At 44.2% G+C, this 144,179-nt stretch overlaps 3 protein-coding genes across 3 annotated transcripts; all 3 read right to left on the bottom strand.

Annotated features, from left to right (window-relative positions):
- Positions 1-6,031: 6,031 nt before the first annotated feature.
- Positions 6,032-29,706, bottom strand: ATP1A1 (ATPase Na+/K+ transporting subunit alpha 1; the record flags this gene model as incomplete). The annotated part of the gene is made up of 23 exons (XM_079549700.1): positions 6,032-6,060; positions 6,540-6,631; positions 7,731-7,832; positions 8,388-8,518; positions 8,658-8,803; positions 9,555-9,678; positions 10,014-10,168; positions 10,799-10,967; positions 11,226-11,376; positions 13,116-13,252; positions 13,760-13,935; positions 14,430-14,622; positions 15,155-15,289; positions 15,728-15,837; positions 17,471-17,669; positions 18,647-18,915; positions 19,689-19,806; positions 20,023-20,157; positions 20,690-20,803; positions 21,153-21,356; positions 22,393-22,452; positions 23,669-23,773; positions 29,695-29,706. 23 exons carry the CDS (start codon positions 29,704-29,706, stop codon positions 6,032-6,034), a joined length of 3,066 nt encoding a protein of 1,021 aa, XP_079405826.1.
- A 45,759-nt stretch (positions 29,707-75,465) lies between these two features.
- MAB21L3 (mab-21 like 3) lies at positions 75,466-88,487 on the bottom strand (the record flags this gene model as incomplete). The annotated part of the gene is made up of 7 exons (XM_079541055.1): positions 75,466-75,699; positions 77,306-77,500; positions 78,143-78,324; positions 80,597-80,888; positions 82,784-82,855; positions 84,902-85,042; positions 88,440-88,487. The coding sequence occupies 7 exons, from the start codon at positions 88,485-88,487 to the stop codon at positions 75,466-75,468; spliced, it is 1,164 nt and encodes a 387-aa protein (XP_079397181.1).
- Positions 88,488-106,784: 18,297 nt separating this feature from the next.
- SLC22A15 (solute carrier family 22 member 15) lies at positions 106,785-137,750 on the bottom strand (the record flags this gene model as incomplete). Its single annotated transcript, XM_079549207.1, has 12 exons — positions 106,785-106,871; positions 109,012-109,200; positions 114,614-114,686; positions 115,646-115,766; positions 116,161-116,246; positions 116,981-117,121; positions 118,098-118,313; positions 120,011-120,140; positions 120,820-120,984; positions 121,997-122,129; positions 125,165-125,377; positions 137,664-137,750. 12 exons carry the CDS (start codon positions 137,748-137,750, stop codon positions 106,785-106,787), a joined length of 1,641 nt encoding a protein of 546 aa, XP_079405333.1.
- Positions 137,751-144,179: the final 6,429 nt, after the last annotated feature.

Here is a 144,179-nt window from a genome sequence, read left to right as displayed (position 1 = left end):
ACCTGGGAGAAGAAGCCAACCTCCTCCTAACTATTTTCTTTCTGGCACTTGAAGAGAGTGATAATGTCTCCTCTGAGCCTCCTCCTGGCTTAACAATCCCCATTCCCTCAGCCCACATTGTCAGAGACAAGATGTTGGTGGCATGGGAGTAGAGGTTGAACCTTCCCACCAATCTGAGAATGCATCATATCTGAGAGAGGGAGACATATATTCATGGACAGCTGCTGTACAAATCAGGGTATGAGGGGCAGTGTGAAACTCAGGCTAGCTGAATGGCATCCCAGCAGAGCTGGGTGAGGGTGCCTGACATAGTGGTATGAGGACACACAGTCAGACGTTCAGGCTGGGTGAGGAGCTGCATCCCTGTAATGACACTGCCTGCTGCCTCCGGGTCTGCCTCACTGTGAAATCTGCAAGCAGTATGCTGTGTTCGGAAGGTACAAAGACCAAGGCAAATAACCCTTGACAGAAAACAAACTTGTAATAGAGTGAAGGCGTGTTGGTTTCACAATTCACCTTGGGACTCACTCCCTGCAGCTGCTCCAAATCCACTGCAGTCAATGTCTTTTTTTTAACTGTGATGTCAGCCAGCTGTGGGTTTGGGCCCATATGAGTGATGACACTGTCAAGAATCCTTTTTTTCTTTAACACTTAAAAAAAAAAAATCCATGTCACTGTCCTTCTAGCCACTCACACACCATGTATCACACTCCTGACTCAACAGGGGTGACACAAACTTTCCACGACACAGAGAACGTCATCCTGTGAACTCAAGGAAAGCGTGGCTCTTTCCAGCTGCTGTAGGAAAGTTCTCCTGGCATTTCACTGGAGAGAGGATTTTCATTATCTGCCTCCTGACTGAACCTCCCAGCCCTGACGGTTTGAGTTGGCTGTTTGCCTGACAGCAGTGCAAGCCTCTTGGAAGTGGAGGGCATCTCTGTGTGCACCCTGCAGGAAATGTGGAGCCATTTAAAGTGAAAGGAACGACAGAAATGAGACACCAATGTTGCTGTTGTGAGAGCTGGGCAAACTTGCTGTATTTGCTTTCCAGCCCTTGGAGGAGTCAGGGGTTCAAAAGGTTACATGGGTGAAGGTGTTGCTGTGTTTGGGGAAACCAGATGAAAGAAGTCAGGAGACGGATGATCTCACAGGAGGAAAGATGAGCGTGATGAAAGAGACGGGGAGGGAAGCATCTGCTCCCGGGTAACTAGTGATAGGATGAAAGGAAATGGCCTCAAGTTGAACCAGGAGAGGTTCAGGTTGGATATATATTAGGAAATGTCTTCTCAGAATGAGTGGAGAGGCAGTGGCACAGCTGCCCAGGGATGTGGTGCAGTCAGCATCCCTGGAGGTGTTCAAGAAAGGTGTGGATGTGGCACTGAAGGACATAGTGAGCATGGTGGGAATAGGTTGATTTGATAATCTCAGAGGTCTTTTTCAACCTTTATGATTCTGATTCCATGTTTCTAAGTGCATCTCCCCATAAACATGGACCCTCCACCACATCCTTCTTCAGCAGAGCCGGAGGGGCTGTGGAGCCTGGTGATGAGCAGAGGAAGAGAGCAGTGCCTGAAGCAGGCGCATTCAAGAAATAGAGCACAGTGAGCCCTGAACACCCACACAACTTTGGAGATGTGAACTGGAGCTGCCTGGCCTTCCCTGACACCACCACCTGGGGAGTCCATCTGAAGGGCTGAGTGCTCTGCGGTAGTCTTTTATACACCTCCACCTAATTGGGGTTAATCTGCTCCATGCTTTAGCAAATCCAAAGGCCGAATAGGTTGGAGGGGAGTGTTTGAGCCTCTTCTCATTTTCATGCCATGGAGTCAGCAGAGAGCTGTGAAGCTGCCCATGGTCAGGTCTGGCAGAAAAATGCCTTGTCATTGAGGCATGGAGTTGAGGAACAAGTCCCCAGGATAGGTTAGTTCATTTCTTCCTTCTAAATGAACTTTGCCCTCTGGCAACCCTCCTGCACCCATCTTCCAAGCAACTGTTACTGTTTTGGGACCCCTGTGCCTCAGAGAGGAGGTGAGTTACAGGCATCTCATGCAACATCTTGTAAACATAAAGGAGAGGCTGTTGCCACCAGAAGTGCATCTGAGGGTGGAAGGAGTCAGCCACATGGCGAGCTCAGCCCCTGATGGTGAGTGCTCATTGCACTGAGGAGCTGCGGTGGGTGCTATGCAGGCCTTTTGGATCTCCCAGTGCAAGGATTGCCAAGCAGACATTTGCTCCTTTGCCCTCCCAGTGCAAGGATGGGTCTGACTGCTTTGAAGATCGGAGTTGATCTCCAAACCAATCCCTGCTCCTCTAAGAAAGCCACTACAGAGGAGACAGCACACAGCAGCACTGGAGTCTTGGGAAGCTTCCAGCTCCGAAGCAGGAAACAGAAGGGGGCCCCAGAGCTGATAAGCTGTGTGAAAAAGGGCAGAACAAAAACTTGTCTGTGGCCAGGGCCCAACACAGTGACAAAACATTGCAGGCAGTGCCAAGATGCAGAGCCGGCTGCCAGCAGCACTCAAGGTGCTCCAGCTCCTGCTGTTTGTGCCAGCCCACCTGCCACCAGGCAGTGGCTAAACCTCAGTGCCTGGCACCTGTGCAGCAGGCTCAGGTTGTTTCCAGCTAGGCTTTCACCTCCCTCCTAAGGTGGAGCATGCCCTTACCACAGTCAACCAAAACTTCTGTGTGCAGTGGGGTGGCTGAGCGGGTGTCACAAAATCCCTGGTGGGCTGCAGGGCAGCCTCTTAGTCAGGGGCACACGGGAGAGTGTTGAGTCAAGGGTGTGCGGGGCTGGGGCGAGCAAGCAAGATAGAAATACCTTGCGGATGGGACACTGTGTTGAACTCTCACAGAGGCCAGCTGACATGACGTCCTCTGATGCTCTAAGCTCAGCAGGAGTGCTCCAAGCTGCACCCTCTGACTGGTGCCCAGTCCTCTGTGACATAGCCCGTGTCACCTTCACAATGGTCGTTCTATCTGAGCACACCTACTGTGGCCTCAAGGTGATGAAATGAGAACATCCATGAGGGGGTCTGGCCCTCTGCTGAAGGAACCAGCATGGCCTCAGCATGTCGGTAGAACCATCACACCCTCCATTTCAGTCACTCCGTCTAAACCTGTCCTCATCAAAAATCCCTTCTGAAGGCTTTAGGAACCTGGTACTGTGGGCTGTACATTCCAACAGCACAGAACCCTTAGAGCAGAAAATCATAGGGGAGAAGGTAATACTAGCCTTGCAGCTCTTATGCTGGACATCATGAGACCTCAGTAGCTCTGCCTGGCAGAGAACAATGCTGCGCCTCTGCCTTTGGTGTAGCAGTAGCTATGCAGTCCCAAGCAACGGATGCTAACTCTATACTTGAAACAGGTAGAAAATGCTGCCATGTCGGCCTCTGCATGGGGAAAACTGCCGGAAGGAACTTGCACTGAGATCCTCTTTGTTTCTGTACTGTGGAGGGAAGGGCTGTGTCTGGCCTCATTCATGCAGCTTCATGACCTCCAAAGACCACGTCTCCAAAGTTAGATGAGAACTGTGTACAGGCCCGCTGTACTTTGTTAGCCTAACATTTGTACTGTCTTTGCTGCCATTTTGTAATTTTAGCCCCTGAAGCTTTCCTTTAGCATCATAGAATGACCTGGGTTGAAAAAGACCACAATGATCATCTGGTTTCAACCCCCCTGCTGTGTGCAGGGTCACCAACCACCAGACCAGGCTGCCCAGAGCCACATCCAGCCTGGCCTTGAATGCCTCCAGGGATGGGGCATCCACAGCCTCCTTGGGCAACCTGTTCCAGTGTGTCACCACCCTCTGTGTGAAAAACTTCCTCTTAATATCTAACCTAAACCTCCCCTGCCTCTGCTTAAAACCATTCCCCCTTGTCCTATCACTATCCCCCCCTTGTAAATAGCCATTTCCCCTCCTGTTTATATGCTCCCTTTGAGTACTGGAAGGCCACATTAACCAGTGGTTGCCCTATGCTGGGCTCCAGAGCAGTTTTCTTTCAGGATCTCAGAATCAGGACTTGACAAACAACAGAGCAGGGAACCCAAGATGGACCCAAGGTGGACTGGTGGCATCCACCCTCCATCCTACTTGTAGATATTCATACCTCAGCTCAACAACGCCAATCTGACCACACACTGATGCAGGCGTGCATTAATCAATAGCCAAACCTCCAGTTGTCCCTTCTCACCTACATGTTTTATTAGAGTCCCACTCCTAGAGGTGTTGAATGCTGAAACACCAGGGAAGGAAGAACAGGTTCCTTCTTTATTTTTGACAGCATCAGACAGCAAGGCACATTTTGCAATTTCTTTGTAATAGGATTCCAAGGAAGTCTCGGGGACTAACCAAGAAGTTCAAGCAGGTGCAACATGTGGATGGAGCAAGCATCATTTCTGCCTCATTGCTCCATCATCAGCAGTGGCAGCAAGACAACCCCCTTCTTCCTTCCTCCCTTTAGTACAGCTCACCTCCCAGTTCCCAGCCAGGATCACCTCAGCCACAACTGTATCAATTCCACTGTTGGCAGGGGTAGACTTAGACAGATTGAGGACTTTTTTCCCCTCTGTACATAATCTTCAAGTAAGGGTTCCACATTAGATTATCTAAGACAAATTACACCGTTCCACTTTCAGCTTCTTACTTTCTACCTCCCTAACTTTTTTGTACTCTCAGAGCTGCTCACAAGTCTACAGTGTACAGGAGATAAGTGATTGAGCTTTAAAACAAGAAAAAAAGCCAGGAAAGATGACAACATATTGTGGAGTCAATATGTGGACTTTTAACCACAGATCCTTTCAGTGCTGTGGTTTACTGCAACTCTTTGTAGAGGCAGATATGTACCCAACAGAACCAGCAGTTCAGAAATATGATCAAGAGCCAGATCCTTCACATGGCTTAAGCACAAAGCCAGAAGTAATGTGAAGTTAAAGACCTCAAGATGCTGACTGTCCCTGTGCAAAAGGTCACACCTCCCACTGAGCTCTCAGCAGCAAACCATACAAGCACTAACACTTATATCAAAATATATGGCAAATAGCTGGAAATCCAGAGTGGAACAGCACAACCCACTCCAGCTCAAAGCTCAGACAAGAAGTGTCTCACAACAGTAATGCTTTACTCAAAGCATCATGACAAGGCTAGCAATTTTGCCCTAATTGAAATATTGAGAGTATGACTTCTTCCACATTCTCAGTCTGCTCAGAGGAAGAAACATTGAGAGCTAGGGATAGACAGCTCTGAGAGCAGAACAAACCTAGGAGAGGGAAATGGAAAGCTTTACAAGATAGGTAGGGCAGGAAGCCGGTAATAAGTCTAATTCCACTGAGACACAAAGGCTGTAGCAGTGGGGCAAGCAGCGTGCTAGTACATGCTCAGACCAGTGAGTGCATGCAACGTGCCCCATTCTAAATCCAGCAAGCAGATCAGAGCCAGAGCAGATACTTAGCCTCCAGGATTTTGCATTTGATGCTAGAGATAGAGAGCAGAAATTCCTTCCAGAAAACAGCCAAGATACACAGTTACAGAGACCAGAAAGGTTCCTGTGCTTAAGGTATTGACATGCAATTGGTTGCAAGAGTTTGTCCTGTTAGGCAGCGAGCTACAGCATGGAAGCTTCACATGCTGTCTCCAGCTATAAAAACGGGAAGCCAAGGGCTAAAAGCATATAGTGTTAGCACCACACCCCTGAACCAGTTTATGCCTTGAGGAAAAACATCTGCCTACAACAATATGGGGGCATCCTCTTATAATCCATCTTTATTCATAAAAATCCATGTATAAAATCTTCTGTTTCCTTTTACAAAAGCAAAGGCAGATGAGCCTACTCAATCTCTAACCTCCATGGACTGATGGTCTGACACTTCCCCCCCACCCTGTGCCTCCCCCTTGCTTTCTCCTCCAGTCCATGTTTCTTCATGCTTCCTTCAGTTTCAGGTCCAATTCTGCACTTGCAAAGATGAAGTACACACACACAGAGGAGATGGAGAGGTGGTGTGGGCTGTGCGTGGAATGCTCTACAGGCGCTTTTTAGTAGTAGGTCTCTCTTTCCACCCAACCTAAAAGGAAAAGTAAGGAGGAGTTAGTCTTAACACTGACAGAGATTAAGTTCACAACAGCTACTTTCAGGCTCTGAAAACTTGCACTGTAATCCTGTGCTAGAAAGGGACCCAGTCATATAACAGAAACTGTTTCCAGATCATTCATGTGATGCAGCTTTCAAATCTTGTTCTGACTTCCTAAAACCACCCAAGCATTGGTCTTCCCACTTAGTTCAGTGTACTGATACTTCCATATACTCAAGGAAGAGACAGAGAAGGACAGAGTCCTGAACTTCAACCAACCACACTTCATGTTGGAAACATGGCTAGCAAGCCTCCATAGTGGAAAGAGCTGCCTTTGCAGCCCACTGCAGAATAAGCAGCTCAAGCGGGGCAAAGAAGGGAAAACAGCAGTACACCCTTATGTGGTGCTTAGTACCAGGGGGTCCCTGAGAAGAAGAGGTGGGGAAAGAAACACACCAACAACACATGCTTACCACCAGGGTTGCGTCTGATTATGAGCTTTCTGATTTCATCATAGAGGAATATGAGGAGGGAGTACGGGAAGGCACAGAACCACCAGGTTGGCCTGTTTGGGAGAAGAAACAGTGAAAACACAGACAATGGAGACGCTTTTTGTCTAGCGGAGCTATAAAACGATGGTACAGAAGAATGTAGAACTTGAAGGCAGGCAAGCATCAGCTTGCCAGCATCCCCATTCCCACAAGACTGTGGCTCAGTGAGAACCCTCCAGGCCAAGAATTACCACCTTCTTGCTGCAATAGGTTGATCCACTTTTGGATATTCATTCCAAGACAAAGTGGGTCACAGCATCTTTGTTCATCTCTGTACCAGCACCTCCCCACCTACTAATCCAGCTACATTTCCTCTCAGTGCACGTAACCTTTGTACCCATGGCCTTGCTCAAACTGCACTGGTTTCCCTTATGACTTATAAGTGTTATCATCCAGCTGCCGCAGGCACTGGGCAGATGCCTGCTTTCTTGTTAGGAAATGCTAACACTTCGAACTCCAAACAACGCTTCTGAATGGAACACAAAACATACCAGGAGTTTTTGCCATCAGGATTTCATGATAGTTAAGTGACAGGACTGTTCAAAGTTTGTTTAAGACTAAACCCTGCCATGAAGTTTTGCAATGCTGTTGGGCAACAGTCAAGATGCTGGCACTCTCTCAACCATTAGGAAAGTTACTACGCATCAACAGATCCATCTGCACTCGTGGGGTAGCCTGTTTCAGAAGACTTTGTGCAAATTCTTTGGAAGGCACGAAATGTCATGACCATTTAGTAAAGAAGAGATACTTGGCTTATGTTTTCTAGCCAATCGAATTGCTTTCTTTGGAGGTGCAGTCCCTCACCCCTTAGAATACTACCATATAAGTACAAGAGCAGCTGCACCACAATACTAATGTAGAGGTTATGTGCTAGTTATTAAGGGAGAGTTTGCAGTTCAGTGCCCCGTAAGAATTCCACAGGCAGTAAAGGAAAGCAAATCTCTAGGGTGTCACACTGTGACAGAAGTTTACTCATTCCCTCTAGCCAGAGTTCTTCTGTGTTAAGAGTTGGTTTCATGTTCTATAAACCAGTAAGTACTCTTAGTCATTTCCCCACTTAACACTATTGTTCTGTGCTGCAGCCTCTTGCACAAGCAGCAAGATACAACTTACTTGAGAGGGTACATCCTTAGTGCAACATCCATCCCAGGGCAGTAGGACAGAAAAGCAGCTAGAGCAGTCTCCTCAAAGAGACCAAATATTAGGATCTTGTTCCTAGGAGAAGCAGGAAAGCAGTCAGGGACAAAATATTCTTGAGACTAGCATGCTAAAGCTATTACCATATGGTCACCATATGGTAGTGAAGGGAGACAGGCATTTTGGTCTAGGCCAGTAGTTCACTAGATGGGAACTATCAGGTGATCCAACCTGACAGCTCAGCTATCTGAAGGGTCTGTTATGACTCAAGAGAGTCTATTGCACAATAGTACCAGCCGTCAGTTGTCTTCATCAAAAGTTCAGAAAGCAGCTGGGATTCACCAGATAAAGACTTCAGCTGCTTTGCCACCACAAAAAATTGCTGTGCTGGAATATCCCCCCCTGCCGCTGTCATTTGAGGTGAGCTAGCTTCACTAGCAACACTTCATTTTGGCTCAGCCTGGCAGACTGCAGCAGATCACACAACAGATACTCAATTCCTCTTTCATCCATTATCAAGGCACAAAACTGCTCAAGACTTATATACCAAGATGTCCAGTCACTGCTGGGATGAAGAATTAGAATACCATGCCCTGAAGACCCACTCTAAATCCTCCAAATAGCCCTACTTACTTCATTCCCTGCTGGAAAACAGAGTTCCTTCGGGTCTTGCAAATAATCAAGTCTGCCCACTGCACAACCACAATGCTGACAAAGAAGGCTGTATGGCAAGTGAATTCCACAATTTTCCTCTGTTCGAAGGTCTGAAAAAAAATAAAAAAATTAAAAAAAAATAAAGCAAGAGCAATTTGTTTAGACATGGTGCCTTTACTCTGGTGTGAACACAGAGTCCAGACATTAGTTTTCTGGCTGCTGGGCTCTGAACTGTGCCTCCAAACATACCCATTGCTGTCCATAGCTGTCTTCAACATCATTGATCCATCGGTCATCCCACTGAAGTCTAATTCCTACAAGCCCAGAAGGCCAGAACCCGTTCTCTGCCATAATCACAAAATAGGTGAAGAAGCCTCCAAGGGCCTGGATCATACCTGAACAGATAAAAAGTGGAATAAAACTGATGAACCAACTGCTCAGTGCAACTGTAACAGAAAGCAGTTTGTTGGAGACCTCAACCACTTTCTGAAGTTCAGTCTCAAGTGACAGTCATAGAAGTAGTTCACAGTAACATCAAACTCAACTGCAACTCTTTTATTGAGCACTTTTTGCTCCCAACTGTGTACAGAGTTACTTCTGTTCTGCTCTGTGCTGCAAAGGGCAGCAGATAAAACTCCCTTTGTATTTTCATTTAGCCTCACCCAAACCAACCTTTGCAAACAACAGTGAAGAAGGTTCCCAAGGTCTGCTGCAATTAAGCATGAGCTCCTATCCTGCAAACTGGGCATGTCTCTATAGTCGCTTTTAATCAAGGCTCCTAATGCTGTGTGTTTAGGGATATGCTGGAGAGAATCCTTTACTTCTAATTAAACTAACAATGAGATCTATGTTCTTGCTAAACAAGTCTGAACCAGAGGAGAGCTGGTTGTCAGCCAGCTCCTTTACAGCGCTACGCAATTAAATAAAATTACTGTGAAAGCAATTCAATGGATCACACTGCACAAGCTACCGCTATGTGCTGTGGGGGCAGAATCAGAGCAAGATCTCAACAGCCTGAGGTCCTGGTTTATGCAGCCCAAACCTCAACCCTACCAAAATAAGCAGAACAGTCACTGACTCAGGAGGGTGCATAACCCTTGCTACCACTAAGCCCAGGCCAGCGCCAGAGAAAACAGACCAGCTTACCAATCTGCCCATAGGCCATGCTGATCAGCCTTTCATTCACCAGCTTGTCTGTTTTGGGATTTCTCGGCTGCCTCTTCATGATGTCACTCTCTGCTTGCTCATACGCCAAGGAGATAGCAGGGACCTTTGGAGATGGCGTAAGGCTGTTGTTAGAACCACTTCTGCTTGACACTGTACATAGCCATCCCTGCTTCACATTTTTTTGCCTGAGAAAGAGTACTGCCCCAAACCCCCCAGGATTTAGGTGAGAACCTCCCCACTCTATCCTTACAGACAAGGAAAGGATGCTCAAATGTGATGAGCCAATAAGTATTCAGTTGTCATGTATAATATAATATCATGTGTTATAATCTGAGCATTAAAGACAACTGCATATTAACATTTTCCTTCAACTTTTTCTTTTTTTAAAGGGTACTAAAAACCCACATTTCTTTTTGAGAAAAAGAAAAAGGCATTCACCATGTCAGTGCCCAAGTCAATGCAGAGGATGGTGACTGTTCCCAGTGGGAGGGGTATGTTTGCAATGATGAAGATCAGGAAAGGCGTGATTTCAGGAATGTTACTGGTCAAGGTGTAAGCAATGGACTTCTTCAGGTTATCAAAGATCAGGCGCCCTGAGGCAGGGAAAAGACAAACATAACCCTTGCTTAGCAGAAGTAGATCACAGGCAGCTTCAGTGCTAAAAACAAGAATTAAAATGCTACTGCAATAAACTGAAGAGTTCTTATGTGCTTAAGGGCACTCTACAAGGCAGCAAAGCCTGTGCACATCAAGCATGTCATCATCTACACGAGCTACTATTTTCTGGTAAATATGACAATCCTTGTACGCAAGGTTCACTGCATACAACAGTATGATACTAAGTCTTGCTTGCTGGAGATCAAGCAAGAGCTCTGAAGGCACCCCCTCTTCTGCTCCTCTTTAAGAGTTGTTACTACTGAAAGGAAAACATGTTAGATCCTTGCCAGAGATGACTGCAAAGCCATAGTGACAAGTCAGAGCAACAAAGTAGCTACTGTCACCTGATTGCTTCCCACTGGAAGCTATCCTGAAATGTAGTGCTGGCTCCAGGGAAAGGGAGACAATTTAAAGAAGGGAACTCCCTCTCCCTCCTTCAAAACACTTGTCATGGAGGCAAGATTCAGTAGAGACAAACCCTGCAGGAATTTCTATTTCAGAAGGAATCAGTAACATTGCTGACGTGCCCCACAAGCTTTTAGACACAACTGCAGTTATGAACTCACCTTCTTCAACCCCAGTGACAATAGAGGCAAAGTTATCATCCAACAGAATCATGTCAGCTGCCTGCTTGGAGACATCCGAGCCAGCAATACCCATAGCAACACCAATGTCTGCTTTCTTCAATGCTGGGGAATCATTCACACCATCACCTGTGACTGCTACAATGGCACCCTAGTCACAAAGAGAAGAAGGCAAAGATTGGAAGCCTTTATATAATATTTGGGGGTAGAGGAAGTTTGTCTTCCAGGAGATGAAGCGTACAGAACATTTCACTGTTATGAAGAGACAGCTGTTTCTCTTTGTCCTCATGCCACACCTTTTAGGTTCTTAAATCAGGCTCATCAGAAAACCAGAAGTCAACACTGTCTGGCAATTTATTTGTGTACCTAGAGATTTTTCTGATAAAGTCCTTGGTCTCCTGTCTCTTACCTGGCGCTGACAGCCTTCCACAATTATAAGCTTCTGCTGAGGAGATGTCCTGGCAAAGACAATTTCTGTATGGTGAAGCAGGATCTCATCCAGTTGCTCACTAGTCATGTCTTTTAAATCAGAGCCATGAACAACACATGCCTTAGCATCCCTGCAATCAAAAGGCAAGATGATGTTTTACGTCAAACTAAACTTCCTCATTAGTTGTGTTCGTCCCAAAAAGCTATGGCTTTTCAGTGCTCTGAGTAAAGATCAAATCCCTGCTGTGTCCAAGTAAACACCAGTCCAGGTAGCCTCCACATGGAAGTCTGATGCTCCAAGTTTAATGACACATGGGCAACACAAGGCAGAAGACAATAAGGCAGTATCGAACAACAGACAAAACCCCATATGCAATTTAATTATTTCTGTGGGTTTATTTTTTTGGTTTTTTGCTTCTGTTTTGTTTTAAAGCATCAAGGCATGCAAGGGTTCTCCCCTGTTCCCTCTTAGTATCCCTGCAAGAAAGGAATCCAGGGCACAGGCAACTGTCTTCTGCAGGCAATCTTTTTTCCAACAGACTGATCTACGTTTGGCTCTTCAGGGAGGTCATGCTATGCCAGTTCAGTCTATTTTACTCTCCTCAGCAACAAAAGCAGATGTTATATTTAGACTGGTTTGGCACCCTGTACAGTGGAATAAAATACCACCTCTAGTCCAGTATACCATCTCTTATTGGTCAAGGGGACTGTCACGCAGCCAGTGACATCAGGCAGTTTAGACAGGGAAATTACTTCCCCATTTTTACAGACTGCTGTTGATACACTCAGTCACACAGCCTAGCAATCACCAGCCTGCATTGCCAGGCTGTGAAGTTACCTTCAATAAAAGGGAGAAGTCAGCCACAATACTTATCTTCCCCCAGCATCCCACAGGTTGTCTCTGTTCACAGTTTAAAAGCTACATGGCACTCCTCCAGCCCAAACACAGGCTGGATCAAGCTAAGCAACAGAGACAGACCAGCCTTCCTAAAACAGCCCTCTTACGCCAAAGCACACTTTCTTAGGCCACCTCAGTTCTGCACTATGCCATGACAGCAAGCTTTAACCCCTAAGAACTCCATTTTCACACTTATCCTTCTTGTTGCTGGTCAGTAGCTACTATTCCTCCAGCCAGCCCAAGTCCTGCTCTGTTTGCCCACCTGCAGTCAGACCCGGCACAGCCTGAGAGCAAGGGCATGGAGTCATCAAGTTCACATGCAGTGTTTTAACTCTTCTCTCAACAGTTTAAAAGAGTTAAGCCAACTTTACTTTTTGTAGTCACTATGCAAACTATATCGGCTAATAAGTAAGTTATTTCTACCTGCCAGAATTTTCTCCACGAACTTTTAGGTTATTTTACTAAAGAACCTTGATTAAGTGTTTGTTTGGGAGGGACAAAAGACAACCTCTACTAGAAAAACTGAAATCACAGGAATGAACGCATTGTTTCAGGTCTGCAGCCTAACTGCTCAAAATAGCCCCCAGATAGCCATCTTTCTTCCCCCATGCCTCTAGCTATTCCTTTCTGCCCAGCACACAGAGCTTGTGCTCTCCATCCAGTCACAGGGCTCTTTCCCCCAACTTGGGGACAGATCATAGGTAGCTACAGCACTGAAAAAGGAAGAAACTGATGGAGTTTTCCATGTAGGGCATACTCCCAACTACTTCCCAGGCGTAAGAGAGACATACATTCAAGACATCATTGTGCATTCTTCGCATAACTCATGTAAGATGTTGAAGAACCACAACACGCTCAGCTAGCAGAAGTCAAGCTCTTTGTGTCTGAGGAGGGATGCTAAGAGATTACCCGAGGCAAGGAGATAGGCAAACACTTAATCCTTTGAATAGCTTTAGCTTTCCCCATCAGTACCTCGGGTTGACCTGGCTGACAGGAATGTTGAGTCGAGCAGCAATATCTTCCACCGTTTCATTGCCTTCAGAGATGATACCAACACCCTTGGCAATGGCTTTAGCTGTGATCGGATGGTCTCCAGTAACCATGATAACCTGGAACACAGACTGCTGTGAAAGCCTTGCCTAGAGCAGCACTGCTCAACAGACAAAATTCTTTCAGAATGAAGGCATGCAGCTTCTGTTCCATAAGCGAGCCTTGGCACACAGCAAGCCTGAAATACAGGCGCACATTACTGTGTTACCTATTTAAGAGAGACAGATAATCCCAAGTCATCCCAGTTCATTTTCCAGTTCATGCTTTTTGCTCCTTCATCTTAACACTGTGGTATGTACAGAACACACCTGAGCCAAATCACACACTCTGGGACACCAGAGCACTGGCAGACACCACCCTCCAAGTTTGGAATCTAGCTTTTTTTTTTTTTTTTTTTTTTAAATTGGTAATATACAACCACTTAAATTTAAGTTGGCAGTGAAGCCTGGTTAGAACTTGACCAATAATTCCCTTCGTCCATATTACAGCCTCTTACAGATTATGGAAAGCCCTTCGTATCCACAGATTTAAAGCAAAGCACTTCTCACAGCCCAAGAAGCAGCTACCTTAATCCCAGCACTCCTGCATTTGCCAACAGCATCCGGCACAGCAGCACGAGGAGGATCAATCATAGACATCAATCCTACAAAGCAGAGCTTTTCTACAGGAAAGTTTACTTCATCTGTGTCAAACTGGAAGCCTTCAGGGAACTGGTCATCAGGCAGAGCCAAGTGACAGAATCCTGCAACACATCAAAACCCATGTTTATTCTGTTCCTACCTATTAGGAAGCAGATAGAGTGAACACTTATTGCTTCCACAAACAGCTGAGCAACAACAACAGGACAGTGCCAGAGGTTTAGCCAGGGCTATTGAGACAGCAGTCATGCTTATATTCTGATAACTAATAGCTGTTGCTAGGTACCCAGACAAAGCACGGTTCACATGCAGTGGAGCAAGTCCAATATCATATAACCCCATGGAGATTGAAGGTCCTAAGTATTTTACTTCATTTTGAACCAGGCAACCCAGCTGTGCTAGGCAAGACAAGACCCTGCAGGCTGCTTTTTAGATTAAAGGCAAAGACAGGGTTGCTCCTAAACGAATTGCTGAAATGACCTTTCTCAACACTATGGTTACACTGCAGGAATGAAGTACAATGCTCCACCTAGTCAATGGTGACTGCACAGGAGTGCAAGGAACAAGTCTTTTTATTATTAAAGCTGTTTTTCCTTACCCAGTACTCTCTCCCCAAGACCCCCCAACTCAAGGTAGGCATTCTGAAAAGAATCTTTCATTTCCTCATCCAAGGGTTGCACTTTCCCATGAATAAGAATGCTGTCGCAGCGATCCAAGATCCTCTCTGGAGCTCCCTTCATCACCAGCAAGTAACGAGATTCTGATGGATTTGCATTCTTGTGGATAGACAGCTAGGACAGAAAAAAAAAAAATTTTTAGACATGTACTGCAAATGCCATGAGTAATCACCATTACTTAATGCCTTGGAACTACAGTAGATCAAGGCTGCGACTTTTTGCTCTTCCTTTCATCCAGTCATACTTTAAGGAATTGTGCAAAGTAAGGTACATCTACGTTGCATTTAACAATACCATAGAACCACAGATGTAGGAAATGCCTTTAGAATCTTAGTTTTACCTGTAAGGTTGCTTCCCTGTAGTTCACTGATACTCCCAGATCTGTGTTTTTTCATTCTCTGTGCACTATTGCTGCACAGGTGGGAAACATGTCTGATCTTCCAACAGCTGACACCTTAGTGCCAAAGCAGCTCCAGAAGCTCTTACACTGGAGCTAGGCATGTTTCACCAGTTTAATAGAAACTAGAGCAGCCTACAAGCAGTAACAGCTAGATAAGATTCTGATATTAAGATTTTTGAAGTGATTTGCACACAAACTTGCTTAAGCACTTCACAAAGTGTCTCCCTCAAGAGAGGACATGCTTACCTGGTACTTATTGGTAGAGTTAAATGGTATTTCCACCACTTTGGGATATCTTTCTCTCATTTCTTTGACAGAACCACAGCACAACTCAATGCATTTCAGGAGTGCAGATTCAGAGGCATCTCCTGCTACCGCTCTCTGACGAAAAAGAGAATTATTAAAAGGTGCGTTCCTGTGAACTCACCACAGAAGGCACAACATATCAATAATATTTATTTTTAAAGTACATTCATCTCAGCCCAGTCCCAGCTTCTATACAAGAGAACAAGCAGACAATAGAAACTGCCTAGGAAAGCTTTCTGGTCTTCCCTCTTCTGATTGAAGTATCTGACCCTGCTCAAGCTGTAGTTACTAGTAGATGGCTAGACAAAGTGTCTTTCTTTCTAGTTTCATTTCCTCCATGCATTGCAAATCTCCTAAAGTGTCAGGCCTCAGAAGAGATCAAGTGTGGCAGAAGCCTCTAGTTTGAAGTTCCTTGTGACTTGTGAAATTTAATCTCACTACCATTAATGCAAAAATGGGGGCAGGGGGGAAGAGAGGGGAAGAACAGGGCAATTGTTTCTTTCAGGAACTTACCTTAAGAATTGGTACATTTTCCTGGTTGGCCTGAAACACAGCACGGTTGCAGAGACCTGCAACTCTGGACAAAGCAGTCCAAGTAGCTGAACTCTTGTCAAAGGAAGCACCTGAAAGCAGAGGAAGAGTGTGATCAACCAAAATAAGCTACAAATTCAACACTCTAGAAGAGTAACAGCGAAAGCATTTATCACAGAAACAGGAGATTCACCCAGAGCCAATTAGCACACTACAGCTACTTCATTTCCTCATCTCTATCTTAAGTAAGGGATACTAGATCCCCCCTTCAGGTTGTCTCATTTTATTAGTCACCCAGGAACTAGATGGAACAGCCCCCGCAGGAACAATTTAAGTACAGATGCTGCTTTTCCCAAGCCTCTTGAATTAGCTTCAAGAGAGATGAACAGTTAACTGATAAGTAAACGTATTTTCCATGAAGAGAAGCTTTCTATGTTTACTTCTACTGCAGCCAAGCCAACCATTTCCAAGCCAAAACTGAATGCTTCCAAATAACACTTTATTTTTAGCTTATTACTTAGCACTAATGTTGAAGACTAAAATCAACAAAACCAGCTTTAAGTAGTTTGGACAGGAACAATGTTTTGAGGTGACTGGTGGAGGGGGACAGGGAGCAGCAGTACCACTGCAAGAAGGTAATGCCAGCAATGTGTTGCAAGCACAACCTTTCAAAGGTAGATGACAGCTAGGAGACTAATTAATTTGGTTGTACTAATCATAGTTTGGGAGAGACAAGTACCTCTTAACTTTACAGCATGCTGAGATTTCAAGTTCTTTACCAAGAAGTTCCTTCAAGAGACTGGTAAGCCTTAGAACCACTTAATTCATTACTACCATAATCATGATATTCTAGGAAAGCCTTTGGTCAAGGGTAGCTGTTTACCTCAACATGGGAAGCTTCAGCCCACATCCCTGATAATGACTTGAGACTGGACAACACCTCTCCTGTGCACCCTTTCAAAGACTGCCTGCATCACTGAAGAGAAGTACATTTTGGCAGAAGTAATTCAGTACTGTGAAGTACAGAATAGCAAGCCTGCTCTGTATGTAGAAATAAGTGGTCAGCCCCTTATCGTAGAATGGCTTGGGTTGGAAGGGACCTTTTAAGCCCATCCTGTTCCAATCCCCTGTAATTAGCAAGGTTGCCACCAATAAGATCAGGCTGCCCCCAGGGCCCCATCCCAACCTGGCTCTGAACACCTCCAGGAATGGGGCATAAAGATCTGCTGGCAGCAGTGGGATTCAAGCCCACACACCCAAAGGGACTGGATCCTTAATCCAGCACTTCAGACAGCTCAGCCATGCTATCATTTTTTTCCTCCTTTTTACTTCTGTAGTCAGTTAAGGATTAAACCATATGCATTTAGCCTTCTGGCTTGTCTGGGTCACACTAAATGAAGAGGAATTGTCTTGGTCCACATCCAAAGTACAGTTAATGTACCAAAAAGTGTACAGTTAAAGTAACAAACTTCTGATTTTTCATTAAAACAACAACAAAAAAGGAGGGTAATAAGAACAAAGCTAGCAGGGTGGAAATACATAGATTAAACAGAACTGTAGCATAGTGCAGAAGTTTCTACAGGTTACCCAAAGCCTTTCAGTGCTTATTGTAGACTGTATTAAAAGCCTCCTGCAACATGAACTAGAGCTTAAAAAAAAAGCAGGTTCTTACACAGAAGGCTTTATTTCAAATGAGATGCCTCAAGTGCAAAGAGATGATCTTACCACTCTGGTTCTCTGTAGTATCAGCCTCATGAATCTGATTGTCAAACCACATGTGTGCAACTGTCATGCGATTCTGTGTCAGGGTGCCTGTTTTGTCAGAACAGATGGTGGATGTGGAGCCTAGAGTTTCCACAGCTTCCAGGTTCTTCACCAAACAGTTCTTACGAGCCATACGCTTGGCTGTTAGTGTCAAACACACCTGGAGACAAGGAAGACATAGGTTGGATGTGCAAGCACACTAATGCAGTGCTACCCAACTTACTGTTAGCATGGAATGACAACCTCCTGTGCCCTGCAGTGACTACCTAGCTATTTTGCACTGACAAAGTGAGCACAGATTGCAGTTTTTAGACCCAGCTGCTAGGTTTAAATGACAATTCCTTCTCTACAGGATCTCCAGAAAAGGACTTAAAAAGTTTCATTCTCCTGCTTCTCAGTGGATTAGAAAGGAATTAATGTAGCTTGGACTAAGATTCTAGTCAAAAATCACAGTACCCTTATCACAGTGCTCTTAAAATAGGTGGAGGCATGCCTTGTACAAAAATAGCTCAAAACAGCCCGGGAGACTGGGTAACAGTTCAGTGATAAAGGAAGCAAGCAGCCCCAGCTACCCCTCCTCTCCAGATGCTTACTCTCAGCAATTTCAGCCGCTGCTCTGCAGCTCAAGGCTGCATGGAAGCCTCTGCCTTCATCCATCACCATCTGCTACAGAGAAGCACAACCAGACACTCTCTCTGCCTTTCAGGGAGACAAAACTTAGAAGCATCTCTGCCAGAAAGGACAACAGAGAAACTTGCTGGATGCTCCAGTGGCACATGCATGTAGAAACTCCTATCAGAAGTACAGTGGGAGAGCCTGTCACCACCACAGAGAGGGGGGAGGAAGACAGCTCTAGAACTAGTCTTGCTCACTTAATTCTGCAATTCCAAGCTTCTGTGCAGGCCTAACTCAGAAATCCACCATCACTAGATGAACAACTGCAGCATTTGATAGTCATCTACACAACTAGTCCAAATACAATACATTTATAAAACCTAGCCCTGTACACTCACCACATACAATACCTACAGAACTTCAGATTCACCTTTGTGAACATCCACTGATCGTGAAGCACTCCACTTCCTGAAGTACCACACAGTTACTCATTCAAGTCACTCTTTTTCCAGCTTCACTCACCGTTACTGTTGCGAGCAATCCCTCAGGTACATTGGCAACAATGATCCCAATGAGGAAGATAACAGCCTCCAGCCAAGTGTACTCAAGGATAAGTGAGAGGATGAAGAAGCTGACACCAAGGAACACAGCTACTCCAGTGATGAGGTGGATAAAGTGCTCAATCTCCATGGCAATGGGAGTCTTACCCCCTTCCAGTCCAGATGCCAGACTGGCAATACGGCCCATCACAGTGCGGTCCCCAGTGCTAATAACAATGCCACGGGCAGTGCCTAAAAGAGAGAGAGGCTTTAGAAACGAAAAACATTCCAGAAGACACACAAATGAGCTTGTTTAGCTGGACAGACAGCTTTGTAAGATTACAAAGGTCCAGTATAATGCAGGTAGACATCACAATGGGCCAAGGTCTCCCACCACAGCTTTTATGCTCTCCAACAGGAGAGATGTATTTGGAGATAAGGGCTACACAGTCTTCCTGCACAACTAGACGTGCAGTGTGCCCTTTTCCTTCTCCCCAGAGAATCAAGAATCCACTTGATTCAAGTAGCAGTTGCATAGGGAATTAAAGAGGGAAGCAGTCTTCAAGTAGACTAGGCCTCTGCTTTAAAGGAGGGAAGAGGACACTTTCTCTTTCCAAAGCATGGAAAAGATGCTCTGAGCTGCAACACAAAGAGGACCTATCACTATACTTGGAACTGCAACAGATGTTTTGCTGGAGATATCTGAAACTTCTGGTTTCTGCAGCAACTACATTATTTGCTATATCTCTGCCTAGCCCTCTCATTATGGTATCTGCAATAAGGCACCCATGCCAGAAGATGCCCCACATAGCTCCTCTTCTGAGAGAAAGATGGTAAAACAATGTTTCTTCGCCCACTGTACAGTACTGAGGTTGGAATGGGCAAAGCCTTTGCTGGAAAAGACAAGCCTGCTCTAGTAGGAATGGGTTACAAATATGTTGTGTGTGTATCCAACATTTGCATTGCTTTCCCACAGAGTTAATTCCCTCATGTTAATACTTTAATTCACCAAGACAGACACATACCTTCCACACAGTTGGTGGAAAAGAAGGCAATGTTCCTAGTTTCCAGCGGGTTCTCGTTGGAGAAGTCTGGAGACCTGGTCTGAGGCTCTGACTCACCAGTAAGTGAGGAGTTATCCACCTGCATGGAAGGAAGTGCTACTTCATACACAGGCAGAAAATTGATCCAGCAGCAAAAGCCACTGAAGCACTAGAAAGCCCCTCCCCCCCCACCCTCCCCCCCCACCCTCCCCCCCCACCTTCCTCATTTACTCTATCATTCAATCCACTCACAGCACAGTAGACATTCTTTGTTACCAGACTAATTTATGAAGTTTTCAAACAATCACTGCTATACCTTGCAACCATGTGCAGATATGATCCGAAGGTCAGCTGGAATTCTGTCTCCTCCTTTCACCTCTACCAGATCTCCAACTACAACACCTTCAGCATTTATGCTCATCTTCTCACCATTTCTGACTACAAGAGCTTGCTGAAAGACAGTAAAGAAACAACCCATGTCACAAGCAACTCTTTTAAGGCGTTCGAAAGATCCAACTATCTTGAAATAGTTCTACTGTGGTTCTAAGGAGGTTTCTACTTACACTAACATGCTTATCTCAGATACATCTGAGATTTAAGAAAGAGCTATTTTTGTTTTCTTGACACCAAAATTCCTTGTTGTTGCCAAGGTGACAGCACGATGGTTAGGCGTGATACAGATTGTCCATGAAAGAATCTAAGTTTTAGTGCTTGTTTATCTCACCAGTTACATATGCTAACAAACCAGTGCAACTCACAGGGTGCCTGGATTGGCCTTGGACTATTTGCATAATTACTTTGAGCAAAAAGAAACATCTCCTTCAATATTAAAAGCTAGAAACCCACACTAAGAACCTGGCAGAACAGACAACTTGTCTCCTAAAAGCCAACACTTTACACTCACAAGCAGACCTTTTGCAATTGAAGCTCATCACAGTTAATAACCCTGAGCAAGCTTGGCGGGTCAAGGAAATTTTCTGTACCTGAGGCACCATGTTCTTGAAGGACTCCATGATCTTGGAACTCTTCGCTTCTTGGTAATATGAGAAACAGCCAGTAATGATAACCACAGCTGCCAACACAACACCTAGGTACAGCTACAAGGAGCAGAAAAAGTGACTGAGAGTAGGATTTACCTCAAAGGCTTCCAGTTTGTTCAAGTAAATTGCTTGGTATTTAAGTGCTCTATTACAAAGTATGGAGATAATTGCAGTCTCTGTACATTTTGTACACAAAGGCAATCCACAAGCCACTGTTATTAAGACAACGTGAAGGAAGTCAGCTGCCCATTTCATTATGTGGAAGCACTCCAAGACATGTTAAGTAGGGGAAATTCAGTGGGTGAGCTTATGGAAAAAGCTTCTGGACTGAATGATTAAAGGAAGCTGATACGCTTTGAGCCACAGACAGGCTGAAGAGACTGAAGTAAGAGACATTTTTACTTACGTTATCAGCATTTTGCTCTCCATCCATTACACTTGTAATGCCATAAGCCAGAAAACACAGAAGGGAACCAATCCACAACAGGAGTGAGAATCCTCCAAAGAGCTGCCGACAGAACTTGACCCATTCAGGAGTAGTGGGTGGAGGTGTAAGGGTATTTGGACCATCACGAGCCAAAATCTCAGCTGCACGTGCAGGAGTCAAACCCTAGAAAAGAATTTGTTTTTAGAGGCATCGCAGCAAGACTGACTGAGGAAAGTAGCTTTGAATTTGTTCATCTTCTGCTTGATAAGGGATGCAGAGTCATACTAGGAGAAATAAGGGGACACTAATAGATAACAAATCTGTAGCAAAGCAAACATGCAGCAGAGAATAGGATGTGAAAGCTGAATGCTAGAAGGTGAACCACAAAACTACTTGAAAGTTGGAAACTACTTGAGGAGCCTGCAAATCACAGGGCTACAAGCACAGGAGGGCAGGACAAGGTGGCTAGAGAAGCAGACTTTGATCTCTGAGGAACAGACCAGTGCAATCTATTCTATCAAATTACGAAACAAGTGAAAACTAGGATTATAAAGATGATGACACTTTGGATGGGCTTTCCAGGAAGTTCAACTTTTAGAAGCCAAGGTCTTCAACAGAAGTATGTTAAGTCTCCTTTGCTACAGACAGAGCAGGTTTGCTGCTAGATGCAATCCACCAATAAAACATGTTAAAGCAAACATGAGCAAAGGTGAAAAAAAAAATATATCACTGCAGAGCTTCTGCACTGGCACTTGAGGTTAGCCAGGATATCTGCTATACTTCTTACTATAAAAGGATAGAGTTTTAACCACTACTAGTCATTATTAAATCTTTGGTCATGTGCTAACTCACTAGGCTACATCTGCAGTATAACAAACATTTGCCTTTATTACCAGCTCCTATGGGGGGGAAAAAAATCCAAGGATCAACTTGACCTTGGAACAATTTGGAAGCAGATAACAGTGACTTTGTTAGAAAACAAAGTCACTAAAGCATTGCAGGCAGGCTATACAGTGAAATGAGGAAGAGGATTATTTGTGAGCTCAACAAGTCTCTCAAAGCCTGGGAAACTTAACTGGAAGAGTAGAGATCAAACAACAAAGTAAAAAAAAAAAAAAAAAAAACCAACCCAGACCACCCAGGTTTCCCATTGTGAAGTGCCCTGAATTTGAATAGTCCCAGCTCAGGCAAGGAGAGAGAGAAAACAAAGTCTACCTACCCGACTCAAGTCTGTTCCGTATTTACGATGAAGTTCATCAAGGCTGAGCTTGTGATCATCCTGAAAGACAAGCAATAGATGAGGGAATGACTGTTGTGCAGATCAGTCAGCATGAGCTCAGCAACTCCCCCCTCACCAGGTTTTGTATCTGCATCATTTCAGTGAGATAGAGATTCTTTCCAAGGAGGAGATAAGCTAGTCTTGCTATCTCATTCAGCAACTCAAAGCATTCTTATGGCTATTTGGGTACAACATAACAGCTTTTTAAACAACCTCTGATGTATCTCAGTGCTGTCTTCATGCTCACAGAAAATTCTGAACTCACAGTGATTTTTTTGGTGTTTTGCTTCTTGGGAGTGGGAGGTAGGGGGACAAAGGAAAGTAGCTAGGAAGGATGGAAGGTAGGAACGTACAGAAGATTAACTCTGTAATTTCACAAATCTTAAGCAATACTGCCAGCTTAAGCAGTGTTTCTTTCCCACCAAAAATTCCATTTCACAGCCAGACTATTTTCAACTAGAAAAAGAGAACTGATACACAGCAGTGTCTCACTAAACAGTGACACTGGAGGGCACAGATGCTTTAAGCAAGCTTTGCTACCAAAGAAAAACTGAACTTTGTTGAGCAAGTTTTTTAGCAGCTCCTCTCTCAAACAAATGAGAGAGGAAAAATAGAGAGCCCAGACCCAATTACAGAGCACAGAAATAAAGCCTGTATCAACTGTATCAAGATCAGATCTAAGCTGGACGATGCTCGTACAGATGAGTAACATCATCCAGCATTCACAGACAGAGATGGGAGACTCCTATAGCCTCAAACACGACTAGAAGGAATGATACAGAGGTCAGTCTGAGCAAGAGCCAACAGTAAACGGAGCTTTACAGATTCAACTCCACCATTCCAGCTGGAATGAAAACAGCAGTCTTCCCCACGTGACAACACAATTAAGGCTGCATTGCTGCTATCCAGACAATGCTTGCCTGAGTGAGGAAGTGCAGGTAGACTTTGCTGCATGTAATAGATAACCAGGGACTTGCATTCTGCCTCAAATGCCTTTTGAGAAGCGACACTTTCAGGGCCTACTGCATGGTCAACTTGATACCAAAACACTTGCAAGGTGTCTGGCCTGGAGACAAAGGGAAGAAGGGAAATCAGTGCTTTCAGTCACACGACGCTGGCAGCTCCCCAGCACTTTTATCTTTCAGTCATGAGGCATAGAACTTTGGGAGCAGTGAATATTCTTTTAACCGTTCATTCTACACTTTACAAATCTTACCATTGAGACTTCCTTTTTAAGCTCATCCATGTCCCTCTCCTTCGCCTTTTTCTTCTTTGTTCCATGTTCTGATGTAGCAGTAGGCTCATACTTGTCTCTTCCAGCCTGTAAGAGACAACATACTACTGTTAAGAAACATCTACTGGTGTAGGAATTCACTGTATCTATCAGCTACATACATGAGACTGTCAGGTAGACAAAACAATTTATAGTTTTGTTTGTTTTAAGATAAACCACTTCAGCAAAAACAGTAAGTGAGCTAATCATCAATCACTACCAGCATTGCTAATATACAGACTGTAGACAGACATCTAGCTAGAATGAGAGCAAGCCACATGCTATTCCCTCAGCCTTAGTGAATGAGCCACAGCTCAAACAGCTAAAGACCTTTCCCTGAGCACAAATGCATGTTCCTTTTATGCATTAACTCCTCATCCCCTTGCTCAGTCTTCCACACCCTCTGGCAAGGAGCACCCTAACAAGTGAAGATAAAAAGTGGTATCTCCAACACATCAAATTTGAGGGGTAAGTTCCAAGCACTTTCAATTCTCAGTTTGGCACATTAGCTGGGCTGTTATGCAGTGAAAATCTGCTTTCAATTTATGGAAATTTGTCCAGCAAGAATAGTATACAAAGTAGTAACACACTACCACAGACTCAATCTCTGCTCAGTCCTGCTTCAGCCTCAGACAACTGATGATCTGCTCAGTGAAGTCCCATTATTAAGATGGACTTATAATTCACATCACCTGTGATTTATTGAACATGAAATCATGCAGAGACTTAGATCTTGTGACAAAAAGGTAAACAAGCATCCAAAGGCAAAGAAAGCAGGAGGCAGCAAATACAAGCATCACTTAGACAATAAACAAACTACAGGAACTTCGACACTCTGTCAGACACCAAAGTCAGGCACTAGCACAGCCTCATGGAACAGTTCCTCCTGTGAATATTGCACAAGTTTCCAGACCCTCTCAAGCCTCTGAACACTGTTTTCCCTTCCCCGCTGCCTAGGACCTATAACACCCTGTCAAGTTTTAGGCAATGACATTTTCACCCAATAAGACTTCTGAGAAATATTTTGAGATGAAACAGCAGTTAGCAGCAACACGGTCAAACCAGTAACAAGACAGAAGAGCTGCAAAGGCACTGCTTTGCTCCTAACACAAGCGCCTCAAATCACAGATTGGATCCCCCAGAGTGCTCTGCACGTGGACTACTGTTAGGAGTCTAAGGATTGTCCCGTTCAGTAACAAGCAAAGGAAATTTTTATTATTAATTACTGCAAGAAAAGCAATAGACAAAACTAGAAGTGAAACTACACTAAAAATAATTTTCCAGGAAAGAAAAAGTCACAGCTTCTTTACAAAACCAATCAGGCACATCTATGCCAGGATTTCAAGTGCTCTAAGCAAGCACTGGGTGCATTGTACTGCAGCCATGCCCATCCACTTCACGTGCACAGAAATCTCTCTTGCCCTTTTCAGTAAAGGCAGACTTTGCACCCCTCATATACCTGCGTGAACAGTTTTAACTGAGTAGAAAAATCTGTTTACCACCTCCCAGCCAGGAAAAGGGCACACAACCGCAGACAGTCAGCATTCTTGACATTCTCTTCCCTGTACCTAAATTCCCACTGCACTATTTCACAAAGAAAAAACCCAAAAGCCTCAGAACTTCAAACAGGCAGCGCTCACATTCCAGCATCACAAGAATTTGCCACAGGGCAAATCTCAAGTCACCGTGAAAATTCCCTCTTTCCTTTAGTTTGAAGGAAACATCTTTGAACGCTGAAGTTCCAACAGTCCCACACAAAACACATGCTTCTTGCTCACTTCAAGAAGATAGTGATTATTAATGAGGCTGGAGAAGCCAGGGCCTGGCCTAGCATCACAGCATCTCTGCCTCACCCCTTCCCCACCAGAAAAGCCTGACAAGGTCTTAAGAGGTGATGTGAGCACCAAGCCTGCTGGGGCAGCAGCGAACAGCCTGAGAACACAAGAGTCTTAACTCCAACATGAAAAGGCTCACTGACTTCATTCAAGCATAGAAATCCTTTAAAAAGCCTCACTGTGAGCTGCAGGGTGGGTACCTGCAAGAGCCCAGAGTATCTTCTCTTCCCTTTACTACTGCATCCCATCCTTAGACAGAAGCCAACCTAGTAACATTGGTCTCAGCTCTCACTTTAGGGTTTTATCATTCTGAATCTGAACTTCCTGCTCTGTCACTCACATGTGACCTTTGAAGAACAATCACAGTGCTGCCCATTCTGTTCCCTATGGTCGGGGCCACTGCACCGTGCTGGCAAGAGGAAGCTCATCAGTTCAACAAAGACTGAACAGTGCTGGCCAGCAAGGGGCCATCCATTTCCCCCCCCCCTCCTTTAGTCAGAAGGTGTCCCTGCTCTCCCCTCCTTTTCCTGCCAGACAATGAGGAAAGCATATGGTGCTCCTGACTTATCAAGATGCAAGCACACGGCTTGGACACAAAGGAAGGTCTGTCTCATCAGAAATGTCACCTCTGTTAGTTCACTTAGAGGAATTCTGACTCATCAAAATTGCCACATAGAAGAAAAACTTTTTTTCTTCTCATGTATGACTTTTTCCATTGGCTCAGAAGGAACGTTTGTAAGTACCAGGGTAACGAGTCCTACGCAGCCCCCAGCAACCCTATTGTCTTCCAAAGGCAACTTCTATGTTTCCACCTGGACTAACGGAGCCATTCATGGCTTGTGTTCTAAACAGGAACGGGACCAGGAAACGGGAGGGGTGCAAATCAGCAGATGAGTTCATAAGTACCCTATTCTAACATCGCCTAATCCAACCACCAATGTAAATGCCAAAATAAATTAAGCAGTCTCTGGAGGCCTGGATTGTTCCAGTATTTATGTCATTACAATCAACTGCGCAGAGCAAACAGTGAAGTTACTGTCTTGCTGTCTCATGAGACAACCTTCATTAAACACACCAACCAGATGAGCCATAGCAGTGACCACTCCTACCACACCACAAACGCTGCTTCGTGACCCCACATAACATTAAGCAGAGGACATGAATGCTCTCTTGGAATCATTCCTCCTGCTTTCACCTCTGATTCTTCACCAAAGGTCTGCCTGCCTGCCAGAGCTGAGCAGTGTCTCAGCATGAGGACAACACAAAGCAGCTTTTACTTCACAACCTGTTACTGCTCATCATGAGCACTTCTCACTGGGATTTCCACAAGCAGGTGGCTGCTTCCCAAGCTATGGGAGAAGTCCTCCTTCCTTACTATGAGTGGTGAGGTGCTGGAACAGGCTGCCCAGAGAGGTTGCGGATGCCTCATCCCTGGAGGTATTCAAGGCCAAGTTGGATGGGGCCCTGGGCAACGTGGTCCAGTATTAAATGGGGAGGTTGGTGGCCCTGCACGTGACAGGAGAGCTAGAGATTCATGATCCTCAAGGTCCCTTCCAACCCAGGTCATTCTGTCATTCTGTGAAAACAAAGCCAAATCTTGCAAGGGCTCCTCAGGGTTGAAAGCAAGCCAGTTTTCTATATAGTGGGACAAGTATCTCCACTCCTTGTGGAAACCCACATGTAGAGCAGGCTTCCCAAATGCCAACAGACAGCTGAACAACCTGCCCTGTTTTTCACTTTCATGTTATTCTGTGTTACAGGCATGTCATCATACAGTTCTTTGCCTAGAATATTAAAGCATCTTTACCATCACATTGAGACATCTCCAGTGTTTGTGAAGCACTGGGAGATTAATGGGCTGGACACCAGCTCCTTGAGGAGCTGGTAGCTTCAGTAACCCCTTGCTGACACTGTGCAGCATGTCAGGACCCCACTGTGCTGTGAGAGGGCAGCCACAGGCACAAAAGACTTGCCAGATTTTTTTTTTACCCATCATGCTGTTTTGAGAGTGTGCATTGACTAAGCTGGAGTTTTCTTTGGCACCCTTAACCGTAGAAATAAAGAGACGGGGAGGAGGAAGAGTAATATTGATGCCTAAATTATTCCACATAAGGATTGCTTTGATTGGCATGGTTTCCTTTCAACCGGTGCATTACACCTAAGCAGGATTCAGGCACTAGTGCCAATCCCCAGAAGCAACCTACAGCAGGCAGTAATGTGTGACAAGGATGGAGAGAAGCACTTCTGCCTGCAGACAGCAATAACATCTAGCCAGCTCTCCTCCCTTACACACACACACACACCCAGGCAGCCCAGGGCCCTCCCACTAACATCTGAAGTGACACAGCATCAGCACAGCAGCTCACACACACATACACACACTCAACTCTCCCCCCACCCCCAACACTATGCTCTCATGGGAAGGAGCTTCCTTTTTGGGCACCCCAAGGCAGGACAAGCACACTGTTCAGCCCAGCAGTCACACCCTACTTTTCCCCACAGCCTGTCTCTTTCACATCCCTGTTTTTCAGAGGGTCCCCATTGCTGCACACTCACCACTAGATGAGAGAAACCTTGTGACTTATGGAATAATGAAGCAGTGTGTGGCTGCCTCAGACTTCCCGGCAGTACACTTCAGCCTTAAGCCAATTGTTTACTATGCACGGAACTCACGTAATGCGAAGTGAAAATACGCCTTCTGTATTAGAAAGCAATTGTAACCCTCTCAGTAAAGCCTAAATCCCAAGACCTGTTGCACTGCTAAGATATAAAGATGATTTAAAGCACCCATAAGACTGCATCAACCCCATCCCCCCGTGTTTCATTCCTCAGATGAGATCACCACGCATGCTGCCTGTTGCTCACTAGACTGAAACACATTATGCTGGGGCAACCAAACTGCAAGAAAGCAGTCCCAAACCTCCTCCACACACAGCCCCTTCTTCCAAATGGCCATCCTTGCCCTTCTCCTATTTATGCAGGCACTGCCGTTACTCCACACCAATGAGGACAGTAGAGGTGTTTGAGAAGCACTCCGGAAGCATACAGCACCTCTATTTTCCACCACCAAGGATGGAAGGACACAGGGCTGCTGCCCCAAAGCACCCCACAGCCACAACTCTCCACACAGGAGCGGAGAAGGCTGGGACAGCTCTGTTTCTAAGCAGCTGGTCCAGCCATCCCCCGGCAGGCCTGATAGCTCAGCTGGTTAGCGTGCAGGGCTGATAACACCAGGTCACACGCTTGAGTCCCATGTGGGCTATTCTCTTTCCACTCCAACAGCTGGAACCAATGATCCTTATGGTGCTCTGTGATTACGTCCAACCTCGAGCTCCTGCTCGAGAGCTCCAAACATTTAAGCAAGACAGAATCTGGACGGAGGGCTTCTCTTTATTCCGGGCCATAACATGGAGAACGGAGGGCAGGCAGGCTGACACAGTCCTTGCACACACACCACTGCTGCACAGCATGCCGGGAGGCCATCATCTCAATTAACGGGGCACGCACGGTAAGTTCATGCCTGATCGCCTTCCTTATGCCATCAGCTCCTGTCTGCCCTCAACACCGCTAACGCTGCCAACTCCCTCCCTCCGGGGCCCTGCGGCCGCAAGGAGTCTAAAGTACTTCTATCAGGGCCAGGAGACGTCGGGGCAGCCGCACTTCCCAGCGCGGCTCCAAAAGGGCATCAGATAACACCGCCTGCGGGGAACACGCCCGTTCCCGCACCGCCCTCACCTGCAGCCCCGCGGTGCCGGCCGGCTTCACGCCTCACTGCGCGGTGAGGGTCCCCCCCCCCCCCGCCCCGCGGCCATTTCCAGCGCCGCTCGGGCTCCTCCGCCCTCGGGCAACGCCCGCGGGAAGCCGCCTCCCGGCGCCGGCCTCAAGCCCGCGCCGCCCCCTCGGCGCCCCCCGGGGCCGCCGCCGCTTCCTCCCCCAAACCCGGGGCTGAGCCGGCCGGAGACACCCCACCGCCCGGCACTCCGCCTCGCGCCCGACATGGCCACCTCCCTCGCCGCGCTTCTCAAGACAAAGCGGAGCCGGCACAGACAACGCGGGCCGACGGGAGCCTCCCCGCCAGTCATCCCGACGGCGGCCCCTGAGTTTCCCGCCCAGGCATCCCGCCCGGCCGCTCACCCCCTTGCCCATGGCGCCGGGCGTGCAGGACACGCGACTGGCAGCGAGGAGCGGCGCTCAACGACGCCACGTGGCTCAGCAGGTGCCGAACAATAGCAGAGCCCGCCGCTCCGCTTTCCTCCTCCTCGCCTCTCCCGCCGGCTCCTCGCCGCCGCAGCTCCGATACCGCACCGGCTTCCCGCCGGATAAAGTCCCGGCCGCCCCGCCCCGTCCCGCCCGTAGCCCGCCCTCCAAGCGGACCGTTGGGGCGGGGGGTGGTGCCGGCTTGCCCACGTGTAAAGCAGGGCTCACCTCGGCCGCCCCAACCGCGCCCCACCGAGGAGGGCTCGGCGCGCCGCGCCGCCGCGGGCTCCTTCCGGGCTTGGGGTGAAGCCGCCTGAGGGCGCTGCGCTGCCCCGCTCCCGCCGTGTTGGCGCTGCCGCCGCCGCCATGTCGAGGCGGTGAGGGGGACGGTGGACGCGGCGCTGTGCCGCGCTCCGATTTGTGGCACTGCGTGCGCTGAGAGGCAACGCGGTGAAGCCAGGTACGGCCACAGGATCCTGCTCTGAGTGCATCACCACGGTTCCCTTACTACTTACATCTGCCACATATAGCTTGCTGGGGTGACACGGTGCCCCGCACCTTCCGGGGTTACGAGTTTCTTCTGCGTGTAAGAAGATGTGTGTGCACTCGTCAAAACGGGTTTAAAGCGTTGTGATTGCTGCAGGTTGTGGCCAGGAGCCAGTGATGAGATGCACAGTGTATTTCTGCTCTCCGCTGCTCAGTGCCTGGCTGGGCAATGGTCTCATAGCACCCTTTCCACTTGAGCACATGGGAGACATGGGCAGATGGAGAATCATAGAATCACAGAACCACAGAATATCCCAAGTCAGACACATAAGGATCATCAAGTGCAACCCCCTGCTCCACACAGCACTACCCAAAATCCAAATGCTATGTCTGACAGTACTGACCAAACACTCCTTGAACTTCAGCAGCTTGGGTCCATGCCTACTGCCCTATGGTGAGGAACCTTATCCTAATCCCCAACCTGACCCCTCCCTGAAGCTGTGGTGCCGTTTGCTCTTCTATCTTCATGCTCTGACAAAAACAGTTAGCTCCTGCCCTCGTTCTTGTCAGCTCAAGAACTCGCAAAAGACCCTGTGCTGCCTGGTAAAACCCAATGAGGAAGTGTTTGGGTGGCCTGTTCCCTGCAGGAAGCTGCAGGGCTGAGGAGGGCCCTGGGCACACGGAGCTAGCTGGGGGCAGCAGGAATGCTCTTGCAGAGGGAAGAGCTTTCATTTGGATAGGTGCTTTCTGGGTAAGCAAGAGCTGAAACTCCCCGTGGCAGGAGAATAAGACTGAACTCAGCTGTACACATCTTGGACAGGAGCTTTGTCATCCAACTGTTTGTCCATAGACCTGTGTGATGGGAAGGGATGCTGCTACAAATTACAGTTTTAAGGGCTTTTGGGGAGCGTCATACCACTGGTGGAGCTCAGTCCGGTCATTGTCCCCAGGTCCTGCTGAGGCATTCCTGGTACAGGACATAGTGAACTTTAAAGTAAAAACCTGCAGTGAGTTCAGATGTGATTTCAGATGGCAGGGAAGCATTTCAGAGACATGTTTTTGGTCATCTGCAGAAGCTTCATGTTCAGAAGCTCCTGCTAATGATCTTCACTGGATCTGGCACTGGTTTGACAGCTGCAGAGACTGAAGCTTTCAGTTCACCTAAAAAAACCCCAGGTATCTGGGCAGTTGTCTGCCTGTCAAGCTGCACCATCCTGTCCCCAAGACAGAGCTGTTATTTTGCTCCTGTTACTCATCTCTGAAGTTTTCATTCCCTTCAAAGTGTTACCTCATGGTAGAAGTTGAAGAGAAGGGAACTTTGTAAGCACTAGGAACTGGGTAGAAATCTCAGAAGCTGAAATCACTTATTTGTTTCATTTTCACTCCTTAACAACAATTCACCATGTCAAACCAGTTTCTTTCAGTGTGGCTGTGAAGCATCATCAGTAGAACACTGAAAGAAGACCTCCAGACATCTTCCATGTGTAACAGCTGTGATCTGTGCAGTACAGCTGAGCTGGAATACTATGAATGTGTTCCATCTTCTGCTTTGGGATAGTTGATGAGTTGCAGTCTCTTCCTGATGTAAAACCAGAACGATCAAATGATGCTATAAAGTCTCTTCCAGGAGAAAAATGAGGCTGAGTTCCCTTTTTTGGCAGTGACATAAAAAGTGGGCAAATCCATATGGATCAAGGGAAATAGTATTACGTAAAACCACGAACAGAGGGTAGAGTACGTGTGTTCTCCTCCCTTAATAGGTATCAGAGAGATTAGCTTACGAAAAACCAAGAGAGCTCTGTTTTCAGTATCTACAGCAATTACAAACTCTTTCTGATACCTTGGCATGGTGACTGGGAGAAGCAGAGATAACATACAGGGCACTTCACTCCTGCCAGTGGATCAGGTCCAAGTCGGTTTTTAATGCCTGAAAATTCCTGCTCTTTGGCTTGTATGTCCCTCTCAGCTCACCCCAGGAAAAATCACGAATCCTTTTCGAAGATGTGAAGCAAAAGAATGTTTTTCCCTCCTGACTGTTTGTGAAGTCAGTCGTGGGCTGCTGCAAAGCTGTTGAATTCCAGGGGTAGGGAGTGCTGGTATGGAGCACTGGGTGCAGTAAAAAGAGCGGGCCTTGTAGTGCCCTTGTGTAAGGCATTACATGGGTGCCAACTGCTATTTTTGTAACATGCACCTCACACAGTCCTTCTGTAGCATTTTTCAGTTTGGAACCTGAGGATGTCCTACAGCAGGGAGTTTTATTATGGTGATTATAGGGTTGAGAAGAGAATGTCACCAAGACAAAAGACAGGCAGGTAGAAAATCTTGAACAAATGCCAGGTGAGCGTTAGTAGAATCATAGAATCATTAAGGTTGGAAAAGACCTTTAAGATCGTCTACTCCAACCATCAACCCATCCCCACCACACCCACTAAGCTGTGGATGTCAGTGCCAAGTCCACGTGTTTCTTGAACACCTCCAGGGGCAGTAACTCCACCATCTCCCTGGGCAGCCTGTGCCAATGCATTAGCACTCCTTCTGAGAAGAAATGTTTCCTAATATTTCACCTATTCAGTGCTTTGACAGCCCTCCGCTCTTGGTGTTAGAGACAACAGCTTCTGCTTATGTTTGCAGTCTGCGTATAGTTTGACATGGAAAAGCAAATCTTTATCCCTTTTCAATTGCTACAGTTTAGGACTGCATTTGTTGGGAAAGCTAGGATGTTAGATCCTGTAATAGATACCACCTAGAACAGGAAAGAATATCACCTCCTTTTATTTTGTTATTTCTGTGAGATCTTCTGTGCCCACCACCATTTTTGAGGAGTTGCAACAAGAGCCATGCCCTTCCCTTTGAAAAACACAGGTGCTGCTTCAGCAGCAATTAAAACACACACACTGGAACAGTTTGCTTGTGAACAGTGCAATGTCCTTTGTGTCAGAGAAGGATCATAGAATTATCTAGATTGGAAGACGAACCTTCAGGGTCACCAACGCCAACTGCCAAAGCTCCCTCCCGTCCTTACTCAGAATTAAAGAAAAAGAAATGTATCCAAACAAGCTATTTTTCCTCATCCATGCATGCCTTATTGCTGCAGTCACCAGAGGATGGAGTTACTCACAGCACACTAAAGCAGGCAATAAAACCAGCAGCGGTTCAGGTAGAGCAAGCTGTGTTCCTCCATGAAGTCTCTATATAAATGCCATTCAGAAAGGCAGTCAAAATGGGATTCATGCCTTCTGAAGGGTGGTTCACTTAACAGGGGACACAGAGTACCCCAGGTGACTGTATGTAACTATTTCTGTCAACCTCCTGGCTGTAATTGCAGGTCTCACCCCTGCTGGCTTGTCCCCTGCCTTTAATGAGATCATTTTGAGAGATAACACTGTGACTCCATTAAATCTGACTGTGGCGTGAGCAAAGATAGTGATCCACTAAAGCCAGTCAGGCTTGGCTAAGGTTCTCTGTGTGCTTTTTCTCCTCCCCCTGATGATGGATACAACATTTTGCATTTCTGACTGTGTTTTGCATTTTTCAGAAGCCTTTCAACTAGGTCATTCAAATGCTGTTTGCAAAAACAAGAAAAAGTGTCCTTAAAGGCCCTTTGAACATGAGGTCTCCATCCTTTGCTGTTGCACATGAATGGTCCTACCTTCATTCAGAGCCATGGCTGTGTGGGTTGCAGAGGCAAAGGGCAGAAATATCAAGCATTCCACTCATTTTGAGTGCCTCAGTGTTATGCTCGCACAAAACTCCTAAAAAATTCCTAGGCACTTGGGTCCTGTCGTAGGTGGGAAATTCAGCTGCTCAGCTTTTTTCAATAGTAAGTTGAAAATGTTGTGTTTTCATGTTTTTGTTTTGCTTTCTGCTTTACTGAAGAGGAGGTAGAGGCAATGTGAAATTTAGGAGAGCTGGGTTTCTCTCTCGCTGCTTGATGAAGGACTTTTAGTGCTAGTTCAAAAAGCCCAGAAGACCACTTGTGGAGGCATTCTGTGAGAGCAAGAACAGCAAAGTTATTGCCAGTGGATTCAAATACACCATTAAAGTTTTTGCAGTTCTTCAGAAAAGCAAATGTTTAGGAATCCACAGATGAAAAACACAGTGAAGGTTTTAAACTCCTGCTCTATGAGTTCTGGAGTTGTTTAAAGCTGTGATGTCTTGTGATACTTTTTTTCCTAAGCCCATAATCTATCATTCCATTTTTAGTTACAGACACTGTTTTTAATTTGCCCTCCTTTGCCAGTTAATTATCAGGGAGATAAAGCAGCTTTGAAATTCCCGGACTCCCTGGAACCACACTGAAGTGTGCACAGTTGTGTGCACACTTCACCATTCCAAAGCAGATAAATCTAGTACCACGTAACTGCTTCTTTTCAGCACTAGTGGCTATATGGGAATATTTTACAGAGAACAGAATTGAGCAAAATCTCAAAAGTCTTCATGTGTTCTTTTTTTTTTTTTTTTAATTAAAAAAATCTTTTTGATGACTTCTCCTTAAAAATTTGCATTAGGAAAGTGGGATGTTTTCAAAGAGGAACACTATGATGTCAGAATTTGCAGAAACCCTGTCTCTGCCCATTCCACCTTTCTGAATGCGTGGTGCTGCAGTCTTCAAGTTACAGCATTCTACTGTATTCACCATTTCAGGTGAAATGCTGCCTGGTCAGTAAGAAGGAGCAAGATTTAGCAGACCAAGTTTCAACTTCATCGTTCTGCAGCCAGTCAGTCATATTACCCAGTCTATTTTGTCCACCGAGAGCAGAAAGGTTTTCGCCATTAATTCCTACCCTGTATTTTGTGTTCCCTGTTTATGAGCCTTAAGCCAAATATGACCAAGAATAAAATGTTTGACTTTGAGTTCTGTGAAATCCCAGACATAACATAGCTGGTGTGATCCCAGAGATTGCGAGAATGAGTGGATGGGGTCATATAAAAAGGGAGAGATACCCCTGGAGATCAGGGTCTATAGAGAGTTCAGTGCCTAGTCTGTTTAATGAGTGCCAAGAAAAGATGACATCAGGATCCCAAGATCTGTCTGGCAGTACTCTGATGGAGTTCACTGTCCTGATGGTGACCCTGTGGTGTCTGATCTCACCTATACAAGGCCATGCCCCACTCCACCGCACCTTATGCAGCCAATAAGGCTAATAAAGCTGAGTGTTCTCAGTAGTGAAAGAGAGGATGTGTCTGCATCTTGCTGATACAAAATAGCCTGAATGTGCTAAGTTTTTAGGCTTGCTACATAAACCATCTAATTGCCAGGGCACTTGGGGAGGACTGAGAATCTTCTTCCGAGCATGACAAGGATGGATTTTCTGGAGGGGCTGGTTCTGTTCCCGTAGAGATGATTACTTTAATACAATAAAAAATGAACAATATGAGTTTGGGCACCTATAGCCCTAAATAGCGACGTCTTTAAATTTCATTTAAGTCTGCATCCATCAATAAAATATTTGATATTTTTCACTAGACAACTGAGTTCTGCACAAGATGTTCAGTCTGGCCCTGGTTCATCAAATCACTTAAGTGCTTTGCTGAATCAGAGACTTGATTCTCATTAAATCAGGCACTTTATACAAGGAGGCAGGGAGCATACTGCAGCCTTACCTCACTGCGTGGGCTCTCTTGGATGCTGGTGTGCACAGTAATAGGTTATGGATTAGGACCATCTTCTTAAGGCCCAGGTCCACTCCATGTCTACCACCAGTTGCATTTCCAGTTGGTTATTTATTGAACTAGCATGGAACTGCTTGAGCTTTAGGAATAGGTTAGTCATTGGTTGGGAATGAGCTAGTTGTTTAGAAATGGCTTTTTTTTTTTTTTCCCCCTGAATTCTTCTACATAGCCTCAAGCATATAGGGAAAAGTTTGGAAGTGTTGTGCTCTGAAATGGACTTAGACATGGAGCTGGCTCACCTTTGAGACAATCACTCCCTATGAAGGTTTTGACATAAAGCTACACAGCCTGGGAACCAAGAACTCCCAGATTTTCTGCGAATCAAGTAGATATCCTACACAGGTCCCAAACGAGCTGATGGCCAGGATGTGCAGTCCCACAGTAATTCCCCTAAACTGGCTTTGTATTGTGAGTTTGGTGCCCTGAGAAACATGAAGCACATACAGACAGTCAGTGTTTATATACGAGGCTGTTTCAGTACAAGGTAACTACTGGGCGAAAAAAAAGAGGATTTTATAAATGTTTCTGAAACAATCAAGATAGCTTCATAAAATCTTCCACTGCCTAAAGTGGAAAGCCAACAGAAAGAAGCTTTGCCAGCAAACACAGATCATTCCAGCTCTTGCGGCAGGGAAACAAGACAAGTGGCCTGCCAGAACAGTGGGTTGCAGTTCATCTCAGGAGTACATTGGGATCATTATAGCTCTGAGATGAGCAGTTGCCCTTAGTAAGAAAAGCACACTCAGCAACAAAATTGTTCTATGTAAATGGGCTACAGCCCAGAGATGTCTTGTGTTCCCAGAGCAACTCACATAGACACGAGCAAGCAAATCGCTGACCAACTGCAGACTTCTGTTTTAAGCTTTTGAGTCCTCTTCATCTGTACACTATTCTGAAATGTACCTGTTTGCACTAATCACTTCACTTGTTCTGGAGCAAGAGAAAACAGCTGCTTTTCAACGCTCAGTAATTTCACCTAACAGAGAAAAGAAAAGAAAAAAGTCGGGAAATTAATTACAAGAAGAGAATTGATGTGAGAGAGGGAGAGAACTCAGATGACAGACATTGTTGGCACGGTTGCTGTCTTTTACAGAGAAGTCATTTTTACAATGTGTGTGTTCAGAATGTAAGCAAATAAGCCTAAAAAACACACTCCAGATCTTGAGAATGGATCCTCTGCATGATGGAGAAGTGCAGCAAAGGGAATCTGTTCTCTTTATTATAGAGAGTTCAGCCTAACCCCTTCTCCATCACTGGCATTACGTGGGATTTGTGGTGGCTGCAATAGCAAGTACTAGCCTTGGGACTTTCCAGCCTTTTCAACAAATGCATGCATCTACTGGTTTGCTTAATTTTTTAAATAATCTGGGGATGGCTGCTTACTGGATCTATTGCACCAGGCAGGTTATCATGTGGCTGTCATGCTTCAGGGCTTCTGTCTGCCTGAGATAAGAGTTGGTCAAAGGCTCAGGTTGGGGGATGACACCCAGACAGATTAGGAAAAATTGGCACTGGGTTTAATGAAATTTGCGAAAGTTTCAAGCACAAGCTGGCATCTGACAACAGCACTGAGAAACAAGAGTTAGTTTTTTTGTATTGTTTCTATGCTCCCTACAGAGGAAGAGGCCTTTCCAAGCACCAGCCCCTGAACCTAGGGTGAGATGGATCACACAGAAGTCCCTGTGTGGTTTCTTCACTAAACTTGACCCAGTTCAAAGACCTGAACCTTAGGGTGAGACGAAGTTAGGGGCAGTGAATTTCATTGCAACTTGTCTTGCCCAAGCTTTTTGGAAAACTCTTGGCAGAGTTAGGATCTGCCCCATTTCTGCTTTGGTTCTCATATCCGGGGTAACCCAAAAGCCCAACTTCTGCTTAGATCCTCTATTCACCAGGTACCAATAGTACCTTTTAATGTCTTTCTGGGAGCAGCTGCTCTGGGGAAATGCAACACTACATTCGTTCAACACACACTTTTACTAGGACCACAACATTAGTTTCTCAACAGTTGAAATTGTGGTAAATTCACTGACTTGTACTTTGGGATTTTTCCCTAATGGAGCAAGGAGTCTACTGCCAAGCTCTACTCTGGGCATGATCCTGTTGCTTTCTTTGTTCTTCCTTACAGGCTGCTGGAAAAAATGGCATTCCCTGAGACTGTATTGTGCACATCTGTCTATCCAAGATGCAATTACAGGGGAGCCTGCAGACTGGAGAACAGCACTGAGGAGAAAGTCCCAAGAAATTGTTCTTTGTGTCTTGAATGACACTGCCCTGAACACAGGTGTCTGCCAAGTACATGCCTTACCAGCAGCCCAGCTGCCTATACCCACCCCCATGTGGTTTTGTTTTATGTATTTTTTTCAATTATATAGTATTTAGATAGGTTAAGACCTCAGCTTGCCAGCACATAGCTATTGTCTGCATGGGCATGTCCTCAAGAAACAATACAAAGAGCCCATTATGGTTTGGGACAGACCTGAGCTGTCTAATTGAGATCTACCCTTAAGCCTCAAGATGTTCTGCTCTAATGCTCAGATCCAGCAGACTCCTCTCTTGCAGATAAAAGCAAAAAACCACCAGACCCAGCATTTCCAGAGCTCAGTTTTCCCAGTTTTAACAAGCCCAAGGAGTTTATTTTGGCTTGATGGCTCGGTGTCAGAGTTCAGATCCCACTTCGTGTATTCAGGAGGAGGGCTGGATGTTCCAAGTCTGGTCTGTAGTTGCAATGAAAGTACTTAGTGAGTTTAGCAAATACCTGCAAAAAAATTCATTGCGAGACAGGTCAGTAGAAGTCATTTTCTTTGTGCCAGCATAGCAATATTGTTAAGGAACGCTTTTTTTAATTGTTCATTTTGGCAGATAAGTTGAAATTTCCATAATGGCAAAAATGTTTGTGCAAATGCTGTTAAATGCACTTATAAGTCTTTTTGCCAATCTCTTGCCATTTTTGTTTCATTTATCAAGATCAGCTAATGCAACAGAACTCTTCTGGTAACAGTAAAAGCAGTAATTCCACAAGGAAGGTTTGCTAGGATAGGTCTTCTGAAAAACTTTCATTTGGAAATTTTAACAATGAGATCCTGCTGGAATTAAAACTTATATAGATTGTGTGAAGAACTAGCAATAAAAGCAGCTTACAACCAAGTCTCCTCCATGCTATCCTAATGTGCAGATGAGAAAGCTTTGCCTTGCTTCCAGTTCTACACAAAGAATGAGAACTTCCTCTGTTTCTGATACCCAGGTGAGCAGGAAGACAGGAATAACAAACAACACCAGTCCTGACTTCATTCTTCTCAGCTTATGAGCCTTACAGTGTGCAAACAAACTTCTCCAAGTGCATTGCCAAGCTCACCCCAAGGTATGTTCTGGAGAGCTAACACGTGTCACGCCCATTCAGTGCTCTTTTCATGCATCTCCAGGCAAGGGCACAGACTGCCCATAAAAGCATGCAAATAATTCTCTAGGCATTGTACAGACACGTGAAGGAAAGTATTTCCTTGCCCTGAGGAAGTCACTGGCAAAGACAGAGGAGACTGAGGAAGAAATGGAGACAGTTTACTGTTCTGTAGCTGAAATAAGGGGAGGCTGGGGTAACCTCCGGGGTGATGGAGAAGGCATAATGAGTGGGACAACATGAGCAGATCAGAGTGCCCATCCCAGGGCACTCCAGATCCAGTCGTACCCAGGATGACTCAGGTGCTGCACCCAGCCAGGACCTGACACCAGTGGGTGGACTTTATGTGGGCAATGAGGATCTGCCCTTGGCCAAGGCCTCCAGCTCAGAGCTAAGGGATATGGGTGTTCTTCTAGGGCCTGATGCAGTGTTTCTGCTGCTGACAAAAGGAGCTGCATGGAGGAACTGCCTGCAAGCTGACGTTCTACTGCTGACCTTCACAGCTAAACCTATTGGAGAAACATCCCTTCCATCCCTCTTGAATTTTACAGATATTTTTAAATCTTGCTTCACAGCTCAAGGAAACATCCTTTTCCTCTTTCTTCATTTTTGGGGCAACATTTCCTAGTTATATTTGCAAGCTGAAAACACAGCTGCCTCATAGGCTTCCTGATGCAAGCTGAGTGTATTGAGCAAGACACCAGCATTACTAAATTGAAGCAGTACCTCTCCTTCTAGAGAGCCATAGCAGAGGAAACAGAAGGTTTTGCAAACCTCATCAGCTATTCCTGTTGGAAGTCACAAGAGCAGCGCACGTCAAACCAAAGCACTGAATGCTTAAACAACAAATTCAGGTGTTGATTAATGGGAACACACCTTTTAATCTATATTGGCCAAGCAAGTTCAAAAGGGAGGTTTATTGTTGTGAGTGTGTATACTATAAATAAGGGGTTATTTGATGTTCTGAATGTTGCACAACAGACTGTTTTATATGGTCTGTCAAGAGATGTTTTTTTGCATGAGCTAGGTAGGTGGTTCTCTGAGGTATGGGATTTCATGCTCTCTTTGGGGAGAGCATCCACCCTAAGAAGGATGGATCTGTCATTTTGCCTCTCCCAGGCAACAGAGAACATACAAGCTGATAGAAGGGCACAACCTGCTTTGAGAAGAGTGAGAAAAATGGAATTATTTGAGTGAAGGAGGAATGGAGATCTGTTTACTGCTCTTTCAAAGGAGGAGAATGCTCTGCATCTGAGTTTTGGCAGTACATTTGTCCGTGTTGCCAACACAGGCAGCAGCATATCACAAGCCTGTTAGATCCTAGCACCTCTCCTGGAGTCCCCTGTAAGAAAACACAGATGCCTTTATGGTCTGTGACCATCCAGCAATCCTGAAATCAGCTTCTAACACTCTGCAGTTAATAAAAAAAAAAAAGGTTTAAAAATGAAATAAGCTTTGTCACTTATATATTAACTATATAATATATTTTATGTGCAGCCCAAGACAATTCCTCTTCACTCAGTGTCGCCCAGGCAAGCCAAAAGGTTGGACACCCATGAGTTAGCTCACACTAGCTAACATGCTTCTCAGAAGGCATGCTTTCAGAGCCCACTGCCTAGCTTGCTTCTTTCCTGCAGAATTTTTCTCCCTTCTCTGAGTCTTTAATCTGGAATAAAGCAAATAGTCTGAATCCTGACACCAACATAAAATTCTCCTTGGCCCTAAGTGAACAATTTCTGTGCTGAGGGAGCAGAAACAAGACCACGACATGGGTCCCACCTGCCTATGGGGGTGCTTGTCCCCAGGTCATAACTTTACAGATAGTTTGTTTGTTTTTTTTCCTAAGTCAAATCCTGTTTTTAGCCACATCCAAATTTTGGATAAACTTACATTTGAAATTAATGCACAGTCCATAAGCAGTACCTGACCCACATTAATTCCTGAGCCAGACTTTAATAATGCAGGGGAATTAGAAACTTGGGATGTTCGGCTTGATTTACCAATGAGCTTGCACCTAACGTATTGAGTTGCGTGCCCTAGGACCAAGTCTACAGGGCTCCTGTTGAGGCAGAGGTGCCTTTGCAGGCAGCAAGCATCCTCCCACAGGCCCCAGCAGCAGAAGGCATGGTGTTTGTTACTGATTTGGGTTTCAGTACATGTACAGGTGGTAACCAGAGAAGCCATGGCTGAGCTACAGGGAAAGCAAGCTGAAATAGATCCAAGAAACACTTAGCCCATGGGCTATCCTGTTGCAAATCCTACTCAGAGAACATCAGAACAGCAGTAATGGAGATTACTAAAGAGCAGGTCTCTCATGTTGTATGAATTCTAGAGAATAAAAAAAGCAAATTCAACAAGTTTACAGCTTGTATATCCCTGTCTTAGGCACCAAGCCTGAGAAACCACATGCATGGAAGCAGCTTTAAGAAAACTTTATCTCACGGGTATCAACTTGGCCTCTGACACTCTGTACCCAGGAAGAGGGCAGACCCATACCACATGCCAAGAGACACAGCGAGGTGGCCATTCCTGGGTCCCAGCTGCACAGGAGTGTGGCTCCTGCTGTGCATTTTAATTCCCCCCTCTCTCAGGAATGAGAGAAAGGAGGTAACAGCCCTATAACTATGTGCTACAGCACAGGGGCACTGTGCATGTCTAGAGCCAGGGAGTGACATGAGCTCCCAGTCTGCTGCATGCATGGGGAAAGGGATAGCTGCACCCTGCTTCAGAAAGCTGTGCTGGCACCTAACATGGCCCTGGAGGACTCCTGTTCCGCATGACACGGTCCCCAGGCATGCACCTCTCTCCTTTGGAGCCAGCAAGGATGAAATTCATATATCTACATAGAATCATAGGATGGCTTGGGTTGGAAGGGACCTTCAAGCCCACCTATGGGCAGGTTTTCCTCTCACCAGCTCAAGCTGCCCAAGGCCCATTAAACCTGGTCTTGAATACTTCCAGGGATGAGGCATCCACAGCTTTTACAGCTGGCAGCTGTGCCAGTGCCTCACCACCCTCTGAGTAAAAGAATATATTCTTAACGTCTAACCTAATTTTTCCTTCTTTTAGTTTGAAGCCATTCCCCCTTGTCCTGTCATTATTAGATGGTGTAAAAAGTTGCTCTCCTTCCTGCCATCTGCTTCTCTGACCATGCTGTAGGGCTAGGAGGAGACAGACTCCTGGTGCTGCCTTTATCTTTGATTTCCAACCTATTCTAACTGTGAACAGTTAACAAGAAAAAGGTCCAGTGCTTGGGGAGAGTTTGCTGCTGGGGTTTCCCCTGTGCTGCTTGGTCCTATCCCATGCATGACCTTGCCTCAAGGGGGGAACAAGATGATCTGACAAGGGGACATGAGGAATGAGCCCGCCCCTTGTGCTTGCTTCATTATAAAACCAGCATCAGCAGAGCTGCTTTGGAAACATGAATTCCAGTTGTAGGATGTAAGGGCTTCATCCTCTCAAATCATGGCTCCTGTCCCCCTTCACCACACACTATGACACTGAGGTGAGAGGTAGATAAGGTTGATGCTCATGAGGTTCTTTGCATGTGTTACCTGAAAAGCCAACCCAGAAGATAGCTGCTGAGGCAGGATTTTTTCCTGTCTGGACTTACTCCCACTCTCTTCAGCTTAACCTATTGTCTGCCTTTTCAAACAGGAAGAGTTAATGCTTTTATTCTCCTCAAGTTGGGCAAATATCCAGCTAAGAATAAAGAGAAAGAAAAAGGGTTCATTAGCAACCTCACAGTAATGTATGAGAAATCTCAAGCTGTATTCATCACTCAGCTCCACCACAGAGACTTGGATTCAATCGATTTTGCTTCCCTGGTTGTAAAACTGATAATTGGTGTGCCCAAATGTGTTGCTGGGACAAAGCTTGTTGCTTATTAAGCCCTGTGAGGTTGCTGAAGGTCAGGCTAGCTAGTTAAAGGAGGCAAGGTCCAGCATTCAGCTGGCAGGCACTCCAACTTCCAGTACAACAGCGCCTTACAGGAGGAGACAAAAACTCCACAGGCACCAGAAAAATGAGTGGAGGGGGGAAAGTCAAAGGGGAGCAGCCACTTCAAGTGCCTTTTCCATGTCCTCTGCCTCCTCCTACCTACCTTTGCCATACCAACACAATAACCGTGACATCCCTCTCCGTCAACACTCTGGGCAAAACCAGTCTGAGGTCATGTGTGCCAGGTTCTGCTGCCCATGGACCACATCTGTCCTTCCCCAGCAAATGGACAGTCTGAATGACCATCCTGGAAAATGAAGACGAGTGGTAATGAAGGGATAGTACAGAGTAAGGAGGGAATGGAGAGTTGCAGAGTCTTGGGACCAGACCAGAGACCCGCAGAAGCAATGCTGCCATTGCTTGGTGCAAGCAGTCTTGCTTCACCCAGCTGCAGCCCAGGCTATTCATCTTCTGCAGTGGGGTGGCATCAGTCACACAGCCATCACCCACCTTGGTCACCCAACTTGTTCTGTTGCTTAGGTTCAACAATACGGAAAAGCAATGCTACAGGAGCCTAAAGGCTTTCCAGGAGGGCAAAGACAAGGAAAACAAGACTGGGATTAAGTGTTTCCTCTGTAATAATTTCTTAAGGGAGCTGGGAAGACAGCACTTTGTAAGAGCAGTAAGAACAACCCATGTATAGGTACACACAGTTATGCTGCAAAAGAGCACTTTCAGCAAGATGGCTTGCTTCATTTGGGAAATTGTTGCCAAAAAAAACCCACAAAAAGCAAAAAACTTAACAACAACCAAAAAAAAAATCAGGAAGGGCTTTGTATGGAGAAGTATGTATACAAGACTGTATGTATGCATCCAAGGTACTGTGGCATAGCAAAGTCCTGCACATCACCTGGTCATGGTGAAGAAATCTGGTGTTGTAGCATTTGCAGCATCATTCAACACAGAGAGACAAGATAAAGTGGTTATTTTTCAGTAGATTATTAGCACTGGCACCTCAACAGTGTGTCTCAGCCCTAAAATTTGTGCTGTGCAAGGAAAGTGGGGGAAGAGGCCATGTCCAGCGTTAGTAACAGCGTGCCCATGGCAAACATCTTCATCTTCACCTGCTTTTTTCATGGCACAGAGGAGCTACAGCAGCTCTGCAGTAAAAGCCACATCCACATTGCTGACAGATTTCTCTGACACGGCTTCCCAGGATGTGCACAGCTGCAGAAAAGGGACAAAAGCCCAACAGACTGGATGGGTCCTTGGGCTCTTGGACTCACCTTCAAACTCTCCTTCATTCAGAAACATTAACTCCAGGCCTTCACTGACTGCATTTTTCACAAGTGATGCATGCTCAGTCTTGGTCATTAATTGGTCCCGCCATGACAGTCAAGGATCACAGGCTACTGGAAACCTGTAGGCTTCACATGCCTTTCCTCATGTGAATGGTAAAAGAATTTGCCTCTTTGTTTTAGGGATTGTTTTCCCCAGCTCTAAGCACGAGCTGAATATTCATGAACCTCCTATGGGAATTGGTTATCTTCTACATGCCAACACAAAGTCCCCATTCTGCCTGAGGTGCCCAGGAGCCAGATAAAGCCCAGTGTCTGCTCTAACAGTGCATTTCCCAGAGACTGCATGTTGCCATAAGCCAGTTGTGATCGCCTACTAAAGCAGCATTACTGCAGAACAAAGGCTCTTGCAGAGCTGCTCAAGGCAGCTGCAGCTAGTTCTGACTTCTACGTTTCTTGACCTGATGTGACTCTCAGGCTGCCGCAGTGTCTGAATGGGAAGCAAGAAGGAAGTTAACGTGCTTTTCATGGCAAGTGCTGTTCACTCGTGCAGTCAGGCTGATTAGTGTTAAGATTCCAGGTTGCTAAGTATCTTGCTAGTACGGAAGTTCAGATTCATGTCTGTGCTGTCTTTGTGGTAGGAACAAATGGGTGTGTATGTGCACAAATATATGTAATGGCCCATTTACAGGAATATCTGTAAATCTGTAAATGGGCCATAATATATGATGCATAAGGGAAACATACATCTCTGGGTGGATGCTCTCTTGAAGGTGTTGCAGACATCAGAGAATTGTTCATTATACTTATGACAGAGCTGAAATGACATCATTTGAGAAATGGATGCAATTGAGGGGCAGATGGAGGCGCAAATCTGATGGGAAAAATAAGCAAAAAAAAACCAAAAGAGTAAGCAATTGCAAATACAAGTACACCTCCATGGAGGTATTATAGGCCAGCTTGGATGGGGCAGTGGGCAGCCTGATCTGGTGGGTGGCAACACTGCCCAGAGCAAAGGAGTTAAAGATCAATGATCTTTAAGGTCTCTTCCAAGCTAAGCCATTCGATGATTCTATGACACGTGTAAAAGAGACCAGATGTGCTCAGTGTCCACACTGAGTCTGTCTGCGATAAAGTTACGGAGTTAACATTCTTCATAGTAGCTCGATGGCACTGTGCTTTGCAGTTGTGGCTAAAACAGCACCAATAACACTAGCATTTTGGCTACTGCTGAGCCAGCCTTGTGTGACGGCTTTCTCCCCTTCTCCTGTCTCCACAATGGCCAGTAGGCTGGGGATGAGTACGTGAGAGGGAGGGGAGACAGCTGGGACAGCTGACCCCAAGAGGTCAAAGGGATATTGCATACCGTATGACCACACCATGTATCATGCTCAGCAATAAAAGCTCAGGAGAAGAAGGAAAGGGGAAGTTTGTCTAATTTCCTCTCCTGTCCTGCTATGAGTATTGGGGTTGGTGTCACACAGCTGGACAATGTCAACCCAGCACCCCGCCATTTTGTGGGGGAGGCCTGTGTATTCCCATGTCCCTGCAGGGAGGCAGGGAGGCTCTTGGGCAACCAAGGAGGCTAATGAGCAATCCAGACTGCCTGCATGAGCAACAGCATAGGGCTGGGGAATAGGAAGCAGCACCAGGGGCAGTCTGACCAGAAACATTAAATGTTATTTTTCCTCAGAACACTATCACAGTACAAGTGCTACAGCAATACCACAGGACAGCCCCCATGCCAGCCTTGCCAGGCCCTCCTAAGTTACCCTCTTCTCTGAACAGGAAGGCTAGGGTTGGCACAAGCCCCTACGCTTGTAGGGGATTCTGCTGGCGTGCCTTCCTAACATGATGCATATGGAGGTCTGTCTGGTCATGGACAGCAACTTCTTCTGCCCATCATTCCTGGGCCATCATTCCTGGAGCCTTGAACCTGTGCTCTGCACCATCTCCGTGCTCTGCTCAGGCCTATCTGGTCCACTGACCCTTCTCCAGCCCAGAGTGAACATCCTGGAATACCCAGGTCTCCTACAACCACTAAGAGGCAGAGAGGAGATTTCCTAGATGAGACCTGACCATGCACCCTCCACCTCTTGAGTGCAGGTGGCAGAGAACCACTGGTGCTTCAGAAGATGGTGATCTTTGCCAGAGACTGTACAAACTAGATCTGGTTGGACCCCGCTTGCTCCCTTTTCCCACCCCACGCCCCTCTTCGGCACTAAGTACCCCTTACCCTCAAGAGATGTTGACGGAGCCCAATAGGACTGCTTGCTTCATGAACCAGCTCCATGGTCCAACAGTCACAGAATGTTTTACGGGTCCTTGGGCACAAATCCCTTCATCAGCATGAGAGATGCCCTAGTGCAGCCCCAGGAGTAGAAAGACGAAGAAGAACTGCGGTGACTATTTCTTTACCCATACTTGAGTTGCTTGGAAAGAGACATAGGCTCTAACAGGAAGGCTCTGCTCTGGTTCCCTCATCTTGCACTCCTAATCCTGTCCTTTAATCCTCACCCTTTTTTTTTTTCAATGAGTTTTCCCCATTCTGCTGCTTTCCTTCACATTCTCCTGACCCAAGAGCTCTATGGTTTAATTAGGGTCATCCAACACCCCACCTGCAGGGTAGGGTTTTCCCCAGCAGGCCTTGGCTAGTGGCCACACGATTGCAAACAGCTGGAGAGCAGCAGGGGAAATCCAACCTGGCATTAATGAGGGTGAGAGGTTGCTGTGTGACCCTCTGAACAGCAGGAGCTTGGCTCAACAGCAGTACAGCATATGCTGCTTTTTCCCTGCAGGAAAAAAATGGCTTGTATTTCAGCTGTAATAGCGTGTGAATCTTGCCCAACTCTAGAGATGACAGTGTTCAGTGTCCTGCTTGCAGAATGACATTGAGAACTGCTTCTATTCCCTGCTGACATTCAGGAACCAAAGCCCTCATCCCTTCCTCCTTCTGGTTCCTTGGTGAGGGCTGTGTGCAGGCTGCCAGATCCAAAACTCTTGTCTGGCCAGGCTGTTTCTCTTGCAAGGTCTGCACAAAGACAATCCTTTTCAATGTAGCCTGCTAATTGCACAGCAAAATACTTGGGGCTTTACACTAACTACCAGCGTCGTTTATCCCCACTCTTCCAAGCTGAGTGCAGCAGGGACTTGCCAACACAGCTCAGTAAGAAAAAGACCTACACTTCTTCACAGTCTTAACTGCTACCAGATGTAGAGAAGGCCTGGCCCTAAAGCCCCTGAGGTACATGTCATCTAAAGGAATTATGTAGTTCAGTTATTACTGTACCTCTGCACACAATAGTGGTCCCCAAGTGGAAGCCTGAAGGCAATCCATAAACCTTGTGCAATCCTGAGAACAGATTACAGTCGCAGGAAGCCACTGTCTATGCAGGCCAGAGACATCAAAACAAGCTATTGCCCACAACATGTTCTTTGCACAGTATTGTTAGCTAAGGAATGACATATAATATGTGGTCGTATCTATCATCTATTTAGCTATGCCAGCATAATTCACATAAAGAAGTTATGCCAGCAAATTTTCCCTAGTGGACAAGCCTCATCATGGTTTTCTGACAACCACATAATGCAAAGTTTTCACACTGTTCAGAACAGCCAGGCAAGTATCAGACCTCACTTTCAAGGTAAGAAACCCTCTGAACAAAAGGAGCACGATAAAGGGTAGGCTGCCGTCAAAGAGCTTTTCATGTTTTTCTGCATTAAGGAATGTTTTCTATTCAGAATAAATTTTGCCATTGACTTCAAAATCGTAATTCTGGGAACCCAAAATGACAGTGCTGTTTCTGTACACTTCAGGAGGGTTTATATTTGCAACTTCATTTCCACAGAAGAGATGTGACTCCATTCAGACCCCAGGAACAAAGCGAACTGGTATAGGTGTTTGCACAGAGTGTGTCTGCTGGCACAGATCCCTACTGCAAACACTAATCTCATGGCAGCATTTCCAGTTGTAGTCTCATTAGAAATAGCAGATGATCACTGATGGCTTGGAGGATGTTAATTTTCCATGCAACCTTAGCAGGGACCCATGAGGCCAATCACAGCTCCAAGGCCAGTGAAACAGCTGCTCTGTGGATACAGGTGAAGCCAAATTGTTGTTCTGGCCTGTGTCAGAGGTGTCAGTGTTACTTCTGAGTTGGTGGCTGCAGACATGTCATAATTCCCTCCTATGTTGGTGACCAACCAAACACTCTAGGTGAGATGGAACACCCAATCACCAACACAATTTCTAGCATGTAATTACTCTCCTTATGAAAGTAAGTGCTTTTGCTTTTGACAACATGGGTCTTGCACATTTTTTCCCCAGTGCTAAATTGGAAATGTTAGAAATTGTACAGACACACATCCAACTCAGCAAAACAAACAAACAAACAAAAAAAAACAGCACAGGGGCCTCATATTGTCTTTGTAGGAACTTGCACAAGCAAAAGACCATTCCCATCAATGAGCTAGTACAACATCCAGCAGCAGTATTTGAATCCAGCATGGATTGTCTGGTAGAGGCATGAAACGCCTGACAGAGGTAACCCTCTAACTAGGCATTTTCCAGACTATCAATACGACCAAACCTACTACTACCCTGCTGAGGGATCAAGTGCTCCTCTTTGTGCACAGAGGATGATGCAACTCCTATATACCATAGCCAAGAACCTCATGCTCTTTTGTGCATCTCCAAGAACATCAGAGTACAGCACGAGGCCAAACACATGGTTCATGGAGAAGGAGAGGGGTTCTGTGAACACCTTGGACATGTAGATGTTGCAAGTCGTGGTCTGGAGAAGCACAAGGCCTTGGTTGGTTGCACACCTGCCCCATTAGATATGTGTGTGTGCATGAAAGCATACTGTGATGCTGCACAGCATGTAAGGGAAAACCTTTAGAAGATGGGGCTACAGTATAAGGTCATTGTCAGCATGCCTGTACTTCATCAACCAAACTCCTTAAACATGCCCCAGGCTTCAGCCTGGCTAAGGAGTGCTGTTGAAATCTTATCTGCAGACGTGATTTTGTCTTGCTATATCATTAAGAAAGATCTGCAATATTAACAGGATGACAGCAGGATTTTCATGTGGGAGGGACAAACAGTAATGCCAGAGATAGAAAGTGCAGCAGTGCAATAGGTGAGACATGGAGCAATGTCATGTTGTAAACAAAGTTTAGCCTCACCTACTTCAGTTTGCTGTATCACAGACTTGCACAAACCATGGACAAAATATTGGCATTTCACTTACTTCAAGACTGCCCTGAATTTGGAAAATAGCTAAATGCAGTTTTAGCTCTCTGTGGACAAAAGAGATTGATTTTCCGGTAATGTGATAAGAGACAGTGTAGCTGGCTCCTTCAGGGCAGTGGTATTTGCAATAAAGATGGGGCTTTGGCAGTCCAAGGAGTTAGAGACAAGAGCAAGCTATGATCTGCATGTGTGTGGCTGCAACACTGGGGCTGGAGGCAAACAATATAGATGAGAATTATCCATGGGTGAAGCAAAGACCTGCTTGCAAACACATGTGTGTGCCTGAGCCTGCCCACTGGTGAGGGTGTTGGAGTATCAGTCCAAGCTTTCCGGAAACCTGGCAGTGTAGGAGGTAAGAGTCAGAGCAGAGCATATCACAGGGTTCATATCAGTATATGGTACAGACCAGGTAATAGAATCACAGAATCATTTGAGTTGCGTGGAACCATTAAAGGTCATCTAGTCCAACTCCCCTGCAATGAACAGGGACATCTACCGCTAGATCAGATTGCTCAGAGCCCTGTCCAGCCCAACCATGAATGTCTCCAGGGAGTGGGATATCCGCCACCATTCTGGGCAACTTTTTCCTGTGCTTCATTCACTACCCTTAATATAAAAGACTTCCTCCTTATCTCCAATGTTAATCTCCCCTCTTTTGATTTGAAACCATTTCCCCATGTCCTGTCAAAACAGACTCTGCTAAAAGAGTCTGTCCCCTTCTTCCTTATTGGCTCCCCTTTAGGTACCAAAAGGCTGCTCTCAGGTCTCCCCACAGCCATCTCTTTTCCAGACTGAACAGCCCCAGCTCCCTCAGCCTGTCCTTGTGGGGGAGATGTTCCATCCCTTGGATTGCTTTTTTGGCCAAATAGAGTACAAATACAGAAGCATCATCACAAGACTGAGATGGGAGGCCTAGAAAAGCCTACTTGTGTTTCTGTCCAGTCTGTAGGAGGCAAAGAGGAGCCACAGTAATGGGCTCCATACATATGAAAGGTCACTGCAGAAGGAAAGGGAATAACCCACTCCCTTTTCCGCTAGGAACATTCCAACTCGTGTTTAAAACACAGTAGGGAGCGGCAGGTCAATGCCATAAGGTGCCTTTAAATGTTAAGTTGGGCCAGTCACTTCCTGAGCAGACCAGAGGACTGCAGGGCTGCTAATTCACATAAAAGAAACATGTGCAAGCATGGGCTAGGTTGATTTAATCCTTCCCTGGAGAGGAGAATGGGATGGCTGATCCCAGGGCTGTCTGCTATTCTGTATGCTGTGATCTCATCAATCCTTCTAGTATCCAGGGACTGAAGGCAGCTATTAAAAGCTTTGTAAGATCCCTCATGATTTGTGTTTCTTCCATAAACAACGACAACATGGCTTATTTGAGAAGGAAACAGATATTCTGGTAATACAACATCTCCCATTTGCTCCATAAGCCATTGCTAAAGAGAGGGCTGTGAAAGGAATCAGGTTCTGCAGTGTCCCTTGGGAAGATGGAGACACCACAGCTAGCATGGCCATCTCTCCCATGAGCCTCTCCAGTCTCCTGGGTGGGTGACTTCCAAATTTTGTTTGCAAGATTTTCTCCATTTGAAAATGCAGACTCATATGATGAATTTATACTCAATGGTTTAAATCTGTCTTCTTCAGTGCCCCTTGTGGGCATTTTGGAAAGAGCCCATGGGCTGCTGGAGTCTGTAGACCACAGGTCAAGTTCACTTAATCACAAAGGCTCAGGTTTAAGCTCTTTAAATCCGAGTGTAAGGAACTAGTCTGTAAACCTCTGGGGGGCTCACCAGAACTGCATTTTTCACTCAAAGGTGGAGCTGGTGGCTGGCACAAGGTGCTGGATATCCTCCTTGGTCATTTGTGACCCTAGCAAGTGTCCTGACGCACGCAGCTCACGACCGTGACACCAAGCATCTCTGGCTTCCCGGTAAGAGCCCAGTGGTGGTTGCACAAGCTCCTTCCTCCCTGCTTGCTGTCCCTGGGGCCTGCTGGGAGTTTGTGCTCTAACTCCTGCCCTGAAGGCTAGAGCATGCCGTCCTGCTGCCGCATGGAGCATTGTTTGCAGAGACACAAATGGGCTGTGCTTGGCAAGCGCAGTGGAAAGGAAAAAGAGGGTGACCTAGGAACATTTCTGTTCTCACTTCATTTTTCCATTGCATCCACTGCTTTTTTTTTTTTTTTTTTTTTTCTATCAAGCCCAAAGAGAGGAGCAGAACAGCAATGAAATATAAACAGGTTGTCTCAACATAAATACTACAGAAAAGGAGCACCGTCAGAGAGAGGAAAGCAAGAAGGTCTGGGTTGCAGGCTCCATGTTTCTGCTCACTCCCTTGTGCCCTCCACCTCCTGGTCTCCAGCATCCTGGTGCTGCTGCCACTCAGGGCACTGACCCTCACTGCTGCCTCACATGAGTACCAGACAAAGACTTACATCACTGGCCCTGAGGACTGATTTTTGGAAGTGTATTGTCAACAGATACAATGGCTTGAATATGCATTCAGCATTATTGTTATTGTGCTGGAGAATATCTATTTGGAGAGGATTCCCTATTGAGCCAGATTCGCACCCATGACAACCCAACTGCCCTAGGGCTGGATCCAGGGATTCATTTGGCTGTGTTTGACTTGAAGTGTTACTGCCTTGGCAATGGGCACAAGGTGGACCCCTCAGTCTGCTCCCCCAAACCCACAGAGCTGCAAGGGCCAGGGGAGTTGCAGCTCCCAGAAGCCTCAGAGCCATCTTGCCCACGAGAACAAGTTGTTAAGATAGACAAGCATTTACTCAGAGCTGCAGGCAAACACTAAAAGCCAACACTTCTTCCCTCCACAGAACAGCTCTGAAAACAACAGTCAGCAGGAACTACCTTGAATCCGGCCTGCAGCCAAAAGCCCATTAGCCCTAATGGAGGGGAGGTGGCTGCTGAAGGCAGCTATGAGTGCAGCCTCGGGCAACCACTCCGCCTGGGCTGCCTGCACCTCAAACCTGCCCTGACTAATCTCTGATCTGGCTGTGCCTCTCCGAGGGCATACATTCCTCTGCATGCCTGGCCTTTGCATGTCACCGGCGGATTTTGCAGACTCTCTAGGGCAGTGGCTGTGCCCCTTTGGATGCTACTCCAGTTCTTGGAGTCTTCCTGTGTAACTGGAGCGGGTGGAACTGGTGCTGGCATCGGGAAGCAGTTGCACAATGTTGAAGGAGGCGAAACCCTTTTGGCAGGGGAATGTGGAAGCAGACACAGGTGGGAGACTCCAGGCGCTGGAGAAAATGATGACACATCCTGAAAGCCCAGCAGGGAGTGGATGGACAAGCCCGCAGGGGTGACGGTGTGCCTCCAGGCTGTTCTCAAGCGCTGGCATTGCATCAGGGCAAGAGCACTATAGACATGTCTCCTGGCCGCACCATGCTGTGCTTGCTCCCAAGGGCAGGGCCTGGCTTGTGCAGCCCAGGGTTGGCACGTGCTGGCAGCAGTGGTTGCATCTTCTTGTGCATGGGCTCTCTGGTGGTGTCAGGAGAAGAGCTCTGACCTGTCAGGGCAGGACTTTGCACCGAGTGTGGTTTTTCTCCAGCCATGCAAACTGATTCCCTTGTAACTGAGAAACGTGACCTAACTGGTTCTCTGCACCACCTGCACATGCCAGAGTTACTGGGTTCCAGTTTTCCTTTCTCTGCTCAAGGCTGGCAGCTCCCTGCAGCTGCCCTCATACCCCTGCAGCTGAGACCTAGGCTGTAGTGCTGCCTTCTCATCTGCAAATGAATGCCCATCAATGTTTTCACGTGCATGAGTTATCTGGAAACCCCATGTACCCCGCATCTTCCTTGATGTGGCTGTGCTTTCCCCCAGGGTAAAGCAGGCTTGATGCAGGCTGAGTGCATTCCTTTCTCCCTTCCTCCCCAACTCACTCTGCCCTGAAGTAATTCCCAAGGCATTTCTGTGGTATCTGAGACCCTGAGAGATGTGGTTTTCATCATGTGCTGTTAGCCCTGCATCCCACCAGCAGCGATGGGTCCTGTCCCAGTTGCTGCACGCCAACTGGCTTTGAGCAGAGTGAAATTGCTCCCCACGAGCTGACCAGGAAAACACTGTGGCTGCACAGTCTCTCTTCCAGGTTTCTAACAGTCAAAATAATAATTACGTGGCCTGGGAAACAATGATTACTGCCCATAAGCCTGGGAACGGCTTTTGCTATTCAGCCTTATGGGAACCCATAGAGCTCCCGTGGAAGGGGATTATTTACCTAGCCCTGAGAAAAAGCAGAAGAGGCTGCATGCTATTGTACTTCTGAGTCCCACGACCGTGCAGCTGGTGAGTGGCTTCCTCTGGCTGTCATTAATCCTTGATGCCTGACGGCTCCTGCACGTGCATCCTTTGGTTCCTGGCGGCTGGGAAGCCTGTCCATTGTTTTAGTGCTTTTGTCCCAGAACCCACAGCTTTCTGGAGCCTTTCTTTCTGGCCATGTCTGGCCAAAACGTCACCAAGTGACTGAACTGCAGAACCAAAAGGAAATTGGTGGGGATGGGAGGATTTCAATAGGGTTGATGCCTGTGTGTGTGCACAGATGTACTTAGGAGTTGGGGCACACGAGGAAACCCTAACAGGCCCTTTGTTTCTTCGACACCAAAAGGAGTCATCAGAGTAGCAGCCAGGAGCTGGGAAGGTCTGGATGATGGCCCCCATGTAGCAGGGAGAGCCAGCTCCCTCCATGGGATGTGCCAGCCCCATGCAAGGCTGCAATTTAGTTGGGGGAGACAGTGTGTCTGCCTGCGGCATGAAGCCTCCTTCCTCTGGGAATGGCCTGGCACAACTGCAGCCCTGTTGGGGCTGCTCAAAGGGACTTCATGATGATGCCAAAAGTGCCGAGAGCAGGCACTAGGTTGCTTGTGGTTCCCCAAAAGGCTTTGCTGGAGGCTTTGCCATGTGGTGGAGTGAACAAACTGGCCTACGGCACTTGGTGTCCTTCAGCAGGATTTAGAGTTTATCCTATTGCAGGGATGCTCCTGAGCACAGCCCTGCTTTTAGCACCTTCCTCTGCCCTGTGATTATCCAGCTCCCAATGAAAAAAATCAAGTGTGCTTCAAACAGAGTCCATGGCTTTGACTTGGGGAGGCTCAAAAAATACTGTAGCTGTCACAGATGTTTAACACGAAGGGCTGTACAACAGGAGGGGCAACAGGAGCACACACCATTCTCCTCCCACAGTGCTCAGCTGGAAGACTGCTTTGCTCCCTCTGGCCACAAAGGTCTGAGCAGAGAGTAAGAGGTTCTAAAAGACAGCCAGCAACTGGCTGGCCACACCAACTGATTCCCAAAGTCGTTTTTTTTTTGTTTTTTTTGCTGTTTGTTCTCACCACCCTGCCAAAACACAGATGAAATGGAGTTCATGTGACCTTCTTGAGTGGTGACAGCAAAGGGAGGTGCTTGAGAAAAGCCAGAAACTAACGGGAGAGAGAGCAGAAGGAGGAGACTGAGACAACAGAGTTTGTGGTTTTTTAACTATCAAATAATACACTTCAGACTTGCAGTGGTTTTTTGTTTTGTTTTGTTTTTGTTTTTTTGTTTACTGTTCAACAGTTTGAACCCGACCCAACTGTTTTCCTTCCCTTGTGGCCATTTTAAAGTCTTTTTTATTTTTATTTTTTCTTCTGGGAAGAAAATAAACGTGAGCTGAGGGAGGAGCCCTGCTTCCCTTGCCATCCCCACCTGTGTGGGAGCAGTGGTGGCAGGGGCTGAGGCTGCATCATGCCAAGCAGGCATGTGGAAGATGCCACAGCGTATTTGGAGCTGTGAAGCAATTACAGCAAATTTAGTTCTGCCTTGAGAGCGGCCGGGTTATTTTTGTTTCATTGCCAATAAAGATATTGGAAAACCAGAGGTCATTTCCTTAGGACAACAATCCCCTATCTGAAACAGGCTCTGGCATGATCTCTGGTATGCACCCCCTCCATGGTCTGGGTTGGCATGGAGAGCTGAGCTGCAATTGTAATGTAGCACAGCAGCCTTATCCCTTGTGCCAGCTACTGAGAGCACAGGGACCTGGGAAGGACTTTTGGCTGATCTGCTGCAGGATTTGCAAGCATGCAGAACTGATCTGTCAGAAAAACGAGAATGGCTCTAGCCTCTTTTGTCCTGTCCCAACTCAGCTGCACCCTTCTGAGGGCATTGGCAGAGGGGGACATGTCCCAAGTAGAGGGCCCCACTTGTCCCCTTGTCCCATGTGCTGTCTGTCCCTGCTACACCCATCTGAGGACCCCTCACCCAGCACTGTCTGCCCATGTCGTTTCCAGAAGCTTGGATGTGAAGTCAGCAGGCTGAGAGCCAGGGATCTGCAAAAGAGGAAACTTGAGGCTAAGCTCATTCAATCTCTTGCAGGAATGTCTTTGCCACAAAGAAAATCTTTTTTTCTCTCTCTGTCAGTCAGACAATCTTCAAGTTTCAGGCCACTTTGCTTTAAAAATCAGCTGTCTTGTGCAAGGAAAGGATCTGCAGACAGAAGAAAAAGCCTGGTTAAAAAAAGCTCCTCTCTCCAGCAAGCAGGGCTGTTTGTCACCCACTTGGAAATTTGTAAACTCTTTCCTCTGTATTTATCTAACTCTGCTATTTTGGGATTTGCCAGAGCTGTCTGTGCTGGCAGAGCATGCGCGTCCAAGAGTGGAGGGAGGAATAGGGAAAGATGCAAAGCACTGCAAAAGCATTTGCTGTGGGACTCAGCTGAGAATAGCGCCCTGACCTGGCAGCTAATACAGCCTGGGAAGACAGTGGGCAGACACTGGACAGTGAAGGGTTGGACTAGATGATCTCCTGAGGTCTCTTCCAACCCCTTTGATTCTGTGATTCTCATCTGGAGGGCTCACTTCAGTCCTGTGCTTCTTAAAACCTGAGATGGCACCAGTTGATTCTTCCCCAGTGGTACACCTGCAGGGTGGCACACCTGGGCTCGTGGGGACACAAGGACATGGCACCGCAGCCATCCTTGCCTGTTTGCACACAGCAGTATGCTGCCCCATCCAAAGTCCAGGTTGGAGCTGCTGCTCATCCCATAACCATGCACAAAGCCAATCCTCGTTTACTGAAGGCTTGTGGTGGCAGTATTTTTTAGCTCTAGAGTTTTGATGCAGGCTTGTCTTCCAGTAGCCAAGAGGTCATGGTGTCTGGATAGATTACAACCTGAACATCTGCATTCTATTACACAGGGATGGGAATTATTTTTCAGCATTCCCCACATCTTCTAGCAGTGACAGTAGTGATTAAAGCCTGGAGTGGATTCCTGTGTAGTATTTTGACTTCCTTTACTTTCACATCCTGCTCATAAACAGGAGAAAAGGGCTTTCCTTGGGTGCTGAGTCAGGAAACTCGTGTGCCTTACGGCAATGCCGACATGCTGATGAAAGCCCAAGGATGTCAATAGGCCCAAAGCAGCTGAACAAACCTGCCATGAGGTGCCAACAATAGCAGGATGTCACTGCGCTTTGCAAGAGGATGTTCCCATTCGCTGATTTGGCTCCTGTGCCAAAAGCCTTCCATTGGCCCAAGGAATAGAGCCAACATCTCCAGGAAGCAACCATGAGCAGACTCTGGTGGGTCACTGCAAGCGCCATGGCTTCAGCTTCCCATCCTCAGAGCCAGGAAGGGAAGAGGAAATGTGCCCAGGATTGCTGTGGGCAGCACCACCGTGAGCGGCTCTTGTTAGGACTGGGGCTGTGTTAAAATTATAGAGTCTTAGAATGGATTAGGTTGGAGAGGACCTTTAAGATCATCTTTTTCCAACATCCTGCCATGGGCAGGGTTCCCAACCACTAGATCAGGCTGCTTGGAGCCCCATCCAACCTGACCTTGAATGCCTCCAGGGATGGGGCATCCACAGCCTCTCTGGGCAGCCAGTTTATCTGGACCTGGCTCTGTGAACCTCACTGGAGGCTGAGATTTGAGGAAAAATAGGAAGAAGAGGCCAAGAGGAATAGGGTTGATGTGCTCTATCCTATAGCAAAAGCCTAGAGACTCTAACGTCCAAGAGACCACTCTAGCCAGGAAACACCCTCAAAATTTCCTGACTGAGGGAGGACTATATGAGGGCTGCTCTGAATGTATTGCCTCCTACTTAATTGGCCTACAGTGTCAGAAGCAGATGTTGGTGGTACAGCAGCAGAGGCTGAACCTTCCCACCAATATTCCATTACATGTTGTTGCTATGCAACAAATGGCAGCAGAAGGGCAGTCTGATAAAATGATGTCTGACATGGAAGTGTGGATGAAGCAAAAGGGTGTCACTCAGTTCCTCCATGCACAAAAATGGCCCCCACTGACATTCATCGACACTCTCAAAACATTTATGGAGGCCAAAGAGTGGATGTCAGCAGAGTGAGGTGGTGGGTAGTGTGTTTTAGCAGAGGGGACAGCAGCAATGGGGTGCTGCTGTGGGTGCAGATTTTTACGAGCATGGCATGCAGGCTCTTGTTCATGCCTGGTGAACACGCTCAGCTAAGATGGTGACAATGTTGAAAAACAGTGTTTTGTAGCTGAGAATTTGCTCTATCAAATACTGTTATTCTGTTCTTTGTATCTGTAGTATTTTCCAAGAAAATAAATAGGAAGTGTTACTTTCAAAAAGAACCTACGTACTTTCTCTCCTCATTATGCTAGGAGAGGTTAATGAGCCTGCATTTCTAGGCTGTTGGTTTTGGGCTTGTGCAGGTCACCTTTTTTTAAAAAAAAAAGACTTCTTTCATGGAAGTTTTCCCTACAACATGTTGTAAGACAGCCAAGGGCAGACAACCATCTATAAATGAGTGCGGCCGCGCTGGGTGGGTCTCAGTGCTGAAAGCAGCGGCTGTCTGCAGTCTGGATGCGGCCAAGGAGGCAGGAGGAGGGCAGGCTGCCTGGCCGGGAGCCCTGTCCTGTGGGGCCAATAAGCGCTACTGCCCACTTTCCCTGCAGCTCTGCCAGCCCTTATCCCTCTTTACCCATTTCTCTGTGGGCTTGTCACCGGGTGCTGGAGGAGGCTCTGGGGATGCTACTGGGGTGGAGAAGGTCACCTCTTGCCCCCCTGCATGGCCATGTGCCACCCATGGGGACAGAGAAGGTCAGGAAGGCTGGCAGTGCTGGCAGTGTGTGTGTATGCAGCGCTTCTGCCGGTGGAGAGAGAAAGGAAAGGCAGGTGCAGCACCCAAAACTAGATATAAATGAGTCATCTCCACCAGCTGATGGCCAGGGGGTCCTGGAAGATGTCAGTATTTCTGTCTTACTTTCTGGAAAATAACCAGCCTTACACATACACCCCAGTGGAAAACTACTGCAGAAAGAGTCACGAACACAGCCCAGACTGGTGTTGATGCCCACGCTGGAGCAAGCCCTGTGCTGGGCGCCCTATCTCTAAGGAAGGCACCCATTTCCTGCACCCTTCCCAAGCATCCTTTGTTCTCTAGCTTCTCCCCTGGGGTAACCCTTAGTGCCCAACCATCTTCTCTAGTGCTAAATCCTCCTCTGACCACCCGCATTTAGGATTTAGCTCCACACTGCAGCAGTGCCCAGCTCGCTGCTAGATATCAGCCTGGGGATAGATGAGATTTTCAGCCTATTTTTGGTCTTCCCTCACCTGTGATTACCTGTACCTGCTGCTTGTTTCTTGCTATCTTATCACATACCCTCAGACAATCATGTTCAGGCATGGTGCACAGACCCAGACATAACCAAGGACACACTGCCGTCTCCATCACAGGTCAGGAGATAAGCAGCCCTCCCTTAATGCGGGCTTTGTACACCTGGAAAGCAATGCCCAGCACCAGGAACAACAGAGCCTTTCACTTTGCAAAGGAGTCAGAGGACAGAGAGGACAACAGAAGGCAAATCAGCTCAGCACCTCCATTTGTAGGAAGATGGAGGTAGTGGGATTTGGATGGGGCTGGCAGTACTGCTGGTGGTTGCTGGGGTGAGCCCACTCCCAAGGAAAAGAAGGGGTAGCACCCACTCTGCCTGATGCCAGGAGGCAAAGTCCCCGGGGATGGCAGCCAAGTCTCTGCTGAGCACATGCTGAATTATTGAAGGGAGTAATCGTAAGGCTGCAGGTGGAGTGCAAAGCATTACAGGTGGTTGGCATTCAGGGTAAAGGGCCTCTGATGGAGAACCACCTCTCTGGCTACTGCAGGATGATTTTTCAGCTGTGGAGCAACATAAGAAGCCAGAGAAAACATGGTAAAGAACATTATTGCACCAGGGAATTACTATTCTTGATAGTGCAGCATAGTATTTGGAAGCTCTACAGGGAGCCTGAGATGAGCAGATCCCCCTCAAGCATTCAGTTCTCCAGCACTATCCACATCCAGTCTTTGCCCTTGCTCGCTGAGCCCCAAACACCCTTTCACCGCCTCACTACAGAGGGGAGGTGAATGTTTTCCTCTCCCTTGCTACCCCACATGCTTTTCTCTTGCACAGACTGTGCAGCAGGATCCCAGTTTTGCCTCAACTAGGCTACATACTGGATAGACCACACTGGAAACGTGGGCATTGTGTTCCAAGCACACGGTCACCTCTGCAGTGTTAGCTGCCAAATCCATCACACCCAACTTTGCAACCAACAAGATAGGCACGGTTCTCCCATGAGGAAGGGTGACTGTGTTCCTTGGAACTACAGGAAAGAAATCCAGATTCACTCCAGAAGTAAAGAACAGGACAATCTCTATCTAGAACAGGCTGTCGCAGTACTGCCTGCCTCCCCACAGCCTTGTAAGCCCTCAGCAGTGAGTGACGCAAAGCATGGGCACATGCCTACCCCTGCACTGCCCTTAAGGGGCTCACATGCAGCAGAGGGTGCAACATCTGTTCTGAGAAACTTGGGCTCTTGGTAAGCAATGAGGAAACCCTCAAATGCCTTGGAACCTAACATCTTCCCACCCTCCTACTTCCGCATGATTAAGACCTTATAAAAATAATCTGTAGTTTCCAAGCCTCCCAGATTTGCCAAAATTGGTCTGGATTTATGGAGACTGGCTTCCCGATGAGACCTCAGGCAATTCCTACTTCAAACAGCAAGCCAAGACCAACACAGCAGCTCTTGTTCTTCCAAATTTTGATACGGCTCTTTTAGTCCTACAAGTTACAAAACTCTTTGATTTTAAAATCTTCAGCGTCAACTATTTTGGCTTCTTACAGGCAGAACATCACAGTGTCACTGGGAATGGGAAAATTTTGGGAGGTACCTCAAAGAAATGTCAGCTTCTGGTTGAGGACAGGGGTGCCAGGTGATCTTTTGCTATTAAATGGTGTCCTGAGATTGAATTGTACCATCAGGCAGTTGTGCGAGCCATTGTAGTCTGTCCTGGCAATCACTGAAGAGCACTTTTAGGGATCTGGAGAGCAGAGAAGCGCATTGCAGCTGGCCATGCTGCTCTGTGGCGTCAATGAAGCCTTTGTTCAAAGACTTTGTAATTTAATATAAGATGAACAAAAAAGATGAAATAATCAAGGTGGAGAGGAAGCCAAGGGCTGGAGAAAAACATGATGTGTACCAGAGCTGCAGGAAATGAAGCTTATATTCCTAATTAACAATCTCACTTGTCTCATTTTCTGCTCAAACCACCATGTTAGCCTTTTAAATATAGAAGGCTCCTCCCTCACTGTATATGCAGCCATCCTGGCACCGCCAGCCATGTTGGCTACTTTGCCACAGGTTGTATTTTCAGAACTGCTTGATGGGTGGATTAATAGCTTCCTTTTTATTGCCAACTCTTCAGCTTTTGGGGAAGAAAAAAATCTATGCGAGATTCCAAAGTGTCATGAAGATGGCTAAAAAAAAATCATGGCTTTTAGAAAGGAAACTGTAGGGGTTTTTATTTGCTGCTTAGTTTGAGAAATTTGAGGTTGTAGGCTTGTTTTTTTTCTTTTGACATTTCACCCCCACACAGCCCAGGGCTGGAAAAGTATTTTATTATTTTTAAATGAAAACAGGGTGTTTTTCATAATTGCATGGCTGCAAGATCTGGGGCTTTGCTGGAGTAATGCTGCCCGTCAGCAGCCACCTGCACCTTCAGGTTTCAGTCCTGCTGAAAGCAAAGAGCAAAGTCTCTCCCTTCTGTTTATGGTTTGGAGAAGTAATATTTGATATGAAAACCACGGAAGCGATTTACATGAAATTACGATTGTTGACAGAGGTTTGATGTACAAAAGAGTATAAATCAAAGAATTTGTTTGGAGAAATTATCGCTATCAAGCGAGAACAGAGGGGTATAACCTGGATTTATGAGTTTCCCTGTAGGTAACACAAACAAAACCCTGGTGGGAAGCAGAAAGAGATAGGGATGCAGACTGAGGGGAGCACAGCAAACATACTGGGGATGGGAGAGAGAAAATCGAAAGGTGCAGCTTGCTCTCTATCTCCCTGCAGAACTGCAGCAAAGCGGCGCTTCATCCAGAAGCCTCTCGCTCCGCATTCATCATGGTGGAAATCCAGCCCCCAGAGGACATGGAAGGGCCATGTCCATCTCTCCTTCAGCACCGAGCCTCCAGCCGTGCTGCAGCAGGCGGTGGGTGTGCCAGCAGTGATGCTGCATAGAACTGCTGCTGGTCCCACCCCTCCAGCCTTGGCTGCTGGCTGTGCTCCCACTGGGGACTGAGACAAGATGGCTCCTCACACTTTGCATAAAACCGCTGGGGCCCAAGTGACTCAGCCTCGGTGACGCCTCTTGTTCTTGGGAAAAAATGGGGTGATGTGAGTCATTGTGTCAATCATCCAGAGGCCAAGTGCTCTGGGCTCCCTGGGGCTGGCTCGGCCGCCAGCTATGAGCATCTTCTGCAGCAGCCTGCGTCTGGAAGCAACATGCTGTGGGGCCGTGCTGTGGAGTACAGCAGGGTTCCTATGGGCACCTGGCTGCCATGCCAGGCTTGGCGATGTCCCCAGGGCCACCAAGGAGTCACACTGGGAGTCACACTGGGAGCAGTGTGCCTGGCTGCACTGCAGGCACATAGGTCTCACAAGTCCCTGAGGCAGAGCCGGGCTGACCTGCTACCACCGGGCCTGCCCTCGCCCAGCGATTAATTGGGATGCAAATGGTGTTTGAATGTTAATCGCTGCTCTGCCCTAAGTAACACCATGTGTGGAAGAAGGGTGAATGCTTTTCCCCTGCTCTGAAATAATTCCATTTATAGGCACACTCTTTGAGACAGATGAGGTCTCAGACAGCATCACCCCCAACTGCTCTGGGCTGGGGCACCCCTGTTCCTCCTGCACTGCTCTCTGGGCACAGGATGGAACTTGGACTTGGCAGATCTGATTACAGCATTAAGGAGGCACTCAGTGACAAGACAGAGCCAGTTCGCCTCATTGGCCGGACGAAAACCTGGCGTGAGGAGGAGCAATGGAGGCCCATGTGCCTGGCTGCATCCAGACCCCATACTGGCAGATGGAGGTTGCAAGCTGGGGGCTGTGCTGGGGTCTTGGGAAAGGGCAGCAAAATTTGTGCCCCCCCCCCCCTTCTCCCCCTTCTCAGTGGGTTTGGAAGCTGTTCTGGAGAGAAGAGAGAGCAGCGTGAAAGGCTGCTGAGAAATATTCCAGTTTCCAACGTAATTTGAGTCATTTGCAATGGAAACTTTCCATTGCCCAATAAATCTAACATACTCATTTAAATGAAGGGGGAGGGAGCGGAGTTTCAGTGCTGTATTGAGGAAGAGAACAGTGCAGGCAGTGCAGGGGTGCAGCACGCAGCAGGTACACTGTGTTCTTGGCCAAGGAGGGGCACAGGCAGCAGAGGGATAGGGGGCACCTGGTGTGCAAAGGGAAGCCTGCCTGTTCACCTTGGCACAGCTAGCGCAGAGGAAAAATTAGGCTTGGATCAAAGCAGGTGGCAAAAAGAAAAAACAACGGCAACAACCATGCAGCTTTGTATTACATTAAAATCCATGGCTGTGGGGCACCAGCCTGCAGTGACAGGGAGGAGCAGCTGGTAGACAACATACAGACAACATACCCTTCCAAGTCAGGGAGCGCAGGAGGAGAAGGAAGGAGAAGGAAGGAGTGAGGGCCTTTCCTGGAAGGCTTGGGTAGAGCTGGAGCTGCTGGAGCCATCACTATGAGGGACAGCAGGGTGCCCAGATGCAGCAGACACTGCTGCTGTGTCTCTGGGCAGACAGCTGACGGCAGGCCCAATGCTACAGCTGTCTGTCTGGGTTAGAGAAGAAAAACTTGTAAATGTGGCACAGTTCACAGTTCACAGTTCCGTCTGAGATACGTCATCACTTCAGTCAGTCACTCCTGCCCTGGACAGCTGAGGTCAGGGCAGCAGCAGAGATGATGCTCCCCTCGTGTTGATCTTGCATTTACAGCCAGAAAGCAATGAAATGTAATAACAGAGGCGTCTCCAAAAGTAATGCTTCCTAATTTATTATTTTGGCCCATGACATCAGAAGTGGATGTTTTTAGTATGGCAGTAGAGGTTGAACCTTCTAGCCAATATTCCATTACGTGTGGTTACCACGTGACAGATGGCAGCAGAGGGGCATTCTGACAAAATGATGTCTGGTATGGAAGTACAGATGAAGCAAAGGGGTATCACTGAATTACTCTATGCCTCCACTGACAGTCATTGACACTTGCTGAATGTTTATGGAGACCAAACAGTGGATGTCAGCACAGTGAGGTGGTGGGTGGTGCATTTCAGCACCAGTGGCAACAGCGGCAGTGGGGCGCCTCTGCTTTTTATCATGGGTGAAAGTGCACAGCTAATGGTGGTGACAGTGCTGAAAAATAGTGGGTTTTTTTTTTGTTTGTTTTGTTTTTTTGTTTTTTTGTTTTTTTTAGCTGAGAATTTGCTCTATCAAATACTGTTATTGCACTTTTTGTATTTGTCATAGCTAGTTTCCATAGAAATAAATAGGAGGTATTACTTTTGGAGCAGTCTACATCCATCCAAAGCATAAGAAATGCTATCTGTTGCGCAGGCAGGGCCCTGCAAATTGACAGGAGATGCATCCATAATCACCGGGGAGAATATAAACAAACAAACAGACAAATATAGAAACCCATATCCATTAAGATTATCGAATAACAGCAGAGGGAGCAGCACAGTGTCACGATCAGCAGCAGCAGCTTCTCTGCAGTCAGGAGCAGCCGCAGGCTCAGAGATGAGTTTCTTAGGTCAGCAAAGCCCAGCAGGCAGCAAGGGCAGCCTCTCCCATCCTCTGCCCCTTGGACAAGCAATCACACATGCAGCCACACACAATCAGCCTGACTGAGTATAGCCAGGGAGTAGAGGGTCTGGGAATGCTTTTGGGGATGATGGTTGGACTAGATGATGTTACTGGTCTTTTTCTATGATTATACTGGATATTAGGAAAAAATTCTTCTCAGAAAAAAGTGGTGAGGCAGTGACACAGCTACCCAGGGGGGTGGTGAAGTCACTGTCTATGGAGGTGTTCAGGAAACGTGTAGATGTGGCACTGAGGGATGTGTTTAGTGGGCAAGGGGGGGATGATTTGATGGTTGGACTAGATTATCTTAGCAGTCTTTTCCAACCTTCCTGATTCTGTAAATCTTTGAAATGGAAGGAACAAAAAGAGGTGATTTTAATGGTTATCTTCTCCCAGTGTACTAGCTTGTACCTTATATCCCAAACATTTCAAGTATGTTTCTGGCACCCACATTCCATTTGACCAGGATTTTGTTACAGGGCTTTTCCAGCTTATAAAAGCAGACTGCTGAAAAAAGAAAAAATCAATAGCTACAGCCTCTTACAGAGTGATTTTAAATCGATTTGTGTCCAATGTACACAGGTAAGAACCAGTCTACGGTTCCCACATAGCCATGTTAGTATTAAAAGTTGCTGAGCTAACATTAGGTTTCTGTCTGCTAAGCCCCAGAATTTGGGACATATCAGTTTTCCTTACAGATTTGTCTCTCTGTGAAAAGAGAAAGGAAAGGAGTTCTGTGCAAAATTTCCCCCTAGGCTCAACACAGGCAGTTTGCGGATACCATTACCTATAAACAGAAGGGGAGTCAATTGTTTGAAAAGGTAGATAACAGCAGGACAAGGGGAAATGGTTTTAAGTTGAAGGAAGGAAGATTTAGGCAGAAGTTCTTTACTGTGAGAGTGGTGAGGTGCTGGACCTGGCTGTCCAGAGAGGCTGTGTATGCCCCGTCCCTGGAGGTGTTCAAGGCCAGGCTGGATGGGGCCCTGGGCAGTCTGGTCTGGTATTAAATGGGGAGGTTGGTGGCCCTGCCTGTGGCAGGGAGGTTGGAGGTTCGTGATCCTTGAGGTCCCTTCCAACCCTGTGATTCTGTGATACCAGATCAGCCCCTCCAAAAGGCATGCCTACAGCTTTTGGGGCACAGACTAAAGGGGAATTGCATGCCAGGGCTCTGCCTATGCTGCTTTATGTTGTATGAGAACTATGGAGTTTTGCCAAAATTTCTTGATTTTGAGACATTTCCTGTTCTGAAAAACACAGACCCTGGTGCCCTCCTGTTTACTAGCCACGTGTTAAGCAGAGCTCACTAAGCAGACACCACTTTTGGATGCTAGCATGTTTTTCACAAATTACATGGGTTTGGGATGTAAACAGTGACTATTTATTGAAGCATTGCTTTCTGTTTTCTTATTTTGATTGTGAGGTGAGGTTTCAAAGAGATCCAGTCTGAGAGCACCAAGAGCAGCCTTTGCTGTGGTTTCCTCAGTAAAAGACAGAAATCAAATAATCTAAACAGAGATGTGGTCCTTCCTTTTGCCTGGAAAATCTCTGCTCTCATTAAATCCTAGCAAACAAAAGCAACCATGCTGCGATCCCATGAACGTGACAAAGACCAGGGCCTCTTGGTGCTGGGGGCTATTGCAGGATCAATGCCTTAAGAGCCTTTAATGCAGGAACAGAGAGTGCCCAGGGGCAGGCTATTTTGTCTGAGAAAGTCAGCAGGCGATCAGAGGCCTTCCATTGGGTTGGCCTCCTCCACCTCATGCCCTGCCCTGCTCATAGGGTCTGCAGTCTCACTGACAGCATGGGGCACAGGGAAAGAGAGCATGGGCTCTGCTCCTAGTACATGGTGCCTGTGTGCGCATAGAGAGCGAGGGAGGGAAATATAGCGTACGTTTCAGATCCCTATGTTCATTATCTATCATATCCATATTGCATATGATCTCATTAAAACCTGTGGCAAGGCCTGGAATGCCTTTGTTCCCTTGTCAGCAGGAATGCTGCCGGGAGCATGTGCTGTCACGGAGCTTCTGAGGTCTCAGAGCTGCGTTCCCCCCCGCTCAGAACATTGCTGTACCCACGCAGGCTCAGCCAGCAGGAGCAAGGTTGCTGCCCTGCCCCTCTCCTGCCCTCACTCTGAGGTTTTTCTACGGGTTTGTATTCTGTTAAGCTTCAGGAAGCACAATGAAAATGAAGATCCTTCCTATGCCAGGCTCCTGCCCTAGACTGCCTAGTCTCCCGGGAATGGAGAGCAGACAAAGGGGAAGGAATACGGCACCATATCTCAACAGAGGATCAAGCTGATGAAAGGATATATTATTCATTAAGTGTATCTCCAGGACAAGTAACAGGGAGTGAGAGAACAGAGCTTACAATTGTCTTAGGTACAGTTGTAAAAAATTTATGTACACATTATCTCTGCTTTTTTGACAGCTGTTTACTTCTTTCGGGATAGGAGTCAGCCTAGCCCCATTTTGCAAGTGAGTGTATTTATAGATTCCCACTGATTTCACTGATGGTGATGGGGCATGCATGTGACTATGAGAATGCTTGCACTTCCTCTGAACCCGGAGTTTCCCTGAGAAAAAGCCGTGCTCTGTACAGATTTTACCCCCCTAATTGGCTTTAGCTCCAGCACTAAGCAGCCAGTGCCCAGGGCATCCCCCACCCAGAAGTACTACTTCACTGCACGCATGGGTTTGGCTCCTGGCAGCCCCTACATCCCCTGGGTTTTCCTTCCCCAGGCAAACCCTCACTCCTAGTCCCATTCGGGAAGAAAAGCAGAGTGAGCCAACCCCATGCAGGGCTGTATTTCCTTCAACAGTACTGAACCTCTTCCGCTCAGAACTGAGCTGGGGGCTGGTGAAATAAATCCCCAATACATCAACCCTCCCGCAGGGGCTTCCTACGCCCCCTCCACCCCAAGGAGAGGCCACTGCACTGTCACACAAAATTGCTTTTGCTTTATTCTCCAGCCTAATCCCTCTCTCCACAATATGATCCTGAGGTTTAATCTGATTAGGATCCCTCACATCACGTGATGACAGATGGTCCCAGATGCCAAGCTAAGCAATTTAACGAGATGCTGTATTGATTATGAAACAAAGCAGGGAGATGCTACTTCAGACCAGGGTGCGGTTAGCTCCTTGCCATCCTTGGGTTGTGGGGCTCCAGCCAAACACTCCTCCAACTGATGTCCTCCTGATCAATGCAGACCACTGCATTGGACAGTTTGCATTCTGCTTGAGTTTTGATAGAGAACCATGCTCTGCTAGGCAGGGCAGTGCATGCTGCATGGCCGCAGCCCCACGTACCAACACAACACTCGCTGGCCATGGGCGTCCAAGGCAAGATGCAGGAAATGCAGTCTGTTTGTTCGGCTGTTATTAGACCTAATCTAAACGTAACAGCCCAAGATAGATTAATATTACCATTGTTTGTTAATCCAAATGCAATCAATCATACATTTTTTTTTTCTTCCTGCCAGATAAGAACCACCCTTCCCCCTCAGAACTGCAGTCATAATGTAATTCTCTCTCAGCAGTTAATGGCATTCATAAATTACGCTCAAGACCTATTGTTCATTTAATCCTTTTTGCTGCCATTAGCTCTGGTCACTGGTCTCTTGCCTCTCCAGCTTGCAATATTTTAATGACACAGCTAGAAAACAGCCAAACTCCTCAGCCTGGGCGTAGCAAGCCAGACGGGTGTTGCAAGGAGGGATGGTGCCCACGAATGGGTTGAGAAGTGGGGAAGAAGCATAGACCTGAGACTGCTGCGGGCTGGGGAGGACACAGAGGAACAGGCTGGGACAGACAGATCAATTCTGGCCAGAGCTCAGGGCTCACAGAGATGATGAAGCTGCTGGCTCACAGCCTTGGAAATTTGGTTCACTTCAAAGACAACTGGACCATGGCCTGCCTTTCAACTAGCCTAACCTGGTTTAATAAGGAAATCATTGATGATAGCTGCTCCTCCTTTGAAGCTGCAGTTATGCTTTAAGGGAACTTGACCCTTTGGTGTTCTTTTCAGCACAGTACTAACCGAGGTAGCACATCCCATGTTTAAGTGGCGAGCCACTACAGGAGGTTCTGAAGATACCTCATCTAGAACTTTGCAGAGCACCCCAGTTATTCCCACTCAGGTGAATTACACTTGAAAAAGGAGCACAGCAAGGCTGGAACACAGATTTTAGCAGAGAAAAAGGGACCTCATATCTGTTCATGCTCTGCTAAAACAAGGGAGATTATGATTATTCCTCTGATGGTTGTACAGACAGCAAACCCTATGGAAGAAGAGTGGCATCTTGAGTCTGTATTGGTGCAAAGCCACAGTGCTGGCTGTTGAATGAATTCGGGCTGAAAGTTCAAAGAAAGCTTCCGATGATCTGTGCAGACCTGAAACCGTCTGCTGAAGAAGCAGGGGCTGAGTATCTGGAGGCCTTTGAAACAGCTCTTGGTTCATTTGCAGATAAGGATCAGAAAGAGCAGATGATGGGATTCAGTGACTGATGAGATCACTCTTAATCCGGTTTTCTCACCCGCTTAAAAGGGAATCAACAGGAATCCATATTCATTTCCTTAAAAATTCTTTTTGCTAGAAGTATTTTTAAAAATAGTCTTCTGATTGGTGTTGTCTTTTCATATCATTACCAGCCATGCTGGTGCTGTATTGGCTGCTGAAGCTGCAGCAGAAGAAATTTGGCTGCCTGGTTTGCTGCAGTACAAATGCAGGACAGATCAGAAGACTCCAATGCCTGATCTCCTCCAAAGCAAGAGCAAATAAGTGATGAGCCAGAGGCAACTGGTTCCTAGCTTGGAATCAGATGGCCCTGCAGTGCAAAGCACTGCCCTGCTGACAGGAAGAAGTACATTTCTTTGAGCTGTTGACCTGTGCAGGTGCCCAAGTTCAAGAGTAGCTTCTCTAAGGAAAGAAACAAGAATACATTTAGCATTTTAATCCAGAAAACTCTAACTGGCACACACCAGAATTGTGCAAATGGTAATTATCACCATTCAGGAAAGCTGGATGATGAGAAGATGCCATTCTTTCTTCTAATTGCTATAAAGCCTCTCAGTCTGATTAATTCTTTCCTTGGTATGTTTCCTTGTAATTTTTATTTGTGAGGTTGCTAGGGGATGCTAGAGGATCTTTTCTGTGTAAAACATATCCTGCACTCTCTCAACAGTCTTGGTGCCAGTAGGATCTGTGCGTTCCTCATCACCCACCCAGGAGTTGCCTTCAAAGCCAAGCTCTGACCGAAAGGTGTTTCCTGGAGCACAATGGAAACTAACACCTGCATCGTGAGGTGTTTCAGTGGTGGTACCTTACCCTGGCTGCAGCTGTGTATCAAGGCCCTCACCTGCTGCAGCTCACAGCCAGATAAGAAATGGCATCATTTGCAGAGCTACAGGATGGCAGCACTGTTGCTCTGCCCCGGCCCCTTTAGCTGCCAGGAATAAAAGGAATAAATTAGGCTGCCAGGAATAAAACAGGCTGCCCAAAGAAGCTTTGGGTGCCCTATTCCTGGAAGTGTTCAAGGCCACACTGGATGGGGTCCTGGGCAGCCTGATCTGGTAAGTGATAGCCCTGCCCATGGCAGGGCATTGGAACTAGATAACCTTTGAGACCCCTGTCAACCCAAGCCAATCTATGACTCTATAAAAAACCAATGTTTATCCTTAAAAACAGCAACCCTAGCATTCGTGGAGAGGGAAACATCTACTAAGCGGGCAGAATTAGCTTGTTGTCTCATCTATAACTCTCCATGCCCTAGAGGGGCAGGGCTGCTCCACCAGGAACACGGTTTGCAAGGTAGTCTGACTTCAGTGTCACTCAACTCAAAGAGGAGCATGAAGACAGGGTCTGTACTGGGCACTGTGCACATGCGGTGCCTATGACGTCAAGGAGAGGTGATGCAAAGTCAGAACTGACCACCCAAACTGACGGAATGACATCAGAAAGCTATGCTTGGAGAACATATTTCTTGGGGCAGAAAAAGGACAGAAAGAGAAAGAGAGTTGGCAGGGAGCTGAAGCCACGGTTGTTGGCTCATCAGCAGGTGCATAGCCCAGCCCCATGAACAGAGAGGTGGGGGTGGTAGCTGTCTCCTTCCCAGCACCCTCCTGCTCTCTGCCTCTTGGTGCTGTCCCTGAAACAAGGCTGCTGGGAATTGCTGCTGGCCCATCTCCTGCTGCAGAAAGCAGTAAATCCATATTCTCTCCCTTGGAGTGGTTCCCAGAATTTACGGACTTACTTGCTTCTAACTTAGCCTTGCTACTTATTAGAAGGCCCTCCCTTAGTCCCTTGCCTTCCCTCCTTTTTGGCAACGGGATTTAGAGGTGGATTTATTGGGATCATTTGCTTTTCAGTCTGATGAAAACGAATAGGATCCCGATTCTGAGAGCAAGATCCTGAATGTGAGGTGCGCGTTTTTGAGAGCGAGATTGCCCTCTAGTGACTTAACCGCAGTGTAAAAGTTGTAGTTTCGCACGGTTTTCCTTCGTAACAGAGTAACAGATTTCCTATCGAGGTTTCCGCTGGAGGGAGCAGAGTTCCCGTGGCGAGTGCTGAGAGTGCCCTGGGTCTGTAGGAGGCTCCCAGCACCCACCGGTGAAGAAAGAATCCCTCGTCCTGGCAAGACGAGAGTTTTCTTTCCCCGATAGTGCCTGTGGGAGCCAGCAAGTGCTCAAGAAACTAATTTTAAAAAAGGGAGAAAGGGAATGGTCTCTGCATTCTGTAGCCAAGCCACATTGCTATATCCTTCTTGAGAGGAAGATTGTAGAGTAAGGCCGTGAGTTTATAATCAGCATAAATGAAAAACTGCTTGCAGAAAGCTAACTGTGATAAAAAGATGCAACAGCTACATTTGCAAAAGACATTTGAAATAGAGACCTCTTCCATCATCACTACCGCACAAAAACATTCCCACAACGTGACCTATACTAGGTGGTAGTATATATCATACTTCCCATCCATCCCTCAGATTAAATTATTCCTTGTATCCAGCTCCTAATTCTTATACTAATTCTTCCTTGAAAGCCTTTTTCCTCACCCTTAATTAGTGGCTGTGGCTTGCTGTTCTGGAGAAGAAGCTAGGGATGGTTCTGTGCTTTGTAGTCAGTAGCACTGCAGCTACTGTTTTAAATAGTCACAACGGAATTTCCTGCAGCAAGAAAAAAGAAAAAAGTTGTCAGACTTGGCTCCAAGCAGGGCTCCATCTCTCTGGGTTCACTTGCTGGCTTTGCTGATTCATTCCTGGCAGCTAAAGGGGCTGGGGCAGAGCAACAGTGCTGCCATCCTGTAGCTCTGCAAATGATGCCATTTCTTATCTGGCTGTGAGCTGCAGCAGGTGAGGGCACTGATACACAGCTGCAGCCAGGGTAGGGTACCACCACTGAAACACCTTCTGCCCCCGGCCACAGAGGGAGGTCGTATCTTCCACTAACCCCAAATGGAGACATGCATCAGTGCTCTAAAATGTCGAATTTGAGATAAAGAGTTCTGGATGGTTTTTCACTGTCCTTCCGAACTGCTTTTGCCCTCTTCCAGCTTCAGAATCTACACACTACAACCACAACACAAATCAAGATACACTGGGAGACGTTACTTTCTAGTCACAGCCCTCTGACTGTGCTTGGTAGACTGACATCTCTGTGCTCCTTAGATAGAAGTACAGGAACGGCTCTGCTCACCAGAAACAGGGAAGCTGTGCTTTAAGCTGTGTCATCAAGACATTGCCACTCAGGCTCCTTTTATAAGTAAGCCCGAAACACAGAGGTTTAGCAAGAGGAGTTACCTGTTCAAAACAGTTCCATGCAACACGTTTACTAGTGGAAAAGCAACTTGGAGGGCATTCCCAGGGGTGGGATCTGATGCAGGAGAACAGCACAAAAAGGACCACACAACTGAGATCCCACCTTGTCCTCCTTCCCCAGGCTGAAGCATTAATTCTGGAAGAAGACATCCTTTATTGGGTGAGGGATGAGGAAGCAAAAGCTCTTTAAGGCAATGACCACTGAGGAATCAGAGATGTGAACAATATCCAGATCATCTTTGAATATGGCCACTGACATTAGCAGAATTAAGCTCTTCATTTTGATCCTCAGTGATTTCTAAGTGCTGGTAACCAGGCTGAAATAAGAAGGAAAGATGCTGATGCTGGACATGGCTGCATTCACTGGACTTATTCTAAAACAATCCTTCTGCCAGACACTGGTTTCTGTAGGAGGTCAACACTTGATCACCTGCAGGTTATCAAATTTTCTAAAAATATACTTAATACCAACACACATACTTGTTCAGGAGCCTAAGGAATATTGTCTAAGATCTCAGGATGCATTGTGTCTGTCTACTTTTCCTTTGCAAAATATCTTTACTATTCCTTTGCAAGAAATGAAAAGCTTACTTGGGAAAACCAGACAAGTGGGAAAACCAGACAAAGCTGTGAGTAGCCAAGAAAGAAGATATTATTCATCCTCTTTCTTCTCCATCAGTCTGCTTCTCCTGTCTTCTAGGTTGTATCCTAGAAGTTGGATGGGTGAGGACATCTTCATCCTCTCCTGAATCCTTCCTGAACCTATAACAAACAAGTCATGAGCCTGGGATCAACACTTCCATATAGCACAGCTCCCAAATGCAAGGTAACTCCTGCATACAAAACCAAGCCAGAAAGCAGAGACTGTGCTGAAGGTGAATGGTAAGACCACAGTTTGACACACGGGGGAGATGCTCTGCCACAGATGGCCATCTTGCAGGCCACTCACTGCACCAGCTCCCTGGGGTTGGGCTGTAAATCTCATCCCTACTACCTCATCTTCCTGAGCAAAGAACATACTTATTTACTTTCTTTCACAGGTATAAGAAAAAAAGTGCTCTTTAGTGTAGTTTCAGTGATTTAATAACATTAAAACCAACATTCTTTATGCTCATTGTAGCACTTCACAGAATCACAGGGCTGGAAGGGATCTCAAGGATCATGAATCTCCAATTGCCCTGCCACAGGCAGGGCCACCAACCTCCCCATTTAATACTAGACCAGGCTGCCCAGGGCCACATCCAACCTGGCCTTGAACACCTCCAGGGATGTGGCATCCACAGCCTCTCTGGGCAGCCTGTTCCAGCACCTCACCACTCTCCCAAGAAAGAACTTCCCCCTGACATCCAACCTAAATCTTCCTCAACTGAAAACCATTTCCCCTTGTCCTGCTGTTATCTACCCTTTCAAAGAGTTGATTCCCCTCCTGTTTGTAGGCACCCTTTAGGTACTGAAAGGCTGCAATGAGGTCACCCTGCAGCCTTCTTTTCTCCAGGCTGAACAAGCCCAGCTCCCTCAGCCTGTTTTTGTAGGGGAGTATCTCCAGTCCCCTGATCATCTTTGTGGCTCTCCTCTGGACCTCTCCAACAGCTCTCTGTCTTTCTTGTACTGGGGGCTCCAGATCTGGATGCAGATGGGGCCTCACAAGAGCAGAGTAGATGGGGACAATCATGTCCCTGTCCCTGCTGGCCACCTCTCTTCTGATGGACTTGTTTCTTTCAAAACCCTAAAACTTATTTTCTTTTCTTAATATTAAAAATGCTGGGAATGTTGAAGCTACAAGCCCTTGAAAAAATATTCTCCTCCTATGCAACACGCCAAAAGACATGGATGCTTAAAACTAGGGAAAGACCCACTCCTCCTCCAGCCTGCTGGGTGGAGCCAGGAGTGCAAACGAAATCTCTTCTGGCCAAGCCCCCCTGTTAGTTTGGCACTAACAGAACTGGCAAACATGAAGAAAAATAAATTTGAAGTAACAGGAAGAAAAATGAAGGTGGAGGAGAAAAAAAAACTGAGGAGTCAAGAAAAAAAACATTCTTCATCCTGCTTCCTTTGCTATTCAACACTACTGGCAGGGTTATCTTTGTACAGGAGCAGGACCCCATTTGATTGTAGGCGGAAGCATCACAAACTGTCTCAGAGAAGACTTCCTTGTCATACCTCCAAAATAATGTTCCTCTGCTCTTCTGCAGAGTTGGCCTACAAGGTTGGCAGGGAATGATCTTTAGGGTCCCTTCCAAGCCATTCTATGATCCTACAAATTAAACTTACTGTCTTTGTGAGAAAGGAGGAGGCAGCCACCACCCATGTGCTAGGTTGCACAGCAGGTAGGCAGCAGAGTGAGACTCCTTTGCACCGTTTTTCTGCTTATGCACCACAAGACTGGAGGCAGAGAATAAGGCAGTTGCTGCTCTGACAGACACAGGGTTGAGTTTCATGGGCTGTAGCTTCTAGGCAAGCTGTTGCTGTTGAAAGCAAATTAGATCGGCTGGGCATCAAGCAATGCCTTCCATCAGTTTTCTCCACCCACCACCGCAATCTTGACATTTTGTTCATGCCATCAGTGCCAACTGCTTCAGAAAGCCAGCTGCAACACCTACTGGAAGGACAAGAACACCACCGATGAGGAGAACAAGTGGGAAACTGCTCAAAGTTGAGGTGAGGAAGCTTTCTTCAGCCTTAGTCCAAGCAGAAGACGGGGTTCTCTAGGAAGACAGCGAGCTTGCTGGCCACCACATCCAGGTCACTGGTGTTGGCATATTTGAGCAGATTGGTGTTCTTGACAAAGTAATGCTTGAGGAAGTGCTGGCTCACACACTTGTGCAGTTTCTGCACCAGCCTCAGGAAGGCTTCATGAAAGCAGCGCCAATCCTTGGTGCGTGGGTATTTTTCGCACGTCCAGAATAGCACTGTCTGCAAGAAGCAGATGGGAAAGAAGAGGTGTTAAAGGTTCTGCTAAGGGCTCACACAGCTTGCTAAGGCAGTTAGAGTGCTGGTAAGTGGCTGACAGCCTTGGAAATTGGAGAGCCTCGCACTGCAGTCTTCCTGCATTAATGATTCTGTAACAGAGGGATCACAACCAGCAGCCTAAGGGAGAGCCCTTTCACCTTCCCTTGGCTGTCCCTTTTCCTTTGCCTTGCAAAACTCGCTGGACTTACCAAGGATCCTGCACAGATGGCCAGAACAGGCAGGGAAGGAGGATTTGCAAAGGCCAGGGACCTCTGCAGAAATGCCAGGTGTTTTAAGCTGTAGAAAGTGACCTATTATATAAGTGTAGAAGTGTAGAAGTGCAAGGAGGGAGAGAATAATAATCTTATGAGCATAGCTGTTAGCTTCAGCCATACTTGTGCTGAAGATGCACACAGATTTTCTTTCTAGGTACACTGGGATTCCAAGCAACTCTTGCCTGTCTTCTTCTGACACAAAATACAGCATGTGTTACGATCTCTTCCTCCAAGTTTATTTCATGTGAAATCATAGAATGGCTTGGGATGTAACAGACTTCAAAGACCAGCTAGTTCCAGCCCCCTGCTGTAGGCAGCGTTGCCAGCCGCTAAATCAAGACCGACCAGGAATCCATGAAGCCTAGCCTTTAATGTCTCTGGGGTGCAGCATCCACACGTTCTCTGGGTAGCCTGTTCCTGCGCCTCACCACCCTCTGAGTGAAGAACTTCTTTCTAACATCCAACCTAAACCTCCTCTCTTTCAGTTTAAATCCATCCCCCTTGTCCTATCACTATCTGCATAAAAAGAGAAATCAATAGATTAAAAAATGAATTCCATATGATTATTGCTCTCATAACATTATTTTCATGTTGCCCATATTACATTTTTACAGGCTTTTCTGTTTGTGAAGAATTTTTTGGATATACAGTTAGTGTACCAAAAAAAGCAATATTGACCATCTTCATCAACCTGAAAATCATTTCTAAAACAAAAAAGTCACTGATCTTGGGTGCAAGAATTCCACTCTGTTTCTTAGTGTTCTCTTAACTCAAATTTTCTTTTTCAAATTCAGTGCCCCAAAGAGACCTCCAAGAGATGCTGTGATAAACGGCTGAACTACAGCCTTCAATTCCTCTGCTTCCTCAAAGTTAAGAATTTCATCAAAATAAGGCATTATTTTCTAGATTGCCTGTTTTCCCCCTCCACTTGGCCTTGCAATAGTTGTAGTGTTGGGGAATTTCTTCTCAGATAGCTTTTCAATTGTGAGCAAATTTTATTCATAGCTGCAATAACCACAAAATCTTTTTGATGTTGCCAGGGAACAAAAGACATGGCGAGGAATTCAAGCTGGAGCTTACTAAGAGCTACTCCTTGGAGGTTTGCAGAGCAGTTATCTCCCATCAGCACCACCGCCGCTTCTGCAAGATCTACAGGCAGTTGTTAGAGTGGAGTTTCCAGAAGCAAGAAAAATAGTGCTGTTTTTCCAGTCAGGTCTTTCAGATTTCCTGATTATGAATGTCATTCCCCTGTAACAGATACTGAGACCGTATCTCGATATCATGGCGATGCCTACCTGAAGATGATAAGCTGTGATGACGGGCTTATTTCCAGCACACCAGACGTCCTCCTTCATCTGCCTCATGACTCTGAAGCATTTCATGCGACAGCCACCATCTTCGTCGAGGCCTTCCATGAGTATATGCTCAGCACGGGAGAAGCACAGCTGCCAGTGATAATTGGAGCGGGCCAAGAGGTCAAAACCAAGCGACTATGGGCAAAAGGGAAAGTGTGTCACCAGATCAGAGGCAGACTTCTCTGAGCAATGCAGAGGGATGTTACAGAGAGGCTGTATGTTAGCAGAGGCAGCAAACATGGTTAATTTTCCCATTGTAACTCCTTGATGGAACAAGCAATTTGTTTTCTTTCCTCATGTGGTGACATCGGTTACTCCTGGGAGATTCAGCTCTAGAGATGCCAGGTACAAACAGTGCTACTAAAGCTGAGGCACAACTCTACAGGCACTTTGCCATAGAGCAGCAGGTCCTGAGCAAGTGGGGAGCAAGCAAGACTGGAAGGCAGAACTCGATGTGTGGGATAATGGCAACTAGGACTGGTCTGTTGCCAAAGAAAAATGTTGAGGTAGTACCCCACTTGCAGAAAGGTTACATGAGACAAAGCAAAATAGCAAGAAAAAAATGCACTCAGCTGAATAGCCAAAGCTATTTGCAAGAAACTCATGCAACAGATGTTAAATCAGTTTTCCCTCCACAGAATTCACCGTCATTAAGGAAATAAATTCTCAATAAAATCCAAATAATTTGAAATATTCTCTGCAGCCTTCCAAACCACTATCACATACCTGCAAAGTAAAGTTCTGCACAGACTTTACAGTTGTTTTTGCACTGCTCACCTTGATGCACTGCACTTTTTCCTGAGATGGCCAACGCTTGAGGCAACGAGGCCACCGGGCTTTCTCAGGCCAGCAAGTTGGAATCTCCACTGTAGGAGCCAGCTCCACCTCAACCTGGAATTCTGATGTTTCCACAGTCACTCGAACCACTGAGCTGAAGCTCTCCAACATTGTCACTTTATCTGTGAAGGAACAATGTGAGAGGTGATAAAGGTGAAAAGATCCTCTCCTTGAGCCAAGCAAGGGGCTGTGTCGTGCCTGTGTCCAAATTGAGACTTGCAGTTCCACTGCTGTCTTAGCACTCTCTTCAGTGACATAAGTGGAATACAAGAGAAAGCTTATTTCAATCTGCCCAAAGGAATGAGAGCAGAGGAAAAACTAAATATGGTCAATGTTGGTCCAACTGTATTCATAGAGGAAGTTTCTGTCCCCATTTTTCCCTGTCATTCTGGATGGATCACTGTTCCTTCAGTTTTGCTGTTCGAGCCAATGATGTGATCATCCTCTAACCCATTGAAATAAATACAGAGCAGATTACCATAAGCAGTTTAAGTAATTGTGTGTTAATCCACCTCAATTCGACTGACGCTGGCTAGGGATTCCAATTCCAAAAGGAGCTCATGCAGCAGACTTGAAGGGACAGTGATGAATGTTTAGGATGGTAACTTCTATTTTCACCGAAGAAATATCCACCTAGTCCTAATGGCAATTTAGCATCTCCTCCAGAAAGCACAGTGGAGTCCATCTCCAGTATAACTTTATAAACATCAGTAAATCTGGGTGTTATTTCCCCACTGAGCCAAGCCTGGCACCAAAACAGGAGCTATACTTCTCCCAAGATCTCAGCAGAGAGACCAAGCAGCTGAAAAGCATTAAAGCCATAGCTTTGTCAGCACTTAAATAAATTCACAGCATTTCCATAAGTATCATGACCGTGCTGCCTATCTTTCCACCAATGGCAAGTGAGGCAACGCAAGAACTCTGTTTTTGCTGGTTCTCAAAGAATTAAAAGAACAGAGAAGCAATGACACTGGAGATGTTTTTATGTAACTTTAGGTGTTCCATGGGATTAAGTTCATTCTTCACACATGCATTTAAAAAAAAAAAAAAAAAAAGAGAAAAGAAAAGCATCCTAACTCAGATCATGTCCTCTGTCTCCATTTCCTTCTAGCTGACCTTAACAAAAATGGAAAGACAATCATCAGCCCAGACATCAGCCACCCCTTGGAAGCACCTATTCTGGCTCAACACCTTGATGAGCTGCAGCTAGACACAGTGGCAGGTTTTCACCTCAGCACGATGACTTCCACATAAGTAAAGCTTCAGATGAAAGCTCTTTCCATATGATCTTCTCTATGAGCCTTAATGGTGACATTTTATCCTTCTTTTCCTTTCAGTAATAACAAACAGTTGCTGGAAGAATGCAATCATCTAGCTGAGCCTGACTTTAACATCTTTCCTCCTGTGAGTAAAATGTGAAGTGTCATCAGAGGAGGTGAAATACGTCTATATTTCTAGAATATGGAAGACCCATTTCAGGCTGCTGATGGGTAAAGATGTTCTGCAAATATGATGTGAGAAAAACCACTGTAGTCTGAACTTGACCATGTCACAGTATCTTAATGTGAAAAGATGAACATAAACCGTTCAGCTTGGATGAAGCCATGTGTTCATTAGCTGCAGTCTATAACATGCCTTTAGGACGCTAAGAATTAAATATGAGGATCACTGTTTAGGCAGCATTTTGCTGCAGATGTCACAGCTATGAAGGCATGTTGCATGCACCACTGATTGCATTATGTCAGCACTTCCAGTACAAATTGCCACAGGATATACACAGGCACTTTGGAATTGCTTACAGAGGAATCAGCATCACTACTGAAAGCAAGTTTCCGTGATATCTACTGAATAGTCTGGGCACTGGGGAACATGGAACACTTGTTCAACAGACTTTTTTTCAAGACCTTCTACATACTGGAAAGATATGGGCACCTAAGTCTTCCCTAGAATATTACCTGCCCTATTCATATTTTCAAACACTTCTCCAGCTTACACACTTTACCCTGTATGCAATTTTTCCTACATCATCTTTCTGACTAGTCAAGTTATATTGCAGCTGCTGTACCAGAAAAAAGATTTTTTTCCCCAAATCCCAAGCTGCTTTGAAAATCTGGGTTGCATCTTGGTTGAGGGTGATGTTGGTGGAGAACTTACCCAAGTTCCCAAAAGAAGAGCACCATTTTGAAGAACTCAAGGTCTACTTAATTCTGTCTTCAGTGCAGGTCTAGATTTGCACCACTGCAATGGGTTAGAAGCTCCCTGACGTTGGGAGGGTTTGTTGTTTTTTAACTTCTAATTATGTGAATGACACAAACACTGTGTACATAGTAGTTCCCCCTCTGCTAGCTGCAGAAGACAGCCAGTTTCCCTTATACCCATCCCCACTAAACTCACTGGAGAGGTTACAGGAAACAATTGACTTTTCCACCAGCTCTCGGAAGACGATAAGGACTTTGGCTGGAACCAGGTCACCTTCAATGTTCACATCTGCTTCGTGCCACTGCTGAAGGCTTTTTGAGAACTGTTCCACCTCGAGCCATTGATGCAGCTCCTCAGGGTCCCGCACAGAGGAGAGTAGCTTAGCTCCATGCACAGTGTAATAACGCCAGTGTCGGACCTGGCTTTCCCTGTACCCAGTCAGGCCACGTAGAGGGACAGTGATGAGAAATTGGCTCGGTGCTAAGACCTAGGAGAGTTTAGAGAGATTAGGAATACAGGCAAGGGCAGATCAGTGATCATGAGGGTTAAGGAAGTAACATGTGCAAATGGAGGCTTTGAAGGGAAAGAAAAAATATGGTAAAATGGGAATGATTGAACACATCCAGGACCTGTTCCATACCTGTCTGAGATTTACCTTGGAGGTACACGGAGTAAGAGGAAATTGTCCTTTAGGAGTCTGATGTGACAGACATGGCCCATAGAAGACAAGAGCACACTCTGGCTGGTTTGCCACCACATCTGCCATAGTTTTCCCCACTCCTTGTTATTTCTAGTCTGCAATTGTACGAAATGTAATAACTAAGAGCTTCCAAGGTGCAGCAGAGCATCAGAGAGCTTGTTCTGAGATTCAGCAATGGGAAACAAAATAGTTCAAGTTCTTAACTCAGAGCCATTACTAGAGATAAGCCTAGAGTTCCACAGTTCCACAGCTGTGTCAAAAGTACACTTTCTGGATCTTCTCCAAAACCCACTAATGACATTAGTAGAATAAGTCCACAGCCCATTCATTTTACAAGCATTTCACTCTGCCTGACTAGAACATCTATCCTCCATTAAGGAGACATAGACATCAAGGCAAGTGACATGCCTGAGCCTACACAGGCAGTGGCATTGTCAAAAATAGGTTTTGGGAAGTGCTGTATGAGGCTGCATCTCCCACTGAGCAGAAGCGAGAAGCAGAGTAAGGATGGAAAAATGATCAATGGATAACACCCAGAAGCAAGCTTGTTTGCAAAACAATTAATCAGCCTCGCTTTGAGGATAACCATTCTCCAACCAAACCAGCACTCAACTGGCATTTGCAGAGTGAGTAAGGTGACACAGAATTTCAGAAAACCTCATACAGGTTCAGGACACAGCCAGAATTGCCAGGTTTGGAAGTATTTGGCAATCTTGGCTGCCGGTGTTGGTTTCCAAACCCATTCAGACTTTTCCTATGTTGACTCTGAAGCTTTTCAACTTCTGTTGAGTCCAAGCCTTACTTACACTGACATTAAGCAGGTAAAAGAGCTGTGTGAGAAAGATGTGGTGACAGCAGTTGCTGAAAGGCTGGAAGGTGGTTACCTCAAGGTCAATTAAGCACCCTTATCATTCTCCAGAAACAATCCCAAGCATATAGATAGTCTTCAGTGTAACTTAGGGTTTAAAATGTTACTGCAGAGGTGCCGAGGCCCGGAGGGCACTGACAAGACCTTAATGGCTCCAAGCAGGCTTTCTGGGGCTCCTACCCACACCTTTGCCCATGGACCTCCATTTCAGCTCAGCCCCAGACGTGCTCCTTCCCATAACAAAACCAGCTTGTAAGGGGGTGGCTGTCATCCTCCTCAAAATCAAAAGGGCATGCCAGAAGGGCTGGGAAACAACAGCCCAGATATAGGCAAAAGGAGAAAGGTGTTGGGGTATAATGCAGATCTGGACCCTATGCAAGTGTATGCTGTTTGACAAGGCTCCAACACCACTTTGAGAGGTTATACTCATACCAAATTCATCTGTGCAGCTAGTGTCCTCACGGCCTAAACAAACCCCAGGTCTCTACCCATGCTCTGTCACACCAGGCTTGCATGCCAGAGCCAGACTTCAGGACCCAAACAAGTCACAGGCCGTGATCCAGGAGCGTTCAGTTCTGCAGCATATAACCTGTGGCCAATCCTGTTGCATTAAAAACCTGCCTGCAGCATGTTGATTAATTTAAGTGCAGCCAGGATATCTCAGGCAAGTGGAAGCATTAGGTTAGAAATACAAGCAATAAATAAAGTTTCTTGCAGAAAGACTAAGATAGCTATGGGAGGACAAGTTAGGAGGATGAATCGTCTGGAGAAGAGGATGGGTGAGGAGGAAGCAGGCACCAGGAGGGTGTTGTACCTGGATGGATGGGTGGAACGGGCGCTTTCCCCGCAGCAGAGCTGACCACTTGGCCAGTAAGCCCGGCTGATCCTGAGAGCAGCAGAGAGGAAAACGAGAATCACACAGATCAGAGAGAAAGCATGTGGCAGGTCATTCATTCACCAAGAAAAGCTGCAAGCGTACTACAAGCCTCTTTGCTAAAGGAAAGAAATCTCCCCTGCCAGCATTACAGAGCTGACTGCTTGGCAATGTGGTTGGCCAGTGCTGTACTAGGAATTACTCTGGATGTTAACCTGCTCCTTACATCTTTATCGAAGCCTCCGCAGCCTTTGCACCAGAACTGCACAGATGGCGGCTGCAAAAAAACCAATGGACCACAACTTGGAAGCTGTAAAAAAAGTGAGCTATTTAATTTGGTCTCTCTGAGTTTTATTTCAAGTTCTCTTAAAGATTTTGGCTTTCTGCCCCTGAGTTGCCGAAATAAAACAACACTGAGTATTAAAAACTTTGTTAAATTCCCCACATAGCCCTGTGTATCTAAAAGGAGGCTTGTATAGTTTCTCAACAAATCTACACTCTGCATCAAGTTAAATTAAATCCTTTTAACCAGAAACTGGAAGTTCTGAAAAGTCACCATAAATTTAATTTACAGGAAAAAAAAAAAAAAAAAAAAAAAAGCTGCAAAATTAAACACAGAATTGTTAATATACTGACTTTCCCTTGAGACAAATCTCCTCTAGGGTGAGTTATCTCAACAACGATATTAAAGATTCTATTTTGTGTAAGCAGAACAGACCAAGTCAAAAACATTTTCTTATTAACCCATTCTTTGCTGCCCCATGCCTACAGCACAAAGTCAGCCAGCCCTCCAAGTGTGATTGTCATTGACTTATAGCACTGGGTTAAGTTAACAAATCTGCCATTTTTTAAGAAAATATGTTTCAGGAATTTCTTTTAAGCTGAGGGTGTTCAGACCAGGCTACAGTATGCCATTCTGATTCTACCGATCAGAATAGGTTGCCTTGTTTTTGTTCTGTTTTGTTTTCCAGAACAGCCATTTTACCTTGGCCCTGGTTTTGTCAGTCCTCGTAAGCCAAACAGATTTGTTCCAGTATGAGAGGTGGGTGGCAGACCACAGAACCAAGGAAGGTGTGGATCAGGATGTGGCACTGTGTTGTGGCACTGTGGTCATTCCTACTGGCAAGCACATCTGCCAGTGTAAATCTGAATGTGTTTATCTGCAGAGCAACAGCCAATTTTCAGCCTGGATGACCCTACTCTGCCTCCACCCCCATGCCCATCAAGCAGCTTCATACCTAGAATTCTTCCTTCTCAATCGTAGACAGCTACAAAAGTTGCCTTATGCTTTCACACACTATGCATTTATCCGTAAGTGGCTGCATTTTAGTGTATGGGTTGACATAACTAGAGTATGCAATCTACTTCAGATGAGAAGGATCATTTTCATCTGAAGTTGCCATTGCTATCAGTTATTACTTATACCCTTGTAGTCATTATTGCTGTGTTAAACAGTCAAAGAAAACAGTCAGTCTCCTGTCACGCCTGGGACAGGACACTGTTGTTTTGGTATCTGATGGTTTAAAATGACTTCTCCCACTAATAAGCATGTTTCTTCCCAGGAAAAAGAAGTTCTAATTCATGACCAAGAAAAAAACAATATATTTTTCTGAAGAAGCTTTTTATGTTCACAGCAGAAGAAAGCATTCTGAAGTTTTTTTTAGTGAGTTGACAGGTTTTTCACCTGTGAAAAATATGAGTCATAGCTCATAGAGGCGTGGGCATTTTTTCCTTTTAATGTTACTGCAGTACTTTTTTTTTTTCCTGTCTTTTGGCTTCTGTGTGCAGATTGACAGCTCTGGCAACAGCGTCTCTTTGTAAAAGCAGCAGCTGTGAAAAGAGACTCTGCCTCATTTACCCATCCCTCTCTGATACACCTCCAGTGTTAAGATGCCCACAAGTACATTCTTATGACTCAGCCAGTCCCCACACTGAAATGTCAGCATATCTTCCGTGGTGTTTTACTTGGAGGTACCTGTCCATACACTTGCAGAATGGAAAATCACTGACTGATTGCCATACAAACTACAGACACTACACTAGATCTCTTGTCCATACCTTAATATTCTCATTGTGAATGCCAGAGTTGGAGATAGCCTGGAATCGTGTGGCCTTATAGCTGATTTCTGTGGTCAGTTGCTGGATGATTTTCTGCACTTCCTCCACCGTTTTGGAGACCAGATAATGGCGTGGCTCCACCTGTCAGTTCCAAGAAAGACACTTCATATTAGAGATAACTGCAGTCTTTGTCTCCAGTGGTAAGAACAATCAGTTTGGTGAACCCTGAAACATACGTGCCTATGCTGCAATGGGAATAAATCTTGTTCCCTTTAGATTACAGTCAACTTACCATGAGATGGAGCTCTTTCTGATGAACACTGAAAGGCAAAATTCAAGACTATAAAGGATTACTTGATATTCTTACGCCACAGCAGTGAATGGAAGAGAAGGATTTAATTACATGGATGAATTTGCTAACAATTAACTGCAGCCTTGTTTTTCACCCATTTTGATCCAGGACAGCCAGTTATTCCCCTTGCAGAGCCACTCTCAGAGTCGGATTACTTTTTGCTCCAAGAGCTGGCAAGACTACAAGAATAATAGATAACTCTTGCATTAATCAGACTGCAACTATATGTGGCAACAGTGTAGTACAGTGAAAATATCCATACTATCTTCATATCTTAATACAGGGTCCCTGCTTAGACTGTGACAAGGTATCTTGCCAAAGATGTTCCCGTTGAGGGCTGGGAGTTTGTGTGACCTGGTAGATGGTCTTTCAATTCAAGCAGCATTAGTGCAATTATTTATAAAAAAAATATTTCAGTGGAAGGTCTGAAGCGAAGAATGGATAACTGCTAGCCTAGGACCAGTTATCCAAGGAAGAGCAATTGGAAAGTTGGAATAAACTCCTCTCCTTTCTCAGCCAACAAAACTGGTTGTTGGGATTGTTCAGTCTGGAGGAGGCTCAGTGGAGACCTTATTGCTCTCTACAACTGACTGAAAGAAGGTTGTGAAGAGGTGGGGTCAGCCCCATATCCCCACGTAACTAGCAATAGAGGGAATGGCCTCAAGTTGTGACAGGGGAGATTCAGGTTGCAGGTTAGGAGCAGTTTCTTCTCTGAAAGGTTGATCAGGTGCTGGAATGGACTGCCCAGGGATGTGGTGGAGTCACCTACCCTGGAGAAACACTTAGATGTTGTACTAAGGAACATGGTTTAGTAGGGAAATATTGGTGGTAGGAGGATGGTTGGATAAGATGATCTTGGTGGTCTTCTCCAATTTTGGTGAGTCTATGATAAGTAACAGTATTTTTACTAAGCCTTTACAGTATCTACAAGAGGGAAACACATCAAGAGAGCGGTATTATATCCCCTTGGCCAGACTCTCATCTACCTCTGGCATCCCGATTTTTTGCTATGGTAATAACACATAGTCCCTTACGCTTGTATCTAATACAGACGTAATACACGTATCCACCTGTAGCTATAGCTACTTTCTTTCACTAGTCCAGATGAATGCCTTAGTTCTCAGAGCAGTCCAATGAACTTGACTTGCTCAACAAGACACCTAAAGGCTCCTTCAACAAGTAAATGTTATGAGTGACAGTGAAAGTTATCCTCCCCTAAGAGCTTTCAGAGTCTACAAATAAACTGTTTAAAGTGTATCATCACCGTTGGTTGGCTCAAGCTGAGCTCCAGGACTGCCCCTTGTACTCCTTCCTCATGCTGTGTTCTCTTTGAGTGCTACCTGTCAGAAACACCTCCTTCTCTTTCTGGCATCCTGGAAGAATCCATCCAACCTAGCATGGTCTTATTTAATTGCACCTTCACTGCCTACTTGCTGAACTTCAACTGTTGCCACAAAGTCTTAGGACAGTACAGACTCTAAAAACTTCAGGGAGGTACCACTAAACAACTCTGTCTGCATGTAGGTCCTCATCACTGAGGCAAGGATGGAAGAACAAATGACATGAGACATGTGTTACCCACAGCTAATTCCAAATACCTACCCAGTCTGCTACTGCAAAGTAAAACCTTCCTACAGAAGGGAAGCCATAAACATCAGAAGACAGAATATAAGCAAGTGAAACCAATTTCTGAAGGGCCAAGGCATTTATCTAATGTGTTTAGCACCAGCATGAACACATCGGGAAAGAAGTCAGAAACAGTTCTTCATCAGACAGCCATTTCTACCACCTATTAGTGTTTCCAAGTGTTGACTTCAGAAGTTTGCCAGAACAACAAGGTTGATTAAGGCTTCATTATGGACGAAAGAAAAAGGACTAGGATTGACTGGAAGTTGTGAAGAATGTTTGAGTTTGCTTTCAATTTCCCAATCACCTGCACTAAGTATGCACTCGCGTATTTCCTTTGCTGGATGAGTGGGTTAAGGAAGAAGTCATTGGTATCAGAGATTCATTGCTCCAGGAAGAAACTAGTAACAGTAAGTCATCAGAGCTGGAAGGCTGCTAGAAAACAAATTTTCAGTTAAAAAGGAAAACATTTGCTTCTATGAGCCTCAGAGCAAGGCTCCACGTCTGTTCTGTACACATGGTGGCTGTACGAGCATCTCCCTTGTGCACGGCTTCCCTCCGTTCCTTCTTTTATAGCTCTATAAGTCCTTAGAGAATGGTTCACTGTTATAGCTCACTGAATAGATTCTGATGGAATGCTCTTCCAATGCAAAACACTGAATAGGCAAAAATGGAAGCTCTCAAAGGCATTTGATTACTTGTCACCAAAACATTTCCGTAGAAAAAAAAACCAAACATTTGTTACCAGCCCTTTGATGGTATTAGAATATTTCATCCTTTTCTGAAAGTAGGACTTAAAGCTTTCCACTTGGAAATCATTTTTCATTTCAGTGTCTTGCATTTTGTAATGAGACAATCAGATAGAAGTTAACTAAGCATTATGATGAAGCACAAGCTTTAAAAAAACAATATATTACAGCTCATTTAGAATCCCTTTTCATAGAATGTACAGTTTTATTGATTATTTTTATTGTTTTACTTCATTTCATACTGGAGAAAAATATCACAGTGCAGGAATAACTCTATGAAATAGAAAATGTATCTCCAACCTGCCTGTACTGAGACTTGCTATTCAGTTGTGTGAAGTATCCTCAGCTGAGGTGACAGAAAATGGGAGAATTCAAGCTGTTTTCACCTCTCCCCAATTCCTGCATGCATCATTTTAAGAATCAGCCCCTGCTGTTGTGGCTTTGGTCTTGTATCTGTCAATCCAAGACCACTGGACAAGGAAAGAGGTGAGGGCTTCTCCCTAGATTAAGTGCTAGTGATCAGAGCTCATCTCACATCTGGAATTATGAGAGTGGGAACAAAAACTCAGGAAATATGAAGATATAGAAGAGAACATGCAACTCGGAAAACAAGGCTACTGGCCAAGATCTCTGATAACATTCTGCAACAGAAACCTAGAAATCTCATTAGAAATACAGTTCTCATAAAACTTCACCCAGTCATGTCTCAAAAAACGAAGACAGAAGGCAAGCAACTAACTGTCAAGTTTGGCACCCTTCTGAATCAACACCTGGTGTGGGAGACAGAAAATCTGGACAGATAAAGCCTTACCTTGCTCTGGATGTAGATTTCTACTTCTTCATCTGTGAATGGTTTCATGGCAAGATGGTCGTCACTGTTCTCTAAAGTGTGAATTTGCTCTTCACTTGTTCGCCTGCATCTGGAAACAGGAGGGACACTCAGAGAGAGCTGCTCAGAGCCAACTAATTCCTCTGTGCATGAAGAAATGGAGAGAGAAGCAAGAAAATATGCCTTTTTTTTTCACCCCCTCTGGCCTGAATAGCCCAACTTCTTAGGAAAATTAGCTCCAGTTATTATTTTCTAAACTTGACCATTATTATTTTTGCTATGATTACTCTTAAACGGTACGTCTTGCATGCAGGCACACCCACAAATGTCCCAGTTACTGCTTTGTCTCGGCAGATCCTTTCAGGTTGCACTGCAGACCGAGTCGGTTCATGCACAGCATTATCATTCTGTGCACCACAAGTACTTCCCTGCCTCTCTAGCCCTTCATTAAACCATTTGTCAAACACTGCCAGTTATCCTTTGTTGACTTCAATCCACACATTTTCCATCGGAAACGGTGTGGGTATTTTTACACTCTGATCATTCATTTGGGTTGCAGGCTTCAGTCTCGGTTCCTCTCTCCTTATATCTCCTGCCTCTCTCCAGCTGTATTGACAGTAAATATCCTGCTGCCCGTCCCCTCCTGGTTGCTTGCTTTGCTTTCTTTACAGTAAACAGGCAGAACACTCTCTCCCACTTTCTGACAGCAGCTCAGCTAACAACCCTGCATGGATAAATCAGTGAGAAAAACAATTGATCAGGATTTATTGATCCAGTGAGGGTTGCTGGCTTTTAAAAAAAAGGGTTACATCAGCACATGGAAAGGAATGATGGAGTATATGGATGAGATCCAATGCTGCTTCCTTACCAGGGAAGGCACACTCTACTTTATTTCCCCTGCAAATTGAACTTTGACATCCCTTGACTGACATTATCATCACAGCAGCTAGCAAATAGCAGCACATCCATAGGCACTGGGTGCTATCTCAGAATCCCAGAGCAGGCTCTTTCGTTGCTGTGTATCTTTTGTGATCATCATTTCTTATTAAGAGCTGAATGCTAAGTACGTTAATGGAGAACCAATACCTGAAGACATCCAATCTCCCAAAATTTACAAATCAAACTTCTCTCCGTGCCTCCCTGGCACCAAAGCTGCCTTTTTCTTTTTGCCAAGAGACTTGGGGAATATTCAAAAAGACATATAGAATCACAGAGATGGCTTGGGTGGGAAAGGACCCCCAGAATTAACAAGCTCCAACCCCTTGTCACGGGGCTAGAGCACCAGCCTCCAGATCTGGTACTAGGCCAGGTTGCCCAGGGCTCCCAAACCTGCCTCCTTGGGAGATGGAGCCCTCTATTTTCAGGAATCCTACCTCATCATTTCTAGCTTCAAGACTTACTGGATGTCTTCCACCTGAGGGGCCAGTGGTGTGAGAGCCCTGCTAGGAAGATCAGATAGAAGACAGGATCCAAAACAAGTAGGCTGCAAAGGGCTTGTAGGGCTGTGTTAGATGGAATTAGTTCAAACAGTGTGCAAAGGAGGAAAATGAGCTTCACAAATGGTCAGATTTGGCTAAAAATATGTCTCTAATACCTTAACTCCCTCGTGCCCCCTCAGGTGCTGTATGCACAAAGATAACTTCCATAGCAACCTCAGTACCACACATTACTTCAATATCCAGAACATCAGGAATGTATTAGGAAACAAGGAGCCAGTCTCACTTTCTTGTACCTATTAGGTCTCTCCTTGTGACAGCTGTCTGGAGTCACAGGTGCTGGCAGATACCCAAAAAGCATGGGTTTGGTCATTTTTCTTGTATACAATAAAACTCTTCGAGTTTATCAACACTTTCCACTGTAAGCACTTCTCCAAGAGGGTCTAGACATCCCCAGCTCCCTTCTCCTCCCTATAGAGAAGAATATGGCATGAGAATGTCCCTCAGGAGGTCTTCACTTATACATAGCTAGCTGACCACTGACAGTCCCCCAGTTTCTGCTTGATGAGCATCCATTGGTTTATCCAGCTGTTCACATGCATTTCCCATCCAGGCTTCAATATCTTCAGTCATAGTTTCCTGCTGATCTATGTAAATTATTTTGAATTTATTCAGCTGTATTACACACTCCCCCTTTGTTTTATTTCAGTGCCCACGTAGCACCTTCTAACAGCATTCACTGTGGCCAGTTTCCTCCGTACCTCTTTTGTTTTGTACCTGTACCCTCAGTTGCTTATTGATATGCTTCTAAGAGTATTTAAGGATTTCTTAAGATCTCCAACTATATTGATCCTATGATAGGTCATCTCTGTTTGGGCCTTTGGCAACACTCAGAACTGGATATGATTGTGGTTCTGGGAAGCCCACACAATAGTATTTGGTGAATATATACCTTGAGTTGTATTGGATTGGTTCTTGTATCTTCTGAAGCTGACAATTACGGATGATTTCTATGCTTGTCTGGCTTTCCTTCCTTCATTCTTTAGTTCTATAAAGATGACAAATATATTTCAAACATGCAGTCAAAAAGCATTTGAACCACGAAGTGCACAACAACAAAAAAATCACGAGCATCGTGTAAATAAGAACAGTAGTATTAGCTGTACAAGAAAGTCCAATATTGTGGTATTTTCTGTTTTGAAGCTATCTGGAACAGTTACTCATATGGAACAGTAGGCACGCATTAGAAAGCCTCTACTAAATCACACAAATGAGTTAGCCCAGTGTACTGCTTGTGACTCATAGATGATCTGCAGTGGTAACAAATAAGCCCCATTGAAGAGATGATACTGCCATTCAGATGAAATACACCACTTAATTTGCAGTTGCTAATGATGACCCATCACTTCTTGCTCTAATTACCAGAGGCATTAAGTCTGCTGCCAAAGCGTGTACTTGGGTCAGGAGAGGCTACCAAAACAAATCATCCCTGTAGATTTAATAATCTCTGACAGTCCTCTTGCCTTCTTAAACTGTTGCCCTGTTTCTCCCCATTAGTGGACTAAGTGACTGTACAAAATAACTGTAGCTTGAATCCCCTATATTTATGCTGTAACAGTCTTTAGCAGCAATGGCTCAGTATTACTCAGTCTCCATTCAGAGGATACTAGCATAACATAACCAGACTTTTTAGGAGCACAAGATCTGTGTGTTGATTTGTTTGGTTTTCTTTGTTTGTTTGTTTGTTTTTTTCCCACTTTGTCTTTCAACAGAGAGATATGAACAAAAGGGAGGCTTCAATGACAAAAGCCTGGGATGGGTTACAGGGAAAAGAAAGTGTTGCTAATTCACTCTGACAGCATGAGAATCATGTATGGATGCCAAATTGAAATGCTTCTCTGCTCATTCCCACTCCTCACTGATCAATACTTGGCAAGCTCCAAATGCTCCTACTGCTTGGTCTCACTGCCGTGCATTCTTACATCAGCCCTGGACCTGTACTACATGCACATGAAGCAAGCTAAAGGCTATATCCTTTCTACTCTAAGCACAGCACTGGATCGGGTGTAGCTTGATGTCTTTTCTCCACTTGTGACCAGACTGGACATGTCAGAAAAAGGCAACTAGACTTTGCCAGAAAATAGTTCCCTCACCTGGGAAATCTTGAAATTCAAAACAATTTGCAACCTGAATCTTTTCAGGCTTTGGAGTATTATTTCTAAAGAAAGTGATCATCCCAGGAGAACCAGTTGAGGATGCAGAAAATGCTGAAAATTACTGAGATTGTGAAGCAGTTGCCCTCCACTGACCACCCCCAACCAGCAAATTCATGCAAATGCAGTCTGTTTTGCAGCTGTTAAGCAGCAAGTCACAGGGTAATGAACACAGAACGTACAGCTTGATTTCTAGTGTTGCTAAGATTACCAGCACCTGGTGCGGTGAGTTGTGTAGAGAGCCTGGAAATCTCCAAGTTCATAATGGTCAGCTCAAGGGGCAGCGTGGGAGACAGGCTGCACCAGCTCTGAGGTTCCCAGGACAGTTCTGACTGAGACACAGGCAAGAAAAGGCACCGTTTGACTTCTTAGTCCATGCATTGCCCTCTAGAAATTCATTGAAGTAGTCAAATTTGGTGCACTGAGATTTAAACAAAATATGTCAGCAGACCATTTCCAAGTGTCTGTAAAGGATATTTTTCCTCCATGACTGTTTTATCCACCACTAAACTACAGGGACTGATCTCATTTCAATCGGCGGGTCCCACCATCCTGAGAAGCCACTTGCAGCCAACATTCATACGGACAGGGGCCTTCCAGCACTTTTATTTATATGCCTTGGTGAATGGCCTGAATGCCAGGAAGAAAATATAAAACACTGAGGAACTCTCACTGATTTAAACACATGGTTGGAAGAGCTGCATCTGGAGGAAACGCGATGTTTGGCAGAGCACAGTGTGACTGGAAAAGCATTTAGCACTAGAAGTCACGGCAGGTGAGAAAAAGCTGCTGCACATTTGGGCTCAGCATGGGTTTGCTCAGCTCCTGGTAGACTGATTACTTTCAACTGTCAGGAAAAATACTTTAAATATAGAGGCACAGTAACTCCAGGACCAAGACCACAGCCAACCTTTAAAAGAGCCAGGAGAAGAAGCATGCTTACTGCAATGGCTGGTCTATGTGGGGCAGAATCAGATTGTGCCACAGCACTTGTAGGAGCTGATAAATTTCTGTGGCTGCCTTCCAGAGCACAAATAACGTCCACTTTTATTATTTTTTACACTTTGCTGCTGTGTCCAAATTGACCTGATTCCTAACTTATTGCTCGGGTCTATGGTAGTTTGAAGCAAATTGAATAAATCACTAGTGCTAAGTAAGAGTAGTCACTGCAATGCAAACTCACTTGGAAATGAGGGAGTCGAGCTGGCATTCCTGCTTATGTGCTTCATCCAGAAACTGACTGTTCAGAAAACGTGCTCGCTGGAGCCAGTACTAGAAACTAGGCTTCATATCTCACAGGAAGTGACAGCTCCGTGGCCAGTAGGTCTATTGCTTTCTGTAGGTGAAAATGTAATCATTTTAGAACAAAGAAGCAAGTGGGTGAGAAGGGTCCCAGTCTGAGAGCCAGATCCTTGGGAGCTACTTAGAATAGAATTATAGAATCATTAAGGTTGGAAACACCTCTAAGATCATCTAGTCCAACCATCAACCCATCCTCACCATGCCAATTTAGCTGCATCCCCGAGTGCCGCATCTTCATGTTTCTTGAACACCCCCAAGGGACAGTGACTACATCACCTCCCTGGGCAGCTGTGCCACTGCCTCACTACTCTGTCTGAGAAGACATTTTTTCTACCATCCAACCTGAACCTCCCCTGATGCAGCTTGAGGCCATTCCCTCTTGTCCTATTGCTGTTACCTGGGAGAAGAGGCTGAACTCTACCTCACTACAACCTCCTTTCAGGGAGTTATAGAGAATGATCAGGTCTCCCCTGAGCCTCCTTTTCTCCTGACTTTTCTCCAGAAAAATCTCAGTTCCCTCAGGTGCTCCCTGTAACACTCACACTCCAGACCGTTCACAGCTTTGTTGCCCTTCTTTTGGATATTTCTGGGAGCTAGGAGATGTAATTGTATGGGAGGGAGAAACTCACATGGAAAACAAAACAAGAGTAAAGGGGGCTGGACTTCCAAAACTCACCGTTAAACTGAAGGACATCAAATCATCTGTGGTTTTATGCAGTCTTTATTGGCAGTGTAATCTACAGTAAAAGAAGCTGTTTGATCACACTTCTCAGCTTGTGTCACACCATGTACAGCTAATAAATACCAAACATAAAGCCAACAAGCGTCCCCCCAGGATATGTTAACTTGACTGCTGTGCTGTATTCTGAGGGAGATTTTGTCAGTATACCTTTAGGAATGACCAGAAACAAGCACAGACAACTTGCATATTTTGGATGGGATGAAGGGAGAGAAGGGGAGGATCAGTAAGAGACTCTATAGCATGAGGTCCTTGAAGAAAACAGCTGCAGAGAAAACAATAAAACAGACAAGAGAGCACCATCAGAAGGGCAAAAAGAAATCCACTTTATTAGAAGGATACTACATGTACCACAAAGCAGGCCAAGAGATTCAGCAGACAAGCTGCAGAGAGAACTCGCCCTTGTCTGAAAGAGCATCTCAGCAGAGGTTTCAGTTGGGTCTGCTCAGAGAACTTCTAGACAAGGGAGATCATGACCTGCATTGCTACACACTCCAGCTCCAGTTACTGGAGTTACAGCTAACAGCCTCCAGCCTGATCTGTGTCTGGCGAATAGACATTATTCTTGTAGTTGGCAACTTCTAAAAATGTGTCATCAGGAGCTGGCAGCAAAAGGAGGAATGCGATTGCATTTTCTAAGCAAACTTCCTCCTCTACCTGAGACCATAAAGCTATACAGCTTCAAGCGAATCCCTCCTGTCAGCTGCCCAGCCCTTTCCACTTTATTGGCTGCTTTGTGCAGTCAAAGCCAAACCGCCCAAGGGAAAGGGGTCAATCATTTGTGCTGCATCTGTTCCAGGCTGTGGCATGGCACAGGGTAGATATTTAGGGCTGGAACTAGTTAAATGCAAATTCAGAGCATGGAAAGAAGGACTAGGGGAGGAGAAACTATGCTGGAATAAAAGCACTGGGAATGTGCAGAGGAAGCAGCTTGATTAATTAGACCCAGGAGCAAGTGTATCTCTGCTCCTCGGGCTTTTCCTGGAGGGAAGAGAAGGTATTACACACACATGTGTGGGAAGGTGAAGTTTAGGAAGGAAAACAAGATAAATAATGTCTGGGAAGACAAGGAAGGGCTGCTTCTTCACCATGCTGAGTTTGGGTCAGAAGGGAAGAGGAAGCAGAGAAGCGTTTACGGAAGCACCATTCCATCTCTGATAGCAGGAACTGGACAAGAGAGATCTCATTCTAAAAGGTTCAGAGAATGTCTACTGCTTTCACCACTCTATCAAACAACACCAAATGCCATCAGCTGTATTCCAAAGTTTGAGGATGTAAGAGACTCTCAGTTCAACCCTCAGAAAAGGCCACAGTGCAAACACTTGATCCTACTCTCATGCATATTTTTTCTAAAAGCCACATTATCCCAATGGTTTACCCTTCTACATATTACGCAAGGATTAGAGCATTCAAATTTCAAGTCCTAGGAATTCTCAATTCCTCTGTAACATCCTTATGCCAACTTCAGTAGGGATGCCCAAAATCCCTCCTGATTAGGGATCATTAGTAAATACTGATTGAACATAAGCCATGGTCCATCCAGAGAGACCTACACAGGCTCAATCAGTGGGCCCAGCTGAACCCCAAGAGGTTCAACAAATCCAAGTGCAAGGTCTTGCACCTGGAGTATTGCATCCAGATGTGGAGTCCTCAGTACAAGAGAGACACAGACCTGTTGGAGTATGTCCAGAGGAAGGTCACAAAAATGATTCAAGGGATGGGACACCACTCCTATGAGGACAAGCTGAGAGAGCTGGGTCTGTTCAGCCTGGAGAAGAGAAGGCTCTAGGGAAACCTGAGAGCAGCCTTTCAGTACCTAAAGGAGGCTATAAGAAAGAAGAGGATGGAGTCTTTAGCAGGCTCTTTGATGATAGAACAAGGGGAAATGCTTTCAACAGATGAGATTTAGACTGGAAGAAGTGTTTTGCAATAACAGTAGTAAAGCACTAGAATAGGTTGCCCAGAGAGGTGGTGAATGCCCCATGGTTACAGACATTGGGCTAAATGGAGCTCTTAGCAACCTGGCCTAGTTGTAGATGTCCCTGTTCATTACAGTAAAATTGGATGAGGTGACCATTAAAGGTCCCTTTCAACTCAAACAATTCTATGTTCCAGGATAAGTACATTAGCTCAAATTTTAGATGGGACTGGGGGCAGAGAGTTGAAGAAAGCAGCAAATTTGGTCAGAAAACCGACTTACCCAAAGCTGGTATTTCAGCTGCAGTGCTCGAAAGCTCTGTTCTATTCACCACACTGGTAATGCGTGCTGGCAGGACTTGCAGAAAGTTCTGAGTGTTTTTCTCCACTTCCTTTAACAAGCTATTCATCAAACATTTCAAAGTGAATACCAGGTAGACCAGAAAGAGTATTTGACACAAACAGAATAAGGCCTGGGTAAGTGCACACATGACTGCAGCTATTGAAGAACGAACAAACAAAAGGTACCCACCACAAATATATCCATGGGCCAGGACATTTGACAAGTGGTGAGGTGCCTTGATACAAGTTCAGAATTGGAGGAAAAGCCGAGTACGTGAAATACAAGGAGATTAACTATTATAGGAAAATAAAGGTGACTGCAGAGCAGAAACCAGCACGGTGAAAAGTACACCTAGAGCTGCATGCTCAGGCTGGCAGGGCACATCTTCATGAAGGACAATTCAGGCATGCAGAAGAAACGAGCCCATTGCCTTTTTGTCACACAAGAGAGCACTGTGCTGGCCCTGACTTGGCTCCCCAGCATAACTGGAGGCAGAATACTTACTTTCTTTAACAGATTCTACTTTTACTTGAACTCAGAGTTGAGAACATCAAGATTATAGTTAGGAAAGAGGGACAAACTATCAGCTGTGCTATGATCTGTGCAGGAGAACCTACTATCTGGTACACTCACCAAGCAAAACTGAGGTAAAGGAGTCCTACCAAACCAAAGTGCTACTAAAAGCATTATGAGGTGACAAATTCTCACAGGATATCATGGAAGAAGTAGTGCTTGGTCAAGAAGCATTGCCCTAAGCTGAACAACTTCCTTTATCAGTAGTTCTGTGCAAGCAAGAACACCTATACACTTCTTATGCTTGTTCCTCTGCTTATGTTAGGTAAACCCACAGGATAGCTCCATCACGACATAACAAAGATGTCATTTTGCACTGTCACAGCTAAAAGATAACTTAAGTATCATGAGTCAGGCTATGCTGATACTGCAGGATGCTGACTCTAGGAGCTACTTAAGAACACGCTTAAATAACAAAATTAAACATTAGAACAGCCCAGCACTGGAATCTGGTCTATGGCTCAATCCATAGCTGAACCAAAATAAAGCTGAACTAGATTTTAAATGGTTTCTAAACTTGCAAACTTCCAAGAAAACCCATCTGCATGGATCAGTCAGCCTTCCCTGTGACAAGCCCTCATGACATTCCTCATTGTAGCTTTGCCAAGTCTCTGCACGGATTATACAGAGTGCATAGAAATGAACAAAACTGCCCACTTACAGCTGTAGAACAGATTGCAGGATTGCCATATCCTAGCTACCTCTTAACAAACTAAAATCAAACGGAAGGCTCAGATTTTTTTCTGGTGCACATTACATCCTCCATACCCAAAATGAGACAAATCTTATCAGTGAAATCTTTGTCTTCTTTATTAGAAAAAAAAAAAAAGTAATGGCAAGAATAAGTCATGTGTGAACCACTTTTTCAAGTTTGATATTGCATTCTATGCTGTTAGCAAGTTTGATAAATAAGTTGAGATTTCCCCCTCCTCCCTGGAGCAAGGATTGTTCATTGAAAATGCTCTCGAGTAACAGAGCAGAATTAGAGACTTATTCATCAAGACAGATAATTTGGCCACAAATGTTCATCCTGTCTCTTGTCCTACGTAGCGACAAGATGCAAGATGACAATGCTGGAAAAGGCAGAGCTCAGTTTTTCACACAAGTGTGATACTAGGAAATAACTCATCAATTCAGCAGAAGTTTACTGTGGTGAACGCCTCACTTAAACATGAACCTGGTGCTTCGAAGGACTGAGTGTTTTGCCTGATAGCTGCTTGGTGGCTGGTTGGCAAAGCTTACTTCTGCCACCACAATTTACACTGGCTCTCATTGCTAAGGACACACATCAAAACGTCCCTCCTTTCAAAAGGTCCCTCCTTTCAAAAGAGTGCGCTTTAATTCCACCCCTCCCACTTGATGACATTCAGAGATGTTGTCCCCTCGCAACTGTGAAAATTTATGGACAGCAAAAGCGTCACAACAAGGCAAAGGCCATTTACGTTAGCCAAAAAACCAAAACAGCCATGTGAACCACAATCCTTCTCATACGTAATTTGCATCCTCTTCCTGGTCTCACCCTGTTTTTCCTTATCTTGATTCAACAAAAAAACACAATACAACTGCTCGGTAGTCAAACAGGCTCCAGTTAGAGCAAGAAATGGCCAGTTCCCATACAATGGGCAGGAGAGCAAAGCTACATTTAATGGCACTCCAACTTAACACAGTGTGGCTAGGTACATCAGCGTGATCTGCCCTGCCCAAGGGCTGGTGTGAAAGTAAATAATTCCAACAGCTGCTCACACAAGCACTCCATAGATGACAACTGACCAAATTCTTCAGGCCACTGGCTCCCTGCATATGTAGTTGAAACAAATCTGAGAGGGAACTACAAATTCAAAAAGCTATGGAAAGAAATGAGCAGAGCATGCAACTAGATACCTCTGAAAACCAGGGTTTTCAAATTGATTCCATGGTTAAACAGCAGCAAAAGTAAAAACAGAACTAAAATCTTATGCATCTCAAGTACCAGAAAGAAAGAGTAAAGTTCACAAGAATTGGGGAATATCGAGAACAAAATATAGGCTGCCTGGTAGCTTTAGACTGATGAGTACGCAATACAGCATGCAGTGTTTTTGTATACTGTTGTATGCTTCCTGGATCCTTATTATTTGTTCTGGAAAGGCTGCTGATGACAACATTTGAAGTTCATTGAAAGTCTTGCATTTGTTTAATGCTTCAGGGACTTCCAAATTGTGTGGTCTATGTTTCTGTTTTTACAGTAAGGAATACAAGAGCAAAGAATGCTTTTGCAGTGGCCTGTGCCCTCAAGAGTGACCAGGGAATCTGGTTGGATCGTTGTTCTTAGTTCCACTTAGAGGAAGAGTAAAATGTAACATAGCAGAAGACCCGGTATATTATCTATCATGCAAGACCACTTGTTTTCTTTAGCATACATACTTTAAAGTACTGACATATATGAAGTGCTCTGGCATCTGCTCAAGCCGCTAGATACTTAAGGAGAATGTTTAAATTCACAAGGAATATACAAAGATATGAAAGCTCTGTTAACCGGCCCTTTAAAACAGAGCACTGCTCCCATTTATTCAGATTCAGAGAATAAATATCACAGGATACAGGAGGGAAAGGTAGTTAGGCTATTTATCACCTCTCTTTCAGGTAATGAAAACAAACATTCAGATTCTGCTATTCCTTGCCAAAGCGTTTAGGCAGAACCCCCGAAGATAAAGTCTACAGTTCTGTGTGTTTGCACAGCACTTTGAAGAAAGAGGTGCAAATGCCAATTAGTGTTTTTGTCTATTCTACCAACACAAGTGTTAGTAGCAACAACAACAGATACTTCGTTATGCTAAAGCCCCAAAGTGTTTCCAGTCTTTCAACATCAATCAGCGCCAACTGAAGCCGGTAGTAAATTGATTCTCACATTCCACTGCTGCCCGTTTTTGTTAGAAATGATTTGTGATAGATATGGTGGAATATATTGATTAGTACTGACAGTCCCAGTTTCCCAGGCGCTTTGTAGCACTGCCATTCTAAACTGACCTGCTTTCCACCTTGTCAATTTTCTTCTGCGGCATCCGTTATAAATGTCCGTTCTATTATGAGATAGCTTCAGTGCCCTCCAGAAAACAAAAGGGTCAGGCAAATAAAATCAGTACAATAAAATAGGTTTACAGTGTTCCAAAAGAGTTCGTTTTTATTGAGAGATTTTTTGTGTCGGGGGAGAAAAGGCACAAAATAAGTTACAAAGACGTTATATGAAGGTACACGTGTCAGAGGCAGTATCAGAGCTGTTACTAGTCACCTGAAAGTGAGCTTTCCTCTACAAAAAAAAATCTTAAAATATTATATTTATTTCAAATGATCAAAACCGTTCAGAAATTAACTGAGAATAAAGACCACCAATATTAACTTTTGATTAAATTCACCTGGGCTTAGCAACATCTCTTCCTCTGTCTTGAAATAAATACCTAATGTTACAGAATTATTATTATTTTTAAAAAATTCATGTTATATATTATAAATTAAAAACCTGATATTTACCCTTAGTACCACCAGTGAAGCACAGTACATATGGATAAGGCAGTATGCATAGGAAATACATTAAGAAAACAAAACAGGTAAGTGCAATTACTCTGAATATTTCTACACTTGTTGCTATGGTCCCTTGCTTACGGGAAAGAGCATCTTAAAAAGAGATGGACCCAACAACTGTTCACAGAATGCATGGACATAACCCCATAAAAGGTCTATTATGGAAAAGCTCATGATGCCTTAACTGTGGCTTCTCAGATCAAGTATTCTAAACAGAGACTTCTCATCAGTACAACTTTGATTTAACAACAGCGCACAGATACAACTAAAGAAGTACTCTGACATTTATCAGTCTGTGTTTTAATGCTGGAAGGCTTGTAACAGTCAGTATTCAAGTCCCCCCCCAAAAATATTTAAAAATATGCACACCACCTATATACAATTTGATTCACCGCTGCAAACAAAAATCGATTCCCTGTACTGCCTCTTTTCTGTTACTCACCTCTGGGCTAACCAGGACTTTACGTCTACAAGATACAGAGACTGTAGAAAGATTTGATTTCATGATGATGAAGGCTTAAGCAGAGAGAAGGAAGCTTACCCCTTTGGCTGTTCTTCTGGTCAAGTGGAAATCTAAGATCTGTCTTCTGAAATCAGTAAGAATACAAACACGTAACCAGACACAGAACTTGGCTATAAATGTCTGCTTATATCCTTAGGAGTTTCATTTATTTGACCTAAGACGATAGAAACACAAAAGGAATATGGTGCCAAGTTTTGCTCGTAGTAACTGTCAGCCCTTTAAGGACTCAATCTGAAAGAAAGCATTGTGGAGTCATGTATTAGGCACACCTGTCAAGAGTTTTGGTAGTGGAGGTCATCTAGGGTCCCATACAGCTGGTTGCCCTGGACCTTGTCTTGATGGCTTTTGAACACTGCCAACAACTCCATAACCTCTCTGTCAATCTGTGGCAGTGATAGGTTATCCTAGCAGTAAAAAAAAATATTAAAAAAAAAAAAAAAAAAGGAAAAAAAAAAGAAAAAGAAAAAAGTGTTTCTATATGCTTAGGCAGATCCACATGTCTTTCAGTTTGGGCCCATTGCCTATTTCGGACACTAGGCACTGACCCATTTCATCCCAATGCTCCAGACAATCCGAGGAGGTTGTGGCACATCTAAAATATTTAAAAGCATATTTAAGAGAAAAAGACAATATTTATAGAAGGAGGAAAAAAAAAAAAAATAAGAGAAGACTATGCCAGCACAGGATAGGAGAGGGGTGACAGCAGGGTAGAAGAAACGCCAAAAAAGAACTGCAGCCAATCAGGGGCTGAGAGGATGAGACGTAGAAGGAAACGCAGCTCTAAAGGGCACTGAATCCAGTGAGGAAACCCACAGTAGAGCAGCAGAGAAAGAAATAAGGAGCAAGTATGACAGCTAGTACGATGTGCTGATCCCAATCTCCCAAGCTACTTGTTGCCTTGCTGAAGGAACTAAGAGTAATATCCAACCAAGGGACAGGAGACCACCAAGATGGCAATGGAAGAGCATCCAGAGAGAAGCAGTGTCTCTCCCCATTTGTTTTTCTCTGCCTCAATACCAGCAGCAATAAATAGAAGCTCTTTAATCGGCAATAAGTTAAATTTCCCAACTCAAAACTTCCTTCCCCTCAAGTTATCCCCTCAACGGAGATTAGCACAAAAATAAAAGCTTCTTGCCCTTAATTTTTTGCCCTTAACAACAGTGCAAACAAGAGAACCCAGATTCTAAAAGGTGCAATAACTCTGGTCCTCCAAAAGCATAAGCATTTTAAGCTAATTTTGAAAAGCCTTTAAATAAAAGTTTTAAAAGCACAAGTCTTGCTTCTGTTTAAATCATGGATTACTTCATAAATAAAAAAATGGAAATATTTTATATTATCTAAAATCTATTAAATACAGAAGTGACAAAAAAGCTCAACTTAAGGAGGTAGTAGCTTCAAAAATGGAAGTAAAATTAGATTCAAGGAGGAAAGTAGTGCAACAAATATATCCATATGAAAAATATATTCCTGGTTGCTAAAAGACCTTCATATTTTTAACAAGAACAGATGGAGAACTGGATTAAACTCTGGGGAGTGAGGTGAGTCTAGTACTGAAAAACAGTCATTTGGAGTCATACTTGACATCACAGAAGTGCAATAAACTCTTTTACTACAAACCACTCAGCAGTTCTATATTAGAAAGCTTTTAACCAGTTTGAAACAATGATTTTTTTCCCCTGCAAGCTGCTATCAGAAATGTCTGTTTCCCAGTCAAGTTTCCATCATTTTAAAATATTTTGTTTGAACATGGATGTACTAGATACTTCTCCTGGGATATCTTTCAGAAAAAGTTAACCGTTCCAGTATAGGCAAAGATGTTCTTATTGCCACATTTTCTTGCCTACCTGCTGCAGCGGGTGTAATACAAGCATCTCAGATGTGTTGGTGAGCATTAACTTGCATGTAAAAGATCATCATTCTCTAAAGGCTTTTGTAATTGAAGATGGGCAGGCAATTGTTTAAATGTACTCCATTCTATGAGCTTACTACATAAGAGAAGATCCTGACACATCACAGCCTTACTTCATTCTGCATATGCAGCGGAGAATGCAGATTACTTCCTCTAAACCACTCTTCCGATGGCATCCACCTCCTGCTGCACAAACATTTAGACACTTGCCCATTTGCTGGGAAATAAAACTGCCACGACAGAGCTGACTAGCACTGAATTTTGTAGTTGTAGTAGGGAGTTGAACTACAGAAATTACTATTTAGTAATGCCTCAAACTGCACCTTTTATAAAAATCTGCTATATCCTACAATGCTTGAGGCAAGCTATTACTGGCAGTGCTAATTTGTAAGGCTGATGGCTGAACTGAATTCCAGTGTGCAGTTTTTAAACCAGATTTTATCAGTCTTTGAGAGTAAGCTTTGGCATTTGCAACTCAGAAGCAAACAGGCTCTGCAGATTTCTCTAATTGACAAGAGGTGCATACTCAGCTCTTCTACAAATCCTACCTTTTCCACTTTCAGAAAACACAAAATATTTAAGTGAACTGAAAAAGGAAAGACAAGCAAAGGTAACTTTCCATCCCCCAACGCTCTGGAGATGATTGTATGCACCAGTTTTGGCAGGTTGCATGGAGGAATTCCAAATGAATGCAGCTAGAACCAGTATTGGACCATTGCTTTCCAGCAAAAGCAGTCTTTGGCACATACATCATTCAGTTCTATGATGTTACTTTACACACAGTCCCATATCAAGTTGATTGAGGAAATTAAAAAGCCTTTCATAATACAGGCACTTACAATAAATTAGAGCAGAATAAAAATCTACTCTCCATTAGGCAACACAAGAGCTTTTTTTCCAGGATGACAGGAGCTAGTAGTACCAAAATAAGATGAGAAAGTTCAGTAAATTCAGACTGTCAGGGTGAAAATTCTGCACACCTCTATTAGACTGAAATAACTGTAGCACCTGGATAATCTGGTTAAGGTTAACATAGACTGGACAAGGTATTAAAAAGACATGGCATGGAAAATTCTGTATAAGTTTGTTCACACTCCAATTCTATGCTCAGATGTCACAAGTTTTCTTACACAGGTCTTTCATTCACTTACTACATCTTGCAACAAAATACGAGCTGTGAGACTCAAAATAACTGTCCTGTTTGGTAAACAGCTGCATATAGACATTCCTGACACAGGCATTGAGTGTATCAGGCCAGACTGACTTCTACCATCAAATAACAGTACTGCTGCTCATGAGCTCTTCAGACATATTTATACCATGCTCACAAATTGCACAGATGCCTAGATACACTGTATGTCAGAGAGCATGATTAGAGGCAGCTCTAAGAGTGGGAAAGATAATCAGTACTCCATCCTTCAGCTGAAACAAAGTATTCCTATATTTCTAAAATAAAGGACAGTAACTTATCAAACAAAAAATACACTTTCTTCACTCTCATTTTTGAATTTTCTACATCTATACTTACAATACAAAAGTGCATGAATGGAGAAGTAAGTTTGATAACAAGTTGAAGACTGATTAAAATCAAAGAACCACAAATATTCAACTCAGGTTCTGCAAAGTAATCTCCCCACCTGAACTGTCACATCTTACTCTTCCTACTGAGCACTGTGTGGACATGATGTCCTGTGTTGCCAGTAGCAGATGACACACAAACTATGGACAAAGAATGGCTAACAGTTCCTGTCTGCCTCTCAGGGAAACTTACTCTACATACCATATAAGAGAGGAAAATAAGCAGCTAAAAAATGTGCTGGATCTTGGCAGCATGCTAATAATGCCAGGCTTACCACTGTTTGCTTTCAAGTAAGCGGGCTTTATGTCTTCAAAAGTCATCAACAATGAAACCAAACCTGATGCTTTTCCAACTATCCATAATTCAAAATGTGAACACAGAACTAAAAATATCTTTGAATAAATATACTCAACATTCCATGCTTTTCTAAGTACCTTATTTAGAGAAATTTTCAACCAGGCATAAGAGCCAAATATAGGCAGAAAAAGTATCCAGCCAAGATGAAAATGCCCTTGCTACAACAATGATGCAGCAGTCTGGAAGAAAAACTGAAGACACTTTTTTCACAGGGATTGAAGTTTCCTACTGTACTCACAGCCAATGTGTGAATCAAATTCAGATCAAGTGGGAGTACTACATGCTGCACTCTGTAGCCTCTGGGCTGCCTGCTGCACCAAGCAGGGTAGTTACGTTTTCCTCAGTGCTACAGTTCCAATGAACAAAGATCAAGCAGCTAGCTGTAAACTCCAGATACTGTTCAGTTTCACTTCCTTTCAGAGTAAATGAACTTCCCAGTTTAACTGGAATAAGTTCAGCTGACAACTCTTCTTTTTTTTTTTTTTTTTTTTTTTTTTTTTTTTTAAATTCCATTTTCTAAATCTACTATTCACATAAAAAAATGTCTCACAAGGTCAACAGCTCTTTTCACTTTGTTAGTGACTTCAAATATAAAAACTAGCAAACAACTCATGGAAGTCAATCTTAATAAATAGCAAGCAAGTAGTTAGAGGATAAAAGTTGAATCTTCCTAAGGCCTTATTTTTTAGTCACAACATTGCACTTGCTCATACTTCAAGATTTTTGTATCCTTCTAACTAAACAAAGTGTAGTGTAAACTAAAGAATGAAGTTGTCTTCCTCAACAAGGTCAAGTAATCCAGTAAACACTGGCTTAAAGAGTTTAAGAGCAAAAGAATTTTAAACAGATATTAGCAGCTTTCTGCAATAATCCTACAAAATGTAACAGCAGCCCATGGCTCCTCTTGTCACTTAATGCTTACATTTCTTCCACAAATGAAGATGCAGATAGGTCCATAGAAATGAGCTAAATACCCTAAAAACACATTTCACCTTACACAGTATGCGATAAAGACCTCACCTGTGTACTACTTATGAAATTACATCCTTAAACAGAGTTACTTCACTGCACAGGCAGAGAAGTTGCTAAGCTTTAATATTTATAGAAAAGTGAAGACAAAGTAGAAGGAGGCAAAGCTACAAACAGCAGTTCTGAGATGTGGGAAACGTGGCAAATCTATGCATAAGGCAGCCCAAGAGAATGTTTGGTCGATAGAGGAGAGAGAAATCAGCAACATCCTCTATATCTACAGATGTTACGGACTCTTCCCAGCCTTTCATCATCACAAAGTTCATGGATAGGCCATGAACTGATCAGCTGTACCTTGTAATTCTACACAGGTGTCCACATGCCTGAAGGAGAAACTCTATGTTGATAGTTGCCTCTCCCCCACTCAATATGTAAAAGCCATTTTAACATACCATTTCATAAGTTCGTTCCTCCTGGGGTAGCACACAAAACATTGTGCAATCACTTTCATTCCACAAAAACAAAAAAGTGAACATTTTCAAGTTCATCAGTTTAGGATGACTCAAAACCAACCCTCTGAAAATACAAAAGCACCGATGATCTGCACAAATAGTTGATAATTTTCTGTTTCAGAAATACATTATCCTTCCCTTGCTATCATTCAAATGTAGTCTGTGCATTCTCTCTCATTCCTACCCACAAGTATTTGAATGGCTGTCTCACATGAAAAGAAACAGTGGTGTAATTAATCTTAACAGTATTTAAACTCCCTTCCTACTCAGGAAAGACACAGGCACTTGCCCAGTTACATTCCCTGATAGGTGGTTTCCAGTACTCTCATCTCAGAGCTGGACTGACTGGACAAGGAAGAAAAAAAAAAAAAAGAGAACAAGTCTGTGTTTCTTCTTTTCATTACTTGATCATATGGGTCTCTTCATTAGCATCATAGAATTCCTCATCTTCACTTCCACTTCCTGCAGAATAGTCCTTGTCTCCAGACTAGAAAGAAAAATGAAGCAAATTGGTTAACAAAGAAGCCATCAAAAAAATCTGAAAATAAATGAACACAAAGCACTATACCTCTATTAGAAGGTTGGTAGAGAATTGGTAGAGAAAAGACAAGTCAAAACACTGTTAACGCTTTGTGAATCTAGATTTGTTTGTACTTTTAATTCTTCAAAATCTCTTGGAAAGAGTTGGCTTATACTGGATGGACTTTCCTGGCTCTATCAGTATACCACAGAAAATCCATGCATGAGAGAAAATGGCTAGGATGGTTCTGAAGTGGTAGTCTACTCAGCTTTCTTCATTTAAGCCCAAGGACTCTACTCTCCTGCAAGCAACTGGAGACAGAGCTTCAGAACACAAAGATCATTTGATCAGGTAAAGGTTTCTGCATTCTGAATTATTACTTCTTCATGTGTAGCATGGGCATTTTTCTATGCAAGTTAAATTTAAAAAGATCCCTCTCTGATACTAAACAAAGGTGTTATGGAAAAGGAAAAACATTACGGGTTTGTATGGGCAGAAAATAAACTCTGACAGGCATATTTACACCAGCTGGAGTCCTTTCAATAGCATAATTCATATCACATACCCAAACTAAAATCAACTATTATAATTAACTGATTTTTATTTTGCCGCTGTGGCATTTTTCCACTGAACCAGTATGGACTGTCCAAGTAATGATTAGTCTACTGCTACCATACTCCATTTAATTTAAATGAATATTTAGGATTTTTTCCACTATGCTTACATCTATTCTAAGACTTCTGGCTGACTAATCATATGCAAAGAAGGGTGAGAAAGAAGGTGAAAAACAGAAATGGAAATCATACTCCTGACTGACAGAACCACACAAGCAAAATCTGTAGCTTTAGATCTGTCTTCAGTGGAGTTTTGCTATGGTAATGTGTGTAACTGCAAAAGAATTTCAAACAGTTTGAGCACTAGAAACTGTCAGAAGATATAAAGGGAATCATGTTATGCTTCTTTTTTATTTCTAAAATGATTTGAGGAGAATCAGACTATCGCTGGATGCCACCCAACTTGAATATCACATTTGTGTACGTTAACAGGGACAAAACCTCAGCTCTGGGCATCTAGAATCCATGTTATCCTTAAAGTGGTACAAAAGGACAGCGGATTCCACAGGGGAAATTCAGTATATGCCAAATAAACTCTATCACTTCCTAATAACAGCTTCACAGACCTCACTGTGGCCTTGTCAAATAGGGTTAATGTTTTACAGCTTCCCATTTTAACAGCACTTCCTTTGTATAAAACTATATATATACATATATATATATATATATATATAAAATATATATATATAAAAATAGATAATTTCTATGTTTATATTTAATATATTTATATTATTATATATATACTGTTTATATATATATAAATGACAATAAATGATCTTGTTCAAGATTTTTAGAAGGCCTGAAGAAATGCAAAGACAGAAAACTTAATCTTGAGAAGACTGTTTTGAAAGTGAATCTAGTTGCATGCATATTTATAGATGTACATCACCCCCAAATGGTGATACTGACCTTATAAGGCTAGCAGGAAAAAAAATGATGTTTTTCTTTTTTCCCCTCCTCTGAATTAAAACAACTGTACTGCTTGCTAGAATCACTTTCTGTTAGTAAGCCATCTAGGTTAAGATGCAATAATAACGTAATTACCAAAATAACAGCTGGTACAAACTTGACATCAATATACAGTTGGACTCGATGATTTCTGGAGGTTCCTTCCAACCCCTATGATTCTGTGCAATTCTGAGATTCATATGATAGACTTGTTTTGCTAGCAAGAATTTTCCTTAACATCTACCACTTCTCAGAAATGTCAATGGCCAGCTGTATATGAAGCATATCATAGCAATCTGTCTTAAGAGTCAAGTCCTTCATCCAGCCCCCCAAAAAGTCCATGCTTTCGGCCCCAAACGGATAAATTAACCCAGTTCTGTTTCAGCCTGCATTTCCATGGAACAATTCAGATGGGATAGTAAGGTTACTGAACTATCTTAAGCATCTCCTTAGGACCTATTCTCCATAGGCCAAAAATTACTATCCTAGAGAATTCAGAGTGGGACGAGTTGAAATGCTAGGGAAAAGAATTAATAATAAAATACCTGTGAGCCATCTAGGGTTTGCAATGACATGGCTTCATCCCCCAGTCTCCAGTATGAGCATATCTGTAGGTCTGAAATAGTTTCTAGCAGAGGGCTGTTCAAGGTTTCAGGCAACAATAAACTTAAGAGCCCAGACAATAAACCAGTTGCTCCAAATACAATGTAAGGCAGAGACCACTGCACAGATTTCTAGAATCAAAAGCAGAGAGAATTATCAGTAGAAAGTAGATTGGTTCCACTTAGTGCATGCTGCATACTTAAACAGTTAACCTTTACAATCACTCCAAGTGACAATTCTCAGGAATATAATGAACTCATACCCTTGAAACTTTTATGCTCATATTCAAGTTACAAAATCTGAAGGTTAGCCCTCAATGTGCTTACCAGGAAAAGGAAAAGGAAAGAAAAGAAAGGCTAATAGTATCCTGGATTGTGAAAGGTGAACCTCACCCTCTACTCAGCACTGGTGAGGCCATACCTGGAGTTCCATATCCAATTCTGGGCTGTCCAGTACAAGAGAGAATCCAACAAAGAGACATAAAGGTGATAATGGGACTGGAGCATCTCACATACAAGGGAAGGCTGAAACAGCTGGATCTATTTAGGTTATACAAGGTACAGGAGGATTTTATCAATACATGAGGGCTACTCCAAAAGTAGTATCTCCTATTTTATTACACTGGCCCATAACATCAGAATCACAGAATGGCCAGGGTTGGAAGGGACCTCAAGGATCATGAATCTCCAACCTCCCTGCCACAGGCAGGGCCACCAACCTCCCCATTTAATACTAGACCAGGCTGCCCAGGGCCACATCCAATCTGGCCTTGAACACCTCCAGGGATGGGGCATCCACAACCTCTCTGGGCAGCCTGTTCCAGCACCTCACCACTCTCCCAAGAAAGAACTTCCCCCTGACATCCAACCTAAATCTCCCCTCCCTCAACTTAAAACCATTTCCCCTTGTCCTGCTGTTATCTACCCTTTCAAAGAGTTGATTCCCCTCCTGTTTGTAGGCTCCCTTTAAGTACTGGAAGACTGCAATGAGGTCACCCTGCAGCCTTCTTTTCTCCAGGCTGAACAAGCCCAGCTCCCTCAGCCTGTCTTCATAGGGGAGGTGCTTCAGTTCTCTGATCATCTTTGTGGCTCTCCTCTGGAGCCTCTCCAACAGCTGTCTTTCTTGTACTGGGGGCTCCAGACCTGGACACAGTATTCCAGATGGGGCCTCACAAGAGCAGAGAAGCAAATGTTGATTGTATAGCAATAGAAGTTGAACCTTCCTGCCACTATTCTGTTACACTTCTCTGCTGTTGGCAGCAGATGGGCAGTCTGACCAAGTGGCATCTGACGTGAAAGTGCAGATGAAGCAAAGGGGTGTCATTGAATTCTTCCATGCAGGAAAAAAAGGCACCCACTGACATTCATCAACTGTTGATGAACATTTATGGAGATCAAACAGAAAGAAGTGAGCACAGTGAGGCAGTGAGTGTTGCATTTCAGCAGTGGCAACAGCAACATGAAAGACAAACCACGTTCTGGATGGTCATACACAGCTGTCACAACACAAAAATGAAGAGAACCTCAATTGGCTCATCTGCATGAGCTGGCAGATTACAACCAGAGACCAGCATACAGAGCTGAACACCAGTGTGCTGGAAACAACAGCGGCAACACTGGAATATTGCAAAGTTTGTGTCTGGTTGGTCCCACAGATGCTCACACAAGAACAGAATGAACACCAGATGCAAGTTTGTCAGGACCTACTGAACAAATATGAGGTTGAAAGCGATTGATTCCTGGATTGCATCTTAATTGGTGACAAGATGTGGTGTCATCACTATGAGCCAGAATCAAAACGGGAATCAGTGGTGTGGCGATGTGCAAATTTCCCCATTGAAGACGTAGTTCAAGCCCTTAGTGGGTAAAGTGATGCACACTGTCTTTCAGAATAATAAAAAAAGATGATTCTCCAGGATCTCCTGGAACCTGGACAAAGCATCAGCTCTGATCAGTACATTGCAATGCTGACTAAATTGAAGGCTCAGACTTCCAGAGTCATGGCAGAGAAGACAGCCTTTCTCTTGCAACACAAAAACACCAGGCCCCATAACAGTTTGATGGCCATGGAACACATTGCCAATCCTGGCAGTACAGTCCTATCACACCCACCGTATAGTCCAGATTTGGCACCTTCTGACTCCATCTATTTGGGCCAATGAAAGATGGACAACATTTTCCTAGCACTGACACAGCAGCTGTGAAATAGTAGGCCACTTCTGCTGGTGCAGATTTTTCACAAACACAGTGTTCAGGCTCTTGTTCATCGCTGGCAAAAATGCACAGCTAATGGTGGTGACTATGTTAAAAATCGTGTTTTGTAGCTGAGAATGTACTCTATTAAATAGTGTGATTGTGCTCTTTGTATCTGTTGTTGTTTTCATGGAAATAAATCGGAGGCATTACTTTCAGAGTGGCATATAAATACATGAAGGGAAGGTGCAAAAGGGATGGAACCAGGCTGTGTCCAGTTGTGCCAACTGACATGGCAAGACAAATGGGTAAAAATCAGAAACACAGGAGGTACCCTCTGAGCACTGGGAAATACTTTTACTATGAGCACAACCAAGCACCAGCACAGGTTGACCAGAGAGGGGATGAAATCTCCAACCTCAGAGATAATCCAAAACTGTCCAGACACAATCCTAGGAAAGTGGCTCTTGGTGACCCTGCTTGAGCCAAGGGCTAGGAGGTGGAAGAGATGGACCACACAGCCTCCAGAGATCCCTTCAACCTTAACCATTCTGTGCTTTACCTTTACTGTAAAAATTACCAAATTCATTCTCTCTTAGCAGTATTGTCAATTGTATCTGTTGTGATTTAAACCCAGTGGGGAGCTAAGCACAACACCTGCTTGTTCACTCTCTTCAGGTGGGATGGGAAGACGATCAGAATAGTAAAATCATGAGAACACATATTCAGCCATGTCCAGGAAAGCAGAGGTTAACACACACGCAGTAGTTTCTGGGGAAGACACATGCCATCAGTCCAAAAGACCCTTCACCTTCCTTCTCCTTTACTCCAGCTTTTATTGCTGGGTATCACGTCATACAGTACGGGATATCCCTTTGGGCCATTTGGGCCAGCTGTTCTGGCTCTGTCCCCTCCCAGTTCTTTGTGCACTCCAAGTCCCATTGCTGGCAGGGCAGCATGAAAAGCTGAAAGTCCTAAAAGCTGATCAGCCTATACAAGCCCTGTGATTAGCCCAAACCAGAAAGAGAATTTTACACTTCTTGCTGGCCTTCATGGGGTTTCTGTTGGCCAAAAAGGTCCCCCTGGATTTAAGCTTTATCATTTGTTGTGTTAAATGCTCCTTTGCATTTAGAACAAATATGAGGAGGATGGTCCATGGAACATTCAAATCCATCCAATATTCCTTCAAACAAAAATGCTGTGGGACAGTGCCAAAATGCTTTCTCTCTTCTCCATTTCTTTATCCACATTGTGTTCTGTGATGGAATGGCTGACTACCAAACTGTCAGAGAATTAACTTTCCCTAGTAAATTCGTGCTAACTGTTCCCAATTACCTTCTCAGCCTTAACATGCTTGGAAATAAACTCTGTGAGGCCATATCCTTGATCTTCCCAGGGACTGAGTTAGAGCTGATCAGCAGGAAATTACCTGGATTCACTTTCTGATCCATCTTAAAGACATGCACAGTATTTAGCATTAGTATTAGTATTCTTCCCCCTAGTAATCAGTGACCTCCATCTACTACAATGAGTTTTCAGACAGACGCTTGGCTCACTAGCATAGCCAACTCTTTCACCACCACTTGGTAATTCCTATCCCATGGACTGGAAAGCTTTCAGCTTCTCTCCGGGTTCATGAACCTACTGCTCCTCCTCTGCTGCCTGGCCCTCTGCTTCCTAAACTGCGCTGATATGCACAGAGGCTTGGGGTCAGGCTTCGCCTGTGTAGACTAAAGCAAGCGTTAAGTACTTCATCTTATTCCATCTCATCCACCAATAGGCTATCTCTTCCATTCAACAATGAGCTAAACACTGTATGTCCTTTGACTGACAGAATCTGTATTTATGCTACTTGCTAGGTTTGAGTTTCAACTGAGCTTTGGCCTTCCTGCCATCACCCCAACAACCTAATGATGCTGACAGATCACCTTTAAAGCCTGTTCCTCTTTATACATTTTGTTAAAAGTAGAACTATACTTCATGCAGCTTTGTGCAAAAATATGAATCATCTTCAATATAGCTCAAAAATGTACATATTCACTTTCAGAAGAATGCTTATCTAAAAAAAAAAAAAATACAGGAGTATAGCACGGCTTCAAAAACTCATTTTCTATAGTGAAAAAGCAATTCTAAACTGAAAAAAAAAAAAAAAAGAAATACAAGAAAACTACGATGAAATACAAGAGAACATTTCATCTCTTAGCTCAGCAATTAACTTTTCTCCATTGCAACTCTTTGTATATGATTCACAGAAAAGAGCTATTGGAAAATACATTCAAGTAGTTTAAGAAATTCCGATGAAAACCTTAATTCTTCCCACAAATCAATGCTCATTTGTTCTTTAAAAAGAGCTATTTTGACTTTCCTTGGACCCTTTCAAAACATGATGATTAAATATTTGTCTCTTTCAGTGCCAAATGTCCATGACATACCACATAATAGATTCCCCCCATTGCTACATAAAAGCAGTCCATTAAATCTACCTGGGAGATCTGTACCAGCTTTGGCTTTGCCCACTGTTGCCCTGAAGACACTCTCACCTACTTTATGTTTCATTCTATGGGAAAAAAAAGTCCAGTGTGCTCATCTATCCTCCTACCAGCCTTCTGCATACCATAGTAAGATGGCAGATGGCACAGAGAAAAGTTATTCCATATGAAATCCGTGTCATATTAAAGAAATACTCATTAGACCTCACCAAGTGGTTTGTGTCAGTAAAGAACCCTGAACTCTATTTTACATACAAGCACACAGTGCCTATGAACATAAGGGAACAGTACCATCTTCATATTTGTTTCTTGAGAATTTCTCTTTGCCTTGACAGGCTGCTGTAAGATTTGTTCTCAGAAGCTTAAAGTATCTCAGGTCTGCACTTACTGAAATATAAACCATTTACTGACTATTATAATGTACGGATTCAGTGAAGCACAGCAACAGTAAAATGAGTTTCCACTCAAAAATATGAGCTCCTGAGAAGAGCAGTGAGTTCTTATGCTTTATCACCTTGATGCAGTAAATCTTTTAAATACATTTTTAGTTATTGCTGGCTTATGGTCTAAATTTGGGAACAATTTGTTGTTTCGGGTTTTTTTTGCTTTCAAATGTCAATACTGCTGAAATTCAGGGGCTGGATTTCAAAATCCTGAAGTATCTTCTGAGCTAAACACTGGGATTTTCTGTCTAATTACAGATTATATCATAATGCCTTTAACCTATCATAACACTGCCAAGACACCTAATTTACAGATTATTTTCCATACACAGTTTACCCAAATATTCCCACTTCTGCAAGCTTCTGAATCATCGGAACCGCAGAAGAAAAATGTACTTAAAATAGCAAGTTCAGACAAACCAATGAAGGGACAAAAGGAGCAATGATTCCACCAACACGGGAAAACATGGAGCAGGCACCCATTCCAACATTCCTAAGAGGAAACAAAAAAAATCATTAATTAGTCACGTTTGCACATGAAAAACTAAAATTTTAAAAGTACAAGAAGATGGAAGTGCAGGAAAGGGTTTTTAAAAAAGACAACAAAAAAGTTTCACTCATGATTCTGGCCATATCAACTGGCAACAAAAAGTGAAATCTAAATGAAAACACCTGAAAAAAAGAATGAAATCATATGCTTTGTATTCTGAGAAAAGCACAAATCCACTGCACGTTCAGAATTCTAACACATGCATACACTTAAGATGACAAAAAAAAAAAAAAAAAAAAAGGTGTGATTTCAGTCATTGCATCTTATCTCTTCCTGAAACTCTGGCTAAATTCCTTTATCCATATTAGCAGATTCACCCAACAGAGGAGAACAGCTTTACAGGATAGTTTCAATGATGTCTAGCCACTAACAGTGATAGCTGGCAAACAAATACATGTATTAAAAATTGCACCTGTATAATAGATGCCTTTATCTACTCATTCACCACAAGCACAGGGAACTTCTGCCTTCGAAGCACCAAGTTACTTTCACAAAGCTTACTGACTGGTTGCATCTTTAACATTGCTTGTTGAGGAAGCACAAATTTCAACAGAATTGTCTGGTTTATAAAGCACTGAGGAACCCACTGATGTTGTTGGTCAGCAATACTACTATTATCCTCGTTAGTGGAGAGAAGGCTGTGAGAACACTAAGTACCCAAAAGGTCTGTTTTATTATTATGGAGAATACAGTTACTCTGAAGAGAACACTGCACATTTGAGGGAGATGGAGGTGAGGATAAGAGAAAAGAAAGTTCAATACATACAAGACCATACAGGTAATCATTGTATGTTAAGTGAAAATCTCAAATGAAATGTAATTATTAGAAAAAGTAAGAGAAGTAAAAGGTGATCAGGGAAAAGAACCAGAAAAATGAAAATCTTAAAATTAACTTGCATTACCTGATCACTGTGGGATAAAGTTCTGACGTGTAGATGTAGACAATGTTAAATGCAGCACTGATTGTCAGTTTTCCCAGCAAAGAAAGTGAGCGACTGTTCACCACTGCAAAAACTCCAGTATCTGATAGAGAAAATGTGTCACTTAGGCTCTTTTGGCACAGCCTTTCACTTGGAGAGATACCTACAAGTTGCATGTGTATTTATACTGACAGCTCATTTGGATAATGGAGATATCCCCAAAAACATCATTTCTTGGAATTACTTCAGAAACACTGGAAAGGAGTGACTGTTGTGATTAAAGTGGAAGTGTAGGACAGAATCCAAAGATGAGTTCAAACCCACATTTTTTCCAACAAGATTTTCTTAAGATCCTAGGGAAATTGCTACTTATGGCTTAGCTTCTGTGACTTTTAAGTACAAGCCTACTGCACTGACAAGCAAAAATTCTTAGGCTTTTGGGTAAGGAGTTTTGCAACTTCTTACTAAGTATTCCAGAAACAAAAGGAAACATTTACCTTTCTTTTTAGGAAGAAACATGACAATAAGACAAGCCAATCCTCCCAGGAACAGAAATGCGCTCAGTGTTCTCTTTCGACCAAACCTGGTGTCCAAAAAAGGATAACCAATGAAGTTTCTACATTCACCTTGTCTCCATTTGCAGAAATATCAAATGCCATCTCCACAAACACCCCCTCTCCCACTGCTTTAAAAATTTTCTGCTGCTCTCAACCAAATGAGCACTGAGAAGTCTTCATGCTGTAGCTCACAATCTCAAGGATTTTTATTTCCTTCCTACTGTGTGCATGTGTGTAAAGCTTCTCAAGAGACTTTAGAAAAGAGATTGGAAAGTGAATTACACACACACAAAAAAAAAAGTAAGACAATGTCTGGAGTACAACAGCTCAGGAAAGGGCTAAGAGTCTGCTCTTACACTTGTGCAGCAGCTGTAAAATTACATCACACAACAGTTTCAGCTGCTGAATTTAGTTGTAGCATCTTTGACCTAACAAAATGGGAGTTACAAGACAGGTGGGAATCATGCCATCTTGTGTCAGGATAGAGTCAGCACAGCTAATCCTACTGACAATCATCTTTATCTTTGAGCCATACAAGAATGAGTTACTGAGCAACAACTTAAACCTTATTAGAGGTGAAGATCTACCAGCAGCACTTCCAAATAAAAAAGCATTTTTCAAGAGAATATAATGAACTGGAAATAGCAAAGCAGAAAGTTCCATACAGTGTCTGTGGGCTAGGAGATACAATTTGAAAAAAATTTGTATTTTATATAAAAAAAAGAAAATGCTAAACACATTAATAGAATTTCATACTTACCATTTTTGGTTAATCAAGTAAATACAGATTGGGTATGCTGGGATTTCTATCAACCCTGATAGGGCTAAATTGGCATAAATGTTTCCACCTAAATCACCCACATTAAGGGTAAGACCGTAATAAACCAAGCTGCACACAAACCTGTAAAAGATAGGGGGGAAAAAAAAAGTAAAATCAGAGCTGGAACTTTGTCAGCCATATCAAAGCATTCATCTGGTACGGTGTAGTATCAATTTGTATATAGTGTTTTAGACAGCAGGCCTTTTTCTACCTTCCTCTAATTTCTACATCCTGATCCAGTTCTATCCATTTCCAGATTCTGGTTTTCATTTCTCTTTTGTGACCCTGAATGAATTCTCTAAAGAGAAAAAAAAGGAACACGTTGCCAATTCATTCTGCAGTAAATCAACAAGGCAATCTCCTAATTCTCATTTACAGAACAGAAAATTGACTGTTCTGCACTAAATATTTGGAAAAGCAACAGAAGTATAGACTTATGCTGACAGCTGAAAAAAAAAAGTCATTTGTTTTTTTCTTAATACCTCTTCCCAAAAACGTGCATTATAAAGGCATCTGGATGAACAGAACAAACCAAAATAAGTACTTTTGGATAATTACATTTCTGCTAGTGACTAAAGGTAGTGTCATAGGTTCCTGCTCCATACTACAGCAACTGCTAGCACTGGCAACCTCAGGTAGCACTTTCTTTTAGGAAATACACATTAGATAAGGTAGGCCACCAACCTACTAACAGGCTCCTAACACACAAAACACAAGAAATAATCCAAATGATTGAAAGTATGGATGCGTAGCACGGAACCAAAGAGGATGACAGCATGACTAATCCCAGCAGCCTTTGAGGGCCAGGAAGGAATATACAGCTCTCAACAGCTCTACGCCTCGAAAAGCACAAGTGAAACACAAAGATAAAAATGTCTCAGAACTAAATTGTAAAAATGGCTTAACTTTAGAAATATACTGAGGAAATACTACAATAGGGACCCCTAAAAATAAAGGTTGAGACAATGTACAACATGCAGGATTAGCCGTTTCTCAGCAGCACACTCCCTCTAAGAATCAAAGCAATACAGCTGGGCCTACGAAGTATTTCAAGTACCAGGTGAACATCATGATTAAGGTGCGTCCCAGGAGAACCCTGTATCGGAAGAGGTCCAAGAAACTGCCAGCTTCTCTGGGGCTCCTCTCAGCAGGGAGTTTTAATGAAAAAGTGTGCTTCTGCTTGCGGTTCTTCTTTGCAATGAGGTAGAGGGCATCTTCTGCTTCACTCAGCCGGCCTTGTGAATATAGCCAGCGGGGGGACTCTGGAATAAACCTGTAACACACATTTTTTTATTTATATATAGAAGTTATATATATTGCAGAGACAGCTTGAGGGCTTTTCTATTCTACAGTGCTGGGCTTGCCTATGGAAATAAGGCTGAAATAGGTTTCAGTATAAGATAATTTCTCAGACAACCCTTCAGGTATACAACGCATTTACTGAAACAAAGTACGTTGGAAATAAAGGGAAAATAATTCATATGCAATTTAGGTAACAAAAAATTGTGTGTACATGTATACACACATATATACACACAACAGTATAAATTACGATATTATTAGGATTCTTCCTAGTGGAATTCAGAATCAAAGACGCTCCACGTTATTAAAAGGAAAATGTTTTACAATGTTTACTAGCTGTCTTCTGTTCCTCACGTTCCAACATTTTCCCTCTTTATAATTAATAATAATTATAGTAATCATTCTTCTAATTCTCTCTTGTAGATAGCAAGGCTGTACAAAAATAATCATGCTCTTGCACTTCACATACAGCATCCACTCAATAGGTCTACAAAATACAGCCTACAAAAGAATTTATTCTCAGATTCCCAGAACTAATTTAAACTTCTGCACAGTCTTAAAAAGGATCTGGCAAAAGGCTGAAGTGACATTTTTTCCTGGAGCAAGTGTTTCTGTGCTTTTAAGAAGAATTCAGAAAATAGTATGTTTCCTTCCCCATAATAAAAAAAGAAATCTGGTAACTTTTCATATAAATAGTCATTTTTAAGTAGTGTAGGTGGGAGGCAGTGTGAAATCTGGGAATGAAAAATTCTTATTTACAGTAAAATGGGCCTCTGAGCACAGCTCTGAAGTCCCAAGCACAAAGTACTTAAAAAAAAAAAAAATTGAACAGGTTATCTGAACATTAAAATAAATTGCAAAAAGCCCTAAATATCACCTTATGAAGTTTTAAAACATCAGAAATGTCAAATATGCCTTTCACCTCATAAACAGCCTTTAACATCTTTCCCTGAGTTATGATGCTTTCTTTGAAAGGCTGTTTTGACTTTAGCAAGAGGGTAGTTACCAAAGTTAAACAGATATAGGAAGGAAAAAGCCTTAAATTGGAACTGCAGCTAAACTTCATTTCTTATCAGTTGCTGATATGAAGAAAGATATGACAGAGGAAGAAAACACTGCACCACTGCACCTCATACCTTTCAGTGCTGAACTCCACAAACAAAGATCCTAGCTACTTTAATAAAGAAGCCTTTTTCCAATTCTTTCCTAATCAAATATTTTGAAAAAAATCAAAGGAAGCTGCCCATTTGCACGTCACCTTTAAGAATGTGCAAACAATTTTGAGGCAGTTCTTTCTACGTAAGCAGAATTAGAAGAGAAATAAGTTATCACAGAAGCACATTTCTGTATCTTTTATGACCTGTTACACAGTATCTTGTAGCATACCAGAGGACAGTTTGAAGAATCCAATACACAACAGTGAAGGAGTAGGATGTATACCACCTCAAGACTAGTCCAATTTTGCAGTACTAACGCATATACAATGCAGCATACACTTGCATTTTCAGATATTGCAGCATATAGTAAGCACATAACACGAGGTGGCCGAAGCTGAAAAAAATATCTTAGTAACAGCACTTCATACCAGCCTAGAGAAGCTCCTTGACCTAATCGTATTTTCTCTCATTACTCATATCTTCCTCGAAGTTCAGTAGTTCAACTACTTACAGAGAGAGAAGAAAGACTACTGTTCCTTCCAGGTTAACCACAACAGCCAGAGTCCTCCAGGAGCGGATGAAGTACCCTAATAAAGCATACTGGGCGATTCCCACAGCAAAGAACAAGCCACCAATAGATCCTGACACACAACAACAACAAAAAAAAAAAGAACAAAAACACCATTATCACTCTATTAAAGAACACTGTTAAATCCTAACACATGGAAATACAGAAAATAATTCTTCATTAAGAACATTTCACTCAGTAGCACAGACAAACACAAAGCTATTTAACCAAAGAGAATTCCATCCTTCACCCACACAGCACAGATGCATTGCACCTAATTACAAACATCAAGACAAGTCCAAAAAGCATCTTCCTACATTCTCTCACCTAAAGCCCTGTATAGAATTAAAGTGTAAATATGTTCCAGTTTACCATGTATAAAAAGTAGTGCAAACAACTGTGTGGTGCTTAACCACCTGCTGGATTAAACCACAACACACAGTCTCAATTCCAGTGGATAGAGCTCAGCTAGCATAAACAGTGGATAAGTTTTAAGCTGCTTAACACCCACAGGGGATTTGTTTCAACTTGAGTACCTTAGTCAGCTTGGGTGATGTAGAAACCTGAATGACCAAGTTACCTACTGTGCTTGCCTAAAATACACATTAAATAAAGCAGGACTCAAAGATTGTGGTTACACAGAAAGCAGAGTTAACTTTGTAAATGCTTATTAGCTTTGGTGTGTCTCGTGCAGTATGTACGACTGAAATCCATAAGTTCTGACAATAAAGACACCAACACTCAACTTTTACCTGCTAATGCCCAGTAGGCAGTACCCACACACTCATTCAGTAGAACAAAGGCCACCAGTGACATCCCACCATTCATCACCCCTACCAAGAATCGAGACACGGCAAAGAATTCATATGAGGGTGACAATCCATTTGCAATGGCAAACAAGATGTCAAGGGCAAAACCTGGAAGTAAGAGGCAAAAGGTTGAACTTCAGGAAAAGGTAGTAAAATAGAAGTGCTTATCACTTATCAATGTCTTTACTTGACATTCACTTGATGCCTTAAGTAATCAAATTCAACAGCTATAAAACATGGCTACATTTCACAGGTATGGGTAGAAATACAAGAACCCAGTCAATACCATAAAAGGAAGACCACAAGGAGTGATTTCTGATACCTGATTTGCAGTACTAAATCCCCAAATTCAATTCATAGAAGACAATTTTTCAGATATTTAAAATTACTTCCTGGCTCCTGTTAAGATGGTTTCATGTTTATGTTCACACAGAAACCCCAGGCTAAGCATACGATCAAATATCTCCCCTCATTTCTGGAAAGTACTCCATATAGATTAGAGAACCTTTATCAGGGGATAATACATGGGAAGTTTGCACTGCATGGCAGATTCATTTTTAATCAGCTTTGAATTAATGAGATTGTTTCTTTGAAGGAAAAAAATGCACAAGTTTTTAGTTCCACATGCTTATCCATCTACAAAAAACAAAAAACCAAAAAAACATACACAAAACACAAAGTTCCAAATGCTTGATTTAGGGAGAGTAAAAACAACAAAAAAAACTTTGTGAATTTTAAAGTGATGATCCCAAATACAAAAAAAAAAAAAAAAAAAAAAATCACGCAGCCAAAAGATAAAAAAAATTTACAGAAGGTTATACGTATAAGAACGTTGCTAATGAATTATTAGGAATATTAATCACTTCTGAGCATGACAACCATCACCAGCACTTGTTTTTTAGCAAATATAGTACAATTCCTAAATTCAGAACATCTCCTTAGCACTCAGGTACGGATTGAATAGTAGAATATTAATTTATTGTCCCCAGAAATACACTGGAAAGACAAATCTGTACTAAGTTGCCAGAAGAACTGGGCTCTTGCAACTCATTTTCAGAGATTCAGCATCTCCACTTCATTCATTTTGATTGTTTACCTGGAAAAAGATCATTACTGTTACCTGTGAGATAGATTTTCTTCCTTCCAAAGCGATCTGAGAGCTGGCCAAAGGAGATTGCTCCAACAAACACACCACTGAAGTAGAAAGAACTGGCAGCACTGACTTTGTATGATGTGTTGCCAATTAAAAACCACTGGATGGAGACAAAAAAGGAGAATTCAACAGAGTCAAAGTGGTTCACCAACAGCTAATAGTTGGAGGGGGTGAAACATACTTTCAGGAAGATAAAACTGCCTAAATCTCGTAAGCATTCCAGTCAGTCTGTCATCACACAGGCACTGAAACAAGTGCTTTCTTCCAGATTCTCTGGAGACATAGTAACCAATTGCACAGCTCCCCAGATCAAGTACAGTCTTTGATTCTGAACTCAAGAATAGATACCTCATGGGATACTGTAATTTTGCAGCCTTTTTCCCCCTCTCTTACTTTTCTTGCCTTTTCTCACATCAAAACTACGAGCTTAAATATATGTAGTCCTACCTCTTGGCATTTATCTGCAGGGTGTGGGAATACTACACGAAATTAAGCATTGTGATTCGTGTCCAGAAATATTTATCTCCTCCTTATGAACAGTTTTGTCACTGTGAAACACTCTGGTAGCTTTTGACAAGTTTTCTGGTATTGCTCATCCTTCTATTTATTTTTACAGTCCTCTTTGTGCAACTCCTAATTCTTCTCTATTCCAAACACACACCTGATCTTCAGATGTTCTTACAGACCTAATGTTGCCTCATAGATCAGCCTGGCAGAGAAAATTCTTTCTCCTACAACACTATACAGTTAAATTATATCACGTTCTCAGTGTTCAAAATTTATTTCCTTTTTTATTCTAAAAGCTTCTAAAAGCTTATATGGCATTCTTTTTATTTTCTGCTTCTCTTTTGTCTTGAAATCATGCTTTCTTTCAGTGATACCAGTTTTTCCTTCCTGGGCAGGTAAGCTGGTGATTATGTCATTATCCCTGTAATAACAATCTAATCCTCTCTTCATAATCTCTTCCCCTACCAAAACCCTATTAGATATCCACTCTAGCCAGGCTTATATTATTTCACATCTCAGCTACGAACTACCTTGCCATGAAAGAGAACCGTGCAATTAAGTCTCACCAAGATTACAGGGCTAACAAAATATAATCATACAGAAGCTCCAGGAAAATAACTTGCTTACTCTCAGTACACGCTTCATCAAATTGTCACTTAAATGATGAAGCTTTTACTGACATGCTCAGCAGCAGGGTGTCAGGACTCTGACAAAATTATCTTCTGAAACTAACCAGGAGACCTCAGATCAGCTTGTCTAGATTTAGAAAAATAATCCACAATAAAGTATATCTCTATAATAATAGCATATGATGAGATTACACTTCACTTGAAACAACATGGACAGTTGTTTTGTAAGAGCTACAAGAATTATTCCCCAATTTTGGTAGAAGTGTTGGAAAAAAAACAACACAACGTGATCTCAGTGATATTAAATTCTCTCTGAATCATTCAGAGATCAAAGCATAATTTGATTGTGGTGAAGTAAAATTTGTTCAGATGTGTTCTGCAGGTTAATCTCAATGACTAAGATGACCTTTAAAGGACTTGAGATTTCTCTTCTACAGAGAGGATATCACACATCTTTTGACATCAGATTTTTCATTGCAAGTTTGCAGTAGTCACATAACTAGTAAATGATACAACAAGGTACACATTAAAAATATCCTCCTGAAATGTTGAAAAAAATTCTCTACATGCCAGTAGAAAGACTGCATAGTGATCAAAAGCCCCAGAATAAGATCAAGTAGTTTTTGAAGAAATGCACTGAGATCTTTATAATTAACCCCATTTTCAAGTGTATGATACATGGAGTTAAAGTTCCGAAACAAGTTTATCTCAGGAAGCAACAGGATTTTTATATATGTGGGCCTTTACTGAAAAGTTCAGACTCTGCTTTGAAATTCTTTAACATACAAGATACCTCGGGATACATTTTTATGTTGTACTTTAAGTTCTTCACCCGCATTTCTTCACCTGTGCAGCTAAGATGCACAAGAATCTTCACAAAATTTACATCCTAAGGCACTGCTTGGCTTCAAAAACATGTCTGACTTGTCAAGATTAAGAAAATAAACAATTACTGGAAAACTGAAAACCAAAAAAGTGAAAAGCTCAGACAAAATTTGAAGAACTGACAGCTGGCTTTAAGTTATGCTCAAAGAAGCCACTGTCCATTAGGATTTTAATTTCAATAGAGGAATAAGCACTCATCCTCTTTATTATCAGAATAAGAAGCAGTACATGTTGTACACAATTGCTTGGTACTGTTCCAATACTGGCAGTTATTAATATGCTCATAACCAATAAAGTTAAGTACTTTATGGAACTAACTCGAACAGCATTAACACATTTGGACAATAGCCACAAACTATCAAGTAATGCTATGTTGTTGAACTCAGCTGTACAGAGCTAAATTCAGACCTTAATCAGATAGGGCTCTTGCACAGAAGAACAACATTCATAGATATTGTAGGCCTTAGCAACAGCAGGTGATGCACATAGCACAGCATGAAAGCTGGAATCATTCCTCTAGAGACAGTGGCCGTACCATGAAAGAGGACAATTATAAAACATAGAGGCCACAGTGACAAAGCTGAAGATTGTTTTGGGATAAAACAGATGAGGTTGCTTCATACATCTTGCTCTCCATTGCCCGTGCCCTCCATGAAGTCGTAAAGAAACAGCAGAAGCTGCTTTCTCTCCAATTCCTTCACTTCTTCCTAATAACAGGATGGATCCACTACATGCATCTGTCTTACCAAGGAAATTGCAGATAGCAGATAGAAAGAGCTTAAGGTATATACAAGATTTTAAACACATTAGTACAATAACATGATCCTAACCCAATGGTGGAACGAGGCTATCTGATCCAATGCCAACCTTCCACATGGAAAAGATGGGCAGTTTTGATGCAGAATATTGTTTGAGATTTGCACTGCAAAGCAAGGCAGTTAGGATAGGAATAGGTTACTTGTTCTCTACCTGGAAGAAGCACCCGCTTCATTTGCTACTCAAAACATGCATTAGTACAGGAGAAAGACTCAGCAGCACCATCAGCTTTCCTCCCCACTCTGTCAATGAGATTTACTGCTCACACACAGGGCGACAAAACCCATTTCAGACTTACCTCAGAGACTATTGATGTGAAGCTGCTGCTGAAGTGTACGTGCTTATGAACTTCGCTGCCATTGGCAGTAAGAAGCCATTCCCCAAAGGCTCTCTGCACACTCGCTGACTGGTTGCTATGGCTCTGGTTAGCAAAGAGCAGTTCCAGATCCCAGTGGTACGGAGGAGTTGCCCCCACCAGTGCAATGAGGATGGCTTCAGTGGCCACATAGAGCTGGAAAGAGAAAGACATCAAAGACGCTAAACATACATGCAAGTAGTGCTTCCCTTACAGCTGGATCAATTCAGCATTTAAATAATCCTATTTTATATTTCCCTTCTGCCACTACAGCAGATTGTATGTTACATACAATCCCCATCTCTTCAACATCACAAAGCAGAGAACTAAAACTTCAGCAAAACAGTTCTTGCATTTCTGACCTGTGGAATATTTGAGAGAAAGGAAGTTCCCCTTCAGTCAGAAACCACCCCCAAATGTCACACACAGCAAGTACAGCACTTGGATACTTAAAGAGTCGTTAATCAAAGAATGGCTTGGAAGGGACCTCAAGGACCATCAAGTTCCAACCCCCCTGCCAAAGGCAGGGTTGCCAGCCCCTGGATCAAGTACTAGATCAGATTGCCCAGGGTCCCCATCCTCCGGGGATGGGACATCCACAACCTCTCTGGGAAGCCTGTTCTAGAACCTCACCTCTCTCAGTAGAAACCTTCCCCCTGACATCTAATATAAATCTTGCTTCGTTTAGTTTAAAATCATTCCCCCTTGTCACATCATTATCTACTCTCCATTTCCCTCACATTCGTAAACTCCCTTTAAATGTTGTGGGGAGACCTCATTTTGGCTTTCCAATCTTTTCCTTTCCAGGCTAAACAAGCCCAGTTCCTTCAGCTCTTTGATCATGTCTGTGGCCCTCCTGTGGGCCACAAAAAGCTTTCCAAAAGCTCCACATTCTTACTGTTAGCAGCCTCCTCCAGATGTGGTCTCACAAAAATAGAGGTGGGGATAATCACCTCACCTGCCCTGCTGGCCACCCCTCTTCTGATGGAATTCAGGATGCCATTGGCCTTCCAAGCTGCAAGCACACACTGCTGGCTCATGTTAAGTTGGGCTTTAACCAGGACCCCTAAGCTCTTCTCAGTAGGACTACTCTCAAGGAGTTCTTCTCCCACTTTGTACACATATCTGCGATTACCTCAACCGAAATGCAAAAGCTTGCACTCTGCTTTGTTGAACCTCGCTAGGTTCACAAGGGCTCACTTTTTGAGTTTATCAAGGCCCCTCTGGATGGCATCCCTTCCTTTTGCTATATCAACCCCACTGCTCAGCTTGGTGTCATCAGCAAATTTACTGAGGGTGCACTCAGTCTGATCATCACTCATTACCAGCCTCTACCTGGACACAGAGCCATTGACCACAACCCATTGACTGTGATCTTCCAAGCAATTCCTTATCAGCTGAATAGTCCACCCTTCAAATCCACATCTTTCTAATTCAGAAATAAGGATGTGGTAGGGGACCATGTCAAAAGCCTTGCAGAAGTTCAGGTAGATGACATCAGTTGCCTTCCTTTGTCCACTGATGCCATCACTCCATCACAGAAAGCCACCAGATTGGTCAGACATGATCTTCCCTTGCTGAAGCCATTCTGGCTGTCGTGGATCACCCACTCATCCCTCATGTACCTTAACATGTTGTCCAGGAGGATGCATTCCATGATCTTCCCAGACACAGAGGTGATGCTCACCAGTCTATAGTTTCCTGGGTTTTTCTTCCTCCTTTCTTGAAAATGGGAGCTATGTTTGTCTTTTTCCAATCCCTGGGGACTTCACCTGACAGTCAAGATTTTTTCAAATATCATGGACAGTAGCTCAGCAATCACAGCAGCCAGCTTCCTTAGGACCCTGGGATGCATACCATTCAGTCCCACAGACTTGTACACATCCAGTTTCACGAGTTGGTTTCAGACTTCCTCTGCCATTACAGTGGGGTGAAGCTTGCTCCTCCAGTTCCCATCTAGAGGTTCAGAGATGTAAGAATACTGGTTGCCAGTGAAGACTGAGGCAAAGAACTCACTCACTCAAAGATCTCAGCCTTCCCCATATCTGTCATAGCCATTTCTCATTTAGCAGAGGAAGTGTGCTCTTTGGCCTATCTCTTCCAACCTACGTACCTAGAGAATCCCTTCTTGTTGTTTTTAACACCTCTCACCAAGTTCAGTTCCACCTGTGCCTTACTTTCCTAATCCCATCTCTACAAGTTCAGACAACATCCCTGTATTCTTCCCAGGTGACACATTGATGCTTTCACTACCTTTACTTGTCTATTTCCTTCAGTTTGACCAGCAGGTCTTTGCCAAGCCATGCTAGTTTCTTGCCTTCCTGGACTCTTTTTTTCCTTATTGAGGGATGAAAGCTCTTTCACTTCCAGAAAGGCATCCTTAAATAGCAGCCAGCTTTGTTCCACTCCTTTGTCTCTCAGGACTTCTTCCCAGGAGGCTTCATCCAACAATTTCTTCAACAGCCTGAGGTTCAGGATCCTGACTCCACTCTTTGCCAGGCCTGCATTCCCCGAGATCACAAACTCAACCAGGTCATGGTCTCTGCAGACCAGGCTGCTTCTGATCTTAATATCTTTAATAACCTCCTCTACATTGGCAAGCACCAGGTCTGCAATGCTTCACCTCCAGTTGGTTTGCCCAATACTTGAACCAGAAAGTTATTGTCAGTGGACTCCAGGAGTCTCCTGAATCACTTAAAGCTCACTGCGCTGCCTTCTCAGCAGATATCCAATTATCAGATTAATGCCCAAAAAGTCTTTAATGCAAGTACGTTGCACTGTTTTATTCTCCCCTTTTTACCTGTGTTATCCATTCCTTTAATTTGATGTTTAGAATACATCTCAATTTCATATTCCCACTTACACCAATTTTTTTCTGTTAACCTGTTTTACTCTTAAAAAGAGACAGAGTCACATGTGAATATACAGATACTTTTAATATTTATACACCCACTCAAGGCCTACATACAGTAACTAATAGCTGGTTTTGTTTAAGGAGAAGAATAAATAAAAGCACTGGAATGCCAGATGGTTCAAACATGGCACAGAGCAGGGCAGTTGGTGCGTACCCAGAAGAACAGCTACCGGTTGTTGCTTTAACAATCTCCAGACCATTACAACTTCATCTTAAAATCCAATGTTTAATCCTCTCTGAACACAGGTAACACAACTCAGGAGCTCTGACACAACAGGACCCTGTTGCTTTTCCTGCCAATTACTTTTTCCATGAAGAAAACCTGTCATGGTACTCCATTCCACAAACTTTCTTTCAACCATCTCCTTCTTGAACAGGCCTTGCTCTGTTCCAAGCACATCCTTGGTATGTTCCTGGAAAGAGCATCCCCCTTGGGAACGCAGTCTCCCACAAGGATGCTGTACAAGTAATATGCAGAATGTGGATAGGCACAAAAAATAGCCAAGAACTCCTGAATTTTGATGTAAGCAACAACAGGTGATCCTATTCTGCTCTATACTGAGAAACAGCTGGAGTCAAACCCCAGTCTGAACCAGAATTATTACTGTATTAATAAAGACACCCCTGAGTTATTACATCTAGAAAAAAAAAAAAAAGACCTGTTAAATTACATCAAGATAAAGAACAACTTCTAGGCAGATAACCATAAGAAGTGAAAGACCTCACCCAAGAAACAGGGCAGTGAGTAAGATTAGATGAGGAAGGGGTCATGAAAAAGCTGTGTGAACATTTTGTTAGGGACATGTGGACACAGTACCCTCAATCCCTCAGGAACAGTCTGAAATCAGTGAAAACTGAGAATTATAGGTCACCGTCTCTGGTACATCCTTGTGCTTTGCCTCACACAGGCAGTACCAGGTCAGGACTAAGCAATAACATCCTTGGTCTTGTGAAATGATAAACATTTTTGAAGTAGCTCAGGAAATGAAATCCTCAAGGCATGTGGCTTAGGGAATGAAAGCAGGATGCTCTTCATTCTTTGCTCCAGGTGAAGCTCAACCCAACTACAAAACATGAAATTGAAAAATAAATGATCGCAGGCATGCTAAGAAATACAACAAGTATTTTTTAAATAAAAAAATTCAGCCATAAGCAAGCAAGGAGAGAACAGAAACACTTCCAATTAATATGCCAAATCAGAAAAACAGACAAAGATGATGACACGCTGAGTACAGAAAAATAGCATTTGATAAGACGTATGTCAAAGTCACTGCTGTGACAAGACTTTTTCCAAGTAATCATTTGCCTTTTACTTTGGCTAACAGGTGTAGTTAATCCTCTTAATCTTGTTGCAACGCAAACAAAAAAGGTTTGGTTTTTTTTTTTTTTTTTTTAATCTAAATAGAAGTGAATGAAATTATAAACAGGAAGGGGATGTAAACAGGAGGGGAACGGCTGTTTACAAGGGTGGATAGCGATAGGACAAGGGGAATGGTTTTAAACTGAGACAAGGGAGGTTTAGGTTAGAGATTAGGAGGAAGTTTTTCACACAGAGGTGGTGACACACTGGAACAGGTTGCCCAAGGAGGCTGTGGATGCCCCATCCCTGGAAGCATTCAAGGCCAGGCTGGATGTGGCTCTGGGCAGCCTGGTCTGCTGGTTGGCGACCCTGCACACAGCAGGGGGGTTGAAACCAGATGATCGCAGTGGTCCTTTTCAATCCAGGCCATTCTATGATTCTATGAAATTTCTTGACCAGCTTTCTCAATATTCATGACTTCCAAGAAAAAAAAAAAAAAAAAAAAAAAAAACCAAAAAATCTAATCTAACTAGAGGGAAGAAATTTTAAATCGTTTCACTCATGTGAACCAACACACACAAAATCATGTAAGAAACCTTTTAAACTTAATTCATCCACTTCGAAGTACAAACGAAAGAGAAAAAAAAGCAAGTCTTATTCTATTAAGAAGTGCTTTCAAACTTTTTAGCAGCTTATCAGCAGTTCACAACCAGGCTAGTCACTCTAGACAAATCCCAGCTGAAGCATTCACTGCTAAACAAAATTGAGTCAACCACTAGTTTCTGACCTTTCAGACACAGAAACATGAAAACTGCATCTTCAACAAAAGACAACAAATGACCTTGGTAAAAGCCCATGACAAAGAGAGAGCTGCATTTTCAGCTTAGAGTCATTTCTCCCAGCCACAGTACAAGCAGATGAAATGCTAGAGGCCACCTTATTTTTGCAAGTCTGATGAACTCATCTGCTTTGAGTTATTCCAAAAGGGCAATCTGCCTATTAAGTAACATGATTTCAATCCCTATTTTTTTCCCCAAACAACTGCGTGCATTTGTCTGCAGAAGGGCCCTGAAAGCATCTTCTTGTTGCAAAGTTATTTTCTGATGTTCACAAAATGTTCTTTGATGAAAGTAGTGCTCCCTTCTTGGGAGCACAGTGGGAGAAAACCCCACATACTAAAAGAAGAGGCTATGTTGCACCTAGAGAGTCAAAAACAGCCAGGTATCTGAAAACAGAGTAATCTCTCAGACACTTGATAAACCAATCCCACTCTGAAAGCAAATACTCCTCAAGAATACTGTAACTGTTGTTGGCTATTACATGTGCAATCACAGTAAGAAGGAAGCCTGGAAACTAGAAGTGCATGAAAGATGTTGTAACTAACCTAGCCATAACAAAAACTGAAAATATTCAGTAACTTCTTTAAACAGGACGAGTAGAAATAAGATAACGAGCTTTCTGCTAGTCTACCATCAGTCTTCTATTGAGGCAAAATCCCTCCAGACAATTATCTGTAAGATTTACTCAGGAAAATATGAAACAACTTACCGGATTTGAAAGACATCCATAGGACTCTCCAACTTAGCCACACCACTCCCTTGAATAAACTGACATCTATAAAGAAAGTACACCACCCTGAAGAGACACATAGTCTTGCTGCTCCGTAAAACATCAAGCTCAGTGACATACATTGACCAAGTTCGCTGTACGTCTGAGTATCACAGCAGTTGACTGCATGCTGGTAAACTAAAAACATGTGGCCAGAACTGCTTCCATTCCACAGCATGCTGGACTATGTACACAAAGGCATAAATAGCTATCAAGCACAGGCTCATGTGCTGCAGCTCAGATGGCTGGGATGGGACTTCTCACCGCTCTGATAAGATCCCCACAATGCAGAGAAAACAGAGCAAGCCTTGTGTCATAGGTTGACAGCCCTCTAAATATGAAGGAGGAAATTGCAAAATGTGATACCCTAATGTTATTTTTCCACCTTTAAAAACCAGAAGGCAGAAAGCAAGCTTAAGTGCCTTACTGAAATATCCAGATGTAAACCTGTGGTTCTTCTCTGCTAAATACTCACACACTGAAGTTTGAGAACCAAGCTAATAAACAAGAACTTGCATTTAAATAAGCATTTAACTCAGCAACTCTTCTCAGCTTTCTTTGCCCAGGTTATTAAATCTTCATTTTATCCTGCAAGGCAAATTCTAGACCTTCCTCCCTTCCCTCCCCCCCTCCATGATCACCAGGATTAGGAAAACAATGAAACAAATACAGTGCTTACTCAGGTTAAATATTGATAACAGCAGAACTGACTTCCCTCCACATCTAGCCAGAGATTATGTTATAAACAGACAAAACACAGAAAACATGCTATTGTTCCAATGCACCTCCAGTCTACTGAGATGGTACTTGCAAAGAGCAAGACATACACACAGACCAACACATTGCCCTTAAACCCAAGTACTTAACTTCAGGCCATTCTATGATTCTGTGATTCTTTAAACCAAAGAAAAAAAACATCTGAGTGCACAGAAATTTGGTTCTCTTGATGTCACCCAAATAATCACTGCAAACTGGAAACAATTATTCTGAATCCAATTACAGAATCACAGAAACACCACGGGTGGAAAAAACCTACAAGATCACCCAGTCCAACCATCCACCGATCACCAATAGCTCCCACTAAACCATGACCCTCAACACAACGTCCAAACATTCCTTGAATACCTCCAGGCTCGGTGACTCCACCACCTCTCTGGGCAGCCCATTCCAGTGCCTGACCACTCTTTCAGAAAAGTAGTATTTCCTAACGTCCAGCCTAAATCTCCCCTGGTGCAGCTTGAAGCCATTTGTTCTAGTTCTATCACCAATTATACGAGAGAAGAGGCCGACCCCCAGCTCACTACAACCTCCCTCCAGGTAGTTATAGAGAGCAGTGAGGTCCCCCCGAGCCTCCTCTTTTTCAGACTGAACAATCCCAGCTCCTTCAGCCACTCCTCATAAGCCCTGTGCTCCAGACCCCTCACCAGCTTTGTTGCCCTTCTTTGAACCTGCTTCAAGGCCTCAATGTCTTTCTTGCAGTGAGGGGCTCAAAAATGGACACAGTACTCAAGGTAAATTAGAATCACAGAATCATTGAAATGTATTTACACACTAACCGGTAAAATCATTTGCCAGAAAAGGAAACCAAACTATCTGAAGTGGAGGGAATGTCACTGAGGAGAGCAATGACGACATGGCTTACTAGTGGAAAAACACAGCAAGTTTACTGCCTACAAAACACAGGAAGATTAGAGAGTGTATGTACACAAGGGCAGGGAAGAAGGAAAGGGAGTAGTGTGTCATAAAGTAAATATCTGTTTTCCATCATCTTTGGCATCCAGTACAATTATGTCCAACTTCCCAGCTCATCTTCCAAAGGCATTCGGAGGACAGACTAGCAAGACCGACAGTTTCAGCAGAATTTACCATGTTGAAAGCCATCTTGATTAACAGCAGAAGAGAGGACTGCTTCAGCTCCCACCATAGGCAATAACCATCCAACTGCACAAAATATTTGATGTAACAATAAATGTTAATAACACAAAAACCAGCTCCCTGTATGTTTTAGCCATACAACACAGAAAGATACCAGGCACCATTCACCCAGTGCCTCCCAGTTACTTTTTGTTTCCCAAAAGTTTGTTTTTGTTTCCAGTCGTTAACAAGATATCCCAAAAGCAAACTATTTGACAATAGCTAGAGCAAACTGCTGCAGAACAAGTTCCTTCTGACAGCTTTATTCCTTCCACAGCACAATTATTTCTCCCATCATCTTTGCTCTTTGAGAAAAAAAAAAAAAAAAAAAAAAAAAAAAAAAAAAAATCACATCACCCCCACTGGGAACATTATCACATAGAAGCATGCTCTCTATAATTGGGGTGCTGGTAAAAAAAATAAGGAAGTGATGGCAGGTGGAACGTTACTGGACTTGTAGATGTAGCCTTTGTCTTGAAGGAGGGTAGCCTTCAATTATTTAAAAAGGTTTTTGTTGCTCTGTTTGTTTTGTTTTTAAATCTGCTTGGTTTCCTCTATTGCTGTGCATTCAGGATATCCACTTCTGGGTGCTTCTCCCCATACTCACACTTCCTGCCACATTCATCAACAAGAACTCTTGGTCCTTCAACAGCACGTTGATCAGGCATCTTCTGGAACTGAACTGCACAGAAACTGAAGCCAGCCTTGCAAATTAGGTTGCAAAAGCTGATCAGATGTGTTTATATTGAGACATACACAGAACATGTTGTTTCAGCAGCAATCATAAAAAGAGCAACAAAACCTGGGAATTGTGGGATGACATGTAGAACCACCTAAAAATATAAACTCGACTACATGTGTTTTGTGGTTAAGATCTAACTGTGCATATAAGCATATGTCTAAAGCTTAGGATAACAGTGGTTTGGATTGAGACGACTTGAGTGAAGGTAGAGATGCTGGCAGCTGGTAAGGTGCTCGTGTCTCCTTCCTTACACTTCAGATTTGTTCTGTACTTTCCATTCAAATAAAATCCTAACAGAATACCTCATCAAGTGCAGAGTAAACTGTACTCATCTATGATCAGGTGAACATAGCTCAAGAAAACAGCATATTTAACTATAATACAAGCATTGAAAAGATTCATAGACAAGATTTCACTGTCATCACTACAACTGCAGAATGATGTCCCACACCATTCAGGAAGCAGAACAAGGAGAATAGGGAATATTATACCAAAGCACACAGTTAAGCATTGCTATGTATGAAATCACATCTGTATCCTACTGAAGCCAGACACCACTTCACACTGAATTACTCCTCAAGGTCTGGGGAGAACTTACTTGGATAAAAAGTTTAAGTAAGCTACCTGCTTTCCTTCAGAAAGCTTGTGCAGGTGGGCTCGTTAAAGAGCAGCGTTCTGCATCATGATATTCTGATGATGGAGGACATTAGCTTGCTGCCAGCCACAAAGGGATTAGCAGCACCTCTCAGTAGGGCTGCAACTGCATCAAGAGTGTCTTTGTCTGTAGTTAAAGCATTTTTCCAATAACCTTGATTATACTATCTTTACTATCTTCCCTTCAGTTAGTGATAATTCCAAGCTAGAAGGAAACACCCTGGTTAATTGTTCATGCTACCACCCAATGAGCACGTCACCCAACTTCAGGCAAAGATTCTTTCAGCCCTGCAGACAATACCTCCCTTTTAAACTCTAAAAGGCTTGAAGTATCCTTTTTAAAAGCACCATAGTAGCTACATGCTCCCATTCTCGGGTTCCTTTGACAGGTTCTGTTTGGAACTGACCAGTCTTTCACGTTCATTGGTCAACATAAATCTCCTTCAACTGTCTATATTAAGACACAAGAGCAAAAAAACATTTTTTGTATGCTCTTAAGCATCTGATCAAGACGTGAGATTGCTCAGTGTTGCCACATTAAATAACAGCACAAGGCAACTATTTAATAACACACTTTCTCCAAAAGGTAGCGAGTGCTTTTCTAGAAATCAATAGGTGTCAAACAGCTACTTTCAGTTCTAAGTAAAGTTATAAGTATACTAAGAGTTATCAGCTCACCTTATTCCTCTCTAACTCTTGAATATACATTGGAAATGCAAGATTAATGCAACCTACAATTCATGAAACTAGCCTAACCCCATACCCTTCAGTTAAATATGAGTTTCAGGTAAGTCCATAGAAATTAGAACCAAATGTTTCTCTGCTTTAGCTATCATTGCGCTACTATAAAGACAGCACCCAGTTCTGCAGAACATGCCCTAAAATCTTCCAAAGCCGTTAGATTGGCAGTGAATAAGCGAAGCATAGTTGAATAGAGTAACAGCTCCAACAAGTTAATGGATAACCACAGCAGGTAACACAGGAACAAAACTAAGTGAAAACAAATACCCTGCAAAGTTGAAAAAGAGAGACGTACCAGTGTAATCCTTAGGCTGATGACATACAGTCTTCCAACTACCAGCAACCTGAAGGATTTTCCTTCCCCCCACCCCCACCAGTATCATTAAGCTTGTCCCACAGGTCTGGGACCAGTTCAAGCCCACACGAGAACTGACTGCCACACAGAAAGTTTCACACAAACAGACTTGTGCATTTGGTAGAGCTTATCTCAGAGAAATTCTGTGAGCTAAACTGTTTGTAATTAGAATTTAGAGAGCAGACAAGAAGATTTTATTTTGGCACATCAGTAAGGAATGTGGGAAAAGCAGCTTAACATATGAGAACAAAACCACTGTAACGAGGGAAAACAACTACAAAGAGGTACAAAAGTCAATAGATCAGAAAGATCCAGAGAGGAAAACAAAGCACAAAATCTACAAGGAAAAGCAAAACTCTGCAAGGAATCTTATGGGGTAGAAAACACAGAGTTTGAACTCTGTATACTTGTATCAGATGAAGAAACTTGACAGATCAGATGAACGTAGAAACAGTTTTGAAACAAATGTGTCAGTGTGAAAACACAAAGCCAGCTGAGGGAGCAAGGCACAGGGAAGTGAGCAATAAATTAGAACAGTCAGTCCTTAGCAGACTGACAGACTAAGAGGAGTTCTTTCGTAGCCAGATGCTGCATCTAATCCACTGAAGGAGACCATGATTACCTAAATCCATGTCACACGAGCCAAATACATTACACCTTCGTGTGCATCCTCCAGAGTGTGACAATAAACCAGACAAAAGAGTAACACTAGTCATGGCAATGAACTTCAGCTTGATTCTAGCACATCCCAATGACACACCATGTACTCTGGCACCAACAAAGGAACATAGAAAGCAATCAGCCACCCAACCAGGAACTAGTTGTATAAAACTGACTCATAGGCTGAAAGACAAAAACCTCCATCTGTAATATTTTCTACACTTCACATCTGTACAGGCACAGGAATTTATATCAGGATTATTCACGTGGGTAAAGTTCAGGAATTAAAGATAACACAAGAGGAAAACAGACCTGTACACCTGTTCCATTTCTATCTTACAACTATCCTAAATATATCATGTGATTTGTAAAGATACATGCTACTTCTGACTGGAGAAATAAGTTAAGCTGTCACAAAGCAAATGAACAAGAAACAGCATTACAGAACAGTTGAGCCACACTGCCTAAAACTTTGGGGATAAAGAGCACTTGCCATTGGTTGCAAAACATGACCAGCACTGGAAGAAATAGCTAATAACTCCTTACTCCCTAACCTTCAGTGAGCACACAAGTTGTCTGGATGGCCAGTACAACAAGCTCTAATTAATGCTTAACTTTAAAAGATCAATCAGATAAAGAACAGATGGTGGAGGAAAATGAATGGGGATAAACAGTACAAGGAAATAGAAACATACGAGGTCTTTGCCATTCAACATCTCAGCTTCGCAAGCACATACAGAATCCCCAGCTGACAGAACTGAGCATCTGAACTTTGCTGGTTATCTGACAGAGTTTCTTACTACCTCCATCAATCCCTTAGCTGGCAGAAGACATCTGCAGTCTCACTGCTTATGACTGGAAGTTCCAGGTGACCGTAAGATACAGTCAGTAGAGGGAGGGATGCTGTTAAGTGCCCCACTTCCGCAAAGCAAGTACACTTCTATATTGGCTGTATTCCAAAATTAATAAGTCTAGATGAAGTCACCACAATCGCAGGTTTGATAAGTTAAAATTGAGTAAATCAACTTGCGTCAGATTTCAGCTGTACCTTATGCCTAGGCCACACTATGAAGATGGCCATTCTCCTCACACCTACTTCATAGAGTCATTAAGATCGGGAAAGACCTTTAAGATCAACTAGTCCAACCGTGCCCACTAAACTGTGTCCCTCAGTGCCTCATCTACACGGTTCTCGAACACCTCTAAGACGGTGACTGCACCACCTCTCAGGGCAGCTGTGGCACTGCCTCACCACTCCTCCTGAGCAGGCATTTTTCCTAATATCCGACCTGAAGTCGTGCCGGATCCCCTGCACAATCTCCAGCACCTGCCCTTCATCTGACTATGCGCTCTATCACGGCGCACGGAAGGACACGAGCCGGGACTCCTGAAGGCAAGACGCAACACCAGCCTCGCGCCCCAAGCTCACCCTGCAGCAGCTCCAGCCCTGCCGTTGCCCAGCGGTCACCCCAGCGCCAGGAGGACGGCACAGGTCGCCGCCTGCACCTCGAGCGCTCAGCACCCGGCTGCAGCCCACACGCGAGCACCCCTCACCTGGAGGAGCACGGCCAGCAGGACGCACAGATACACCTGGTAGGGTCCCATCTGCCCCACCAGCGGGAACGCCTCCTCCACCTCCATCCCGCCGCGTCGCGCATCCCCGGCCCGGGGCGGGCGGCGGGCAGCGGAGCGCCGAGCGGGCCCTCAACCCGCAGGAAAGGGCGGGAGGCGCGAGGCGGCGCTCACGCGCAGCCGCCGCCCGCGAGGGAAGCGGAAAGGCAGCGGTCCCCCGAACGCCGTTCAGAGCTATGAGCGCATGCGCGCGGGAGGAGTTCCAGTAGGGGGTGGGAGGGAAGGGAAGGGAGGCTCGCCTACTCCTCGGGCTGCCATTGGCTGCCGCTGAGGAAAGGGGTGGGAGCGAGTGAGGCCGAGCGTGGGGGCGTGTGAGGGGGAATGTGGGATAGGTGGTGCGTGTGTGTGCGTCGGGTGCGTGAGCGGTCTGCCGGGTGTCTGTGGGGTGCTGTGAGGGATGTGTGAGCGGACACTGCGGTTGTGTGATGGGGTCTGCGGTATGCCTGTGAGGGGAGAGTGAGGGAGGCGGTTGCTTGCAGCAAGCGGACTGAGAAGCTGTACCTATACAGAGCACTCTGCTTAAAGCCTGTCAATTCACGCACAACGCCTGTGTCCTGACATACCTAGTGGCCTTCCATGATGCTGCCCTTCTTCTGTCCAAAGAAAGGCAACAAGGCTTGTGAAGGACTTGGAGAATGTGCCCTACGAGGAACGATTAAAGGAACTGAGGCTGTTCAGTCTGGAGAAAAGAAGGCTGTGGGAGACATTATTGCTCTCTTCAAATACCTGACAGGTGATTGCAGCAAGAGCAGGGCTGGCCTCTTCTCACTGGTGGCAGTGACAGGACGAGAGGGAATGGCCTCAAGTTGCACCAGGGAAGGCTTAGGTTGGATATCAGGAAATAATTCTTTACAGAAAGGGTTGTTAAGCACTGGAATAGGCTCCACAGGGAGGTGGTTGAGTCACCATCCATGGATGTGTTTGAAAACCATTTGGATGTGGTGCTCGGGGGCATGATTTAGCAGAGAGTTGTTAGAGTTAGGGTAGTATGGTTAGGCTGTGGTTGGACTTGGTGATCTTTAAGGTCTTTTCCAACCTGAGCAGTTCTATGAGTCTGTGGTGTAACTGTGTCAATGGACATGGGAAGAGCCACTGACATCATCTATCTGGACTTCAGTAACGCCTTTGACACGGTCCCTTATAAAATCCTTCTCTCCAAATTAGAATCATTTGATGGGTGGACTGTTCAATCAACAAGGAACTAGTTGTGAGATCATATCCAGAGAGTGGTGGTCAATGGCTTAAAGTCAGGTTGGAAATCAGTGATGAGTGGCATCCCTCAGGGGTCAGTATGAGGACTGGTGCTCTTTAATCATTTCATCAATGACATGCATTAACAATGGAATCAAAGGCACTCTCAGCAAGTTTGACACCAAGCTGTGTGGTGCAGTTTACATGCTCAAAGAATGGGATGACATTCAGAGAGACCTAAACAGGCTCAAGCAGTGGGCCCAGCTGAACCCCATGAGGTTTAGTAAAGCTACATGCAAGGTTTTGCACTAAGTGTATCCTGGGCTGTATCAAAAGAAGCATGGCCAGCAGGGTGAGGAAGGTGATCCTGCCCTTCTACTCTGTGCTGGTGAGACCTCACCTGGAGTACTGCGTCCAGATGTGGAGTCCTCAGTACAAGAGACACAGACATATTGATGTGGACCTATTGGAGTGCATCCAGAGGAGTGCCACAAACATGATCCAAGGGATGGAACACCTCTTCTACGAGGTCAAATTGAGAGGTTGTTCCACCTGGAGAAGGCTCTGGTGAGACCTGAGATTGGCTTTTCAGTATTTAAAAGGGGCTACAAATGAGGGGGGCAGACTCTTTCTCAGAGTCTGTTGTGATAGGACAAGGGGAAATGGTTTCAAACTAATAGAGGGGAGATTTAGGCTGGTTATAAAGAAGTGTTTTACAATAAAGGTAATGAAGCACTGAAACAGATTTCCCAGAGAAGTGGTAATGCCTCATCCCTGGAAACATTCAAGGTCAGGCTGCATGGGGCTGTGAGCAACCTGATATCACTGTAGGTGTCCCTATTCCAGGGGAGTTGGACTAGGTGACCATTAAAGGACTTTTGCTACTCAAATGATCCTATGATTCTATGGTTCCTCAACTATGCAATGTTCTGTAATTGTACGCCATAGCATACTTGCTGTTTGCTGGGAAAAAATAAAAGGAACACGCATAGAGATTTGGCATGAGAATATTATGTACGTTCCACTAGAATTCGGTTCTAACCCTACCAAAATCATTTTGTGCTTGATGTAATACTCAGGGAGGACGTCTTCATAAAACTGTAATACTTGCCATATGTTTTATGAAAGCTTTTTGCCGTTTGTTTAAAGAGCCTGCATTTTGAATGTGTAGGAGTGGTTCGCATTTAGAAGTAAGAGCTGACTTGTGAAGAAACATGAACTCCACTAAATGAGAAGGGAGATAAATACATCTGTGAAATACTTGACAACATTCATGCAGAGTGGCCATGAACTTTTCATGGTCCATTTTCATTCTACCTTCACAATAAAACTCCGGAATGTAAACAAACTAGGATGTTGAGACTTTTTTCCTAGTGGTACCAAGAATCAGCAGCAATGCCACTTGTGCCTGTCATGCTTTTGTTGTATGAACAACAGCTGGAAAAAAGGGAAGAGAGCTGTGTTGTGAGATGTGACCTTTAGGGCCATGCCAAGAGTCTAGGATATAATATAAAATGATATCATTTCCTTACTATAAAAATCTTGGCAAATTGACAAGCATCAAAGCAATTTACTCTTAATATGAAATTCACCTTTGCCATAAGCGCTTCTTTTCATATTTGAGGCTTAGTACAGATTGATTAAAGGCAAAACAGCCAAGGATTTCTGAAATGTCAGGACCTTTCTGGTGTTCATCCAACCGCACTTGTCTCATTTTAACACTTTGCTAAGACTCAGAGGAGATGTTCTGGTGCTTAGCACAGTTGACATTCCACTTTCTGTGCATCCTTCCCACCCAGCCTTTCCATTCAGCCATGCTCTATGGCATTTGCAGCTTTAACTCAGCCCGTCCTCTGCTCTCTTTTGCCGTGAGCTCTCCCATGAGATTCACCTGGGCCCACTGCTCAAGCCTGCTTACGTCCCTTTGGATGGCACTGTGTCCCTCTGGTGTGTCAACTGCAGTCCACAGCTTGATGTCATCTGCAAACTCACTGAGGGTGCACTCAACGCCACTGGTGGTGTCACTGATGAAGGTATTAAAGAGTACTGGCCCCAGCACTTACTCCAGGGGACACCACTCATCACCTGTCTCCATAGAGACACTGAGCCACTGACCAGAAGTTTGAAGCAAGAAACTCAGCTGAGTGTAGGGGGGTGACAGGAGGAATTGTCTGGGTGAAGTAAAATACCCGTAAACCATCACCCTAACCCCCAAACACTCAAGCCACCTCATGTCTTCTGCTAAGACCATATGCTGAACTTAGAGGAAAACAGGCTTTTTCATCTTCCTGATTTTCACTGACAGTGCAAGGTGTCTACCCTGTGATCCCACCGGTTTTGGAAAGATTTGGATGAAATATTCAGAAGCTCCAGCATTTTACTGACAAAACAGTAGTACTGCACTCTGCTTGGCCAATGATCTCTCCTCACTGGAGCCCTCAGAGCTTCCCAGAGTATTACTGTCTGTGAAGTTCATTAATGTGCAGTTTGCTCCCTCCTCCTCCTCATTAATAACCATATCAAATAAGAATAGTTTAAACAATCCTGTCTTTGGGGAATTTTTCTTTTAATGAGACTGAACCAGGCTTCTCAGCCAGGCATAAATGTGGTATACTTTAGGTTTTCCCACATCGCTCCCAATTTATCTTCAATTACCTCTGCTTCGTAGTGCTGTTGCACTTCAGATGCTTGCCTGACAAACTCATGTGGCCACCCCAAAACTGAGACACCTTCTTGGCTTCTTTTCAGCCTTTCTGAAGTAACCTTCACATATGTTCAGCCCCCTCCTGTCTGTGTATAATGTTGGCCATTCGAAGCACAAGAGCTACGTAGAAAGGGACAATCCTAAGCTGAATTTCTCTCTAAAAATCTGTTAAATCAGATTTCATAAAGCTAACATCTTGTTCTGGTTCATTAGCATTGTGTTTCTAGATTTGTTGTATTAATTCACAGTAGATTCTGACGTGGCTGTTAATTTGGCTTTGGAAACACAACCAGTAATAGTTTGAAAGAAGATCTTAAGAGAACTATTGACATTTCCTCCTTCTAATGGGAACTTCTGGTTCATTCAAAAGGTGGCCACATAAATCCTTGATTCAGCAGTTGGCACAGCTGAAGTTCAAAGCAGATTTCTAAGCATCAGCTTTTGTCCACAGCAAAAGATCGACTGTGGGGGAAAAGGACCTTTGCTTCTGTGCTGTCTTGTGATCTTGCACTTCAGAAGGCACCCATCTCTTCCTGGCCCCTATCCTCTTATCTCACAGAAGGTTTCCACCACATCAACTAAGTTCAGGGCTGAATGACTGAACTCTGACTGAGACAACAAGAGCGACAGCTGCAGGGAGAGATGGGGAAACCTCTTCTGTAAGAAAGTGAAAGGGGTATGGTTTGTGAACAGCTACTGTTAAACAAGCCTAGGGCTAAAGGAGGTTCCCTTCTTTGGACAGAAATAAAGCAGAGGTTCTTTTTCTCTCCTGGCTTGTTCTGATCCACAGCAACATGACAGAAGCAGTCAGAGGGGCTGTTTGGCACCTGCCAGAATGCTTGCCTTTGCTGGTCTCCTGTTACGGAAAACGAAGATTTTTTCAACCAGACTAATCAGCTGCACATTGCAGCTGGCTTGCCCTGTAATACCATGCAAAGCTAGCATATGGCTCATTACAATATACTCTGACTAAGTGTTCAGCCAAACAATCCACCAAGGCATTATTGCTTCTCTGATGTGCCGTTTGCACTTTTTGCAAACAAAGCAACAAACAATTCCTTTGGAGACACTTTTCAATTTTAGATGAGTCTTGAAAAAGCTGAATTTCTCACTGTGCTATGAAGGAGCTTACAAGCCGATTCTCCATCTCTTGCTAGATGGGCATTTCGGGTTCCAGAGGAATCTGAATTTCCTTACACTTCACATATCTCTGATAGTGGATGGCTGCTCTAAAGGTGGCTCTCCTGGTCTTGTCCAAAGGCACACATCTGTTTTTGATATCCCTCTTGGCCAGCAGTGTCTCTAACTATCGCCCTGGTCCTGTCCAGTTTCCCATCAAATAAATGTGGCCTACAGATTCAGCCCTGTGGAGAGAGCTCCACTTTCACCATTAACACCTGCAGGGAGTTCAAGCTGAGAGAAAGAGTTTATAAACCACATTTCTGTAATTAAAGCATTCTAAAAACTTAGACATTATCCTAAGAGGCAGGATTGGCCATTATGATCTCCTAGCAATGACTGAGGCAGAGGTGGTGCAGATAACATCATTGAACATACAAGCGGGATTTGTCCCTTAGAATGGTTCTATTGAACTACTGTGCTATGCTGCCTTTGAGAGAACCTGTGGGCTATTTCTATGCTCTTATCTCAACAAGTGCAGTTGTCATTTGGCTCATAATCTTGACATTTTGACACTTCACTTTCTTCCTCAGTATCAGTGTACAGAAAATTTGTTTGGACATGTCTCTTGCTCTGTGTACTGCCAAAGATCCCACAGAAGTACACAGAAGAACTTGTGGGTGGTTTGTCTGAGACAGAAGTAACAACACTATCTGGGAGCAGAAGAGGGTTTGTGACAAGCAACAGCCTTCACACAATGCTCTGAAAAATGCTGTCCCTTTGGATAGTATGATGTACTGAACAGTGTATGTATACCTTAGGCTTCTGCACAACATCAGAAAGCATCCATGGGTAATGGGATTTTGCATTTTTATCTCCAAACAGTGGAGGCAGAGGATGCTCCTTCTGTCAGTAATCAGGAGGCCACAGAGAGGCTTTCTGCCAGCAGCTGTAGGGTATGCACTGTGAGTGAATTCCCAAGACAGGGGTGTCCCGTGAACTTCCTTTCTCTGAAGAGCAATAGCTCTCTAAGAGATCTCCAGGTACTTCTCTGTGTTTTCCCACAAACCTCACAGGAGTTGATCTTTGCCTCAAACTTAGAGTCTGATGTCTGTTGGAAAGCGCAGAGAGTGCAAAAGCTTACATCTCAGTACTCTGCCAGCAGGAAAGTGCCTGGCCAGCTCTGCCTCAAGAAGTTCAGTGGTTCTTCCCTCTCAATGCACACCAAGGCACCAAACAGACATTAGGACTCTTTGAAGCAGAACACAACAGTGGGCCAGTCTGAGGGTTTCTGGTGACAGTCATACATTTCTGACAGTTTTTTTTGCTCTGTTTCTAGAGGCAATTTCAGGGAGCCCCGAAGTCTCAGCTGGGACCTGCCCATACAATTTGGTTCAGGACAACTTGCAAAATCACAGAAGGCT

The sequence above is a fragment of the Tetrao urogallus genome (genome assembly GCF_951394365.1).
Source record: "Tetrao urogallus genome assembly, chromosome: 1".
Taxonomy (NCBI): domain Eukaryota; kingdom Metazoa; phylum Chordata; class Aves; order Galliformes; family Phasianidae; genus Tetrao; species Tetrao urogallus.
This window is presented reverse-complemented; position numbering and strand designations above follow the sequence as displayed.